Below are 121,896 nucleotides of genomic sequence, written 5' to 3'. Positions count from 1 at the left end.
TACGTCACTGTAGGTAGGTTAGTAATGCGAGAGGAGACTAAAGGGGTGAGGTAAGGAGTAGAAAGATGGATTTGTGTGTCATCAGCATAGAGATGATACTTAAAGCCATGGGAGTTTATCAAGTGACCCAAGGGAGGAGGTGTAGATGGAGAAGAGAAGGGGTCCAAGGACAGAACCTTGAGGGTCCCCTACAGAAAGAGGGAGTGGAGGAGCCAGAGTTATATGTAATGCTGAAGGAGCGCTGCGATAGGTAGGAGGAGAACGAGGAGAGAACAGAGTCTCGGAGGCCAAGAGAGTGGAGTTTTTTTGATGAGGAGGGGATGGTTGCCAGTATCAAAAGATGCAGAGAGGTCAAGTAGTAAGAGTACGGAGTAGTGACCATTGGTTTTAGCCGTTAGTAAATCATTAATGAGTTTTAGTAGGGCAGTTTCAGTGGAGTGTAGTGAGCAAAAACCAGACTGTAAAGGATCAAGAAGGTTGTTGACAGTGAAGTAGGAGCTCAGGCAATTGTAGACTAAGCGTTCTAAGAGTTTAGAGGTAAACGGGAGCAGAGAGATGGGTCTTAGGTTGTTCGGGTTGGTGGGGTCTAATGAGGGCTTTTTAAGTATGGGAGTGATGTGTGCATGCTTTCGAGGGGTGGGGAAGGCACCATTAGAGAGGGAGAGATTGAAGATGTGAGTGAGGGAGGATAGGATAGAACAGGGTGACCGTAGTAGTTGTGAGGGGACAGGATCCAGGGGGCAGGTAGTGAGACAGGCTTCTGAAAAAACCTTAGTGACCTCTTCGGTAGTAGCAAGGTTAAAAGAGGAAAGTGTTGAGGGAGGTTTAGTATAAGGTATGCTAAGTTGGATCGATGTCTGTGCAGTGGAAATGCCCCTACAAATTGCTTCAATCTTGTTTTTTAAATGATCTGCAATCTCGTAAGCAGTGAGTGAGTTACTGGGTAGAGGTGGAGAAAGTAGAGAAGAGACGCCGAGGACTGGATGACAAGCTATTGATGAGAGTGACAAAGTAGACTTTTTTTGGCAGCATGGAGGAAGGAATTGTAGGTTAAGAAAGCAGATTTATATAGGGTGAAAGCTTGCTGAGATTTGGTTTTACGCCACGATCGCTCCAGCGCACGACTATGTCGCTTAAGATTTCTGGTGTCGTCAGTCTGCCACGGTTGTAATGGTTGGGGCCTGATACTTTGTGTAGTTAGAGGAGCACGTGTAGTTAGGGGAGCAAGTGAGTCTAATCTGGATGAAAGTGAACTGTTGTAGACAGAAGTGGTCAGGGCAGGACAGGGGAGAGATTCTGTCAGTTGTAGAGTGGAAAAGAGAAGGCTTAAAGTTGTGAAGGTTTCTGCGGGTAATTGTTTCCTGCTTGGAGTGATAGGTGTTTGAAGACGAGGACACTGTGAAGCTGATGAGATTGTGATCAGAGAGAGGAAAGGGGGTGTTTATGAGGTTATAGGGAGGGCAAAGACTGGAGAAAACAAGGTCTAATGTATTCACATCAGAGTGAGTGGAGGACTGTGTTCATTGTGTTAAGGCAAAAGATGAGGTTAGGTTGAAGAGTTGGGATGTAGCTGGGTTGTTCACATTAATGTGGATGTTAAAATCTCCAAGAATGATAGTGGGTATTTCAGAGGAGAGAAAGTAGGGTAGCCAGGCAGAGAGGTCATCAAGAAAGCACAAAACCAGTCCAGGAGGATGATAGATCACTGCAATCCTCAGAGAAATTGGAGAAAACAGCCGAATGCTGTGAGTCTCGAAAGAAGAGAAGGATAGAGAGGGAGGGTTAGGGAGGACTTGAAAGGTGCTCAGTGGGGATAGAAGCAAACCAACTCCACCACCTTTCTGACCAATGGGTCTGGGTGAGTGGGTCTAGAGAAGGCCTCCATAGGAAAGTGCTGCGGGAGAAGCAGAATCTGATGCTTGAAGCCAGGTTTCTGTAATTGCTAGTAGGTTAAGGGAGCAGGAGGCAAAAAGGTCATGGACAGGGGTGAGCTTATTACAGACAGAGCAGGCATTCCAGAGTGCACATGACAAAAGGAGGGTGGTTTTTAGGAGCACAGGGATAGAGAATAAATTGAGCGGATTGCCGCTATTCCGAGAGGAAGGAGGGTGCCTGGTGTGGGGGTGAGATAGTGGAGGACCAGGGTTTGGGGAGATATCCCCAGAGGTTAGGAGAAGAAGGGTGAGGAAAGTAAGGTGGGAGCAGAATGTATATTAGTGCACATGCCTTACTGTCCTGGACTTGGTGTTAGGGTCAACAGGTGAGTAAAATATCAGCAGGAGGTGATGAGAGCAGTAGTAGGGAGATGGTAACAGTGAGGGTGAGATGTATAAGCTTTGGGGAAGAGCAGAGGGGTAAAAGGAGATTTTGGGAACACAGGATAGTAATATGAAAAGGATGGGTAGAGACAGCATATTAAAAGGTACATGGAGTGGGAATCATACTTGTAGAAGATGTTTCCCAGGGTGTTTTCTTGCAGTTTATCCAGCGTGCAGTAGAGTTCTTTGTTGTATCTTCCTGCTGCTTGAGTTATCCTGCTTTAGTTAAACTGCTGTGTTCACCTGCTGCTTCACACTCCAGCATAAAACACACTGCTGTGTTCACCTGCTGCTTCACACTCCAGCATAAAACACACTGCTGTGTTCACCTGCTGCTTCACACTCCAGCATAAAACACACTGCTGTGTTCACCTGCTGCTTCACACTCCAGCATAAACCACACTCATGCAGAAAACTGCACCCCATCTGACTGTGCCCCCCCATGAGCTGGTCTAAATTTATAGGGAGATGGTCAAATGAGCAACTCCTCTCCACCCCAATTAGGAACTGATAAGGATCACATGAAATGGGGGAAGTGTTGCTCAAAGACAGACCAGCCACACAGACACAGAGAGTGAATCATCTTTTATAACTTTGGCCTGATCACAGAAAGGCAAAAAGGAGGTGAGAATCAATCACCACAAACAGAACAAAAGATATACACTAATTGTTCTGAGTTTTGCAAAAAGTCAAGGTTTGCAAAAATTACAGCTAAAGGTGGAGATGATACAGCAGACGAGACAGCAGCATTTACCTGTGAAAAAGCAGAGATGGTGACATGCTTCTTTTCTGCTGGTCAATTCATGCAGAAGGATCTAAAAGTTTCTCTGGATTCTAACACACCCAAACCTATGCAGTAGCCTCCCTAGCGGTATGATTATGTCAATATTTCTGTGCTCAAAATGGTACATTTTTTTGCAAGGAAATATGTCTTTTTTTATTGTATGCCAGTAATTCTTAGGAATAACTCACTGAAATCTGTCCAAACAAGAGTCTAGTAAACATCCAGGGTATATAAAAATTTGAAACACAAAATCATAAATTATAATTTAATAAATAATCATAAAAAATAATAATATAATAATAAATTTAGTTCAATAATATAATCAAACCAAAAACACTGAAATTTGAAATAGAGCGCCAAGTTCACACATCACTGATCTTAGTCGCAAAATCGTTTTCAGTGTCTGATGACGAATTTCCCCACGAACCATTTTCACTTAATTCTGCAAGTGGTTCTGATTTACTATCACTGTTCTTTAGCTGGTCTAAAACCGCTTTTGACCTAAAGAGACGCTTTTTGGACGCCATGGACATTTCTCAGTTTCCAGGCAGAAAGAACAGTAAAAATGCAGGCAGGGCACAGGACAAAGCACTAGGGACAAAATGTATGTGAAATGGTTTGATACAGTAATGTTTTACTATGTGATTTTAGTGTATTGAGTGAATGTCATTTTTTAAAATTTGGAAATTTCCAGCTGGTTACGTCGCCGTACGTCCCAACGTCGCAGGGAATGGAACCCGGAAGATGGATTCCGGCATCGGCCGGAGGAGATGGCTGGAGACGCTGAAGGGGGGACATCGCGGGAGCGAAGGACAAAGTAAGTGCAGATGGGATTCTGGAGCAACGCTGCAGGGTATTCCCGAGTGTAGCTCAGGGTTACCAATCGTGGTGCAGAAACTTTACCCCGAGCTACACTCGGGAATACCTCCAGGGAGGTTAAAAGATCTATTTCTACGCAGTAGAAGTAAAGAAGACATTCAAAGAACTTATGTCTATACTATGGGGACTTGGATTATGTAGTTAATTATCCTAACAAAGTTGAAGAACCACTGCTGCGACTGGTGTTATAGTGTCTGAATAAATACATGTCATTACCCAGTCTGTCTGCCCATTCATTCATAAAGAAAATAAAGTTAATTCTCTACAATTTAATTTTGTCATGCCACATCACTGAGGGCCTTGAAATTCCTTGCTCTGCTATGATAGACTCTAGGGCCGGGGGAACTTATGGACATAGAATTCGCCCAAAGCAATAATATTCAAATGAGAAATAAACCAGCCCCTATTGATATGGAGACATTATTTCTCCAGGAGTGAGCAAGAATCTGGAGAAGATCAAAGCAGTGTTGGATTGGCCTGCCCCTAGAATTGTGAAGGAAATACAATTTGTTGGATTTTCCAACTTCTACAGAAAATTCATAGGAAACTTTTCTAAGGTGACAGCACCAATTACGCAATTGACAAAGAAAAGTGCTCTTTGTGTGGTATCCTGAGGCACAGAGAGACTGCCTTTGGTAGGGTAAATAATCTTTTCACTCAGCATCAATATTAGTACAGTACATTCTGATCCTGAACTGCTTTTCATTATGGAATTGGATACTTCAGATTCTGCAGTGAGAGCTATACTTTCTCAGCGAATAGGTGAAAAAATGCCTTCTTACACTCATTTCCCTTGTTTAATGTCTTCCATTGAAATAAATTAGGACATTGAGAACAAAGAGTTGGTGGCAATTCAACAAGTCTTTTCTGAATGGAAGCATCTGCTGGATGCAACAACTTGGAATTCATTTGTTATGCTAAGAGATTGTCTTCTGGACAACCACATTGGTCCCTATCCTTTTCTAGGTTCAATTTTATTATTTCATATCGACCTGGGTCAAGGAATATTAAAGGCTAAGTTCACCTTTTTTTTCTAAATTCCAGCTTCCATATGTACAGGGCTTTTTTCCTCAGAGAATAGGTGCAAGAACTCCCTCTGAGTCTTCACCCCCTACCCTCCTCTAAGCCCCGTTTCTTAGTTCCACCCCCTACCCACCTCCCAGTACCGCCCCTTTTGGAGAATTCAGAACCAAGCATCATTTTGTGGTAAATAATTTGTATAGAATTTGTTAACAAGAAATAGAACCCCTGCAGCCAGAAACAATAGACCCCACCCAGCAACAATAGATCCTCCACACACCAATAGACTCCCCCATCAACAATAGGTCCCCACTTCAGCAACAATAGACTCCCACGCCAGCAACAATAGATCCCTACACACAACAATGGACCACCCATAACAAAACTTCACCCCCAGCAACAATAGATCCCCTAGTAGGAACAACAGATCTGCCAGCAGCCAGCAACCTCACCCTCAACAGTAGATCCCTACCAGCAACATAAGACCCCTCAGCCATAATAGATCCCCACCAGCAACAGTAGAACCCCCAGCAACCAGCATCAATAGATCCTCCAGTACACCGCACACCCCTTGCCATTACATGCATGCATGCAGTGCTGGAGGTGCCAGAACTGCGTTCCCCCACGTTCTCGCTAAAAGAAATCCCTGCCAATATACCATTAATGTACTTTTGCTACATGGAGAAGAGCTGTAGTATCGAAACAGAAGGATGTCTTGGAAGTCATGTAAGCTTACCATACACTTTACAATCCGATTGAAAATATCCTTTAGATCTACTATGTAGTGCATGGGCCTGCCTGATTGGATACAGAGCTTTTGGTGACATTGTTAACGGCACCCCAAATACAGAAGCAAATGCACATTTTGTCACGTGAAGAAACAAGCTAAAAATGCAAAGTAAAAAAAGTGCAAACCGCAACATGCCACAATGTTCCATGTGCTACTTTGCCACATGTAGAACAGCCTACTGAAATCAATGGGCTGTACTATGTGCGGTTTAGTAAAAAGGCAACAAAAAAAATGTGCCCCCACTATGCTTAGTGTGCTTGCAGCCTGCAAGTGAAATTGGTGTGTATACACAAGAACAATGAGGCTCTATTCACATCTGAAAATGTGCATTGTGAATTCATTGTCAAGTGCGGATAGCAGGCATGAGTTTGCTCTGCCAAAACACTGAAAAAAAGCACACCATGCTCCGCTCCAAAAAAAATTCTGGAGCTTCTTTGGGGTGTTTGTCACATGTAGGGCAGCCCATTTAGGTAAGTTCCTGCTATGCGGGGATGTGAACAAAGCCTAACAGCTAAAAGTCTCCATCTACCCCCTCCAATGTACTTGAAAAAGCTGGCCATACCTTATGCAATCTGATTGTACAAGCTCTGTACAATTTAATTTAGATTTACCAGAAATATGGAATAGGAGGACACACCTGAACAATCCATTCGATTTGTATCAAATCAGACAAGCTCTTGCACTATATAACTGATGGTGGATCTAAAAGATATTGTACAATCAGATAGTACAGAAAGTGGGTGGAAGGTGGTATAGAGTGGGAGGTGTGGTCCAGAGTGGTGAACACGCCCTATCATGCCCTCTTCTGTGATACAGCAAGAAAGATAGTGATGGGATACGATCTACAGGAAGTGATGGAATCTAAAAAACATTTTTAAACATCCAAATAGACAGATGAAAGTTCAACGCTGCTATAGATGGGGTAAGTGAGAGAAATTCCTACAGGAAACACTTCTATTTATTATGAAAAGTGCAATTCTGTCCGAAAAGATGAACCTAGCCTTTAAGGCGAAAGCCTTATACAGGAAGTTGTCTGGACCTCTCTGAGAAGGCAACTTCGAATGTACAATCCTGCCGAAAAAAAACTTCCTCGGACCAATGACTTCCAAGACAATTTTTGAGTCTCAAAAGGGGTATGAGAATGATCCAATTCTCAATTATTCTCCTAAGGACATTAACCTTGAGTGCAAGAATGGATTTTGGACTCAAGCATATTGTCTCTATGTACCTGAATTGGTCTGGATAGAGTCCCTCAGGTTGGCACATGACTCTAAACTTGCTGGGCATTTTGGTGTTTCTAAAACAGATTAACTTTTATCCCATTGCATTTAGTGGTCTGGTTACAATAAAAATGTCAAGAGCTATGTAACTTTGTGCCTGACCTGTACACACACTAGGATACCCCTTTGGGGTTACTCCAACCACTCCCTGTTCCATCAAGACCATGGGAGACAATTTCTATGGACTTCATGGTCAATCTTCCTCCTTCATAAAATTTGACCTTTACCATCTAGAAAAAATGTTTTGATATATTCAAATCAAACATATCCAATTCTGGTCCAATATATCAGAATTATATTACCGTTCCAGTGACAGAAATCAAATAGTGTACAAGTTGCTACCGCAATGGTATTTGGTAGCTTTCATTTTTTCTTGCATGATACTTAAGTGTCTTAGACCCCATTCACACTTGTGCGACGTATGCAACTTTGGACATCAAACTCTCATGACAAGCCGTACCCAATGTTTTCCAATGATAAACAATTATACATGTGTGACTTAAAGTTGTAGCAATTTCGAAGTAGTTCATGCACTATGGTCTGACTTTCATGCAACTTGCATGAAAGTCATACCTGAATGTTTTATGCACAACAGTGGGTCTGACTTTGCAGAGGGACAAGTTAGATCTAAGTCACACCCATCCAAAGTTCCACTCCAAAGTCACGCAACTTTGGAGTCATACAAGTGTGAATGGACTCTTGGTCTTGGTTAAAAAAAAGTGTGGAATGTGTGGAAGCTCTTTTGAAAAAAAAAGAAAAGCTGACTGTACCAGATCAGAATTCTAATTGTTCATCTATATTTTTTCTGTTGCAAAACAGACCATTGCCAGGTCCTGGAGAAAACCAAACATACCTTTTTAGGAGCTTAAAGCTAACATTCATTTATACATGACCTATGAGAAAATGGCAGCCACTTTGGATGATAGACTAAATTTTATAAAGTATGGAACCCTGGATTACACACTATTTACCTGTAGATTTTGATTGTACTCTCCTTACCATCTAAGCCTTCTCAGCAAGGCCCCTGCAATTGGAAGGCCATGCAGATGAACATTGGTGCTCACTTCCTTTTATTTTCCTATTACTCTCCCTCTGTCCCCTCCAAAAATAATTCCTCTGCCCCCCCCTTCCCTTTTTTCATCTTTCTTTTTACTCTCTGCTCAACTCTCTACTGAACTAAATGTTATGAATCAGTCTAATAGATGGAAGTTCAAGAAATCACACAGCAAGAAAAACTTGCAATTCTAATGCTGTAGTCTGGCTGGGTTCACACTTGTACAGTGCGGTATATCACATGTGATTCGCACAGCAACCACTCCGCATTCATGCGCAAATCACATGCGAATTGTGGGCGGTGCGATTGGAGCCATACATTTTGTATGGCTCCAATCACACCGCATCTGCACCAGAAAGGTGCAGGACCCTTTTTTGTGTCCGCACTAGAAACCCCATGTGAACTAGAATACCCATGCAATCCGATTCTAAACATCGCACCGTGTTTTGCGGACCGATTTTGGGGTGATGTTAACATACACACCCGCAATGGTTTGAATGAACGGGGTGTGATTGTGATGCGGTGCGGAATTCGCACAGAATATGCTGCAAATTCCACACCGCATCAGTGTGAACCCAGGCTGAATGTGAAGGGGTAAATGCATCCTGCTGCTGCTCCTGTTAACTGATCAGGGAAGATCCACCAACTCCAAACGTTATGCAATCAGAAAAACGGTGCAGAGATACATCAGTGAAGAAAACTTTGACAGATAAACAATGTAGCAACTTGCACGTAAAAACAAGTACAGCATCTAGCTGTCGGTGTGATGAGACATTCCACTAGTCCGGCCTGTGGCAGATCACTAGTGAAGCCTGAGCTGACATTAGGACGGCAGGGCGATCTGCACAGCACACAAACTAAGCTAACCCACTTAAGACAGAGACTGACAGTGGAAACACAGGAAGGGCGACAGGCAACATGTGTCTAGGCAGCCCCTTTCTCAAGCCTGAATTTTGCACTTGTACTGTGGTATACAGTAAGGTCCATATATACAGGTGAAACTCGAAAAATTAGAATATGGTGCAAAAGTTAATTTATTTCAGTAATGCAACTTAAAAGGTGAAACTAATTTATGAGGTAGAATCATTACATGCAAAGCAAGATAGTTCAAGCCATGATGTCACAATTGTGATAATTATGGCTTACAGCTCATGAAAACCACAAATCCACAATCTCAGAAAATTAGAATATTGTGAAAAGGTGCAATATTCTAGGCTCAAAGTATCCCACTCTAATCAGTTAATTAAGCCATAATACCTGAAAAGGGTTCCTGAGCCTTTAAATGATATCTCAGTCTGGTTCAGTAGGAATGACAATCATGGGAAAGACTGCTGACCTGACAGTTGTGCAGAAAACCATCATTGACACCCTCCATAAGGAGGGAAAGCCTCAAAAGGTAATTGCAAAAGAACTTGGATGTTCTCAAAGTGCTGTATCAAAGCACATTAATAGAAAGGTTTGTGGAAGGGAAAAGTGTGGAAGAAAAAGGTGCACAAGCAGCAGGGATGACCTCAGCCTGGAGAGGATTGTCAGGAAAAGGCCATTCAAAAGTGTTTGGGATTTTCACAAGGAGTGGACTGAGGCTGGAGTCAGTGCATCAAGAGCCACCACACACAGACGGATCTTGGACATGGGCTTCAAATGTCATATTCCTCTTGTCAAGCCGCTCCTGAACAAACAACGTCAGAAGCGTCTTACCTGGGCTAAAGAAAAACAGACCTGGTGTGTTGCTCAGTGGTCCAAAGTCCTCTTTTCTGATGAGAGCAACTTTTGCATCTCATTTGGAAACCAAGGACCCAGAGTATGGAGGAAGAATGGAGAGGCACACACTGCAAGATGCTTGAAGTCCAGTGTGAAGTTTCCACAGTCTGTGTTGATTTGGGGAGCTATGTCATCTGCTGGTGTTGGTCCACTGTGCTTCATTAAGTCCAGGGTCAACGCAGCCGTCTACCAGGAGATTTTGGAGCACTTCATGCTTCCTTCTGCAGATGAGCTTTATGGGGATGCTGACTTAATTTTCCAGCAGGACTTTGCACCTGCCCACACTGCCAAAAGCACCAAAACCTGGTTCAATGACCATGGGATTACTGTGCTTGATTGGCCAGCAAACTCGCCTAACCTGAACCCCATAGAGAATCTATGGGGCATTGCCAAGAGAAAGATGAGAGACATGAGACAGAACAATGCAGAAGAGCAGAAGGCCGCTATTGAAGCATCCTGGTCTTCCATAACACCTCAGCAGTGCCACAGGCTGATAGCTTCCATGCCACGCCGCATTGAGGCAGTAATTGCTGCAAAAGAGGCCCAAACTAAGTACTGAGTACATATGCATGCTTATACTTTTCAGAGGTCCGATATTGTTCTATTTACAATCCTTGTTTTATTGATTGCATGTAATATTCTAATTTTCTGAGATTGTGGATTTGGGGTTTTCATGAGCTGTAAGCCATAATCATCACAATTATGACAAATCACGGCTTGAACTATCTTGCTTTGCATGTAATGAATCTATCTCATATATTAGTTTCACCTTTTAAGTTGCATTACTGAAATAAATGAACTTTTGCACGATATTCTAATTTTTCGAGTTTCACCTGTATTTGGACACAGCCACAATTTTAGTTTTTTTCAGGTATTTACCAAAACATATCAAGCTATCATTATATAATGGATATGGACTGAAAGTGCACACTCTCAGGTTTAATTTGAGGGTATGTACATCCAAATTGCAGGAAGGGTTTAGGAATTACAGCTCTTAAGAGTAGCCAAGGTATGGAGTTGATTCTACGTGTGGTCCTTGCATTTGGAATCTATTGCTGTGAACCTACATCATGCGTACAAAGGAGCTATCCATGCAATTGAAATAGGCCATTGTAAGGCTTCAAAAATGAAACAATCCATCAGAGAGATAGCACATGAGAGAGATAGCATCAACATTAGGAGTGGTCAAATCAACAGTTTGGTACATTCTGAGGAAAGAAGAATGCACTGGGGAGCTCAGAAACATAAAAAGGCATGTACGTCCATACAGAGGACAACAGTGGTGGATGATAGCAGGATCCTCTTTATGGTAAAGAAAAACCCATTCACAACATCCAGACAAGTGAAGGACACTCTCTAGGAGGTGGGCAGTGGTGTATTTAGGTTTTGTGCTGCCCTAGGCAACACAAAAATTGTCTGCCCCCCACGAACACCTACCAGCACTTCCCCCTCCCATGGAGAGAGCCTGACATTGACCAACACCCCTGTCTCCCACCTGGGAGAGTCTTCCACTATATCCCCCGGTGATAGAGAGAAAGACACTCATCTTCACAGCTCCAGAAATCCCCAGGAACGAGAGTCAGGCTCTGCATACACTTTCAAGCAGCTTGCAGCCTCTCTCGGATCCCACCTGGTTCCCATGGCGCACGTGTCCCTTCTTCTGAGGGGAGATGCTGTCCTCCTGAAAAATGCCGCCCTAGGCAAATGCCTTGTGGTAAATACGCCCCTGGAGGTGGGCATATCATTGTCAAAGTCTACAATCAAGAAAAGACTTCACAAGAGCAAATACAGAGGGTTCACCACAAGGTGCAAACCATTCATAAGCCTGAAGAATAGAAAAGCCAGATTAGACTTTGCCAAAAAACATCTAAAAAAGCCAGACCAGTTCTGGAAAAGCATTCTTTGGACGGATGAAACTAAGATTAATCTGTACCAGAATGACGGGAAGAAAAAAGTGTGGAGAAGGCTTGGAACAGCTCATGATCCAAAGAACACATCATGGTGGAGGTAACGTGGAGGCATGGGCATGCATGGCTTCTAGTGGCACTGTGTCATTGGTGTTTATTGATGATGTGAGAGAAGACAGAAGCAGCCGGATGAATTCTGCAGTGTTTACAGATATACTGTCAGCCCAGATTCAGCCAAACGCAGCAAAGTTGATTGCACAGCGCTTCACAGTACAGATGGACAATGATCCAAAACACACTGCAAAAGCAACATAGGAGCTTTTGGAGGAAAAGAAGTGGAATATTCTGCAATGGCAGAGTCAATAACCTAATCTCAACCCAATGAAGGCAAAACTAAAGGCAGAAAGACCCACAAACAAAAATCAATTGAAGGCAGCTGCAGTTAGAGCCTGGCAAAGCATCAGAAAGGAGGAAACCCAGTCTTTAGTAATGTTCATGGGTTCCAGACTTCAGGCAGTCATTGGCAGTAAAGGATTCAACAAAATATTAAAAATGAACATATTATTCATGATCATATTCATTTGTCCAATTACACTTGAGCCCCTGAAAATGGAGGGACTGTGTATAAAAATGGTTGTAGTTCCTAAAATTTGTACTTGATATTTATGTTCAACTCCTTGAATTAAAACTGCAAGTCTGCACTTCAAATTCATTTGGATTGTTTCCTTTTAATTTATTCTGGTGGCATACAGAGCCAAAAGTATGAAAATTGTGCTGGAGTCCAAATATATATGGACCTAACTGTACATGCCCTAATTCCAGGATAATTAAATGGATGTGGGGCAAAGATTATGTTAATACAACTTATTGGCACTATTAGCATAACAATATATTACAACAAAAAACAGCAGGCTTAGTTTAAAAAAAAAAAAGAAGCCCAATCACAATACAAATCTAAAAACATCTGCCTTTACACGCACGTGAACTTTAATGGCATCCCAGTCTTAGTCTGCAGGGTTCAAAATTGAGTTGGCCCACCCTTTGCAGGTATAACATCTTCAACTCTTCTGGGAAGGCTGTCCACAAGGTTTAGGAGTGTGTCTATGGGAATGTTTCACCACTCTTCCAGAAATGCATTTGTGAGGTCAGGCACTGATGTCGGATGAGAAGGCCTGGCTCACAGTCTCTGCTTCATCACAAAGGTGTTGTCGGGTTGAGGTCAGGACTCTGTGCAGGCCAGTCAAGTTCTTCCACCCCAAACTCGCTCATCCATGTTTTTATGGACCTCATGTTGGAACAGGAAGGGGCCATCCCCAAAGTTGGAAGCATAAAATTGTCCAAAATGTCTTGGTATGCTGATGCCTTAAGAGTTCCCTTCAATGGAACTAAGGGGCCAAGCCCAGCCATGTGCTGACATTTTACGTGGCCTACCACTTCATGGCTGCTTCCAGCTGAGTTGCTGTTGTTCCCAGCTGCTTCCACTTTGTTATAATACCACTAACAGTTGACCATGGAATATTTAGTAGCAAGGAAATTTCATGGATGGACTTATTGCACACGTGGCAACCTATCACGGTACCACGCTTGAATTCACTGAGCTCCTGAGAGCAACCCATTCTTTCACAAATGTTTGTAGAAGCAGTCTGCATGCCTAGGCGCTTGATTTTATACACCTGTGGTTATGGAGGTGATTGGAGCACCTGAATCTAATGATTTGGAGGGGTATCCCAATACTTTTATCAATATAGTGTATATCATAGAATATGAAAAATGAATTAATTAAAAATATAAAATAAAATACAAATTTTAAGAAAATTATTTTAAAAAGAGGTGAATATACCAATCATTAAGAGTGCTAAAAATACTACAGTATATCAGGGTATTTTCAATTTTAACAACTAGGCTGGTAAAGCCAGAGACTGAGGAAGCAGGATGGAACAGAGGGCCCTGAAACAGCATATCTGACCTGTTGGGAAAAGGTCAGGGGTAGTCTGCTAGTAGTCAGAGTATGCCTGTATACCAGGTTCTTCTGGGCCAGTTTGGTGCAATGAGAATCAATGTCTTCTTCACTTGCTAGGTCTTGGTGAGCAATGTATAATTTGGACTGGGGGGAAGAAACAGATTAGCCTGAACTGAGATGAGGGAATTATCAAGGCATCTGATGCCAGCGCTAGAAGGTCCTTGCCACAGAGGTAGTTTGTTGTTGAATCTAGGAGGCCAGGATATCAACACCCAGGGTTCCCCATTTCTGACATACAGCAATACCTCGGTTCACGAACGTAATTCACTCCACAACTCTGGTCGCAAACCAAGGCAATTTTTCCCATAAGATTCAATTTAAGGCAGGTTAATCTGTTCTGACCCCTACGAACGTGGTCGCCAACCAAAACAAATTTTCCCATGACGTTCAATGTAAATAAGGTTAATTCGTTCTGAACTTTTTTTTGTTTTTGAATCACAAAAATATGAAAAAGTACAGTACAAAGAGAGAGAGAACACTAACCTTGCTTGAGACAACTTCTGGCATGGAGGATAGGAAGGTGGGTGGGAGGCGGTCATTGTTCGGAGGGAGAGTCCCCCTTCATGAGGACATTGGGGAGATCTCCTTCAGGGGTTTCCTCTCTGTCTCTTAGCTGCAGGCTCAATTTTGGTGAAAAATCTGTCCAATGTCACTTGTCTTCTCCTGCTCTGCATAACCCTCCGGAAATTGGAGACCACGTTATCATTCATCAGATTCAACACTCTGTTCATTAGTTATGTTGGGGTGGTGCTTCTGGTCACCTTCATTACCACTCTGTATTAACAACATGCTTGCTCTGCACAGTTTTGCACCTTCATTACCACTCTGCACTTTCTTTTCAACATGCATGTTCTGCACATTCTTGTCACCTTCATTACTGCTCCGCACTTTCTTCGTACCACCATGCTTGCTCTGAATTTTCTTTGGAGCCATACTGGATGTCTGGTACAGTATGTGCTAAAAAGCACACAATAAAGCTTTACAGCAAGTGTGCACAGGGATGTACAGTACAGTATTGTACAATATGTGCTAAAAAGCACACCAAAATGCTTCTCAGTACTGTGTCTTCACAGTACACTTTCAGTGCCTATCTGAGACTGCGATCTCGCCTACAAAAAGTCAGGACCAAGGGTCAGAGCAGGGAAGATGGCCGCAGCTCGTGTTCATTAACCGAAGCTGAGTTTGCGAACCGAAGCAAATTTTTGTGAATGTTTGCGAACCTAGTTGTTTGTGAACAGAAGCGTTCATGAACCGAGGTATCACTGTATTAGGTAATACGGTGGAGGACCCATTCCCCTTGATCCAGAAGGTGGCAGCTGAGGTAATTCACTTTCCAGTTGACCAACCCTGGAATATGGACCGCAAAGATTGCTGGCCAGGGATTATCCATGTATGAGATTATCTGGCTTGCTTCCTTCAAGGGGCCATCAGGAATCATACAGCCTTGAAGGAAGCAAGTCAGATAATCTCACAAATGAACTCACTATCCAGCAATCACTGATTTTTAGATGATATTGTTTTACTGCACCCTGATGGGGATCCAGTGTTGCAGAGCCATCCTTTTTGCTCTGAGCTCCAGGATGTTGATGAGGAGCTTGACTTCCACCTGTGACTTTGTTTCCTGGACCATGAGGGACAGGAATATTCTTCCACAGCCTGGAAGAGTGGCATCTGTTATCTCCTTCCAGTAATAATGAACACCTTCCTATTGTTAAGGCTATATATGATATCCACCAAGTTAAGAAATTCCTTGCTCGGCTGGACAGAAAAATGGGTATATCAAAAAGGAAAGAGCATGTTTGTTCCAGGTCAACAAGATGTTGTGTTAGGAGAAGTATCGAATGAAATTGGGATAATGGCAGAGCCTTGAAGGAGACTACCATATGACCTAGAACATTAATGGAGCATCTTATTGCAGGATGTCGCTTTGACCTCAATTCTCAAGCGTGGGTTCAGAGAGAGAGAGATATTTGTAAACTGATTGGGTGCTCTGAGTTTTGAAGAGATAGAGGCTCCTGAGGAGTGGTAGTTTTTGGATTTCCTTCCATGAATGTAGAACCTTCCTAGGCGCCTTTTACATGCAGCTGCAGAAGTCCAGACTTTGAGCTACAAGATTCTGTGCATGGGGATTAGAACCACTCTAGAAAGAAGTGTCATTATTTGTTATCCTGCGGCTTACTACATGCATCGCCCAAGGTGCCTTGGTGAGCACCAATTCAGGATCTAATGCCTGAAGCAACATTACAGGCTATCCCTATGGTGTAAGGTCCAGGAATGATTCCCAAGATTTTACTGAAGTTGCACTGCTTCAACTATGGTAGTAGAAGACAGTAAATTAGCTGACCGAAGGGTTGACTGAAAAACCCAAAGATAAAATAATAAACTAGTAAAGCTAAGCAATTTCTCCGTAGCGGTGAGGAGGTCCATCATCTTAGGACACTAAAATATCAGTGGACTCAGAGTGGGGTAGAATTATTGGGTAGCATTATAGTGGAGGAGCGCAAGAGATGTGTCCTCAAAAGTTTTGTCAGCATCCAACCACTTGAAGGTACAGAACTATAAAAGTCTATGATTACTAAACCTGACCTGTACTGTACAATTAAAATATAGAGATTGCAGTTTTACTGTGAAGTATGTAGGAGAGAAGAACTGATTCTATGTAAATAGAGTGGCATTGGTATACACAGGACTTGTATTTTATAACATATTCTGCAGCTTAATTGAAACTTTTCAAAACTGCTTGTCCTTCTGCTCTTCACAAGGTAAAGCTCTAAATCACCCTATCACACGATTACAACCTTAAAAAGTTTTATGTTCCAATGGAATGTCTCTGATCAGATTAAAGCAGGGTCTCTGAAGAGCAGAGAGCACTAGGTTGAGATCCCAAGGTGGCACAGGTTAAACTAAGAGCAATTACCTATAGAAACATTCTAACAAGAGGTTTCTAAAGGATGGAGGGGGCAGAAACCTGTCCCTTCACTCCTTCCGGCTTATACCTGTTTGGTTGTGTGCGACACATTCAAATTATGTATGCTTTCCCATTTCACATGACTGATAGTGTACCATGACCTGCACACACAAACCTTTTTGTACTTATGCCATTGTGATGGTCTTTGCTTAAGTACTTGTTCTTTTTATTGAATATCTTCAATAATACACACAAATAAAACATTGTTGTACCCCTAGCAGTGTAGTATTATCCTCATCTTTGTGAAACACAATAAAGGGCCTACTTACAGGATAAGGCCATCAATTCATATACTGTACTCTCATCATACAAGAGATGGCAATAAGACAACCTTGTGCCCAAGCTAGAATCTCTAGCTTCATTGAGCTGCAAGATATTGGATTTCTCTTTGATGGCTGGTGTAAGCCACTTCCATGGCGTTGTCTGACTAAATGCTGTTAGACGATGTCAACAAGAGGTCCAGCATTGAAGGGAAATCCAAAATTTCACTGAGCTCCAAAATACTGATCGAGAGAATAGTTTCCTCCAGTGATCAAATACTCTGTACAAGTAGGGTATTCAGAATTCCTCACCATCCCAACAGCATCTATCCAGGCTGGCATGAATAATGAGAACCTTCCAGACCAGTGAGGTTTTTCCAAAACTATCATTGGACTAGTGACCTACCATGCCAGGGCAAACCTACAGTAGTTTTGTAAATCAGGCACATATAATAGTCCAGAGAGCTAGTACAGTGCAAATGTGGAATTGGAGGCATGGACGATTGTCCAGAGTCAGGGAAACCTTGGACAGGGCCATGTCCAGGATCAGGCCCCAAGCAATGAGAATGTTCTAGAACAGATGTATGGAGATTAAAAAGTTTTGTCTGGAAGTCGGTGGTGATCTGGCCCTACGAATCGATCTGGAGATATTGGAGAAGAATAAACATATTAAGCTGTTTATTACATATGCAATGTTTTAGGCTAGGCGTATGATCATTCTACACTAGGAGTCTCCTATGACTTATGACTCCATCTGTGGCCTCATGACAACAAATTTTTTTGGGCAGTTTTTACTCTCATATGTAAGCATGTACAAGGGTAAAATTGAATTAATGGTCTGTTAAGATCTGGTCAGCCTGGATAGATGCTCAAGGACAGGAGTTGTCTGCTGCTCACTGATGACCTTTTGACTTTGCGCACTGCCTGCAATAACCTCCCCCCCCCACCTTTTTTTTTGGATTAATATTTCTGGATCTGGGTTTGCATATTCTTATTTGTGCATACATTCCCTTAGTGTGTACTGGAGCATATTAGGAATTTAATTTTTCTTGTAACGCTAAATACTGCTTTGTGCCATGACAGTTTTGTACTACCTGCTTTGGAACTTGACTTCTGTGACACGAGCTGTACTTAATTTACTGAAAATTTTAATGAACTGTTCACTTTTAAAAGAAATTAAAAAAAATTAGTCATTCCACTAGTAGCTGTAAAAAAAAAAGAACATCCAGGACAACTGTTCTCTCAGGGGTGCTCTTAAGTCTGAATCAAGCCAAGTTCCAGTCTAGCACCTTAATGAAAACCCATGGTGCAGTGGACAGACCACAAACGGTGACAAACTGGTAATGTTGCAAACCAACAAGACACACAAATCAGAATCCCTCATGTCCACAGCTGTTCTGCAAACGGAGGGAACCCATGACTGACCTGGCAGATTTATTGAGGGACTTTTGTACTTGAAGGAAGGTGTTGAGAAACTCCAGATCTAGAACAGGGTGAATACCCCCTTTTCCCTTCGGAAGGGCTAGCAAGTTCAAATAGAAATTTTTTAACTCCTCTTTCGTCAGAACATTGCCAATGACTTCCTGCAAAAGGAGTTGCTCCAGAGCACTACCACAAAGCTGCAGGTACAATGGCAAGTTTGGCAACATGAAGGGGGATGGAGGTCGAGACAAATTCCAGCTTGAAGTCTCTGGACCCAAACATCTGAAACATCGCAGGACCAGTTGGCTGTAAAGGCTAGCAAACATTCCTCTACTTTAATAAATGGGGATATCCCCACACTAGGAGTGCTTTTTCATGGAAGTGGGAATCCAGGCTTTTTATTGGAGGCCTGGGAGAAACAAAAGAAGCTTCTTTGGATCAAACGTGGTTGGTTCTCAAGGGAAGACCTCCCCATTTTACCCAAATATGACTGTTCAGTGAAGCTGTGCTTTAACCACATGCCGTCTCTACCCTATAGCAGATTCATTGCTACAGGGCGGACATTCTGTGTAAAATCACATATATAAACATGATTGCGCACTTCCGCAAATGGGGGGCGCACGCCTTCCGCCGCTTCTGCTGTGATTGGACACAGCAGAAGCCACTCAAAAGGTGCCGGCCAGTGGATGAGCACCAGCACCTGTTGATTGCTGAGGAGACTGAAACTACAGCTCTGCCTATGTAACAAGGCAGAGCTGTGTTATGTCAATCTGCTAGATTTTATTCAGGGAATAAAATTTAGCAGATTGCCTAGTAAAACAGTACATAGTAAAGACATACACTGGCTAGGCACACAGTTAACCCTTTGATTGTCCTAGATGTTTAACCCCATCCCAGCCAGTTTCATTAATACAGTGACAGTGTATATTTTTAGCATTGATCACTATATTAGTGTCACTGGTTCCCACAAAGTGTCAGACTGTCCGCTGCAATATCACAGTCCTGCTATAAGTCACTGATCACCACCATTAGTGTTGTGTGTGTGTGTGACGCTATAACTTTTGCGCAAAGCAATCAATATACTATATATTATTGCGATTTTTTTTTTTTTTTAACCAAAAATATCTATCAGAATACATTTTGGCCTAAATTTATGAAGACTTTTTTTTTTAATTGGATATGTTTTATAGCAGAAAGTAAAAATATTGGGTTTTTTTGTCAGTGTTTTTTCATCTATAGCGCAAAAAAATAAAAAGCAGAAGTGATGAAATACCACTGAACAAAAACTATTTGTGGGAAAAAAAACCCCGACAAATGTCATTTATGTACACTGTTGCATGACCGCGCAATTGTCAGTTAAAGTAACCCAGCACCGTATCACAAAAAATAGCCTGGTCATGGGTGGGTTCAAGTGGTTAAAGGACTCGACACAGTGTGTTACTGTGTACAAAACATGTATGCACTAGTAAGCATGCAATTTGTGTGCTGCAAAAAAAATGCAGCATGTCTACATTTTCCCCAAGGCACACCAATGCAATTCTTTGGTGTGATTTGGGTACAAGAACAGTATATCCTGTGTCCTTGCCTTGATCAGCTCAGGTCAGCACAGCTCACGCTAGGTTTGAACATGCCCTATATGTTTAGGGAACCACTGGCAGACTTGTATGCCATAGGGCCTATGTCGACAGGCTTTTGTTTAAGGCACAACTGCGTTTCTCCTCATACAAGGCAATGTACATTCAAAGGCACCTCAAAGCAGGTTGATGCACCTTCAGTAGTCACCTATGAGTCAGAGTCAAATGTATCCGTCAATGAATTGATGAATGATCTTAGAAGCAACTCAAAGTGATATAAATGCAAACTGCATTTGTTCAAAACTTTGAGGTCAACCTAAGCCTACATTTATGACCAAAAATCTAGTCACAGTAACAATTCAATCTTGAAATGCAAATTTTCTTTGAATAATCTGCAATAAAATATGTGCAAGAACATATTTCATAGCTAGTTGCTTTGGTATCTGATATTTCTTTGGTCTATATTAATGAACAGGAAACACACTGACCATACAGATGACTTGGGGAATAAACGTCTCTCTACATTTTTGTTTATTGAGACAAACTAATTAAAAAAGGCACAAACATGGGGCATATGTTTACATGGACATTATAACAAACATACATTGAAAGTGTAGGAATGTAGCTGCTTTCTGCTAAACAGAAAGTAACTAAGCTTTGTATATACAAAAGATGTACACTTTTATGTTCTACAATATAAAAGATCAGTTATAAAATAATTGTTTACACTGAAGTCTATTTTCTTGTATATATCAAGCCCCTACAACTTGTCTGTTGCTTTCTGCCCAGACACTTCTTATTTGAGAACACTGTCCTAATATGTTAAAGCATTCCATTTTTCTACTGCCATGGCAGAACAGGCCTTTTTGCTCACTTTTTTCCCCCTCAAACATCTTGCAATCCCATTATTTGCTGGCATAATTTAACCAGCAGAGAACAGGCTGAAATGTATAAATACAACTTTTTCTCTGACTCTTAGCAAAAATGTAGTTTTTCCTTTTTTAATATCTCTAAATTCAATGGATGTAAGTCTTAAACACCTTTCTTATAAAAATGTGTTTGCTAGTTATCTACAGCACTTAAAAAGATTTTAACAATTAAAAAAGGTTAATGTAATGGTACTCTAAAATGCAGGAATTTTTTTTAATCTTTTGGTTTTCTAAACATAATTAACATTTCAGCAAAGAAAAAAAAAGAAAAAAAGGTCCAAAATAACTAAAATATCTATGCATGTAGCTGGATGTGGTGTCTAGCGAAGAGTGAGGATTGACCATAAGCAAGTGCTATTGGGGATAGGCCAAAATGGAACTATCCCACTGTCACTTAAAAGAAAAAAAAAAAATATCAAAAACACAGATCTAAATATGAAAATGCTAAAATATTTACACAATTAAAAAAAAAAAAAAAAAAAAAGAAAAGTTCTCTACAAAACACACATTAAGACCCCCCCCCCCCCCAAAAAATTAAGATAAATGCAAACCAAAAAGCAAATCCTGGCTCGCATTGTTGGGCTAACTACTTAGTGGTGTATAAAAAAAAACAAAAAAACCTATTGTATACAATTGAATTAAAAACATAACTGTTTTTCTGCATAATTTTTTTTCAATGCATCTGCAGGTCCAAATTGGGATACTAAGCGCAGTTTCTCTTTGTGCTTCTACATCAAGAAATTTGATAGTATATGTTCTTCTGTGCAAAGCTGTTATTTTGTGCTACAACAGGCTGGCCAAAGTCCATCAATAGTCAAATTTCAATTTCTGAGGGAAAACTTGCAGTAAGACTGCAGCACAGTTGTAGCTTCTTGACAGCAACATCCCTAGCCACCATATTCCACACTATTTTTAAAAATCTTTCCATGCAAACTGGAGGGAAAAAAGTTTCTACTTCATTTAAAAATATTTTTTAAATTTTATTTGGATTTCTGCTGCAACAAATAGCTGCAGTTGCAGTAAGGTCCTGAATCTAAATAATTCTTAGGACAATATCTGCATGGCTGTTAAGTGCATGTTTGCATGAGTTTCTCTCCAGGTAGTCAGATTTCTTCTTTCTGCACAAATACATATTTGGCTCTAGAGGGCATTTTCTACTCTAAAAAGGGCATTCAAACTTTTGTAAAGAATGAAAGGTTGGAATAAGAGCTGCAAACCTAGTACCCAAAGTAAGCACGGTCTTAAAAAACTTCAAGCAACTGCTGCAAGATATGTCCAATATTTCAGAAAGGAGCTTAAAAGCAGATTTCCAGTTCACCTATCCATGCGTTTTAAACCTTTGCTAATGTGCCTGATACTTAGTGTGTGAATTCAAAATTACAAATAATGTTCTGTGCAGGATAGAGTTAGGACTCTTTATTTTTATGATATAGTGCTGGAAAACCATAATCCATCACCATGAAATGCATTCTGCTCATACACTTTTTTCTTAATTATTAAACATTTCATAAACTTGAACAGTCAAGAAGCACAGAGTAGCACCTATACTAGTATCTCAATTATAGTAGTGACAAAAAAATATCCACATTTTTGGCATAAAAATGAAGGAAATCATTGCTAGTGTTATTTAAAACAATAGTTACCTGGGTAAAATACTAAAACAAATTCTTAAAAAATGCTGCCATTAAAACAGTCATCTAGCCTATATTCAGTCTTTTTTTTTTTTTTAAGCTGTATCCTTCTCCTTAGCTGGGTATGGTCCAGTACAATTCTGAAGGCAGAAGAATGGATGAAATTAGTAAAACTCAAGGTTCAAACATCAACAAACACATAGCTGTAAGCTTCTTATAAAATCACGACTGTCAGTTGCTGGTAAACAACTACTGGACAACCCCATAATACTGCTTTAAAAATATATCTATAGGTTTCTTGCTTTCCCTTTACCAAGGTGGTGTGGATGGCAGAGCTTGTGATAAGAACGGCATACTCTCCACTGGTCTCATAGCTATATTTAATGGAGCAGCTAAAGTCATTGGTGTTGGAAGATTCATAGGGCTTGTTATAGTGACCGGATGTGCAATGTTCACTGGAGCAGTGACTGGGGTAGGCAAATTGACCGGAGATGTTAAGGACAAAGGTGAAGTCATAGAAATCGGCGTTGTTATGGTCACTGGATGTCCTAGATTCATAGGAGAAGTGATATTGACAGGGCTGGAGACATTCACTGGACTTCTCATGCTCATGGCTGTTGCCACTGTTACAGGGTTTGTAAGGGTCCCTGACGCTGCTACTGAGGACGTTATATTGAAGGGAGACGTAAGAGTCACCGACGTTTGGGCTGTAGTAGAAGATTGGCACATGTTGCTCGTGTCTAAAAATAAATAAAAAAATAAGTTATTTACCACATAAACATAATTTTCTTTTCATACTACTTTTTTTTTTTTTTTACAGTTGTGTGACTACATTTATTCTATTTTAAATTAAAAAAAAGTCCAGTAAGGGTATTACAAGGTCATGTAAATTCTGCATCAACTGGTATGAAGACATAAAATCACCTATTGAAAAGGTCCTATGATTCTGATCCACAGCACAAAAGAGCGAGTCTGAAGCTGAAATAAGAGGAAAAGTGATATATCAAAGTCCCAACATTAGGTGTATTTTAATAATTGGTAAAAACTAGGAAAAATGTATATACTATCACAACTTACAACCTAAAATAGCCAAGTACAACTCCGACCAATAGCAAATACAGTGTTAAACATGTGTGAGGTGTTTACCTACCAAATATGCAATTCTGTTGTCATTCTTGTGATTGACACACTTTCCATACCACACAGCCAGCCAAATGAAACCCCTTCCTTTGGGTTCAGCTTTGCAGTTTCCAGGGTCACCTCTCCACCTCCAGATTGCTCAACAATATGAAAATCACCATCTGTTTGGTCGAGTGGGCAGAGCTGACCCAGGAAGCTGTAAAGCTGAAACAGTAGTGTGACAGGTGTACGACTCAGGAACTGGCTAATAGAATTACAAATCAGTCAGGTAAAATAGCTGACCTGCACATATATCAGCTGTGTATTTTGCCATTTGCCCAGTGTTTTACCAGCCATTAAATGCTGTAGCAATATATGCACCAGCAAATTCATTTGCTGTAATATGTAGGCATAAACAATATTATAAAAATTGAGATAAACAGGCATTTTCATTTGGGGCCGGTTCACACCATAGAAACGCAGTCTGGATGAGTTTCTGCATGCGCTTTTTTGACACATGCCAGTGCATTTTTCTTTAGGCATTTTTGATGCATTCCAGATGCCCCCCCCCCTTTATTTTGGGGTAATTTGGGTCCAGTGCATTTATGCATCCCAGTTCGGTTTTGATGAGTTTCAGTGCGTTTTTCCACATTTCAGTACAGTTCTGTGCAGGGAAAATACAGCATGTTCTATTTTTTCTGGAACCGGAACACACTTGACATGCAAGCACTGGTGTGAACTACAGTTGCAAGAAAAAGTATGTGAACCCCTTGGGATTACGTGGAGTTTTGCATGAATTGGGCATAAAATGTGCTCTGAACGTCATCTAAGTCACAACAATAGAAGAACACAGTCTGCTGAACATAATACTACACAAACATTAGATGTTGCCATGGTTTAATTGCACATAACATGTAAACATTCACAGTGCAGGGAGGAAAAAGTATGTGAACCTTTGGACTTAATAACTGGTTGACCCTCCTTTGGCAGCAATAACCTCAACCAAACATTTCCTGTAGTTGCAGATCAGACCTGCACAACGATCTGGAGTAATTTTGGACCACTCCTCTTCACAAAACTGTTTCAGTGTAGCAATATTCTTGGGAAGTCTGGTGTGAATCACTCTCTTCAGGTCATGCCACAGCATTTCAATCAGGTTGAGGTCAGGACTCTGACTGGGCCACTCCAGAAGGCGTATTCTGTGCTGTTGCAGCCATTGTTTTGTTGAATTACTTGTATGCTTTGGGTCATTGTCCTGTTGCATCACCCATCCTCTGCGGAGCTTCAGTTGGCAGACAGATGGTCGTACGTTTTCCTGCAAAATGTCTTGATAAACTCTGGAATTCATTTCCCATCAATGACAATAATCCGTCCAGGCCCTGAGGCAGCAAAGCAGCCCCAAACCATGATGCTCCCTCCGCCATGTTTTACAGTGGGGATGAGGTTTTGATGTTGGTGTGCTGTGCCTTTTTTTCTCCACACATAGTGTTGTGTGTTCTTCCCAAACAACTTAATCTTGGTTTCATCTGTCCGCAGTATATTTTGCCAGTAGTGCTGTGGAACATTCAGGTGCTCTTTTGCAAACTTCAAACGTGCTGCAATATTCTTTTTGGACAGCCATGGCTTCCTCCGTGGTGTCCTCCCATGTACTCCATTCTTGTTTAATGTTTTCCTTATTGTAGATGTGTCAACAAAAATGTTAGCAAATGCCAGAGATTTTTGTAGGTCTTTAGCTGACACTCTGGGATTCTTCTTTACCTCATGCAGCATTCTGCGCTGTGCTCTTGCAGTCATTTTTACAGGATGACCACGCCTAGGCAAAGTAGCAACAGTGCTAAACTTTCTCCATTTGTAGACAGTCTGTCTTACCGTGGACACATGAACATCAAGGCTTTTGGAGATACTTTTGTAACCCTTTCAAGCTTCATGCAAGTCAACAATTCTTGATCGTATGTCTTTTGAGAGCTCTTTTCTGCGAGGCATGGTTCACATCAGACAGTGCTTCTTGAAACCAGTAAACTCAAAACAGGTGTGTGTTTTTTAAGGGCAGGACAGCTGTCAGCAACACATCCAATATCATCACACTGATTGGAGTCAAGGTTGGCTCACTCCTGGCTCCAATTAGCTCTGGGAGAAGTCATTAAGCTAGGGCCTCACATACTTTTTCCTCCCTGCACTGTGAATGTTTACATGTTATGTGCAATTAAACCATGGCAACATCTAATGTTTGTGTAGTATTATGTTCAGCAGACTGTGTTCTTCTATTGCTGTGACTTAGATGACGTTCAGAGCACATTTTATGCCCAATTCATGCAAAACTCCACATAATCCCAAGGGGTTCACATACTTTTTCTCGCAACTGTATGCCATTGACCACCATGTAACCTACTTTGTATGTTTTGGATGCAGAAAATAAACCACACTGGACATGTAGTGTGAGCCAACCCCAGAACATACATGTCATACAACTGATTTGAGGCCTCAAGTCTTAGTGTGCTATCAACATGTTCAACTCTACACCAGAGAGCTGCACAACATCACTTTGTCTAAAGAAAGTATTCTATAAAATTGTTTCATGGAGTATATAAAATAATTACATAACTATTTGCACTGCTACAAAGTGGAAAAAAAAAAACTATAGGCTTTGTTATGATGCATTAAAATATAAACTACATGAAAAATTACTGTAGCGTTGTACAGCGTTTATGTTTTGTTGATCCACTTATGCAACTGCAGATCCATCAGAAAGGGTTATTCACAAGATTAGCAATATACAAACTGTAAATTTAAACACCAATTGCAATAAGTTTTGAACCCAGGCAAAATGTCTCACAGCACATATTTCTTCACACTGAGTTTAGTGATGTCTAGCGCATGTATCAAAATGTAAACAGTTACCCACCAATAAATTCTAATAACTGCTCAGCCATATAGCACTATATAACTTCAGAATTATACTGTACAAGAAGGTGAACAGATTTTGAAAATATTTTCAGGAAGGAACAGCAATAGGTTGAGTAAACATCACTTTTGTTTAACCAAATGAGCCCCAGCCAATTCTAACATTCCTCTCCTACATGTAAAAATCTGTAGTTTTTGCTAAAAAAAAAAAAAAACCCTCAAACAAACATACTTTTTTTTTTTTTTTTTAAACAAAGGCTGTAGGGAATAAAATGGTGGGAGTTGAAATTTTTTATGTCACACAGTACCTGTGTAGCGGTAAATAAATTTTAGTGCACACAAACAAAACCCAATTTATATATATATATATATATATATATATATATAAATATATATAATATAGAAGATGTTATGCTAAGTAAACAGATGCCAAATGTCACACTTTAAAAGTGTGCAGGCCTGTGGAACAGTGACCAACTACAGTACATTAAATTATCCACAGGTGTCAGCCTTTATAGGTCACCACTAGGAATGCACAAATCACTTTTATTTTTTTTTTAAATCTGTGAGTACGAGTACCGATACTTTGTGGTGTGCTTTGCGTTAATGGACACAAGTTGCACCGCAAAGAATCGCATGCGATTTGAACAAGAATGTGATTCCTGTCCAAACTGCATTCGGTTTCCCATCTGCTCCTGAGTGAACCCAGGATGGTCATAGTCCGAGTGCACGCAGAAGCGGTGCGGGAAACCTCCCTGCAGGCATCCCATGCTCAGTGTCAGTGATAGAGGAGAAACGGCGGGGATTTGAAATCTCTACTGCTTTCTTTAGTCTCCTTGCAGCAATGACAGTTCGGGCTGAACGACATCTGATTGGTCACCAATCACATGCTAATCTTTGCAGTGCAATTTGTATCCAATTAACGCAAATCACACCGCAAAGTATCAGTTAAGATATCAGGTGTAATTTCACGAGTACTCGTGAAAATACTTGATATCGGCACAGATACCAATATTGGTGCATCCCTAATTACTTTAAATTTACACAGGAGGTCTGGTACTAGAATTATTGCTCTCGCTCTGATGTTCACGGTGACGTGTGTGCATGACTGATGCGTGCATTCGCCTTTGCACGTGAGCACGGGGGGATGGGCACTTTAAAATTTTATACATTACCCTTACATTTTTATCACTTTTATTGCCATTACAAGGGATGGACAGCATCCCTTATGATAGCACAGGCCATGACATGCCCTCTTTATGGAGAGATCTGGGGTCTAAGATATCTCAAATCTCTCCTCTGGCCTCCAAAGCAGTAGATAAAGTGGAGATTGGTTTGATTTTCTGCTACACAAGCTGGCAATGGCTTGTAAACAAAGGAACCGTCCTTTCCGATTTCTGGCATCACACAATGGAAGAATAAGATCCGTTTCTCTCACTGTGTTCGGGGAAGCCTTTTCAGCCAGTGGCATCCTTGGTTGGGCTCCACAATCGCTCGGGAGAGCCCAGTAAAAGTGGCAGGAGGGGGGTAGAACCCTCTTACACCGCCTGCAAAAGTAATCCAGCAGCTTCTTAGCCACTCCTATTACTTGTACAGTGAAGGTAATTGCTGGCAGAAGAAAACAATGTCTCGATCTTTGTTGCAACAATGACCGAGAGATCACATTTCAATATACGTACTGGGACATTACTGGTCGTCAAGTGGTTAAAAGTGAATAGCACATTTAGAAACAAAATTGGATGCAGTTATTGTAAATAAGGATTTGCCTTAAAATCTTAGCGCTCATATAAAAATTATTTGATGAACTGCTTCCAACTCACAGGCAACTTGCCTTCTGAACAAAAGCTGTAACGGAGCATCTGTGTGGTGTAATACTTTTAGGAACCTACAGTCTTTAAAAGCTAAGGAGGAGGCAGATAAAGAACTATGACACAGAGTGAAGTATATGCCACCCAATAATCTTAAATTCAAAACAGAAAAAAAAATAATACATTGTATAGAAAAATTCAAATACCTTCATATTTAATTCTGCAATGAACTGGAGTTTGAAGTTCATGAAGTTGACCTACAATTAAAAATGACCAGTGTTGATTTGTTATATAGCACTACAGATCAGACATTTCAACAATTTCACACCTACCAAAAAGAGGGTGCACAACACAAAACACTTTAAGAGAAGTAAAGCTTGTTTAATACATTTTAAAGAAAAAAAAAATGTTAACCTGTCAACAATGACTCCACTGCCTGTTCCCTGGCCCTCACCCCTTCCCCAAACACTTACCCAAGTTCACTCTCAATCCAGTACTATGCCTGTCTGCAGCATCGCTGCCCTCTTCCTGGTCTCACAGGCTTTACGGAGATTGCTCCCACTGCTGTCAGTCAAATCCAGTGTGAAGGGAGCAGGGAGTGGGGCCAAGCCACAGAGTACACCTATGGACGCACATAGCCCGACTTGGCATCGTGCCCACACTACTGCCCCCATAGCACACAACTTGCTATGGAGGCACGTAGTTGCAGTGTACACTGGTGGAGGCAAATTTTGGGCAGTAAGAATTTCTCTTTTGAACAAGAATAAAATCCTATTTTGTAGCTGGACACAATCAGTTGGACCTTCTTGTTGGGAATGAGGAAGGTCCACGATAAGGGCTTATGACATGGTTCCTTTCCCTTCTTAGCCTTTTGGAGGAAAAGTACTCTTGCTACCCGTACGATCCTGCATTCAAATCTTGTCAAGAAATTTTGGCCCATTCAGTAAGCGCCTGAGACGCCAAGGCCGCGGCCAACGCTGGCCCCAGTGCCAAACCAGCAATAGTAAACAGTGCAGGCGAACGATGTCACCTTACGGTCCACAGGATCCTTAAATGTGGTAGATTCCTCCACCAGTATTCATGGTTATTCTACCAAACGATTGGGGGGGGATCCAGCACAGGAAAAGAGGACCGCTTTTTTTTTTTAGAAGGGCCTCCTCAAAGGGATAACATTGCGAAAAACACCTAGGGACCATGAAAGCACTTTTCGGACATTTCCATCCTTGTAGATAAATTTAGCAAAGTATGCGGGGGTAAGTAAAAACCTAGGCAGAATTAGCCAGTGTATGGTTACCAAAGGGAACAGCCACTTTCCCACTTGATCTACATTTAGTAATGTTTCCAGCACTGGATAAGTGGGCCAGCGACCAGGGCCTATTCTTGCATGGCAATAGCGGACGCATCCTCTTTTCAGAGAATAATAGACATGTGTCTGCCACTCAATGCATGGTGCACATGGATTACAGCGGGGCTGCTACCCATCTAATGGGTGCCCAAAACTGGGGACTGTCAGCTAGGGTAGCACTGTGACACAGACGTCAAGTGCTCGCTCATAGGTACACCTGCAAGACGTTGAACTCTCTGGCTCTCCCAGTATAGGTTGGGGCTTTGCCAGCCAGTCCAGCACATAGCTAAAGATCTGTGTGCGCTCGATAGTCAGACTGGGGTGATTACTAGATTACTGAGCTTTTCACTCAGTCCAGGTGTTGACTGAAGATCTTTGCAGGAAAAAAAAATCCCAAGAAAAGAGAAAAAAGGAAAACAAAGCTATGGACCCATAGGTCCCATCAGGGAACTAGGTCCTTGCTCCTTAAACACTATGCAGAAATACCTGGCTTGCCTATAGCAGAAAGGGAATTTTAAACAGATATCACTGCCTATGGGCAGTTCTGTTTTCTTTTCTGCGTAGTGTCCTACTGCTGTAAGTGGTGCTATAAAACCCTATGGTCAAGAATAGAAGAGCTGTATCCTTTGATGAACATAGGAGAAATCAGGTATACAGTCACCTTAAGTACACGCAGATATCCCTGCACAAATTTTCAGCTCTCTTCCCCTACTACTGGCTTATAAAACCACATTTGATTATATGGTCTTACTATACCATCCTTTAGAATGTTGGATTCATCTGCAGCCAGGTCCATGCAGTGATGTCCTCCTGTCATGCAGTGAAGGGCAGACAGAAGGATGGAGCGAGGAGGACCATGAGTTATCCAATACTAAGCACACTGCTGTGAGTAGACATATTTCATTTACAGGGATAGACTTAGAACTTTGTCCTACAGCATGCCAACTAAGCAGAGTAACTGGACAGATCATTTTTTTGCTCCCAGTTATACACTGATCTACTGTTATTTCCTGGGATTCTTTATCTTTACAGAGAAATTTAAACATATTTATGGGACTCCAAACCCTTCTTCAGACAGACCTTTTATACTTGGATAAAATTATTAAGTACCCCGTTGACATTTTATCGTAATCGGTTTCCTGATTTGGAAAGCCTCTCTTCACTCAGAACAGTAATATTAAAAAATAAATACATAAATAAAATTAAAAAACAATCCTAAATTTAGACACAGTGTTTGAAACCAGGCAGAAGTTGTAACCATTGCCCACTATCCAAAATGTTTTTGGAGCATATACGTTTATGCTTGTGGATGACTCCTGTGTTTCTAAAACTGAGGTTTAACCAGTTGCAGACTTTGGACGTGCTACACATACCCAAACAAATGTCATAATTGTACATAGGGCATGTGTACATGTGAACGTCCAGTCCTTCTGCCCTGCTGCCGGGACTCCCCGTCCCAAAGGTCCTGGCAACTGGAGCTGTATATTAAAAAGAAAAAAAAAAAGGCTGACAATGTTTATCAACGACACTGCTTAGCCACTAATAAAGAAAGATACAAAAATATTTTTAATTTTGCATCTTTCGGTTTATTTATCTACAGATCAAAGGGATGAACTTCGATCTGCAGATGAAGTCAGTTAAAGCAACCTGACAAAAAAAATAAATAAATAAAATATTTGCTTTTTGTTTGTAATTAAATGTTCCTCCTCTGTTTATTTCCCTTATTAACCTTTAGTTTACTCTGATCATCCCTAATTAACTTCATATTCGCCTTCATTCAATTATAATTTTCGGGAATTTTTGTTTGTTTCTATTTAATAATATTTAAACTTTGTTTACTTTGTTCGTTAATATTTTTACACCTTTAACATATGTTTACACTTATCACATTAAAAAAACAAAAAAACAAAAAACACTTTACTTCATTTGTAAGTAACTCTGCAATGCTTTGTACCAGAATCATAATTTTAGTGTAATTTTAAACAGGACAAATACAGAATAAAATGCACACTTTTCATGTGCAGTAACACTTTTTTTTAAATTAACTCTGCTTAAAAAAAAAGTAAAGTGTGTTTTGTTAGGTTTGTCTAAGAATTGCGAAAAAAATATAATTGCTATAAGACAATATTCACGAAAAGAAAGCCTTGTTTGTACATTAAAAAACAATACGTTTTACGTTATTTTATGTAACGACAAAGTTATTACTGAATAAACAGGTCCATATCAGAAATTTAAAAATTGCTCTGGTCCATAAGGGGTGAACAGGTCTGAGAGACAAAGTGGTTAAAGTACTTGTTATTTTTATGTATTCAAGGGAATACCCACAGCTGAATGTTATAGGGTGGAGCAGGCCAACAGTCAAATAGATTTCCTTAGCCCTTTGCTGCTGCCAACCTTCCCATGTTAACATTAGCCCCAATGGTTTCAGCAAAATCCATTAATCTGCTGCAGGTATATGCAATCATTTGGTGGTTTATCCATGATCTTGCATGTCTAGCTGTAAAGCCCAATTGAATTCTGCTGTAAAACTGTGGCAATAGATTTCAGATGCATTAAACTGATGATTAAGCAGCCACAGCCATAGTGCAACAGCATGTCCCACATCAACTGGAAGCAGTCTGACATGCCCTCTGTGAATCAGTCACAGCTCCCCATTCAGCAAAGCTCACACTACTAAATGGAGAGTGCTGTCAGACCAATGCAGAGAGGCCACTGCTTCTACAATCTCCCTCAGGAGCATGACAGCGTGGGATGGGCTATTTCACTGTGGCTGCTTTATCAGCAAGGTTGTGATTACATACTATTTTACAGAAATGTATTCACAGCATTTAGCAGGCAAGTTCAAGCGGGCTTTAATCTTAAATCGCACCTTTGAAATTATAGGCCTAGAAGGAACAGGAACCTAGATGGTGAAGTACACTGCAGACAAGTAGTACATTTTAGGAAAAGGATTATATATGGAAGACAGACACTCTGATGAACACACATTTGTTAACACTATTTTGTAAGGTAAACCAGGAGAAACACTACAAATCTAGGATAACAAGAGCACATCAGAGCCTGGTCATAGAAGCAGTGCTGCTGGAAGCTGTAAACACCATAGGCTGCAGCTCCTATGTAATACTTATGGGGCACAGAAGTACTTTTTTCTATCTAATAATGATGCCTGAAAAGGCTGAATTCACATTTACCACTTTGCAAACCTCATGTCCATTACAATTTTCAATAACCAAGGTAATTTCAAATACTTTTAAGAGGCAATTAATTATTCTAAAGGATTTTTAGGGCTTGTGTTGATAGGCTTTTGTTCATGTCAGATGAGTTTTGCATTCCCAATACAGGCCGATTGAAATGCATAAATGTGCTTGAAGTAGGTCATATGCAGGCCAAAAGGAGGTAAACTTCAAGTTAAATGCTCCCGTCAAGTTCGAAGTAATCTCAGAAGCCTCTCAAACTGATGTCATACCACAAGCCAAAAGCCTGTCAACGCAAGCTCTTAGAAAGACAAATACTAAAAGAAGCAATGATTTTGACAGTGCAGGCCATAAATATACAGAACAATTAAGATAATATAGCAGAATTAAAGATATTTACCTTGAAACTTTTTACCTTGCTTACAGGTATTACAATTAATACTTTGACTTTGGCCATGTGTCTTTAAGTGACTTGTGATGTAGGCTGCACTAAGAAGTTTGCCACATATATTACAAGACACCTTTCCTTCATGGCGCACCATGTGTGTCCGCAGCCTGTCTTTGGTGGCAAAGGCAGCAGTACAGGTCTGAAAGAGAAGAATTTTACAACTTCTATTGACTCAAGTCCTTCCAACAGTTGACAATTTAAAATGTTAACAGCAGCTTCTGGAATTGACCAAGTCCTTGCTAGTTTCTATTGCCATGAATGAATCATTATTGACAAAGCTGCATTCAGTGCATTTCTTCAATGTTTATTTATAGTAATGGACCTGGAATTACAAAAGCTATGTGCCTGCCATCAACAAGCTAACAGCTTGAGGCACCTTTTGTTCATTGTAATATAAAAGATACAGTCTGACACAGAGGCCAATTCAGTTTGAATATGTTCAAACTGCATTCTAAGTAAACCCTTTTCCATAGGTTAGCATATGCAATATTTTAGCAGCAGTCTTTTTTTTTAAAACAGTAGTGAATAGTACTACTAAAATGTTTTTGACAATTTGCTAGAGACTTAAGGCAGGCCATACATGAGTCGAAAAACGAACATAATTTCACGTCCAAAGAACAACTGTGCCCACACCCAGAGACTATTTTTGTGTAGGCATCGAAAATGACCTATGGAACATATTGAAAATTTTTAGCAGATCGAATTTATAATTTGTGGATAGGGTTATTGCTCAAAAAGAAATAAAACAGAAAAATGCACAGGCAAAATTAATGTTCGGTCAGCAAAGTTTTGTCAGATCTTATACTGATGACCATAGTGCATTGTGTGGTTTTCTACTATAGGAAATACATTGCATCTCTTCTGCAGATGAATATATATATATATAAAGTTATCCCGGAAAAGGCCAAAACGATGGTAAATCATATGACAAACAGAAAAAAAAATGTTGATTTTTGCTCAACGAATCATTCATTTTTCTACTCATCTATGACCTGCATTAAAGGATAATTAAACACAAGAACACAAATACTATATATTGCAGCTTACAGTTCTTAGGCTGAATTCACACTTGAGCATTTTGTAGTTTGAAGCTCCAAAAAAGCTCAAACTTAAAAAATCAATTGTTCTCTATGGTGCCTGTTCACACCTGATCACGCAAACAGGCAACCATAGAGAACAATTGAATTTTTTAGTTTGAGCATTTTTGGAGCTTCAAGCTACGAAACACTCAAGTGCGAATGCAGCCTTAGATGTGGAGGCTGCAATGGTCCTCCCCCCAAAGCTAAAAATATTTTCAGAAAATACCTGTTGATCTTGCCATAAATGCTGGGTCCTTGTCACTTCCTGTAAGCTGCACCAAAAGAATATCTTCCTTCCTAGCTATATTTTGTGAACTACCAATTGTCCTGCCCCCAGTGTAACAAAAATGGAGATCGGGACAGGTTTATAGTCCAGGGCTTGACAAATTTGTTTTGAATCCAGGAGCCAATTTCCTTTAGCGTATCTTGAATGGTCAGCGCCCAGGAAAGGCAAGTAATTTGCGCCCCCTTAACCCTAACTTATTTATTGCAGAGCAGCCAGCCAATAACTCGACATTACATCGGGGTTTATAGGCTGCCTAGAATAGACTGCCCTCTCACCAATTTTCACAAACAAATCCCCCCAACTCTTTGCAAATTACACCCACATTACTGTCCTGAGCTCCCAATTACTGACCCCAGTCCCACCATTACTGTCCTGATTTCCACCACTTTCTCGATCCAGCCCACCTATGCCTCCAATCCACACCCTCCACCCCCATCTATGCCTCCAATAACCCCATCTAGCACATCTATGCCTCCAATCCAGCAAATCCCGCTCCCCCAGCACACCTATGCCTCCAATACTCTCCCATCTAGAACACCTATGCCTCCAATACTCCCCCATCTAGCACATCTATGCCTCCAATACCAACCCCCCTCCCCCAATTCGGTGAAATCCTCCGGTGTCTCGCCTGCCTCCTCCTCCCTCACACCACACAAGAAGACATCAACACCACCGTGCCCCGCCTCCTTCAACTCCACCCCTCTCCTACAGCAGCACGCTCTCATCTCTGCTTTGCAACTGCCCCCTGTGTGAGTTTGCAGCAGGAACTGACAAAAGCCCAGGAGCCAGAACACAATTTTTAGTCATGGCGATCTGGTGCCTGGGATTTGCTGAGCCCTGTTGTGTCCCATATCTCATATCTGCAGGGCCTGGGCGAGGGTAACAACCATGCCTCCCTCCACAGATACCATGGAGGAGTGATGTAGCCACCCAGGGATAGGCAATTTGTAATATTGAAAATAAAAGTAAAATAAGCTTTAAAACAATGTAGCCGCTATAAAAAATAAATACATTAATTTGAAAAATTTAGTAAGCTGCAAAATAATACATTTTTGGTTCTGGGCTTAGGTATACTTTAATCATGAAACTTTAGGGCCAGTTCAAACTATAAAAAGGTAGTCCAGATGCGTTTCTGTATGTGCGTTTTCTGGTGCATTCCAGTGTGTTTTTGATTCTTTACAGTTAATTTTTTCCCTCTCTTTCTTCAATTTAAATAGAGACATGTGCATTCCAGTGTGTTTTACCACGTTCCAGTACAGTGCACAGGCAATTGCAGCCTGGTTTACTTTTATTTTCCCTGCAACTGGAACTGCAAGCACTGATGTGAACTATGACATTGACAACCATATAACCTACTTTCTGTGTGTTTTAGATGCAGAAAAAAAAAGCAACTGAAACACATGTAGTGTGAACTGGCCCTGAATGTTACATTATAATGTACCTTTTGCTACAAAAAAATAATTTAACAAAACCACATTGCAATGAATATAGTTTTAGCATAAATTTTACATTTCACTTGTATGTTATCTAAACATGCACTGTAGATGCAAAAACCAATAATACAAGCACAGCTGCTTAATTACCACAGTTGTACAGTAAGTGTTTATGCATGGCCTTACCATTTTTATGACTCCTGTATAAAACTTTCATAACGTCTACTGTAAAGATCGGTATAGCCAAGCTAATCCTTTTTACATAAAAACTTTCTGTACTCACTGTGCGCATTCATCAGCAGATAAGAGTGCAAATAAAATATGCCGATAAATCCAATAAACGCTGAAGTTAACAAAATGTTGTTCTTACTTGGCATTTGAATGGTCGTTCGGTAGAATGCACATGCTTCACATGACAACTTAAATGATCTGGTCTGTCAGGGAAAAAAAATAAGTACACGTGTGAAAAGAAGTTACATCAATAGCAATGAAACAAAATGTGGGTCACACCTTTGTGACCATACCAAGAACATAGAAAAAAAGTTATTCAGGTTACTTGTATGCAGATGTGGTCACACTATATATAGGAGAAGGAAAACCACTGATAAAATGTTTCACTTCAAATAAAGTTGTTCCATTTTTTTAAAAACGGATCTAGTACAAAAATGGGGGGGTTTAGATTCTACATGACACACATTGTTGGGTTTTAGGGCTGCTGCAGTATTATATAGCTGTAGATAGAAAACTGGTAACGCCAATTAACTACTTCCTTCCATTCCTTACTGTTATACATTTTCAGTATACCATAGACTTATAGCTGACAGTAAGGAAAGGGAAGCACACCGGTATCACCGACAGTGTTTTAATGAGGTTTCTATTGCGATGGTTAGAAAATGTTTAAATATCAATTCATTAGAAAATTAACCACTTGACGACCAGCAATATACCGGTATGCGGCTGGATTGGATGTGTGATATCTCAGGTATCAATGCAGCAAAGATAGGGATATCATTTTCTTCTGCCTGAAATTCCCTTAACTGTAAAATGTAATTCTAGCAGCTAAGAAGCCACTGGAGTACATTCCCCACCCCAAACCTGCTGCCTTTACAGGGCTCTCCCAATCCCGAGTAGCCTGGTTAGGATGTAATTGATGGCATCGGCTTCCCTGAACAAAGCGAGGAACTCGTCTCGTTCCTCCCACTGTGTGACATCAAACAAGAATCTACAAGGATCTGGTTCCTCTTCAAGCCATTTGCTGGCCTGTGTAGCAGCATATTAAACTGATCTTGGGTTTATAGGCTGCATTGGAGGTCAGATGAGGGTTCTAGGGTCTCCGATCCCAGATCTCTCCATAAAAAGGACCTGTCATGGCAAACAAGGATCGCATCACAGGTGATGTATAACATCAGAGCGAGAATTCTAGCATCAGGCCTTTTGTGTGTAAATCTAAAGTGGTAACCTGTAATCTGTGTCAGATCTCCTGTTTGACTCTAAACTGGTAACTTGTAAAGGCTTTTAAAGCGTCACCTATGGATAATTTAATGCAACACAGTTTGTCACCATTCCACAGGTTTGCACAATTTTAAAGCGCATCATGTTTTGTATATATTTACTCGGCATAACATCTTTCATATTTTACCAAAAAATTGGGTACTATATTTTGTTTGTTTTCACTAAAATTTATTAACTTAGGGCCTTTGCTTAAAAAAAAATTTGTTTGGGGGATCAATGTAATTCAATGCTGATTTTTTGTAGGCGAGGAATGTCAGAATTAACCAGGGGCTCAAGTGGTAAACCATTAGCCGCCCGGCGAATGGCCGTTCGGCGGCCGGCAAAATCCTTCAGCGTTCCGGGTGGACGCCATATGGCGTCCTCCCGGGCATGCGCAGTTTGTGCGCCTGCAGAGCCGCCCAGTGGCGCGATCTGTCACCGGCCGTGTACCTCGGACATGGCCGATGACAGATCTGAGTCAGATCAGATCTGACCCGTTGCCGGTACCATGTGACCTGCTGTGACCAATGACAGCAGGTCACATGACAGTTGTATACAATGGATGGCTTCATTCATGCCATCCATTGTAAACTAGTGTCTAGCCGTGAATGGTCACAGCGATCACATGCATGTGTCATGTGATTAGCCGTGGCCAAATCACAGCTAAGCACAAAAGAAAAAAAAAAAAAAAAAAAAAAAAACCTTGAATGAATCGATATCATTCAGGTAAATGCTTGCTTATAGCAAAGTAATTCTTTGCTATAAGTAAATTGTGTAAAAAAAAAATACTGATCACTTCCCCATAGTAGTACAATGTTACTATGGTAACATTATACTACTTTGGTCATAGTGAAATATGAAAAATAAAATCTTTAAAAAAAAAATGTAATAAAAAATTAATAAAAAAAAATTATATATAATTTTTTTCATACTGTCACCAGTGTCCCTGATCACTGCCATGCCAGTTATATGATGCCGCTGTACTGCACTGGTGAAAATGTTTTGAATTTTTTCATTTTCCGAAAAAAAATACAACTTCAAAAAACTCGATATGCCTCTTATGAAGTACGTCGGACTGTCTACTTTGCAAAAAGGGGTCATTTGGGGGATATCTGTACTGTTCTGACATTCTTGGACCTCAAGAATTGGCTGTGAGTACTTTGATCAATTGATCAATATTCAGATCTATACCATAGTTTGTGAACTCTATAACTTTCCTACAAACTAAAAAATACATCCTAATTTGGGTTATTTTCACCAAAGACATGTAGCAGAACACATCTTAGCCTAAATTTATGAAGAACAATTATTTATTTGAAAACTTTTATAACAGAAAGAAAAACGTGTTTTTTTTTTTTTTTTAATTTTCGTTCTTTTTTTGTTAATTTAGCAAAAAATAAAAACCCCAGTGGTGATTTAATACCACCAAAAGAAAGCTCTAGTTGTGTGAAGAAAATGATAAAATTTTAGTTTGGGTTTAATGTTGCATGACAGTGCAATTGTCATTCAAAGTGTGAGAGCGCTGAAACCTGAAAAATTGCCTGGACAGGAAGGGGGTAAAAGTGCCCAGTATGGAAATGGTTAAAGTGGAACTTTAGTCAGAAAATTAAGTCTTGCTAGATCACTTCAGGCTGGTCCTTTTTGCAGGTATAGCTATGTAAAACATTAAAAATAAGTGCCCATACTGTTTAAAATCCAGTAATATACTGAATCAACATGCTCTGTACATGCTCAATTGATCTTTATTCCTAGGCATTTTTAGGCACTGTGCCAAATTTGTAGAGGCGGATCTGCTGACAGTCTAAAGATTAAAGTGGAACTAAAGCTATCGATTTAAAAGTTTCAAAAAAGTTACATTCCCAGAACATGCCAGGATTGCCAACTGTCACATGTGCCAAACAGTCAAACCAACAAATGACTGGTGTTATAACGGATTATATGTGAAGCTCCATGGCAGTTGCAGATCAAATAGATGGCAGCTTCCTTAGCTGTAAGGCTCCATGCACACTGGGCGTTTTATTAATGCTGGTAACGCTAGCGGTGTAAAGTCACATTAAAAACATGAGTTTTTCAGCATTTTTGCATTAGCGTTTAGCCGCGTTTTTTTTTGCTAAAAAAACACTGGTTTGCCACGTTTTTCAGCGTAAGCGTTTTTACAGCTAAAAAAACTCTAGAAACCCATTAGCTACGATTAGGCCTAAAAACAAAAAAATATTTTAAATTGGCTATTGTGGTGTTAAGCACACTAAGTGTTAAATACACCACTTTTAAGTGTGTTTGAAGATTTTATTTTTGTTCTGCCTCTAAATGCCTCTCCATGTTAGCCTATGTGTCCCTGTGTTTACAAGCGTTGAGAGGCGAGGGGGGGAAACAAACAAAAAAAAAAACATCATCACTTGCACATCCATGTGAGAAGAGTTTCGGCAGAAAAAAAAAATTGCTGAACATGTGTAAACGAGCCTAAATGCTAGGCAAGTTTAGCACTTGAGCCTTCATTCATTTCAATGACCAGAATAAATAATATTCTGTCCAATGAAATGGATGAACACAAATGCATTTACAAAACACAGCTTTAAGAGCGTTTTTAACATGGCTTTTCTACTGTCAGGAGAAAAGATGTTCAGAGGAACTGGTCCAGTGAGCTTAAGACTTAAAAAAGCAGGTTGCTGCTGCTTCTTGAAGAATTCTTTCCTTCAGTGTCTCCTTCATGGCTGCTGCATCTTGCTCATAGCAGCTATCTAGGTACTGGACTGGGTGCGTTAACAGACCTCATTACTAGTCTGAAGAGTTAAACTGCTAACCCACCCACCTTCTGCCTTCTCATGTACAGTTCTCACACAATGCATTGCATCAATGGAAGGAGTAGTTGAATGCCACATCACCAACGAAGGCAACAGGGAGCTGCTCAAGGACCAAATTCGTTCATTTGAATGGGCTCCCAAAGCACACAAAAAAAGCGGCATTCGCTATTTTTATGTGCCCCACAGCACAACTGTGTTACTATGTGCTGTTGTGTACTGCAACACTGGTGACAACATAACAGAACATGCATTACCACAATGTAACTGTAAATCTGGCCTAAACGGTTTACCAAATTCAAAATTTAGGCACCTATATCAAACTCTGAGATTGGTCTGCAGATACAAGAAAATAGCATGAAGCATTTGCACACAGAATATTATTTTCTTTAGGGTATTGCACTTAACCAAGAAAGCTGCCATCTTAGCCTCAGTTTGATCTGCAGTTCCCATGGTGATCAGTTAGGACACCAGCCATTCAATGGCTTGATAGTTTTGTTAAGTCACCATTCAGAGCATGCCTTGAATGTGCCAGTTTTGTAAAGCCATTAAATCAATGAGTTTAATTTCCTGTCCTGAGAAAATACCATTCATTGCACAAAATATACTTTAACATGAAGGAGTATATATGCAATAGTAAGGCTTTTACATTTATTTGCACCTGGTGATGCAGCTAGTTGTGTTAATAAAAGTGTTATTTTTCAACTTACTTTAGACCAGGGTGGATAAAAATCAATGATTTTTTTTAAAAAAATCTAAAAAAAAAAATCCGATCTTTTTTTATTTAAATCGGATTTTTTTGAATAAAATGCTTTTTGAGGAAAGTATATTACCATCCAAAGGTTATTCCATCATGAAATAAAGATTAGTTTTTTAATTATGTAGAATAAGGCTGTATATGTTTAATTTTTTTGGTAAATAAATTCCATTAATCCATTCACAATGTCATGCTCTTCCAGAGGTTTTTGTAAGATTATTGGGCAGTTTCTCTGCCTACAAGATATTATCACAGATGCTTGGTTTACTTTTGCAGTTCTCAAAACTGAATTTGACTCAGCGGAGATCACATGCCTCTTCTTCACAGCAAAAATGTTATAACATGAACAGAGTTAAGAAAAAGACCTTAATCCTAACTTCTACAAACCTATGAATACAGAATCAACCCCTTCAGTGCTAAGTTTCAAGAAGTTCAGTGAATAGAATGGAAACAATATTTTTCTGATTGTTTGGAGTGGAATAGATCTGCACAAGAAGAAAGTGAAACTAAGTGTGAGGAGGAAGGGGCTGAGAGTCTAAGTTTCTTAAAATATATATATTTTGTTTAGCCAAATTAGTTAACAAACATGGATGTTTGCTTAAGCAAATAAAATATGCTGGAATGTTATTGTTTCAGTTGAATAAATCTATTTAAATTGTTATTAAAGGTAATGATTATTTTTCTCCTTCCTAAGTACAACAGAAAAGTTGTCCAAATATCAATGAATAACCTATTAAACTGGGGATAAAAAAAACTAATATGAAAAGTTATTCTAAAAATCTTCATCTACTTGCATATTAAAGTTATACCAGCAAGAATTAGTCTTTATGTAGAAAACTATGATTTAAGTCAAGCCTTACTGACTAGTGATTTAAACCAGTTTGATTTAAATCAAATCCACCCTGCTTTAGACCAAGCTGTCCAGAAGAGGGCTGAGACAAAACCATTTACCACAGACAGGGGGGGGGGGGGGTTTACAACAGACAGCTTTTATTCCTTTAAGCGGTATTAGCAGATTTAGAAACAATAGACAAGGTAAAGCCAAAAACTCTAGCTAACAGTTTTTAAAGCAGTTACAGCAACAGTTTTGTTCCTTTTTTATAAAGGTTTTTACATAAATAAAAGCTGATCATTGTAAGCATTTGTCAGTGTTAAATGGTTTGTCTCATCCCTCTGAAGCTGCATTTACACCTGAGCGTTGCATTTTGCAAGTGTTTGAGCATTACTCTATAGTGAACAGCATCATTTGTGACATCACTTGTTGCTGTGTGTGGACATAGCCTAAAATAATTGAGTGACAATGCAAGTTTTTGCGTGCACCAGTGCAAATCTATTGGACTCAAAACACCCCAAATCTGACCGAATCAAGCTACAAAACATTTTGACTTGAGGTGTTATGGAGTGGATCTGTGAACAACCACCATAAAGATGAATTGATTTTTCTCTCCCTTGCACTACACAACACTAATGTATGAATGGGGTTTAAGTGCAACAGCTGGAGGATAGAATGTTCTGTTGAAATAGTACAGTCTTTGTGACAGGCTCCCCTGGTGAAAATGAAAGCCAAAAACAAAACTAATGCAGTTAGCACATCAAAGAATGCAATATAATAAATGTTTGCTGTTGGGTTTAATATCACTTTACTGAATTGAGCCCTTGGTTTTCCACCGATTTATGCTGTGTTGTAAATGGACCAACATCACCAGGTAGCTTTCATAGTGTTTTAATTTACCTTAAAGATCCAAGTTTTTTGTACTTCTTGCAGTGTCCCTTTGATTAACCAATTCAATACCGGGCAATTTTACACCTTCCTGCCCAGGCCATTTTTCAGGTTTCAGCGCTCTCACACTTTGAATGACAATTGCGCGGTCATACAACATTGTACCCAAACTAAAATTTTATCATTTTCTTCACACAACTAGAGCTTTCTTTTGGTGGAATTTAATCACCGCTGGGGATTTTATTTTTTGCTAAATTAACAAAAAAAGACCAAAAATTTTGAAAAAAAACACGTTTTTCTTTGTTTCTGTTATAAAAGTTTACAAATAAATAATTGTTCTTCATAAATTTAGGCCGAGATGTATTCTGCTACATGTCTTTGGTGAAAATAACCCAAATTAGGATGTATTTTTTAGTTTGTAGGAAAGTTATAGAGTTCACAAACTATGGTATAGATCTGAATATTGATCAATCCTGAAGTACTGACAGCCAATCTAATTTCTTGAGGTCCAAGAATGTCAGAACAGTACAGATATCCCCAAATGACCCCTCTTTGCAGAGTAGACAGTCCGACGTACTTCATAAGAGGAATGAAAAGTTTCTTGAAGTTGTATTTTTTTTGTCATAATTTTTCGGAAAATGAAAAAATTAAAAAAATTATTTTCACTATTTTTTTTTTTACATACTGTCACCAGTGCAGTACAGCGTCATCATATAACTGGCATGGTGGTGAACAGGGACACTGACTGGTGACAGTATGAAAAAAAATATATATATATACAGTTTTCTTTTTTTCTTTTTAATTTTTTATTACTTTTTTTTATTTTTTTTAAGATTTTACTATGACCAAAGTAGTACAATGTTACCATAGTAACATTGTACTACTTTGGGGAAGTGATCAGTATTTTTTTTTTTTTTTTTTTACACAATTTGCTTATAGCAAAGAATTACTTTGCTATAAGCAAGCATTTACCTGAATGACATCGATTCATTCAGGTTTTTTTTTTTTTTAATTTTTTTGTGTTTAACTGTGATTTGGCCACAGCTAAACACATGACATGTGCATGTGACCTGCTGTGACCATTCACAGCTAGGCACTAGTATACAATGGATGGCATGAATGAAGCCATCCATTGTATACAACTGTCATGTGACCTGCTGTGATTGGTCACAGCAGGTCACATGGTACTGGCAACGGGGGCCGGTACTCAGATCTGTCATCGGCCATGTCCGAGGTACACGGCCGGTGACAGATTGCGCCGCTGCGTGGCTCTGCAACCGCGCATGTGCGGGAGGACGCCAAATGGCGTACACCCTGGAAAGCTACAGCATTTTTGCGGCCGCCAAACGGCTATAGGCCGGGCGGCTAATGGTTAATGATCTATGCTGCTATTCTCAATCAGTTACAATGGACTTGATATCCCATAAATGTGTACATTTTTAATACTTTAGTGTTTATGTAACACTTGCTATTAGTTTTTAAAGTACAATTAAAAATGTGGTATTCTACTAACATGAGCAGTAAATTAAAAAAAAAAAAAAAAAAAATCAGTTCAGTAAAAGCTTGTAAGCTTTTATATATATAATTTGTAATGTAATAAAACATATATTAGCTTGCTGTAAGGGAAGATACAGCAAGACAAACTCACAGTTGCTCTCTAACATTAACAGTTTATTTTACAGTGTAGAAATGCATTAAAACATACAATCAGCTAAATACAAAAATTGGTCACCACGTCTCAGAAGTACATGCTTCTGCATACGTTATGACCATACTAGGAATGCAAATAAATAAATAAGGGGGCACATTATGTCAACAGAGGGCCACATCTACTTAGGTCCAGTAAATAAAATGCTTCTATAAGTAACATTTACTCAACTATGTAGCTCTGGGGTCCTCAAACTTTTTAAACGGGGCCAGTTCACTGTCCCTCAGACCGTTAGAGGGCTGGATTATAGTTTAAAAAAAACAAACAAACTATGGTCATCTCCTGTACTGTGTCCGCATTTGTTCAGAGACTGCGGACATACAATGGCGGCGGGAATACTAGGCTGGCTGCTCTATAAGACGCACAGACATTTCCCCCCCAAGTGTGTCTTATGGAGCGAAATAGTGCCCCATCGTTGGAGTCAGTGGGGGGAGGAATAGTGCCCCATCGTTGGTGTCAGTGGGGGGAGGAATAGTGCCCCATCGTTGGTGTCAGTGGGGGGAGGAATAGTGCCCCATCGTTGGTGTCAGTGGGGGGAGGAATAGTGCCCCATCGTTGGTGTCAGTGGGGGGAGGAATAGTGCCCCATCGTTGGTGTCAGTGGGGGGAGGAATAGTGCCCCATCGTTGGTGTCAGTGACACCAACGATGGGGCACTATTCCTCCCACTGACAGCAATGACACTTAACTAGCCGACCCCTGTTCCAGCACCTACCTGGTTGCAGCAGCACCATCTGTACGGCACACTTACCGGGCGGTCAGCTGTCCTCCTTCCTTCACTTCGGCCTCTCCCTCCCTTGATTTTCGTGGGGCCGCTCGGCTCCGCCTCCTCACCGGTGATTGGCTGCCTGTGTGCCTTTCCTGAGCTACAGTACTGGCGCCCAATCACCGGTGATTAGGCAGAGCCGAGCGGCAGCGCGGACACGAGTGAGGGAGCGGCCGGAGTGAAGGAGCAGCGCATCCTGGACTGAATCGTCGTGGGACTGGGACCGGAGCCAGGTAAAGAGACAGCAGTCCCCTGCCCGCCCCTGTACTTAGTGTCCCCTGCTGGCGGGCCGGATGAATGTGCTCGGCAGGCCGCATGTGGCCCGTGGGCCGTAGTTTGAGGACCCCTGATGTAGCTGCACTATGTAAAGTAGAACTAAGCTCTCTCAAACACTGACAATTTTTAATCCTTATGTTGCTAACCTTAATAGATAGAAAAGGTATATTTTATATTTTTTTAGGTTGCTTCCTGGTTTCTGGCCTATGCCAAAAGTCTGTCATACATCCCAGAATTCTTCATTGCAATTTTTTCCTGCCATCAGGAGGGGATCTCTCAGCTAAGCACACCCTTCTGCCACATGAATCATCTGCCCTTAAAGTGTTACTAAACCCAGGACCCTGCATCCATATCTATATCTGGTCTGCCACAGTACACACAGCATGGAAATGCAATTATTTTGCATTATTTTGCAAATGTCATACTACTACCAGCCGCAACCTGAACCCTGTCCCCCTCCACTCTGCAGCTGATCAACTCCATCACAGCATCCTCCCCGTCTTGCCCCGACCTGGCTATGACTGCCTATAATGCCGCGCTGTCAACAGCCCTTGACTCACTAGCGCATTTAACCACACAAACTGATCATACAACAACAGACTGATCATACCAAAACTCTCAAACGACACAGTCGTGCCCTGGAGTGACTTTGGCGCAAAACCAGATCCCAATAAGCCTTCACCGACTAGAAATCTGCCTTCCACACCTACACCTCCTCCCTCCACGCCGCCAAACAAGCCTACTTCCTGACCCTCATCAAGACCCTCTCCTCCAATCCTCGCCGAATCTTCTCCACCTTTAACTCTCTACTCTCTCCACCCCCACCTCCACCCAGCACCTCACTCACCGCCCTTGAGATTGCCAATCACTTCAAAAACAAGACTGACACAATCCACAGGGACTTCGTCGCTGCTCAAACTCCCTCCAACCCTGTCCACTCTCACATAGCTACCTCCTCATCACCCCTCTCCCACGGCCCCACCACTGCTCTGACCTCCACCTCCACCCCACCCAACATTCCTCACACTGAAGCCCCCTCAACAATCCACACCTTCGACCTTACTACCATCGAGGAGGTCTCCAAGGTCTTCTCTGTTGCCTGCCTCACTACCTGCCCCCTCAACCCTATCCCCTCACAACTCCTATGACCTCCCCCCCACCCCCATCCTACGCTCCCTCACCCACATCTTTAATCTCTCCCGGCACATTCCCCTCCGAAGCATGCACACATCACCCCCATACTTAAAAAGCCCTCCCTGGATCCCAAATGACCCGAACAACCTGAGACCCATCTCCCTGCTCCCATCGACATCCAAACTCCTCGAGCGCTTAGTCTACACTCGCCTAAGCTCTCACCTCAACGACAACAACCTCCTCGATCCCCTGCAGTCCGGCTTCCGTCCCCTCCACTCCACCGAAACTGCCTTACTCAAACTCTCCAACGACCTTCTAACCGCCAAAGCTAATGGCCACTATTCAGTGCTCCTACTCCTCGACCTCTCCGCGGCCTTCGACACAGTCGACCACCCCCTCCTCCTCAAAAAACTGCACTCCCTCGGCCTCCAAGATTCCGCTCTCTCCTGGCTCTCATCCTACCTGTCACAACGCTCTTTCAGCATTACCTATAATACTACCACCTTCCCCTCTCTGTTGGGGTCCCTCAAGGCTCCGTTCTTGGGCCCCTTCTCTTCTCCATCTACACCTCCTCCCTTGGCAAACTCATACACTCTCACGGCGTCAACTACCACCTCTATGCCAACGACACACAAATCTATCTCTCCACCCCTCACCTCACCCCCTCAGTCTCCGCCCGAATCACAAACCTACTGAATGACATATCAGGCTGGATGTCGCTCCACTACCTTAAACTGAACCTCTTCAAAACCGAGCTCCTAGTCTTCCCCCCCAGCCCGCACACCACCCCCCCACTGACTTCTCCATCACGTCCAACAATGCCACTATCAGACCCGCCACGCAGGCCAGAGTACTTGGTGTCATTCTGGACTCCTATCCTTGCAGCCCCAGGTCCAATCATTAACAAACTCATGCAGACTCCACCTCCGCAACATCGCCAAAATCCGCACGTTCCTAACCCCAGAAACCACTAAACAGCTCATCCATTCCCTCATCATATCACGACTCGATTACTGCAACTCCCTGCTCACTGGCCTGCCTCGCCACATGCTATCCCCGCTTCAGTCGATCCTGAATACGGCAGCCAGACTCATTCACCCTACCAACCGCTCCGTTTCCGCTACCCCCCTCTGCCAATCCCTCCACTGGCTTCCGATTGCGCAATGGATCAAATTCAAAATCCTAACACTGACATAAAAAGCTGTCCACCATACTGCCCCAAATTACATCACCAACCTAATATCCAAGTACCACCCAACACGCTCACTCCGCTCCTCACAAGACCTCCTTCTCTCTAGTTCCCTGGTCTCCTCCTCCCATGCCCGCCTCCAGGATTTCTCCAGGGTGTCACCCATCCTCTGGAACTCCCTGCCCCAACCCATCAGACTATCACCTACTCTCCTCTCCTTTAGGTGCACCCTGAAAACCCACCTCTTCAGGGAAGCCTACCCCACCCCCTGCTAATTCGCCGACCTCCTCCACTCTTCCTACCACTCCATCCCCCACAGCTATCTCCTCCTGTACCACTATCCCCTCCCTCCTAGATTGTAAGCTCGAAAGAGCAGGGCCCTCGAACCCCTCGTGTTTTGCATTGTATTGGTACTGTACTGTCGCATGTTCTGTCCCCCTTTGTAATGTACAGTGCTGAGCGAACTGTTGGTGCTTTATAAATACTGTATAATAATAATAATTTTAGTAAATATAAACTGCTAAATACCTTTTCTCATCAGCAGTTAGAGCAGTCTTGTGACTTCTATCATTGTTCAGCCCAGCACTAGCTAAAGCTTGTAAGAGTTTTCTTTCTGCTCTGTGAGGATGGAAATCCTCTGACCTGTGTCTGGACAATGCTGATCACATGCACGCTCCCAAGAAAAAAAAAAAAACACCTCTAGCAATACACACCAGACTGAGCATGTGCATGCCTACAATTCAGTCTGGAGATAAGAGGTGGTCACTTGAAAAAAAAGTGGAGGAACAGAGAAGAAAGGATCAAACAGCTTTTTTACACAATTCACCTACTCTGCTCACGTTTAAGCGATCTCTGAAAACCCCTCTCTTCAAGGAAGCCTATCCTGCCCTCAGCTAATAATGGAATATTCTATTCCCCCTACCAGTCCATCCCCCACAGTTATTACCTTTTGTACCACTAGCCCCTCCCTCTTAGATTGTAAGCTCCAAGGAGCAGGGCCCTCCTAACCCTCTTGTATTGAACTGTATTGATGCTGTACTGTCTCCCATTATATTGTAAAGCGCTGAGCATACTGTTGGCGCTATATAAATCCTGTATAATAATAATACAGAGGATTAACCCCTGAAGTTCCACATTTAATATAACAAGCATGCTTTACTGCATATACAGATGGATTTTACTGTTGTGGGTTTAGTAACACTTTAAGGTAGCATGAATAGAAATGTCACAAGGTGGGTTTATTTTTTACGTTATTTATCATCAAAATAAAGCAGGGTGACATGGATGGATGGGTGAATTTGGTTTGGTTAAAAAAAATTAAAATAGTATTTTCAGTTTGTTGTGCTCAGATACAGTTTAGTTCCACTATAATGAATAGTAATGCTGGCCCTTACAGGGATCAAACTTCAGCCTATTCCTGCTGAATTTGGACAAGAGCTGTGTCTGACCCTAAAGGGCATGTTCAGCTTAAGGGAGAACACCAGGCATATAAGCATTAAACTCCAATGATTCCCCCCCCCCCTTCTTTAAGCTGATACAGAATGTAATGTTTATTTACTAGGGGATGAAGTAACACAGACGACCAAAACTCTGTGGCAGCCAACAGTTTATTCCGGCACTCTCCTTCCTACTCCTATGTAATAATGTTACAATTCAGGACCAGGGGTTTCCAATGCTTCTGCATTGTACCCAATGTCCACAAAAAAAAAAAAAAATTGGGAACAGAAAAAAGCAACAGGGGAGACTGCAGAGCAAGGTAAATATTCCTGTGAATTACATCATTGGCTAGTAAAGTGACTATGTTCTGCATCATTTGGGAAGATGGACATTGATATTTTAGAAGTGCCCAGAGTTTGGGATTACAGCATATTTCGGAGTAAAAAAATTACATACCTTGAAAATCCTTTCCCACAAACACTACATGTATAGGGTTTGGTAATTCCTCCTTCGTGCGATCTTACATGATAGGTCATGCGGTCTTTTCTTTTAAAACGTTGATTGCAGACTGGACATTCAAACGGTTTTTCATCTGAATGGGAAAGCTTGTGCCTATTTAAATGATAAACATCCCTGAAGGCCTTTCCACACATTTCACAGGCATGGTTTTTCTTAACAGGTTTGCTAGGCTTCTTCACTGGCTGAGGAACTGGCATAGTTGGGATGCTAGTGCTTGCACTAGGAATTGTAGATGAAGATGATGTTGTAACAGTGGACAGGATCCCTGCAATTGTTGAAACCAAGGATGTTCTATTATTGTCTCCAGCAATAGTCGATATGAGTGGCACAACCGGCGCAGTTTGTGTTTTCTTTGGCCGTGACACCAACTTAATTCCTGTGTGGCAAGATTCATGGCGCCTCAAATGGTAACTGTCCCTAAATGCTTTGCTGCAATATGTGCACACAAAGGAGGTTTTAGATTTTTCTTTCTTTATTACAATAGGCTCTTTAAGGGGTTCCGGAGGAGGTTGAGGTTTTTGAGTTATAGGTAAAGGTAACATAGGTTTTTGATCAGGAGGCTCAACTGGTGCTCCCAATAACGGCAGCAAGCTGTTTTGAGCAGCCTGTTGTTGGTGATGATGGTGGTGGTGATGGTGGTGGTGTGAAGCTTCGTGAGCCTGGAAAGAAAAATGGATTTAGAAACATTTCTGCAATCTTTTACATTCCACCTACAAGTGCAATATAAGCATACAGATGCACAGACTAGAGAAAATGAGTTAACCACTTGTCCCCCGCCGTATAGTAGATGTACTGATACAGGGCGGCAAGGCTGCACAAAATCACGCATATATACACACGGGATTTGTATCTCCAGGTAGGGCGCTATTGGCAGCTAGGGATGTCAATCACATCGCCAGTCCAGCACTCGGCAATTGCAGTATAAAGCTGACAGGGAAAAGACCTGTGTGTAAACAAACACAGGTCTCTCTCCTGTCAGCATGGACATGCTGTTTTGTATCTCTCTGCACAGCAGAGCAGAGAGATACAAAACAGAATGCCTTCCTAGTAAAAGAGCACACAGCAAAACACAAACAGCACAGTTAACCTTTTGATCACCGAAAAGTTAACCCCTTCCTGCCCCATGTCATTAGTACAGTGTCAGTAATTTTTATTAACACCGATCACTGTATTAGTGTCACTGGGGATGTCAGTTCCCCCCAGTATCAGAATGCCCACCACAGTCCCGCTATAAGTTGCCGATTGCGCCATTACTAGTATATATTTTATATATATAAAAAAAAAATTCCAGTATATATACCGCCAGTTGTAGATGCTATAAAACTTTCACATAAACCAATTAACATGTATTGGAATTATAGCAAAGACATGTAGCAGAATTAAATTTAGGCCTAAATTTATAGAGCAAAAAAAAAAACAAAACTGCATGCAGAGGTGATCAAACACCACCAAAAGAAAGCTATTTGGGGGGGGGGGGGGAAAGAGGACATAAATTTAATTTTTGTATAGCGCTGCATGAGCACACAATTGTTAAAGTTAACAGCGACTTATCGCAAATAAAGTGGCCTGGTCAGGAAGGGGGGCAAATCCTCTGGAGAGCAAGTGGGTAACTCCAATTTGACAACTTACTTTCAGCTGCTCTTGTAGAAGATTTAGAAAAGAAGTCTCACCTAAACTGGAAACCAAAGTCAAGAGTAGGGAAAAAAACAAACAAAACAAAACAAAAAAAACCAAAACAAACTCTGAAATACTCCCCCCCAACAAACCTAAGCATTTAACATACAGTATATGTAAAATACAAATACAGGTCATCATTGCATTTTCTGCAGTTTTGTCGCAATTTCACATACATAGAATATCATGGAAATTCTACTGCAAATTGCAAGAAATCGTTCAAAATCTTCACAAGTAGCAGAAATCACACCCAAAATCGAACACTAATCACGAGATTTTAAATCACATCGGTGTGACCGGTGACTTAGTTGAGGGTCAATTTACCAGAAAATAGGTGGTGTTTCAACAAAGCTGCCATTGCAAATTTAAAAAATATGTAAACCCAACATTTCATATTCCTGATATGTACTTGTATGAAAAAGTGTCCTGTTCTCTTTTATGTGAAATCCTGTCAGTCCCTCTGCCTTCCTATTAAAAACTAACCATTCTAAGAACGAGAGCACAGCATGGTCAATTCTCTAGCTATGCTGGGAACTCAGCCTGCTCTCCTCCAATAGTCAGATCTCTGCTGACACAGCCCCCCCTGCACAGCAATGCACTCAAAAGATCAGTGTAGTGACGTTTCTCCTCCCCAGCTCACATGCAGTGAGAACAGAGGGAATATGAACACATACATATATATATATATATATATATATATATATATATATATATATATATATATATATACAGTCATGGCCGAAATTGTTGGCACCCTTGATATTTCTCCAGGAAATCATGTATTTCTCACGAAACGTATTGCATTAACACATGTTTTGCTATACACATGTTTATTCCCTTTGTGTGTATTGGGACAAAACAAAAAAAGGGAGGAAAGAAAGCAAATTCGACATAATGTCACACAAACCTCCAAAAATGGGCTGGACAAAAGTATTGGCACCCTTTCACAACTGCGGATAAATAAGAATGTTACAAGCATGTGATGCTCCTGTAAACTCACCTGGGGCAAGTAACAGGTGTGGGCAATATAGAAATCACACCTGAAAGCAGATAAAAAGGAGAGACGTTCACTTAACCTTTGCATTGTGTGTCTGTCTGTGCCACACTAAGCATGGACAACAGAAAGAGGAGATGAGAACTGTCTGAGGACCTGAGAACCAAAATTGTGGCAAAATATCAACAATCTCAAGGTTACAAGTCCATCTCCAGAGAACTAGATTTGCCTTTGTCCACAGTGCGCAACATTATCAAGAAGTTTGCAACCCATGGCACTGTAGCTAATCTCCCTGGTCGTGGACGGATGAGGAAAATTGATGAAAGATTGCAACGCAGAATAGTCCGGATGGTGGATAAGCAGCCCCAAACATGTTCCAAAGACATTCAAGCTGTCCTGCAGGCTCAGGGAGCATCAGTGTCAGCGCGAACTATCCGTCGACATTTAAATGAAATGAAACGCTATGGCAGGAGACCCAGGAGGACCCCACTGCTGACACAGAGACATAAAAAAGCAAGACTACAGTTTGCCAAAATGTACTTGAGTAAGCCAAAAGCCTTCTGGGAAAACGTCTTGTGGACAGATGAGACCAAGATAGAGCTTTTCGGTAAAGCACATCATTCTACTGTTTACCGAAAACGGAATGAGGCCTACAAAGAACAAAACACAGTACCTACGGTAAAATATGGTGGAGGTTCAATGATGTTTTGGGGTTGTTTTGCTGCCTCTGGCACTGGGTGCCTTGACTGTGTGCAAGGCATCATGAAATCTGAGGATTACCAAAGGATTTTGGGTCGCACTGTAGGGCCCAGTGTCAGAAAGCTGGGTTTGCGTCCAAGATCCTGGGTCTTCCAGCAGGACAATGACCCCAAACATACGTCAAAAAGCACTCAGAAATGGATGGCAAAGAAGCGCTGGAGAGTTCTGAAGTGGCCAGCAATGAGCCCAGATCTAAATCCCATTGAACACCTGTGGAGAGATCTTAAAATTGCTGTTGGGAAAAGGTGTCCTTCCAATAAGAGAGACCTGGAGCTGTTTGCAAAGGAAGAGTGGTCCAAAATTCCGGGTGAGAGGTGTCAGAAGCTTATTGATGGTTATAGGAAGCGACTGATTTCAGTTATGTTTTCCAAAGGGTGTGCAACCAAATATTAAGTTAAGGGTGCCAATACTTTTGTCCAGCCCATTTTTGGGGTTTTGTGTGACATTATGTCATATTTGCTTTTCTGCCTCTGTTTTATATTTGTTCCAATACATACAAAGGGAATAAACATGTGTATAGCAAAACATGTGTTAATGCAATACCTTTTTTGTGTGAAATACTTGATTTTCAGGAAAAATATCAAGGGTGCCAACAATTTCGGCCATGACTGTATATATATATATATATATATATATATATATATATATATATATATATATATATATATATATATATACATACATACATACATCCATTCAGTCGTATCCAAACCTTGGCGATTGCATGGACCGTCACTCGTGACTTTTTCCATGAATTCTCTTAGCAATTATTGTACAGGGTAGGTTGTCAGGTCTTTCCCCAACTCCTACCATGCAGGAGATCCTGCATGGCCAGGGATGAAACTAGGACAATGTAGAGAGGAGCCAATTAACCTACCAGCATGTCTTTGGAGAGTAGGAGGAAACTGGAGTACCCGCAGGAAACCCACATAAGCACAGGGAGAACATGCAAATTCCATGCAGGAGGCATGGTTGGGAATTGAACCCATGACCCATTTACTGCACGGCAGACATGCTAACCACTAAGCCGGGGGGGGGGGGGGGGGGGGTGTGCGTGCGTACACACGTTTATTTTTTATTATTTTAGCGGCAGTTCTTGGCACTGTCACTGTGAGAATTAAGGTTATATCCCAGGATTGTCAACAGGTTGAGGGGTTCCATAAGGTTTATTTAGTGCAGAGGAAACTGTCTTTTCAGTTTCCTCATTTGTTCGTAAAGTCCATTTTGGAATCTGGAGCCTGGAGATTTCAAAGTGATCTGGGAGGGATGAAATCTCCAATCCTGGGTCCATTTGTTCTTAACCCCCAGCACACTAATTGCACAGATGTGTGCAGGCCTTTTTGTAGAGGCCTAACCATGGTTCTAGGCAGACAGGAGGTCATTCCGCAGGAGTCAGGAGGGCTCCACCTAGGAGAGGTGGGAGCCAGAGCAACGAGGGGCTGTATACCTGAGAGAGCCAGGAGGTTGAATATTTGTTTCATATGTTTTGATGGTGGATACCCCTGCATGGGAAATATATGGTATGGAACTTTCCTTTAAATAAAATTGGGCTAAAAAGCCCTTAAAAGAGAAAAAAAAAAAAAAGCGAGTGTCTTTGTGCTGTAAAAGTTTTACCACTTGATGCTAATTCTCACCGTACTTTCAATCATGCACATACTAGGGCCAATTTAGACAGGAGCCAATTAGGGCTCATGTACACTGCAGCTGATAAACTCATGTTTAGGAACTGTTCAGCGTTTTTTTCAGCAGCCCCTGAACTCACCCTAATGATTTCCTATGTGTCCATGTACACATCTTCGTTTACAGTCATATGCAGTCATTTGAGTTTACAGTTTTTTTGAACACAAAAAACTTGCGTTCAGCAATCGATTTTATCAGCTTTTCAAAAGCAAAACACTTGTAAACGTGGCAAATCGCATTTATAAGCGGTTGAAATTTTTTTTTAACTCTTCCAGTTCCCCATGCTGTCTAAAGCCTTTTTTCATCATGAAGAAAGGTACTCAGATCGTCAAAACGCCGAACACAGGATGTTCCTACCAAGCTTGTCACACATTGTAATGACCAACTCACACCTCAGACCTCTCCCACCCTTGGAAACAAAAGATATGTCAATGACCATTCACACCTCAAAATTGTCATGCAGACACCTTCTCACCTTTGGAAACAAAAGAAATGTTAATGAGCAACTCACACCTAAGCTAATCTCAAACACATCTCTCAACACATACTGCTGTCTCTGCTTCTACTCTCTGTATTTCTCTGAAATAGTTAATAATTTACCACTTTTCAGTGTATTCTGGGCATTTAGAGGTTCTCCTGTGCTTTTCTTTAAAAAACGCTTCTAAACCAAACACGCATAAACGCGTTATGCAAACACGGCTAAACAGACGTTTCTTAACATATGTTTTCCAGCAGTCAGTTTCCATTGTGTAGTGAGAGAAGCGCCTCTAAGTGCAGTATATCTCTTTATTCATGTATACAGGTAGGTATACTCACATAATGAGGTAAGTATTGGCATAAAAACCGTGGTTGGTGTAACCATCAGTAGGTGGGTATCCAAGGTAAAGAGCTGTCATCTGTGTGGGGTATGGAGAAGTCAGCGTGCCGCTGGAGCAGCGTGGTGGCTGGAGGGGAACAGCTGTGAGGCCAGCCGGCGTGCACGTCCTCCCTCAGAGCCGGTGGAACGCACGCTGGAACGCAGCGGCGGCGTGGCTGCGATGACGTCAGATACGCAAGGTGCACTGCAACGCGTTTCGGAGCACGCGCTAGCCGGGAAAGGCGGAAGTGCGCTCCTTTGTCAAGCAGGGGGAGGTGGAGGTGCGAGGATGAATATATACTAATTAACTAATTTGCCATTGTTGTAAGGTGAAGAGGATTGAAGTGGATGGAAAGTCACGGACATTCTGAAATGTCAGAAAGGAAAGAAAATACAAATGTAATAAAAAAAAATGTTAATGTAAAAATGTGGGATATTGGGAAAAAGAGTAAATGAAATAAATGAAAAATAGAATAAACAAAAAAGAAAATAGAAATATGGAAAATTACGATCCAAGAAAAATATGATCCAATAAAAATAAGGATAAAATTAAAAATAAAAAAAATACAATAAAAGAAAGAAAATAAAATAAAAATATAATATAAAATATAAAGATAAAAGTGAAAGTAAGAAATAAAATAAAAATTTGAAATTCAAAATTTTAAATTTGTGTATGAAGTTTAGATCAAGATATTAGAAAGATTATTTAGGTAAGAATAAAATGTAAAAATTAAAATTTGAGTAAAAATGAGATAAGAATATAAAAAATAAATAAAAATTTAAAATATATATTAAAAAAAATAATAAAAATAAATATAAAAATAAAATTATATAATAAAAATGGAGGTACATGGTGAGTGGTATGGGATATGGGGATCACCTTGCAACAATGGAATAACAGTGGTAAACAGATGGTACATTCAGTGGCATGACAGAATGGTTGCAAATGGTGTGATGAGGTTATAGCACATAAAGGGCTTAATAATAGTAGTAATCATAGTATTAATTGGAATAACGAACATAGTGGTAATAATAATAAACATATTGGTAATATAATGATAATAAGACTATGCATAATCCTCCCTTAGGTGTAAGTAAAAAGGGGATTTATGTGGGTAATAAAGTATAGGTATAATAACAAAATTATATAATAAAGATAATTATAGAGAGAGAGAGTTGGAATAGCAGGGGGATGATGCATAGATATAGGAGTAGATAATAAAAGAAAAAATTATTGATAATTGTAAGTGAAGATTAAAATAAAAAAAATATAAAAAATATAAATAAAAATAAGGTGAAAATAAAAATGAATCGGTGAAAAATACAGGAATAAAAATGGTGGTTGAATTTAGACTAGAAAGTTGTGGTGTTTATAATATGGTGTTAATGTCTAATTCCTCATTGAGTCCACCTGGGGACAGTGTGTCTAATATAAATAGACAATAGGTTTCTTGTGAACAAAGTTTATTGAAGCGTTCAGACTCTGACTACCTACAAGTCTGGATTTTAGAATCCTTCCCCAATAATCTTTCAGAGGATTTTTGATGATATTCCAGAACATGGCGGGGAACGCTGTGTTTGTCCTTACCATCTTCTATGAGACGTCTGTGCTTGCCAAATCTGGCGCAGAGGGGTCCGATGGTGCGCCCCACATATAAGAGGCCACAGGGACAGGATAAACAATAAATAACATGGTCGGTGGAGCAATTGTCAAATTCTCTTAGTGTGTAGGTTTTTCCTTTTGAGGTGAAGGTATTTTGGCCACGTTTAACAAATTGACAAGTTTTGCATAGAGATTTATTAAATCTGTACATACCTACAATGGGTACGAGGCTAAGTGTGTTGGATGTGTTGGTAGGTGGGTTGTATTTGCTAGGGGCAAGTCTATTTTTAAGATTGGTGGCTCGGAGGTAAGTGTATTTTGGTTTTGTATCTAAAATGTCTATTAGATGAGGGTCCTGTAGTAGTATCGGCCAATGAAAGTTTTTGTGGAATTTGGTAATAAATCTGACCTGGTTTAAAGGCTCTATACTGTTATTTGTTGGGGATCTGCCCTCTCGGTAGAAGGAGTAGGTGTCATCTACCAACTTGTGTGGGTAACCTTTGTCTTGGAATTTCTTGATTAGAATGTCGCTCTGGAGGTTGTAATCTGAGTCTGTGGTGCAGTTTTGTCTAAGACAGAATTGTCCTTTTGGTATATTCTGGATCCATTTGGGATGGTGACAGCTGTTGAAGTGGAGGTATGAGTTGCCAGATACGGGTTTAAAATGATTCTTTGTGTGTATTTTTAGATTGTCATGATATAATTCAAGATCAAGGAATACTAACGTGTCTTTGTGGTGAGTGGAGGTGAAGGATAGACCAAAGGGATTGGAGTTTCAATGGGTTACAAACTGGTCTGTGTGTTTCATAGGGCCATCCCAAATGACTGTCTATATAGCGGCCATAAAAAATGATGTGTGTGGCAAAGGGGTTGTTGCGCCATATGTATTTGTCCTCCCAGAAGCTCATAATTAGGTTGGCATATGAGGGTGCAAAGTTGGCTCCCATGGCTGTGCCCAGAGTTTGTAGGTAAAAGTCGGGGTTAAATGTGAAATAATTATGTTTGAGGCAAAATGTGGTGGCGTCTATTATAAAAGATGATTGTCTGGGATTGAGTGATGGATCCAAGGATAGATAGTGCTGGATGGCCGTGATGCCTACGTCATGAGGTATCGAGGTGTATAATGAACAGACATCTAATGAGACCCAACAATATTTGGGTTCCCAGGTGTATGCTTTAAGTAATTCTAACAAATGTCCACTATCTTGGATGTATGAATGTTGAGCCTGTGCCAGGGGTTGTAGGAAGTGGTCAATCTATTGGGAAAAACCGTTGGTGATACTCCCTGTGGCCGCTACAATTGGTCTTCCTGGTGGGTTATTTGGGGTTTTGTGCACTTTGGGTAGGAAATAGAAGTACGGGGTGTTGTAGAAGTCCTTGGATAAAAAGTTTCCTGTTTGGTGATGACTCCCTCAAGTAAGGCTGTTTGTTAGTAATAGTGCATCTTGTTTGAATTCAGGTAGCGGGTCTTTGGTTAATTTGAGGTAAGTGGAGGAGTCTGTGGGCTTCACCTATATAAATCAGTAGTATTGAAAAGTACAATGCCACCACCATTGTTGGCCGGTTTGAGAATATTCTTGTTGTTGGACAAGGTAGTAATGGATTCTTTTTCATTTTTTTGTGATTTGAAGAGGAATATTGTTGGCTGGGGTTACATAGTTTAATGAATTCTGAGTAGACCACTCTGTAGAAGCTTTCTAAGTAGGGACCCTTGGAATGTGTGGGATTGAATACTGATTTGGGCCTAAGCATGGTGTGAACAATGGGTGGGGGATTGATAAGTTGTGAAGAAAGTCGAAAGTCCCTTCTTCCAGATCAGGAGTCTAAAGCTTTCGCTTGTGATCGGTTACACACAGCATTACGTCCTAAACCCACTGCAGATAAACCCACTCGCGACAATCATAACGTAGTTCCATTGTCTATCACTTTTATAGGTGACACTCCCTACTCCTGGCGGCTGACTAACTCTATGCTCACCGACCCCGACACAAGTGAGGAAGTAGCTAAGTCAATTCAGGAGTATTTTCAGCTAAAGAACACTTCTGACACTTCCTCGGCCATACTATGGGTGTCGCACAAAGCAGTTCTTCGAGGCTGCCTTATTTTTATGGCAGCCACTAGGAATAGAGCACATTGGCGGCAGATCCAGATGCTTACCAAGGAGCTGGAAATCCATTATAGAACTCATATCGGTAACCCGTCTTTGATGAATAAGCATATGATAGCCCAAAAGCGCCTTGAGCTTAATACCCTGCTGTCCCAGGAAACTGAGAAAGTACTGCATTGGTCTAAGGAGTCCTTATTATTATATAGTAATTCGGGCTCTACGATGTTTGCCCGCAAACTTAATCACTTCGTCCTCCTCGTGTATATAAATTACGTAAAAAAGGTATTTCCTCATTGCCTCAAGAGGTTCTGGATATTTTTAAAGATTTCTATTTCTCCCTATTAGCCTCTCCGCGTACGGCCGCTTCTCCCGTGGCTGAATCCTGGTTTGAGTCTATACCGCTCCCCTCACTCCCCATGTACGCTGGAGTAAGTCCTTAGGGTAATTAATACTTTGAAGCGGTCCACGGCCCCAGGCCCAGATGGGTTCCCAGCTAGCTATTATAAAAACTTTGCCCCTCTTCTAGCTCCGTATTTGGTGGCAATGTTTAATGGGGTTTTGCAGGTGGATAGGTTCTCTGATGAGATGCTCTTAGTTAACATGTCCCTGTTGCCCAAGCCCTTAAAAGATCACTTTTTACCACAAAATTATAGACCTCTCTCTCGGTTATAAATAACGATTTGAAGATTTTTAGTCGCATTTTGGCATAGACTGGCCCCTATAATCTCTTCCTTAGTTTCGTCTGACCAATCCGGGTTGATTCCAAATAGGCTCATTACGGATAATTTGCGACTTACTCTGAATGTCATACAAGATGCTAATTTGCATTCCAAAGAAGTCTTATTACTTATTTTAGACATTAATAAAGCAATTGATAGTGTCCTGTGGCCATTTCGGTTTTTTGCTTTTACAGCGTATGGGATTTCATAATGAGTTTATTTCAGGTGTACAGGCATGATATAACTCTCCTCAAACTAGTATTAAAATGCCTGGTTGCAATTCTGATTTTTTTTTACCCCAGCATAAGGGCACCAGGCAGGGTTACCCGCTTTCGCCCCTACTATTTGCATTGATTTTGGAGCCCCTAGCCATTGCCATAAGGTCACATTGTGATATTTCATGATACCCACTTTCGGTCTCTCAATTCAAATTATGTATGTATGTATGCTAATGAAGTTATGCTCTCTCTCGTTGCCTAATTTATGTTCCCTGTTGAATGATTTTGCATCCATATCAGGTCTGTTAACTTCTCTAAATCAGTAGCTATGCCCATCAATATTGCTCAGTCCTTAGGCGAGTCCCTCCGTGGTACTTTTCCATTTCGTTGGGCCACAGACTGGATTCCATATTTAGGTGTTTATCTTTCACCCAGAGATTCTGGACTGTTTGCGGCCAATTACCCACCATGTGTGCCCAGTCTTCTTCATACCTTGCTCAAAATTTGGCAATAAGTACCCCATTTCGTTTTTGGTTAGTCATGGTGGTGAAAATGAACATCTTACCTAACTCCTATTTTTTTTAGGGCGCTCCCAATATCGGTTTCTAAATCGTTTCTTGATCACTTCCAACGGGTGGTTAATAACTTTATTTGGCAGAATTAACGTCCTCGTTTTACCTCTCTAGTTTTATACAAATCACGACGGGCAGGGGGCCTGGCCTCCCTAATGTTTGGCTCTACTATTTGGTGGTGGTACAACTGAGCCCTGATAGACTGACAAACTTTATCTCTTTTGACCTGTTGCACACCCTCTTTGATGCCCCACTTTGCGAATATTATCATTACCTACAAATACGTAACTCTTTTAGTTCCCATTTTGTCTGACACCACCTTATTTCAGACTTTCACCTTTTCCTGGATGCTTACACCTCCCCCCATATATAGATTGAATGTGAGCTTGACTGTAAAGTCACATTTTCGGATGACGCCTGGGACTCCATGTTGGATAACATACGAAGGGGTTCTAAATCCCTTTTGGTCCGAGGGACGGCCCCTGAGGTTCTTAACCCATTGGTACTATACCCTTCCAGACTACCTGTTATGTTCCCGGGAGTTTTTCACCTCTGTTTTAGGGGTTGCGGCCTTGCTGGAACTCTCATGCACATGTTTTGGCCTGTCCTGGTCTTTCCCTGATATGGTGTAGGATATCGGAGGTTGCCTGCGCTTTGGCTCTCTGGTTGTTCTTTCGCTACAGATTTGTTTATTGGGATTCATCCATTCCGGGGGTCCCTGCCAGTTTGTTGAACCTAGTTCATACCATCTGCATTTCCACTCTATGGGCCATAGCCCTGCCTTGGAAATCACCTGTAGTCCCATTAGCTTCTGTTTTACGGAAAATTTATATGGCCATGCTCATGGAACATATACATTACACTTTATTAGATAGGATTCATTTATTCAACAATAAATGGGATGGTTGGAAGATACATCAATATCTGCAGTTAGATTGAATGTCTACCTAATCCAGATCGGTCTTCGATTTTTGTGAGAAGTGCCGTTAATATACCAGCATTGTTATATACTTAATTCATGTACTTGATTTTTATTTTGTGATTGTCACTGAAAATTACCCGTTTGTACCTTTCTCTTTGTGCTACTTTTTTTGAAGCAGTCTTTGTATTCTGCTTTTTCAATAAAAAAAAAAAAACGTTTGTAAAAAAAAAATGTGTGTGGGGGTTCAAAATAATTTCCAAGAAAAAAAAAATACTGATTTTTTTTTCATGTGAACAAAAAGTGTCAGAAAAGGCTTGGTCTTCAGGTGGTTAGAACAGTGAGTGATGTGTGGCATAAGCTTCTACTGCTGAGCATAAACCCCCCCCCCCCCCCCCCCTCCGAGTTTGAAAAGTAGACACCCCAAACTATTTACTTAGGAGGCATGTTGAGTCAATAGAAGAATTACATTTTTACCACAAGTTTATCAAAAATGATGAAAAAAATTTGATTAACAAAGAAAAAGAAAAAAAGAAAAAGAAAAAAAAAAAGAAGAAAAAAAAAAAAAAAAAGATGATTTATTGCTCACACATGCCATGGGTATATGTAGAATTACTCCCCAAAATACATCCTGCTACTTCTCAAGAGTATGGGGATACCTCATTAAGCTTCCTGACTACCTATCACAGTTTCAGAGGCCCTGAAATGCCAGAATAGTACAAACCCCCCCTTCCCAAATGACCCCTTTTTGGAAAGTAGACACCCCGAGGAATTTAATAAGAGGCATGGTGAATGGGTAGTGAGGAAGTGAAATGAGGAAGTTACGCACCTTCAAGCTTTCAAAGTGGTCATTGGATTTCAGGTTCCTGTATGTGGCTAGGCTCCCAAAAAGTCTCACATGTGGTATCCCCCATACTCAGTAGACGTAGCAGAATGTATTTTGGTGTGTAATTCCATATATACCTATGGCTTGTGTGAGAAATATATCATTTAAGTGACAACTGTGTTAAAAAAAAAATTGTAATTTTACAAAACCTTGTAGGAGGGGAAAAAAAAAAAAAAAAAAATCTTCCATGGACTCAACATGCCTCTCAGCAGATAGCTTCAGGTGTCTACTTTCTGAAAAGGGGAAATTTGGGAGTGTTTGTACTGCCCTGGCATTTTAGCAGAAGAAATGTGATAGACAGAAAGTAAAAGCTCCACTATAAAAATTCCTCTATCTATACCAAAGTTTGTAGATGCTATAACTTTCACACAAACCAAATAGGCAGTTATTGGGATTTTTTTTTTCAGTATTGCATGACTGCGCAATTGGCAGTTAATTTCACAACCGCTCTATAACCAAATGACGGCTACAGCACGGTTGGCTAGTTCTGCGAGGGTGTCATGACATCCTCCCAGAACGCACCCTCCACAGCTGATCACATGATGAGGTTAAAAGGCCAATCACAGTGGCCTTTTACCACATGATCAGCTGTGTCCACTGACACAGCAGATCACCGAGTAAATACTGTTGCCAGTTATCGGCAGCACTTTCCTCACGCTGTCACAGCAGATCAGCAGTGCCACCAGTCAGTGTCCACTCATCAGTGCAGCCTATCAGTGCCCATCATTGCTGCATATCAGTGCCTCCTCATCAATGCCCACCAGTGCCATCTCATCAGTGCCCAGTGCTGCCTATCCGTGCCACCTCATCAGTGCCCATCAGTGCTGCCTATCAGTGCAGCCTCATCGACGCACATCAGTGAAGAAGAAAAATTACCTGTTTGAAAAAAAAGTTTTTCTATTAAAGTTTACACATTTTTTGCTTTGTTTAGTGTGCAAAAAATAAAAACACCCAGTGCCGATTAAATACCACCAAAAGAAAGCTCTATTTGTGTGAAAATAAATTATAAAAATTTCATATTGTTAAAGTGTTGCATGACCGCACAATTGTCAAAGTATGAAAGCACTGAAAGCTGAAAAACTGGCCTGGGCATGAAGGGGGGGTAAAAGTGCCCGGTAGGCAAGTGCGCCATATAACAAAAAATGGTGTGAATTCCAATATCTATATCACCATTTGTAGATGCTATAACTTTCAAATAAACAAATTAATATACACCTGTTGGGATTCTTTTTACCAAAGACATAGCAAAATACATTTTGGCCTAAATTTATGAGAAAATTTGAGTTTATTGGATACATTTTATGACAGAAATGAGAAAATATTGGGGGGGGGGGGGGGGGGGGAGTGTTGAAAATTGTCAATCTTTTTGTTTATAGCGCAAAAAATAAAAAAACCGCACACAGGTGATGAAATACCATGGCAAGAAGCTCTATTTGTGTGAAAAAGGGAGATAAATTTGGTTTGGGTGTAGCATTGCATGACCGCGCAATTACCAGTTGAAAGCGTAGCGCTGAACAAAAAAAAAAAAAAAGGGGGCTGGTCAGGAAGGGAGTTAAATCCTCTGGAGCACAAGCGGTTAAGCTGGGTACACACGGATCAACAGGGATCGGCTGAATTCCAATCTGTGGGTAGCCCTCCCAGATCGACAGTAGCTCATTGTTATGATGTGCTTCTGTCGAACAGTACAGCTTGAAAACCTCTTTCGATCAGCAGTTTGCAGCCAATGGCTGTAGCGCTGGTCAGTATATTCTGACAAAAGGGGAATGTCAGAATACAATAGCACAGTGGGGGGAGATTCCTGTATCCATCTTTCTTTTCCCCTATTAAGTCCACTGGCTGAACACACACACCAAAAATAAATAAATAAATGGAAGCAGTGCACCCAGCTCTAAAGGATTAATTCACCTTCAGGAGCATGTTACACATTACACCCATATTTAGGGTGTAACAAGCTCCAGGTCCCCTTGTGAAAGCAGGCAGAGGATCTTCTCCCTGCACCCGCTGTCAGTCTTCAAAAACATAGCGCCTGTGCACGCCACAACCCTACACACTGTTCAGGCATGACTATTAACTTGAATAGGCCACGTTCAGTGAGTGGTACTGTCCCTGGAACATGATTGGGGATAATTTTTTTTGTACCACAAACCATCGCAGAAATCACCTGTAGTGGAAGGAAAGAGATGCGAGCTTCTATGGGCTGCCTTACCTGGTAGCTTTCATATGGAATTTTGGTACTCAAAGAAATCGGTTTAGAAATTTTAAGACCAGTAATGGGCAATTCCCATCTATTTTGAATTTAAACAGACTGGTTCCATGGTTTCTATAAAACTTTTCTTCTGAAAAGACAGGAACGGACAGAGGAACTGAACACAGCAAGTTGTTCACCTTAATGCAGAGAATGCATTAAAGTGTTGCTAAACCCAAGACCCTGCGGTGACTGGCAGTTGAGAAGGGGGGGGGGGCCCCAACAGTGACTGACAGCGCTCTCTGCCCTCAGCGATGAGTGGTCTTTCACACACCAATGCTGCATCAACCTAGGCAAGTATAATTGGGGGGGGATTAATGAGATCCACACAAGTGATGTGGGTGCAGGGATCTCCCCAATGTACTATTGCATTTCCCCCTGTCGTCAGAATACACAGATCAGAGCTGCAGGCGCTGATAAAATGCTGGTTTTCCAGCAGGACCAGTTTCTGTTGAGCTGACAGGGGTACACATGGACTGAAATTTAGCCACTTCCTGCAGAACCGTGTTGAATCTGAGTTTTCAGTCCATGTATACCCATCATAGGCTTTTAAATCACAAAATCCTACATACAGTTGTGTTCAAAATAATAGCAGTGTGTTGAAAAAAGTGAATAAAGCTCAAAATTCTTCTAATAGCTTTTATTTCCATACACACAAATGCATTGGGAACACTATACATTCTATTCCAAATCAAAACATGAAGAAAAATATCAAATGTGTTGTTCCTCTAAGAAAATTGAAGAAAAGTGAATATTAGACTGTTCAAAAAAAATAGCAGTGTTTGTATTCTTCTTTACAAACTCAAACATTCACTATATAAACTGAAAAATGTTTGAAGATTTTGCTTTCCTTTGAATCACTTAATTAAATTTTTAGTTGTATAAGCACTGTTTCTGAGAACTGCTGTACATCTGTGTTGCATGGAGTCAACCAACTGCTGGCACCTGTGAACAGGTATTCCAGCCCAGGATGATTGGACTACATTCCACAGTTTTTCTCTATTTCTTGGTTTTGCCTCAGAAACTGCATTTTGATGTCACCCCACAAGTTTTCTATTGAATTAAGATCCGGGGATTGGGCTGGCCACTCCATAACATCAATCTTGTTGGTCTGGAACCAAGATGTTGCACGTTTACTGGTGTGTTTGGGGTCGTTGTCTTGTTGGAACACCCATTTCAAGGGCATTTCCTCTTCAGCATAAGGCAGCATGACCTCTTCCAAGTATTCTGATGTATTCAAACTGATCCATGATCCCTGGTATGCGATAAATAGGCCCAACACCGTAGTATGAGAAACATCCCCATATCATGATGCTTGTGCAACCATGCTTCACTGTCTTCACAGTGTACTGTGGCTTGAATTCAGTGTTTGGGGGTTGTCTGACAAACTGTCTCCGGCCACTAGACCCAAAAAGAACAATCTTACTTTCATCAGTCCACAAAATGTTGCGCCATTTCTCTTTAGGCCAGTCAATGTGCTCTTTGGCAAATTGTAACCTCTTCAGCACGTCTTTTTTTTCAACAGTGGGACTTTGCGGGGGCTTCTTGCAGATAGCTTGGCTTCACATAGGCGTCTTCTAATTGTAACAGTACTCACAGGTAACTTTAGACCTTCTTTGATCTTCCTGGAGCTGATTGTTGGCTGAGTCCTTGCCATTTTGGCTATTCTTCTATCCATTCGAATGGTAGTTTTTCGCTTTCTTCCACGTCTTTCAGGTTTTGGTTGCCATTTTAAAGCATTTGCGATCATTTTAGCTGAGCAGCCTATCATTTTCTGCACTTGTTTATATGTTTCCCCTTTCCAATCAACTTTGGAATCAAGGTACGCTGTTCTTCTGAACAATGTCTGGAACGACCCATTTTCCTCAGAATTTCAGAGAGAAATGCACTGTAACCAGCATGTACATTTGCTGCCTTCCTTTCTTAAATAGGGGCAATAATTGCCACCTGTTTTTCAAAGAATGAATGACCTCACTAATAGAACTCCACACTGCTATTGTTTTGAACATGCCCCTTTCAATTAGTGATTCAATTACACAGAATCAGCAGCATGCATGTCATGACTGTTGTCTCTGTTGGATTTCTATTACACTACTACACCTGCTAGTAAATTATTTGCCATGTAGAAATATCCTTTCTACCATAAACAGTGATTGATCAGGTTAGTGATGCCTGACTGCTATTATTTTGAATACAACTGTATATGCACAGAGATAAGAGATTCTTAAAACTTGGCAAATTAAATTCTCAAGAGCATCAGCGCAAAAAAAATAGAGATGCTTGTCAATCACCAGGCGCTGGCGAGTAATCACCGGCTGGGATCAGGTGATTGACAGCTGTGGCCGCAAATGGCGGCACGCACGCTCCTCCCCTACCCAAAAATGCTAAATCACACACACACACACACACACAGTGTTTTGGGCACCCGTGCCACCCTGTAGCAGTACTTCTGCTATAGGGCAGACGGGAAGCAGTTAATAAAATAGCCTTTAGTGTCATTGTATAACGTAACAAAATTTAGATGCTCAAGTGGTTAACAGGCATTTCAGAAGATATAAAGACATAGGTTGACTGTAGTTTAACATTATGTAATGACAGATGGCATGAACATCAAAAGTTACAATCAGGGATACTGTGTTGCAATATTGCAAAAGAGAGAAACAGGCTATGATGAGCAACAAGCTAGAATGGGGAGTAATGGCTTTATATTTACTGTTAATGTTCCAGCCCTCTCTTACTCTGGCCTAAGACGACAGTACGTTTGGAAACCCTGAAACCTTGGGACAACTATCTTTTCAAACTTGGCTCCCAACAGTGGACATTACAGTAACGTTTTACAGTGCATTATGATGCTCATCGGCTCTGGTGCTGCTAGTACAGTGCATGGACTCTTCTCAAAAAGTAAACTTTCCCATCAAATGTATTCATGTTTTCTTTTAATGGTCTGCACTTTAAGAGCTTCTTGACAGCTGTCTCTTCACAAGATTAAAGAATCTTCCTTTAAAGTATATCCAAATCCAAAAATGTAATATAATGAATCTTACCAGTCCTTACAGGTGGTGGCTGCATTAGTTTTCATATTTCAGGTTAACATTTTTAGCAGTTACAGAAAATAGCTTTTGATCTTGCCAGAAATGGCAGCTGAAATGACCGCAAACCAGAATCTTATTGTTCTTTTGTAAGATACCAATCTAACTGATCCACCATGTGATGGAGATGGGGTAGACTTCAATGGTCTGCTTTTGTTCATGTGAGACCAGTGGCTGTCTATTCTATAAACACAAGATAAAAGCATAGCAAAGAAGGGACCAGGATTAGGGGTTTAAATCAGCGCTTGACAAATTTGCTTTGAATCGAAGAACCAGCTAAAAAAAAAAAAGTTAGAAGCCATGGTTTATTGTAATGTAGTAAGGAGTTGTCAGCACCTGGGGCAACTTTTGGGAGACAAGCTGTACACAATGTGATTTACCGGGCAAAAATCATGGCAAAGTCACATCACATCTTAGGCAACATTGAAAATAATGGCACTTTAACCTGCGTTTGCGGTCACATCGATTCTACCACAGATCCCAAAAACCCCTGGTTCACACATATGCGATTTTAGATGCGTTTTCAATCTCACATATTTGCATGACAGGCTAGATATGTGTTCTTACTAAGATGGTTCTGTCAGCACCTGTGGTAGTGAGCTCTAAATCCACAACTTGGGGTTCCCCAGGGCGCGGAGTCTAAGCCCCAGCCTGCTTGTTCACCAGAGCCCCTGATGGTGGAGATGGACTTGCAGCAGGCTGGGACCAGGTCGCGGCCCCCAGGTACACCCAGCTGAGGTAGAAGAGACCGCTAGCAGGAGCAGAGTACGATGGGAGTAGACTCAGGAGATCCAGTAGGCTAGCCGAGATCAGGACAGGCGGAAGACAGGCAATGTCAGGAACGAAGCCAAGGTCGGTACACGGATAGACAATATAGGAGGAATGTCAGGGACAAGCCGGGGTCGGTACACAGATATACTAGAACGGCTACTCAGAGGACCACATGGGAGCTCAGACAACAAACAGTGCTCAGGCAAAGTGAGACAGACTGAGCATGTCTTAAATAGACAGGCCAGCTAGGAGGCGGGCCAGGAAGTGATGAAAGGAAAGCACATAAAACCCAGGGAATAGCAGACGACGCCCATAGGTGAGCACAGAGAAACACACATGTGAAAGAACAGCAAGGAGGTAAGACAAACAAACAAGAGGCTGCAGGCTAACTTGTGACAGGTTCAGACGTGCGATCCACATGCATTGTTTGAGTGCCATTACGAAAAGTGTCCGGTGCATTCCAGACTCGCAAACGATAGAGTAGAGCAGCATGCGGATATAAGTGTTCACATAGGATTGCTATTGACTGGCGTTTTGCATCGAGGTCAATGGGAGACGTTTTCATATTGAAGTCAATGGGCCGCAGTGTGTGAACCCAGGCGCCAGGATGCAATTTCTAGCCACCATGGCGACATACGATTCGTTGAGCCCTGGTTTAGATACACTTTAATACTAAACTTCTGCAACAAGTAATGCAGTGGCAGGAGCAATGGAAAGGTAGGTACGTGTGCATCTCAAAAAATTAGAATATCAAAAAGTTAATTTCAGTAAATCAATTCAAAAAGTTAAACTCATTAAATAGATTCATTGCACACAGTGATATATTTCAACCATTTCTCTCTTTTAATTTTGAGGATTAAGACTTACAGCTAGTGAAAACCCAAAATTCAGAATCTCAAAAAAGATTTTTAATACAGAAATATTGGCTTACTGAAAAGTATGTCTATGTACAGTAAAGTATGCAATCAATACTTGGTCAGAGTTCCTTTTGCATGAATTACTGCATCAATGCGGAGTGGCATGGAGGCGACCAGCCTGTGCCACTGCTGAGGTGTTATAGAAGCCCAGGTTGCTTTGATAGCAGCCTTTAACTCACCTGCATTGTTGGGTCTGGTGTTTCTAATCTTCCTCTTGACAATACCCCACAGATTCTCTATGGGGTTTAGGTCAGGTGAGTTTGCTGGCCAGTAAAGTACAGCGATACCATTATCATTAAACCAGGTATTGGTGCTTTTGGCAGTGTGGGCAGGTGCCAAGTCCTGCTGGAAAATTAAATCAGTATCTCCATAAAGCTGGTCAGCAGAGGGAAGCATGAAGTGCTCTAGAATTTCCTGGTAGAGGGCTGTGCTGACTTTGGACTTGATAAAACACAGTAGCCCAACACCAGCAAATGACATGGCTCACCAAATCATCAATGACTGTGGAAACTTCACACTGGACCTCACGCAACTTGGATTCTGTGATTCTCCACTCTTCCTCCAGAGTCTGGGACCTTGATTTCCAAATGAAAAGCAAAATTTACTTTCATGCAAAAAGAGGCCTTCGGCCCACCGAGAAAAAAACTCGGTCATTTTTCTCCTTAGCCCAGGTAAGACACTTCTGACATTGTCTTTGGCTCAGGAGTTGCTTGACACAAGGAATGCATCTGTGTGGTGGCTCTTGCAGCACTGACATCAGCCATAGTCCACGGATTGTGAATCTTCCCCAAAGTCTTGAAAGGCCTTTGCTTCACAATCATCTGAAGGCTGTGGTTATCCTTATTGCTTGTGCACTTTTTTCTACCACACTTTTTCCTTCCATTCAACTTTCCATTAATATGCTTGGATACGGCACTCTGAACAGCCAGCTTCTTTAGCAATGACCTTTTGTGACTTAGCCTCCTTGTGGAGGCTGTCAATGACTGTCTTCTGGATAACTATCAAGTCAGCAGTCTTCCCCATGATTGTGTAACCTACTAAACCAGACAGAGACCATTTGAAGGTTCAGGAAACCTTTACAGGCGTTTTGAGTTAATTAGCTGATTACAGTGCGACACCATGAGTATACAATATTGAACTGTTTCATAATATTCAACATTTTCTGAAACACTGAATTTTGGGTTTTCACTAACTGTAAACCATAATCATCAAAATTAAAAGAAATAAACACTTGAAAGATATCACTGTGTGTAATCAATCTATATAAGCTTCACCTTTTGAATTGAATTCCTGAAACAAATTAACTTTTTGATGATATTCTAATTTATTGAGATGCACCTGCATATGGTCTCTTAGCACGTGTGTAATTTTAACACAAGCCTAAAGCTGCTATGCAGCTTGCTGTCATAAGCCTGTTTTAACCACTTGAGCTCCTGAGGATTTACCCCCCTTAATGATCAGGCCTTTTTTTGCTGTTTGGTGCTGCACTAATTGAAATGATAATTGCGCGGTCATGCAATGCTGTACCCAAACGAAACTTACGTCCTTTTTTTCACACAAATAGAGCTTTCTTTTGGTGGTATTTGTTCACCTGTGCGCTTTTTATTTTTTGCGCTATAAACAAAAAAACCACCAAAATTTTGAAAAAAAACAATATTTTCTACTTTCAGCTATAAAAAATATATCGTAAACTCAAAGTTAGTCATAAATTTAAGCCAAAATGTATTCTGCTACATGTTTTTGGTAAAAAAAATCCCAATAAGTGTATATTGATTGCTTTGTGTGAAAGTTATAGCGTCTACAAACTATGGTATAGATACTGTAATTTATGCCTTTTTTTGCTATACAGTGCTGCACTAATTCAAATGATAATTGCGCGGTCATGCAATGCTGTACCCAAACGAAATTTACGTCCTTTTTTTCACACAAATAGAGCTTTCTTTAGGTGGTATTTTATCACCTGTGCGCTTTTTATTTTGAAAAAAAAAAACTATATTTTCTACTTTCAGCTGTAAAAAATATATCGTAAACTCAAAGTTAGTCATAAATTTAAGCCAAAATGTATTCTGCTACATGTTTTTGGTAAAAAAAAATCCCGTGCATTAGCGGGCAAACTGGCGCTATATGGGAGTGAAGGGGTTAACTGGGGGGGGGGCGATCAAGGGGCTAAACGGGATTACTGGTGTACTGGCGGGCAATCTGGCGCTATCTGGGAGGGGCGCTAACACTATCGGAAGTCGCCAGCGACACTGATACAGTGATCAGTAAAAATCGGTTCACTGATCAGTGACAGGGCAGGGAAGGGGTTAACTGGGGGGGATTAAGGGGTTAAATGGGATTACTGGTGTACTGACGGGCAAACTGGCGCTATCTGGGAGGGGCGCTAACACTATCGGAAGTCGCCAGCGACACTGATACAGTGATCAGTAAAAATCGATTCACTGATCAGTGACACTGGTGACAGGGCAGTGAAGGGGTTAACGGGGGGCGATCAGGGGGTTAAATGTGACCTAGGTGAGTTCTAACTGTAAATGTGTAGTGTTTTACTCACGTTTACTGTGTCTTCTGTCTGGAACGGAATGTGTCCAGGCAGAGAAGAATGACATCATATCCTGTCCTGTGTAAATGTCAACACAGGACAGGATAGGACAGGGACCGATCTGATTTCAGCCAGACATCACTGGCTGAAATCTAATGATTGATCCCTCCGGGATCGAATGGTGTCACCCGCAGGTCAGCGAGAGCGCACGCACCCCCTGCCGGCGAAAACATCGGGAGCGCGGAACCCGTTTTAAAACGTGGTTTTGCGCCCCATTGCCGCCCTGCACACGTATATATACAGTGGCAGGGCGGCAAGCGGTTAAGGGCTCAAGAACACTATGCTTAAAAAAAAAAAAAAAAAAAAAACACACAGGTGTTTAGTTTTTCTGCCTGCAAACACATCTCTATGTTACCAAAGATCCATTATCTCCTGCGCTCAAGGACTCAGATCAAACAGGCGTTAGTGACAAGCAGCGTGTTGTGCATTCATCCACTGGTGATCAGAGGTTGTGAAGCTCTATCATGAAGCTGGGGAAGCTTAATAAAACTGTAGGGGGAAGATGAAAGAGCGCACAAACCTTGCGCATTACCTAAATAAATGACTAATTTTATTAATAAAGAAATACTCACAAAATGATTGCATAACAGGCATAAGTAACCATAATCCAAACAGGGTTACAGGTAAATCAAAAAGGGGGGGGGGGGGGTGAAGGCTAACGCGTTTCGAAGGATGCTCCCTTCATCAGAGCTGGGTTTGGCAGATAGGAACTTCAGTATGGCAGATTTCCCATGGCAAGGAGATATTCAGCCACTGAGTGTCAGTATTACAGCAGTAATACTGACACTCAGTGGCTGAATATCTCCTTGCCATGGGAAATCTGCCATACTGAAGTTTCTATCTGCCAAACCCAGCTCTGATGAAGAAGGGAGAACCCTTCGAAACGCGTTAGCCTTCATCCCCCCCCCCCCCTTTTTTATTTACCTGTAACCCTGTTTGCATTATGGTTACTTATGCCTGTTATGCAATCATTTCGTGAGTATATTTCCTTATTAATAAAATTAGTCATTTATTGAGGTAATGCGCAAGGTTTGTGCGCTCTGTCTTTCATCTTCCTCTACATCTCTATGTTAACCTATGTGTCCACTCACACATAGGCATTCACAGGCATATTAGAAGAGGCTGGGAGAAAAAAACATCACCTGGATGCTCAGGATAGGAGCGGAATCTGAACCTGCGACCTTTGCTGTGTCTGGCAGTGGCTCATCTTGCTGTGCCACCTGAGATGCTGCATAGCTCCCTGATCTTAGGACAACCATCTCTGGTGAACCTTGAACTCTTTGTTCCTCCCATGAACTTCCTGATTTACGCCACGTCTCTACCCTGCTTGCCAGATTATTGTGCTCTCTCCAGCCAATATCTTGCTCCTTTGCATACCTGCAGCTGTCATCACCACTCGTTATCGACCTTTGCCCTGTTACTTGACTATGCTTCCACTTGATCCCTACCAGCAAACACTTGTTACTGATCTTTGGCTTCTTTACCGACTACACTTCTGCTTGATCCCTACCTTCTACATCTGCTACCAGACAATGCCCTGTTCACCTCCTGGCTGGGCAATCCTGATGACCATGACCTGTTACTAACATGCGGCAAAACCCATCTCCACCATCAGCAGCCCTGGTGGATACCAGTTAGTGCTTAGACTCCACACCCAGGGCGAGCCCTTTTTATCCACCAGTGACCTACTTGTGTACACATCCTGCTGGTCAGTGGGAACAGGTCTACAGCTATAGCTACTGGTCTACAAGCCTGTTCTGGGGGCCTCTTCTATGAACTGGGATCTCTAGTTCTTTCCATCGAATTTCTATTGGATTCAAATCAGGTGATTGGCTGAGCCATTTTTAGCAGCTTTATTTTCTTTGAAAACAATTGAAAGCTTCCTTGGCTTTGTGTTTGGTATCGTCTTGCTGAAATGTACACCCTTGTCTCATCTTCATCATCCTGGTAGATCGCAGCAGATTTTTATCAAGAATGTCTTGGCACATTTTTCCATTCAATCTTCCTTCAATGACATGAAGTCTGCCAGTATCGTATACTGAAAAAACAGCCCCACACCATAATGTTCCCACCTCCAAACTTCACTGTTGGTATGATATTTTTGGCGTGATGCGCCGTGCCATTTGACCTCAAAACATGGTGTGTATTATGGCATCCAAAGAGTCTCTTGGTATCTCTTGATGCCAAGCTAAATACTGGTAGAGCAAGAAAGACTGCAGCCACAACTGCCAGAGGAATTGTTCAGGATACAAAGAAAAACCCACAAGTAGCCTCAGGAGAAATGCAGGCTGCTCTGAAAAAAGATGGTGGTGTTGTTTTAAAAGGAGCACAATATGATGCTACTTGAACAAAGTATGAGGTGCATGGTCAGGTTGCCAGACATTTTTCCTACGCCAATGCCACAAAAAAAAAAAAAAAAAAAAAAGAGCCCGCCGAGGCATGCCAAGGTGTTGTCAGGCACATTGAAACCAGGCTTTTTTTTACTTTGCTTTGTATAAAGAAATCTCTGAATTTCTCACTTTTTAAATAAGGGCTTTAACAGTACTGACTGACATTCCAGGCTTTGGATATCTTTTTATATCTTTTTCCCTCTTTATAAAAGTGCAATTACCTTGTTACACAGGTATTTTGGCAGTTCTTTTGTGATCCCTATGGCTCATTACCTAGCCTGCTCAGTGCATCCATGCGGAAGGCTAAAACTTGCCTATTTATACTCAGACACGAATTGCAATTTAAAAAGCCACAGATGTGGCTAATGAACCTTAAACCACTTTCAGTCTGCCCTATAGCAGAGTTACTGGGTGGACGTTCTGTGCAAAAATCACACATATAAATGTGATTTTGCACTTCCGCCATGTGGGGTGAGCACTGCACCAGAGACACAGCAGAAGTTGATCACCAGGTGCCTGCCAATGGATGAGCGCCAACACCCGTTGATCGCAGAGGAGACTGACAGAACATAGCTCTGCCTATGTAAACAAGGCAGAGCTGTGTTCTGTCAATGGTGATCTGCTAGATTTTCCTTTCTCTGCAAAGCAGGGAATAAAATCTAGCCAATTGCCTATTAAAAACAGCACATAGTAAACAAAAAAACACTTGCTAGGCACCCAGTTAACCCTTTGATCACCCTAGATCTTTAACCCCTTTCCAGTTTCCTTAAATACAGTGATCGTGTATATTTTTAGCACTGATCACTGTATTTGTGTCACTGGTTCCCACAAAGTGTCAGTTCGTGTCAAACTGTCCGCCACAATATCACAGTCCCACTATGAGTCGCTGATCATCGCCAATACTAGTATAAGAAAGAAAAAAAAAACATTTCAGTGTGTATATACTATAGTTTGTAGACGCTATAACGTTTGTGCAAACCAATCAATATATGCTTATTGGGATTTATTTTACCAAAAACATGTAGAATACATTTTGGCCTAAATTTACAAAGAAATATGATTTTTTTAAAAAAAATCTTTTATTGGATATGTTTGACAGTAGAAAGCAAAAAATATTGAGGTGATCAAAAACCACCAAAAGAAAGCTCTATTTGTGGGGAAAAATTAATAGATTAATTTATTACAGCGTTGCATGACCGCGCAATTGTCAGTTAAGATACCGCAGCGCCATGCCGCAAAAAATGGCCTGATCATGGAGCAGGGTAAATCTTCCGTAGGTCAAGTGGTTAATTGCCATATTACCCTGTGTGCCTGCACCAAGGCCAAACATTCTATAGTATATGTACTTGCACAAACGCAGGATCTGGATAGGTTATTCTTGCCTAGTCATTCTAATTAAAATTACAAAGATTTATACATACTTGCTCTGTGCAAGTGGTCCTTTACCTTTTCTTTAGTGGAACATAGACGCAGCTCAGCTTGGCCATGCCACCTGCTCATATGATTTGACCGACAGCAGTAGGAGCCAATGGCTTCTGCTGCTGCCCGAGTTTCTTTTAAAATGAGGAAGTGAAGGGAGAAGACCCGTAGCCAGACTCAGCACTGGATCGCTAAGAGGAGACAGGCAAGTGTTTAGGGGTGGAAAGTTGGTAGAAAAGGTAGCTAAACTCAATCCCCACTGTGACAGTAGACCGAACATTTTCTCCGTGTATGCTGCCACCGTTCAACAAAGACATGGCCGTGTGGGGCTCTGCCCATCCAGTAGCTTCACTCATGCATAGTATTCTGTGAATGGGAAACTAGAACTACTGACAGCCTTTGTGGCTATCGGGTTGTAGTTCTTAAAGGGGAACTACAGAGACAGAGATACACATGTACCGAAAGTAGACCGCTTCCTGATTAATCAGTCCAGTCCAACATGATATATGCCTCCTCATGGTCTTATCTTTTATTTACAGTTTCACTGAGTATTTAAAGTAAAGTGATAGTTGTACTGGTGCTCAGTAAAAAAAAAAAAAAAAAAAAAAAAATTCTTGGCCACAAAAATTATTTTCAGTAGCAACATGAGGTGAAATTGAAGGCTTGGTTAGTCGAATTTTGAAATCAATGGTGGCACCATTGGATTACAAAATGCACGAAAATTCCGATTTTCTAAAGAAAATTAGTTCAGAATTCGACCCATGTATGGCCTGAATTAATCTCCAAAAATAATCTATATACATCCACTGCTTATGAGGTCCTGTGGTCTAATCTTCATGAATCTTCATCTTTTTTCTGCCTCCTTGAAAGATTCTTTGCTTTCTCCTTCACTTCTGTTTGCTTGCAACAAGCAGTGCATATTAGCTGTGGTTGTGTGCACTGCCCTACGCACACTACAAATCCCATAGTCCATTTCAGGAGGCAGGCTATGTTCCTACATACAGAGGGACCATGGAGAATGAAGCCACCATCTAATACAACTCGGATACCATCAACAACAGAAGATAATTTGAGTTCTGGATGCATACTGTGATTAATAATAATAATAATTAAAAAAAAGAGAGCTCATTGTCACTAACCCATTATAAGCCATCACATTTTAAAAAAAAATTGAATTCCTTAAGTTCTTTTTTTGAAGCCTGTAAAGCATTGCACCAGCGATCAGCAGACCACTGGTGCCATGCAGGACTCCAGCAGACTCAGTTTAATCTGCCTGCTCATATCTCCTATAAGCACAATTTTACACTGACAGGAAGAGTGAATGAACTACCACAGCACTCCACAGCGCCGTGGTAGTTGAGAACTACAAGCCCCAAAGGTAAACTTATCATTTAAGAATCAAAGCAGCATTAAACCCAAAATATAGTGCAGCTTACCAATCATTGGATGTGGTGGCTGTATTAGTTTTCTTTTTTAGGCTGATGGTCTGACCAGTAACACATCTTGTATTGAGAGTGCCTACACTCTGTCTGAAAGAGCACAGGGGCACCTTTGACTAGCAACATTGAAAGTCTGGGGGGAGAGAATTAGATGGATTTGTAGATTGAAACACAGTAACAAATTGAAGGCAAACTCCAGCTCACTTTATAATCAGTTACAGCAGTTTGTTTTTGTTTTTTTTATTCAACCCTTGCCCTTAAGATTTACCCCCCCCCCCCCAACAACCAGTCCATTCTTTGCTATTCAGCACTGCACTATTTCAACTGGTAATTGCGAAATCATACAACGCTGTACCGAAACGGCTCACACAAATAGAGCTTTCTTTTGGTGGTATTTGATCACCACTGGGTTTTTTTGCAAAATAAACGAAAAAAGACCGAACATTTTGAACACCCCCCCCCCCAATATTTTCTACTATCGGTTATAAAACAAATATCCAATAAACTCAAAGTTAAATCATATATTTAGGCCAAAATGTATTCTGCTACAGGTCTTTGGTAAAAAAAATAAATAAATAATCCCAATACGTGTATATCAGTTTGTTTGTGTGAAAGTTATAGCGTCTACAAACTATGGTGTATATATATAGGAAATTCGCAGCCTTTACCTTAACTGCCCATTTACATTTCTTGAGGTGCTAAAATGCCAGGGCAGTACAAAAAAACCCAAATTACCTCTTTGGAAAGTAGACACCCCAAGGAATTTGCTGAGAGATGTTTAGTCCATGGAAGATTTCATTTTTTGCCAAAAATTTATGGAAAATGATCTATTTTTTATTTTACACGAAGTTGTCACAAATGATATATTGCTCATGCATGCCACGGCTATATGTGGAATAACACCCCAAAACACATTCTGCGACTTCTCCCCAGTATGGGGATACCACATGTGAAAATCCATTGACCGCTTTCAGGCTTTCAAAGGGCTTATTTCCTCTTGTCGCTTCCTCACTACTCAGTTTCTGAGGCCCTAAATGCCAAAAAAGTACGAGCCCCTCCCATGACCCCTTTTTGGAAAGCAGACAACAATGAATTTTTGCCAGAATTTTTGAAAAAAAAAAAAATACATTTTTGTTTTCTTTCTTGCTGTTCCAAAAACTTGTGGCAACAAATGAGAAAGGGGTCATTTGGGGGTGCTTCTATTATCCAGGGCCAAACATTAGAAGCTTATGCCACACATCACTCACTCTTTAACCACTCAAAAACCAAACCTTTTCTGACACTTTTTGTTTACATAAAAAAACAGGGGCACCCCGAACACTAATTTTTTTTTTAACCACACTCCTGATGATTCAAAACCACCCTTCCTGACCAGGCCATTTTTTGCAATACGGCGCTGAGTTACTTTAACTGGAAATGGCGTGGTCATGCAACACTGTACATAAATGTCATTTTTTTCCTCCAACAAATTTCTTTCAGTGGTATTTGATCACCTCTGCAATTTAATTTTTTTTGCAAAAAAAAAAAAGACCGCCAATTTTGGGGAAAAAAATATTTTTTTTTTTACTTTTTGCTATAAAACGTATCCAATAAAAATGGTTTTAACACCTTCGGCCTATAGCAGATTGACGGCTGGGCAGGACACTCCTCATTGTGACCGGGCGTCACATGACGAGCCACTCACGCGGCCACGCAGCAGCACGACCTGTCACCAGCTGTGTCCACAGGACACAGCCGATGACATCACTACACCGTTACATTGCTAGTGTCATGTGTCAGCAGATCACATGTTAATTGTATACAATGAATGGCTTCCTGTCCTGCCATCCATTGTATAGAATTATGTTGTTAGCTACGACAGGTCAAAGCAGTCACATGATACAGACAGGGCCAATCACAGCCCCATCTGTATCATGCAATGAGCTTTGCCCAATTCACAGCTAATCACAACAAAAGAATGAAAGAATCCGTTTCATTCAGTAACAATGATTGAAAATATCAATTAAATTCAATGGTATTAGCAATCATAATGTGTTAAAGAAAAAAAAATCCTGATCACTTGCCCAGAGTAGTTCAATGCTGCAATGGTAATGTATTTCTTTGGTCACAGAGAAAAAAAAAAGATTTTTTTTTTTTTTACATACTGTGACCAGTCAGTGTCTTTGATCACCACCACACCAGTTATATAATAATGCTGTACTGGACTGGTGACAATATGTATAAAAAAAAATTAATTATTTTTTAATTTCTACATTTTCCAAAAAAATTGTCACAAACAAAAATTACAACCTCCAAAAACCTCACCATGCCTCTTACGAAATAGCTTGAACTGTCCATTTTCCAAGAATGAGTGATTTGGGGGGTATTTGTACTATCCTGGCATTTTCGGCCTCAAGAAATGAGATGGGCCGTCAGTATATCAGCATTGATCAATTGTCATAATTTATATCACACACACACACACCTTGGTTTGTGGACTCTAATTTTCCTACAGACTAAATAATATACACTAATTTGGGGTATTTTCATCAATGAAATGTAGCAGAATATATTGTGACCTAAATTTATGAAGAAACGTTATTAATTTGCAAAATTCTATAACAGAAACAAAGAAAAAAGGATTTTTTTCAAAAGTTGGAGTTTTTTTTGTTTTTTTCAGCAAAAAAAAAAAAACCACGAAAGTGGGGAATAAATATCACCAAAAAGAAAGTTCTATTTGTGTGAAAAAAATGATAAAAATTTCACATGGGTGCAAGGTTGCATGACCGTGCAATTCAAAGTGCGACAGCGCTGAAAATTTGCCTGGGTAGGAAGGGGGGTAAAAGTGCCCAGTTTTGAAGTAGTAAAAAAAAAAAAAAAAAATCAAATTTCTTCAGGTCTCTGCTAGAAAAAAAAAAATCCCAATACGTGTAAATTATTTGATTTACATGAAAGTTATAGCGTCTACAAATAGCAGTGTATATACTGGAATTTTTTCCCATAACTTATTAGATTGGACGTTTTGCTTGCAGGACTAATTAGGACATTTTCTGAAAGCGCACACCAAAGAGGCATCATGCAGGACTAACTGGGCCATTTTCTGAAAGCGCGCCAAAGAGGCATCATGCAGGACTAACTGGGCCATTTTCTGAAAGAGAGAAAAGTCCTGCATGCTACCTCTTCGGTGCGCTTTCAGAAAATGTACCAAAAACGTTCGATCTGATAAAAGTCTGTAAAATGTGGGTAACCCGCATGAAAACCACAGGTACACTGCGCTGTGACCAGACCTCAGTGTGAATGCGCCCTTAGGCCCCTCTCTTGACAACTGTGCGATTCTACGCTGCATGACAAAAGCCTTGCCATCATGTTCTATGTGACCTGTTTCTACCAATGCATTTCCCTTTGGGACCATCTCGGGAAAAACTTTTTGGGTTCCATAGACTTCAATGGGAGCGCATTACAATGCAGACACACCAGTGTGAGAAAAAACCATGTAAGGACTACTATCAGAAGAGCCTCCAGACGGGGAGAGATAAGACAGTAGGAAGTGAGGAGAGCCACAAGCGGCAGCGGCTGAGATTTGTAGAGCACAAAGCGACCCTCCTCATCCCACGCAAGGGCCGCCGGAGCCCGCCATAATCCTTAGCCGGCACAGCGCTGTGTCCTGGGGGGAGGGGCACACTCAGCAATAGAAGAAATCCCAGCTCCTTCCCTGACTATGTATAGCACATACCGCGGCGGGATAAAACACCGACTCACAAGAAGGGAGACTGAGAAAATGGAGCCTATCGGATTACACGTCTGTGGAGGCGGCCGGAGCGGAGTGAGGCTTCCCTAACAAGAAATGGCGCTGAGACACGTCGGAGTCCGGAGTTGGAGCCTTTGTTCTCCTTCGGCGGCGCCCCCTCCCTCTCCTCACGTCCCGTTATACGGCCGCTTCTTCCAGCTGAGGCAGCGTGTGTGAGAGGAACGTGCGGCCGGAGAGTGGTGTGTGAGCGGGGAAGGAGGAGGATGTGGAGGGAGGAGGAGGTGGTGGTGGTGAAGGGGGGGAGATGTTTGCTCCCGGGTGTCCCCGCTTCCCGGGGAGGGGAGAGGAGGGAGGCGGCTGTTCTCCTCCGTAGGAGGGGGGAGGAAGGGGGGGACTCCGGAGCCCTGGCGCTGCAACACCCGAGGACACAGTCACATATTACCGTGATTTTCTCCCTTACCTGGAATAAGAAAGCGGTCCAGTTGGCCTCCATGGCGATCCCGGGGAGGAGGAGGAAGGAGGAGGAGTGCGCCTTCTAGAAGTGAGGAAAAAGAGGGGGGGGGGAGGAAAAAAAAAAACAGCGCAGGATCCTACATGAAACCTACAACAAAGCAGCTGAAAACATGGCAGCGCCGCACTACTTCCGGTAACCTCTGGGAGAGACCATTCGGAAGGAGGAGGGGGATGGGGAGCCAGCTAGTGCGCCCTCGGTCATTGGTAAAGGAGGGGGGAGGCGGGGTGGAAAGCAAGTCTCCTGTTTCTCCCCCGCCTCCGTGTGGCAGACAAGAGAGGCCGCCAATGTGTAAATAAAGCTCCCCAGTGAGAGGTGTGCGTATTGTGCCGAGGCCTGCGGGGCTGCTCGGAGGTCTCAGGAGGAGGAGGATGTGCTAAAATGGCCACTGCGGTTCTGTGTTATGTGAGGTAGCGGAATTACCTCACGCACAGCTGAGGAGGCCTTCTCAGACAAAAGCAGCAGGTCTGGCCCGCCTGTCTTTTCCATTATTATGATGCCATTTTCTGGCCGCCCATTGTCTTAATGGGATCCCCGCCTTCTCCTCCTCCCCGCCATGTCGTGCCCTGCGGGGAGCTTCAGTCACCCGAGCCGGCTGCGGGTTATGTTAATAGGTGGAAGGGAAAGTGAGGAGGGAGGCGAGAAAGAGTTGAATGAATGTAGCAGCGGAAAGAGTCTTGTTTGTGACTAAGAGGAGCTCCTCCTGCGCCTTTCTACAAGTAAACACCTCAGAGTACACTTCTCATGTCATGGGCAGGCTACTACACTCTACATTGCCATGCTTTATTAGGCTCCAGTTATACATTTTATGGGAAGGAATTTGTAATGCTGGATCGGAAGCAGCACAAGCGCTGGACCACAAAAGTCACCTACGAAGGATAAGGGGCTTTGTTTTCAGCCATGTGACTGACATTATCAAGTGTTGTTGTGCTTAACTGAAAATGTCACTTTTTTTTTTAACCACTTTCCCTCTGGAAGATTTACCACCCCCCCCTCCTCCTCCTGACCAGGCCATATATTTCTGTTCAGCACTGCGCTATTTTAACTTGTAATTGCGCAGTCGTGCAATGCTACACCCAAACAAAATGTATGTCCTTTTTTCACAAATAAATCTTTCTTTTGGTGGTATTTGATCACCTCTGCCGTTTTTACTTTATGTACTAAAAACCAGACTGAAATTTAGGCCAAAATGTATTCTGCTACATGTCTTTGGTAAAAAAAAATCCCAATATGTGTATATTATTTGGTTTGTGTGAAAGTTCTAGTGTCTGCAAACTATGGTGTGTGTGTGTGTATATATATATATATATATATAGGAATTTACAGTTCTTACTTTCTGGCGATCACATTTCTTGAAATGCTAAAATACCAGGCTGGGCTGACTTTAAAGCAGGGCAAAACGGGCAGCTGCCCCGGGGCCCGTCAGTTATTGTTGTGGGGGCCAAAGCAGTTGCCATTTCATACTACACTGCCCGGTAATGTCTGAAGTAGGGATGGATGGGGGTAAAATTCTGGCACCTTGCTACAGAGAGCGCATGTTGTGTATCAGCGTGGTCAAGCTGACAAGGTGGAGGACAGCCCAATCTTCTGCTCTGCTTGTTAATATAATCCTGCTCCAGACTACGTCTTGTCCCTTCCTCCTGGTTTGCTGCAGTTCCTACCTTACTAAACAACAAATGCAGCACTAAGGTTCTGTATAATATATGTTGAAAAGTAATGATGAAAATTCCATACATGCGCTGTGGAGCGCTCTGATGTATAAAGGTGCATAAACATCTTAGGAATGACGTTTAAAGAGCAAAAGTGACATACAGAATAAAACACCAAAAAAGCAATCTATAAAAGTCCAGATAAGAAAAATCAAGTAAATTCCGTGACCAGTGATTGTGAATGAGTATATATTGCACTAACCAGATAGTGCAAAATAATGTGCGTTTGAGTAATCAGACCACTCCTGGTCATCTGGAAAGGTGAGGATCAGGGGATCATCTGGCAAACCACCACAAGACAGGTAATCAGCATGTCATCACTCTCCAGGTAACAGCATTACTCACCATCCAGCAGGGGGATCACACTCCAGGTGACAGAGATTTACATCCATCCAGCAGGGGGACCACTTCAAATAGTATGCATGGAGCCCAATGGAATCCACCTTGAAAGGGAGAGCTTGCAATAAACCGAGCCCAAGCAAATAGCTTTGATAGTGTAGTAATTTTATTGTAATAGGTAAATCTACAACTAGAGTAAAATACACACATCTGTACTATACAGTGTCAAAGATGGCAGCTGGCCTCCCATGTGGCCTGTGCGGCGCGTCGTCACCGCCTGGGCTCCTCGACGCATTTCGTACCCGTGCACGTTATCAAAGGGAGTGTGCCTCAGCTGGCCGGTTCTTTAAATAGGGTGCCGTGCTCATGCGCGGTTGAGTATGGTGACACCATCTTGTCCCGCTCACGCATGCGCGATGCCTGCGAGAGCGGCCATTTTCTTGGTTGTTCACAGCGAACTTAGGGACAGGGCGGACATGGATGTTAAGACATCCTGTCTGATTATAATAATCAAAACAGCGGCATTACCGCTAGTTAAACATACATGGGGGATAATAAATAGGTCTAAAAATGTAGTTAATAATCGAGGATAATAGTTCTAAAGCGAAAAAAGGAGATAGCCCCCTCCATTTTGTTGTAGCCAAATAAAAATCAGGTGAGACCATGGTTATAAAACGGCATTATGCTACGTTTGTGTGGAACTACTGGTTCCAGAAATTCCCGTGCCTAAAACCAGATCTTGTGTTGCTGTGAAACCAACTAATGATTAAACAATAATAGTGCATGATATATTATATGATAAACATTGGGGTAATGAACATTAATTAAAATGCATTACCCATAACAATTGAATACAATGGGATATAGATCAAATAAAAATAAAAACACCAACATGTATATTATAAAACAGATGTGAGAGATAATTAAAAAGACATAAAAACTATAAATTATGTAGTATATAACAATTAAGAACAAAATTCAAAAAAATGTTAGAAAATATAAAATCAAAGATAAAACCGAAAAAGAATTTATTATATAAAATACACAATGTATGTAAAATACTAAATGGTAATAAAAACGGTTGTGCATGAAATATGAATTAAATGAAATTAGGATCCTACAAAAAACTCAAATTTGGATAAGAGCCAATAGAATTTAGGATAAGTATACTGGACTGTTAAATACAAGTAATGCTCATATAAAATGTTAAAAATTATTTATAGATAAATAGACACCAAATAATGACCAAACATAATTTCCAAGTACTGGGATAAAATTACCTCAGACATATGAAAAAAATTCCTGTTAAGTAGGAATAAATTAAAATAAAATCTGATGATACAATTAGTCTAGTGATTAAAGAAGTAGGTAACCTTGATAGGAATGACCTCCTCACCCCTAAGATCAACTGTAGGCCAGAGAAATTCTGTCCATTTGTTACAAATTGTAGTATACAGTATAAAGAGGTAGCAAAAATCATTAAAAAAAAAACTGGTCCATTCTAAAAAATGATCCGGTATTAGGAAAAATTATACCGGACAACCATGAAATTACCTATCATAAGGCACCCTCATTGAGACTAACTGTAGCCCCTAATGTAGTGAATCCCCCCAGACCCTTAACCTTTAATTTTAGGCATAAAGGGTTCTTTCCATGTAACAGGAGTATGTTATGTGTATATAATGGAATACATAAGAGACCAGTTAAGACCTTTTGTTCTAACGCTACCCAGAGAACATATGATATACAGTCCATCATCACCTGCAATAGTACACATGTAGTGTACCTTCTGGAATGCTCTTGTGGCAAGCAATATGTTGGTAGGACCACAAGAAGGCTCCGAGATAGACTTCGAGAGCATCTGTACAATATTAAAAAAAGGGTACAAAGAGCATTCCCTTTTCAATGCATTATCAGGAATTCCACAATAGGAATCCCCGATGCCTAAAATTTATTGGCATTGATATTAAAAACCACTGGAGAGGGACGTTCAAGCGAAGATCTGTATCCAAACTAGAAACCAAATGGATTTTTGAGCTATGATCTCTTTTTCCACAAGGCTTAAACGTGGATTTGGATATTAACTGTTTTATTGACACTAGTTAGATCTAATCCAGTTTTATCATGAATTTTAACTGGGTTTTTTTGCATGATTATTATCACTAGACTAGTTGTATCATATGATTTTAATTTATTCCTACTTTTTAACAGGAATTTTTTGCTATGTCTGAGGTAATTTTATCCCAGTGCTTGGAAATCATGTTTGGTGATTATTTGGTGTCTATTTATCTATAAATAATTTTTAACATTTTATATGAGCATTACGTGTATTTAACAGTCCAGTATACTTCTCCTAAATTCTATTGGCTGTTATCCAAATTTGAGTTTTTTGTAGGATCCTAATTTCATTTAATTCATATTTCATGCACAATCGTTTTTATTACCATTTCATATTTTACATACATTGTGTATTTTATATAATACATTCTTTTTCGGTTTTATCTTTTTTATCTTTTTTTTGAACATTTTTTTTGAATTTTGTTCCTAATTGTTATATACTACATAATTTATAGTTTTTATGTCTTTTTAATTATCTCTCACATCTGTTTTATAATATACATGTTGGTGTTTTTATTTTTATTTGATCTATATCCCATTGTATTCAATTGTTATGGGTAATGCATTTTAACTAATGTTCACTACTCCAATGTTTATCATATAATATATCATGCACTATCACATCACTACCTTAAACTCAATATTTCAAAAACTGAGCTTGTAATATTTCCTCCTCCCCGATTCCCCACTCACGACTTTACCATTAAGATCAACAGCACAACCATTGGTCCTTCCCCTCATGCCAGGGTGCTAGGCGTAATCCTAGACCCTGACCTCTCCTTTGGGCCCCACATCCACTCACTGGCTAAATCCTGCCGCCTCAACCTCCGGAACATTTCCAAAATCCGCCCCTTCCTGACCAATGACACCACAAAACAACTTAGCCACGCCTTGGTTATATCCCGCCTCGATTACTGCAACTCCCTCCTCACTGGTCTACCGTTACACAGGCTATCCCCCCTTCAGTCTATTATGAATGCTGCTGCTAGACTCACACCTTACCACCAGATCAGTGTCTGCTGCCCCTCTCTGCCAATCCCTTTACTGGCTTCCAATAACCCAACGTATAGAATTCAAAATACTAACCACCGCCTACAAAGCCATCCACAACACTGCCCCTAGCTACATCACCAACCTCATCCACAGATACCGCCCAAATTGCCCACTCCGCTCCTCCCATGATATTCTCCTCTCTAGCTCCCTCATCACCTCCTCCCACGCTCGCCTCCACGACTTCTCCAGAGCCTCTCCCATCCTCTGGAACTCCCTACCACAGCATGTTTGGTCAGCCCCCACCCTGTCTGCCTTTAGGCGATCTTTGAAAACTCACTTCTTCACTGAAGCCTACCCCACCTCCACCTAAGAACAGTACTTGAATCACCTCAGCCAGATCATCTCCCACAGCTATCACCTTTTGTATCACCTCCCCCTTCCTTTAGATTGTAAGCTCCACGAGCAGGGCCCTCCTATTCCTTCTGTACTGAAATCTATTGTAATATCTCCCTTATATTGTAAAGCGCTGCGCAAACTGTTGGCGCTAAATAAATCCTGTATCCTGAATAATGCACTATTATTGTTTAATCAGTTGGTTTCACAGCCACATAGGAACTGGTTTTAGGCAAAGGAATTTCTGGAACCAGTAGTTCCACGCAAGCGTAGCATAATGCCGTTTTATAACCATGGTCTCACCTGATTTTTATTTGGCTACAACAAAATGGAGGGGGCTATCTCCATTTTTCCTTTTAGAACTATTATCCTCAATTATTAACTACATTTTAATATCTATTTATTATCCCCCATGTATGTTTAACTAGCAGTAACGCCACTGTTTTGATTATTATAATCAGACAGGATGTCTTTACATCCATGTGCGCCCTGTCCCTAAATTTGCTGTGAACTTCCAAGAAAGTGGCCGCTCTCGCATTCATCGCGCATGTGCGAGTGGGCCAAGATGGCGTCACCATACTCAACCGCGCATGCGCGCGGCACCCTATTTGAAGAACCGGCCAGCTGAGGCATGCTCCCTTTGATAACGTGGACGGGCATGAAACGCATTAGGGAGGAGCCCAGTCGGTGGCGTCACACCGCACAGGCCACGTGGGAGGCCGGCGGCCATCTTTGACACTGTATAGTACAGATGTGAGTGTATTTTATTCTAGTTTTGGATTTACCTATTACAATAAAATTACTACACTGTCAAAGCTTTTTGCTTGGGCTCGGTTTATTGCGAGCCCCTCCCTTTCAAGGTGGATTCCATTGTGCTCCATGCATACTATTTGAAGTGGTCCCCCTGCTGAATGGATGTAAATCTGTCACCTGGAGTGTGATCCCCCTACTGAATGGATGAGTGATGACATGCTGATTACCTGTCTTGCAGTGGTTTGCCAGATGATCCCCTGATCCTCACCTTTCCAGATGACCAGGAGTGGTCTGATTACTCAAATGCGCATTATTTTGCACTATCTGGTTAGTGCAATATATACTCATTCACAATCACTGGAGTCGCGGAATTCACTTGATTTTTCATATCTGGACTTTTATAGATTTTTTTTTGGTGTTTTATTCTGTATGTCACTTTTGCACTTTAAGCGTCATTCCTAAGATGTTTATGCACCTTTATACATCAGAGCACTCCACAGCGCATGTACGGAATTTTCATCATTACTTTTCATCATATATTATACAGAACCTTAGCGTTGCATTTGTTGTTTAGTTTTGTACAGAAGGTTCAGAGGTTTTACCTTTTTTGCTAGCTGCTTATAACATTTACTAACTAGCGCTCGTATACCCTTTTATATTCATTGCAGTTCCTACCTTGTCCTGCGATTGGAGAGGGTGGTAGCACTGCTGAAGAACAGAGCTCCAAACGAGAGCTTTTCTAGCCATGTGGAGGTAGGTCTAAAGAGCTTCATGGTATGGGGGGCCAGCAGCAAGGTAAGAACTGTGGATTTGCTGTAACCTCTAGCAACCAATCTGAGCAATATTGATGTACTGTAACCTCTAGCAACCAATCGGTGAACAACAATTATCTGTAATCTCTAGCAACCAATCAGTGAACAATAATGATTTACTGTAATCTCTAGAAACCAAATCAGTTAGTAGTAATGCTGTTCCTTAGTTTACTGACAGCACTTCGTCTCCCCTCTCCCAGCCCTGCAAAATATCTCTGTTCTCATGTGATGCTCTGCAGGGTTGGGAGGAGGGAGAGAAGGGTGATGCTCTGCATGGCTGGCAGGCAGGGCTGGGAGGAGGGAGACAGGTGTGATGCTCTGCAGGGCTGGGAGGAGGGAGACAGGTGGGATGCTCTGCAGGGCTGGGAGGAGGGAGGCAGTGATCAGATGCTTTCACAATTTAAAAATGGCACTGTCAGTCTGAAAGTTGAAGTCAGGCGAAACAAATTATGAAATGCTTGTAGCTTCTGGTCTCTTACACCAGGGGGTCTCCAAACTATGGCCCTCCAGCTGTTGAAGTACTACAAGTCCCATCATGCCTCTGCTTCTGGGAGTCTCTTATGGCTGTCAGAGTCTTGCAAGGCCTCATGGGACTTGCAGTTCCTCAACAACTGGAGGGCCATAGTTTGAAGACCCCTGTCTTAGACCATAGAGAGGATTGGAGCCATTCTGATCTCTAATCAGCTCTATGGTCAGCCAGCGGCACGTCCGGCTGCATTCTCGGATTCCCCTGTGGGACAGAAGAGCCCAAGAAAACTGTGGAATGGGAGGGGGGGGGGAGTCCCTTCCCAATGCTTGTAAAAACGATTCAGCAGCTAATTGGGAGGGGATTGCTTTTACATGAAAGCCAACTGCCAGCTGAAAAAAACGATACCAGGATGATGCCTGTAACTGCAGGAATCTTCCTGGTATGACCACTCAAAGTCCAGCGATATGCCAGTACATTGCTGGTCCATGTTAGAAATATATGAAACAGCAGAGAACACAGGAATATGATTGGTCTGTGAACCAATATGACCGTAATTCATTCTTTTTTGTAATGCCCATGTTGAGGATAAGGCCCAAAAAAGTTTTCAATTCAGAAAGATAGGTTTCCATGTGAATGGTCAGGCAAGAGCTGAATTTGGGTGGGCAGTGATCTATTGTGCATATAAATTGCTTTGGCCCATAATCAAATGGTACAAATCTTCCGTGAAAAACAGTGGAGGGGCTAAACGCTAGGGCTAGCAGTGAACGGGGCTGATCCTGCTAACACTGCATTTTTGAGGACACTATACAAAGCAGGCACTAGTATAGTTCTATTGAATGAATGATCATTCTATTGATTTGTACAAACACTATACTACTAAGGGGGGTGATCAGCAACCTATAACATGAGTGCGATAGTGTGCGGGCAATCTAAAGCTAGCTGAGCCTGGCTGGGAGGGGCACTATCTGACAATGATGCTATCTGATGTCGCTAGTTGCAGGAATACAGTGATCAGTGAAAAATTCTATATACTGACACTGTACTAATGGCACTGGCTAGGTGACTGCTCACTAGGAAGAGAAGCAGAGCTGTTATGAATCAGACTGATTCATAGCAGCCTTTCTAACTTTGTAATCGTGATCGCATAGCGATCACATGATCACCAGGTCCCATTCACTGGGATTTTCATTCCGCTGTGTCCACCAGACACAGCAGTCACGGGTGGGTAGTGCAGCGCCCCTCTGTGTTACGTCGCTTTGCCTGTAGCTGTACATTGCAGGTGGTCGGTCGGGAAGTGGTTAAAGAATTTCCATCACATTGTATTGGTGTGTCTGTAGTGGAGTAAACAAGCGTTGCTGGAAACAGTTTGTAAGCCTGCTTTCACGCCTGAGCAGAGCGTATTTCTAGTGTTTTTTTTTTAGGCTTTGCGCTGCTGATTTTTTGCATGTATAGTGGCTAAATGGTTAGCACTTCCGCCTGGCAGTACTAGGGTCGTTGATTCAAATCCCAACCATGGCACCACCTGCCTGGCATTTGCATGTTCTCCCTGTGTGGGTTTCCTCTGGGTACTCCCGTTTCCTTCCACACTCCAAAGACACGCTGGTAGGTTAATTGGTTCCTGTCTAAATTGACCCTAGTATGAATATGTATGAATGTTAGTTGGGGATCTTAGATTGTACAGAGCGTTGAGAGTTAGGGACTGAGGTGAATGTACAATATAGGATAATGTAGCAGCTGACAAGAGCAGATCTGCCAAAAAAGACGCTATGTAACAAATCCTATGTAAATATTCACGATTATAGTGGATGCAATTATTTTATTGAGATCAATTAGCTCATGAAAAGGTAGACATTGAAATCATGGTGAACACATTGTCAATCATGAAAATAAAATCAGGAAATAAAAACACAAAAACATTCTGCGTTTTCACTTAGCTGCGTCTATGGCAGAAAAGGCCATATTGAATATTGGGCAAAGACTTCTTCTGTATTTGGTATAGGAAGTCTATATGTTGAATCCAGATATATGTATATCTTCAGTATTACGTTTTCTAAATCTTTGTCTTCTATCTTTAAGATATCAAACTTTCAAATGTTCATCAAAATGTGGTGATGAAAAATGAATGATGAAAATCCTGAAGAATATATGATGAATACAAGGATCCTGGAATAAATGTTAGGGCCTATTGTTATCTTGCATCATCAAGCTAAACCCCAAATATAAATGGCATGGCCACTAATGAAAGAGTATGTAATAGTATGCAATATTACCATCTTTGTAATTCATCATCAAATAGATTGGTTAAAACAATTCCGTTGTGTATGGCCAATTCCAATTGGCTGATATTCCTTAAATAGGATACTTTTCAGTGGATAACAATAATAATGACTTAATAAATAAACAGATGTTAATACGTCAAAATTCCATCATTATCATGGGCGGTTCCAAAAGAGGAAATAATTACCCTGATAGAGATCATGTTTGTTTCCACTGGTAAATTATGAACCTATGTGGATCCTGAGTAAAGATGAAAGGTGTATATCCTTCTAGATGCCAAAAAATGTGTATAAACTGTGATAAGTATATCTTAATTGTGCAGTGTTGCACTAGACATGTATGTAAATAGCCTTCTAATGGCTCGAAAAATTCCTCTTCTATGTAAGAGCAAGGCAGTTCCTTTGAAAGGTTCTTAGGACAAATCGTCCTGTTTTCCATATGATAATGCTTATCGCAAGATAAAATAATCAATATTCACCTATAAAAGGCCCAAAAGTTTCTCTATAAATAAGAGTGCTGGAGTTCCTTAATGAGGTTCAGAACATAGAAGTCCCGTGTTACTAAATAGCAAGATATGACTAATCTATATTCAAGGATTACTTGCCACCAGTGGAAGTGGTATTGCGCCACTTAGAATTAAGTGAACTCCCGGGAATCATCCTAAGTACTGGCGGTTTTCCGTCTTGCCTCGTGTTTGTCCAAGATGGAGGCATGTGGCGTGCCTTTTTCCCGTCATGGACATCGCAGCATGGAAGGATGCATAACATGATGATGTCACTACATTGACGCGTGTCATCCGCCAATCATCGTGGACTTCGTCAAAACTGGGAGGGGACAGCTTTTCACATTTCTTTTATAATACAAAATTTGCATACTTTTTCATTTTGTCGCCCTCTTGTGTTGAAATGTCATCACTACATAGATCTTTTTGTCTTTCCTATATAGATATATATATACCTATATAGAATTTCTTGCATGGGCATTATAGCATATAAATTACTCTAATACTAGAGAAAGTTATAAAGTTCTTAATTTAATAGGTTTTAGAATTATCTACGTTATGAAATTTGTTAGTTTTGTGTACATAAGGACAGATCTGACAATGACCACACGGATACATACCTGTAGTTTTACCCATTTTTGTTAACCAGTTTTCTTTCGGAATCTTTTTAAATTCTGATTGTAGCAAAATATGATTCAAATTAGAAGTTTTTTTAGCTACCATTTGTGGTTTATCACCCACTATTTGTGCTATTCCTGGACAAAAATAACAAATTTCATAACGTAGATAATTCTAAAACCTATTAAATTAAGAACTTTATAACTTGCTCTAGTAGTAGAGTAATTTATATGCTATAATGCCCATGCAAGAAATTCTATATAGGAAAGACAAAAAGATCTTTAAAAATACGTATTAATGAACATATATGGGAAATTAAAAATGAATATAGAAATAAAAATGATAAAGAAAGGGAAAATCCTCTAGCTCAACATTTTAAGGAAGTACATCAAGGTAAAACTGATGGCTTAATAGTAAAGGGTATTTTCCTCCTGAATATTTCCTCTAGAAGAGGGGATTTTGATAAAATCCTTTTACAAAAAGAGAAATTTGGGATTTATACGTTGGGGACCTTAATACCACATGGTTTAAATACAGAATTAAATTTGAAAATATTTCTTAAATAAATTCCTGTTTGATTATTTGACTGATTTTGGGGTCATGTTATCGTTTGCAAATAATATAAAACTTTTTGAAAATGAGAACAAGTAAATAATATATGATTCTATTATTGTCATCTGCTGTAAACTAACAGCTAATAATGCTATCTTAATTTTAATTTGATATATAGCCAGTCTTCAAGGATAAATGCCAATCATGTAAGTTTTAGAATTTAATTTAGATTAACAATGTAGTCATGACATTTCAACACAAGAGGGTGACAAAATGAAGAAAGTATGCAAATTTTGCATTATAAAAGTAAAGTGAAAAGCTGTCCCCTCCCAGTTCTGACGAAGTCCGCGATGATTGGCAGACCAAACGCGTCAATGTAGTGACATCATCACGTTCTGCGTCCTTCCATGCTTCGATGTCCATGAGGGGAAAGAGGCACGTCACATGCCTCCATCTTGGACAAACACGAGGCAAGACGGAAAACCGCCAGTACTTAGGATGATTCCCGGGAGTTCACTTAAATTTAAGTGGCGCAATACCACTTCCACTGGTGGCAAGTAATCCTTGAATATAGATTAGTCATATCTTGCTATTTAGTAACACGGGACTTATATGTTCTGAACCTCATTAAGGAACTCCAGCACTCTTATTTATAGAGAAACTTTTGGGCCTTTTATAGGTGAATACTGATTTTTTTTTTTATCTAATGCGATAAGCATTATCATATGGAAAACAGGACGATTTGTCCTAAGAACCTTTCAAAGGAACCGCCTTGCTCTTACATAGAAGGGGAATTTTTGGAGCCTTTAGAAGGCTATTTACATGTCTAGTGCAACATTGCACAATCAAGATATATTTATCACAGTTTAAACAATTATTTGGCATCTAGAAGGATATACACCTTTCATCTTTACTAAGGATCCACATAGATTGCATCCACTATAATAGTGAATATTTACTCCGCATAGGATTCGTTATACACCGTCCTTTTTTGACAGATCTGTTCTTGTCAGCTGCTAACATTATCCTATAAGCTTTTTGGTTTAGAATCCACACCTCAATTATGGTGAGTCGGGGAAATGCTTATTGATGGGTGGATACACCCCTATTCATGGCACTTTTTCTTTTTTGAATGTACAATATACACTGCTCAACAAAATTATAGGAACACTTTTTAATCAGAGTATAGCATCAAGTCAATTAAACTCCTGGGATATTGATCTGGTCAGTTAAGTAGTAGGGGGGGGGGGTGTTAATCAGTTTCAGCTGCTTTGGTGTCAATGAAATTAACAACTGGTACTCTTGAGGGACAACAATGAGATGACCCCGAAAACAGGAAAGGTGTTACAGGTGGCAGCTACTGAAATTTTTTTTCCCTACTCCTCTTTTCTGACTGTTTTTCATTAGTTTTGCATTTGGCTAGGGTCAGTGTCACTACTGGTAGCATGAGGCGATACCTGGACCCTATAGAGGTTGCACAGGCAGTCCAACTCCTCCAAGATGGCACATCAATATGTGCCATTGCCAGAAGGTTTGCTGTGTCTTCCAGCACAGTCTCAAGAGCATGAAGGAGATTCCAGGAGACAGGTAGCATTTACTCTAGGAGAGCTGGGCTTTAACCCATCAGCAGGACCGGTATCTGCTCCTTTGTGCAAGGAAGAACAGGGTGAGCACTGCCAGAGCTCTATAAAACGACCTTTAGCAGGCCACTGGTGTGAATGTCTCTGATCAAACAATCAGAAACAGACTTCATGTGGGTAGCCTGAGGGCCCGATGTCCTCTAGTGGGCCCTGTGCTCACTGCCCGAAACCACAGAGCTCGATTGGCATTTGCCATTGAACACCAGAATTGGCAGATCCGCCACTGGCGCCCTGTGTTTTTCACAAATGAGAGCAGGTTTACCCTGAGCACATGTGACAGATGTGAAAGGGTCTGGTGAAGCCGTGAAGAACATTATGCTGCCTGTAACATCGTTCAGCATGACCGTTTTGCTGGTGTGTCAGTGATGGTAAGGGGAGGCATATCCATGGAGGCAGGTACAGACCTCTACAGGCTGGACAAGGGCACCCTGACTGCCATCAGGTATCGGGATGAAATCCTTGGGCCCATTGTCAGACCCTACGCTGGTGCAGTGGGTCCTGCGTTCCTCCTGGTGCATGACAATGCCCGGCCTCGTGTGGCAAGAGTATGCGGGCTGTCCCTGGAGGACGAAGGAATTGATACCATTGAATGGCCTCCACTCTCGCCTGACCTAAGTCCAATAGAACACCTATGGGATATCATGTTTTGGTCCATCCGACGCTGCCAGGTAGCACCTCAAATTGTCCAGGAGCTCAGTGATGCCCTGGTCCAGATCTGGAAGGAAATACTTCAGGACACCATCCGTCATGTCATTTTGAGTTGCTGAAATGAAATTTCAGCAAAATGGGCTAGACTGCTGCATCATTTTTTCTTTTTGATTTGAATTCAGTCCTCTGTAGGTTGATAATTTTCATTTCCATTACGATGGGTCATCCTTACGTTCCTAACAAAATACCCAGTCCATATCAGTATAGATATCCAGCATGATGTCTTTCCCATTGAGATCTGATGTGTTTTCAAAGTGTTACTTTCATTTTTTTTTTTTTAGTAGTGTATATGTACATATACACATGTAAAGCGCTGCTTAAATTGACGGCGCTATATAAATACCTGTAATAAGTAAAAAAAAAAAAAAAAATATATATATATATATATACACAGTTGTGTTCAAAATAATAGCAGTCAGACATCACTAACCTGATCAATCACTGTTTACGGTAGAAAGGATATTTCTACATGGCAAATAATTTACTAGCAGGTGTAGTAGAGTAACAGAAATCCAACAGACCCAACAGTCATGACATGCATGCTGCTGATTCTGTGTAATTGAATCACTAATTGAAAGGGGCATGTTCAAAATAATAGCAGTGTGGAGTTCTATTAGTGCGGTCATTCATTCTTTGAAAAACAGGTGGCAATTATTGCCCTTATTTAAGGAAGGAAGGCAGCAAATGTTGTACATGCTGGTTACAGTGCATTTCTCTCTGAAATTCTGAGGAAAATGGGTCGTTCCAGACATTGTTCAGAAGAACAGCGTACCTTGATTAAAAAGTTGATTGGAGAAGGGAAAACATATAAAGAAGTGCAGAAAATGATAGGCTGCTCAGCTAAAATGATCGCAAATGATTTAAAATGGCAACCAAAACCTGAAAGACGTGGAAGAAAGCGAAAAACTACCATTCGAATGGATAGAAGAATAGCCAAAATGGCAAGGACTCAGCCAACAATCAGCTCCAGGAAGATCAAAGAAGGTCTAAAGTTACCTGTGAGTGCTGTTACAATTAGAAGACGCCTATGTGAAGCCAAGCTATCTGCAAGAAGCCCCCGCAAAGTCCCACTGTTGAAAAAAAGACATGTGCTGAAGAGGTTACAATTTGCCAAAGAGCACATTGACTGGCCTAAAGAGAAATGGCGCAACATTTTGTGGACTGATGAAAGTAAGATTGTTCTTTTTGGGTCTAGTGGCCGGAGACAGTTTGTCAGACAACCCCCAAACACTGAATTCAAGCCACAGTACACTGTGAAGACAGTGAAGCATGGTTACGCAAGCATCATGATATGGGGATGTTTCTCATACTACGGTGTTGGGCCTATTTATCGCATACCAGGGATCATGGATCAGTTTGAATACATCAGAATACTTGGAAGAGGTCATGCTGCCTTATGCTGAAGAGGAAATGCCCTTGAAATGGGTGTTCCAACAAGACAACGACCCCAAACACACCAGTAAACGTGCAACATCTTGGTTCCAGACCATCAAGATTGACGTTATGGAGTGGCCAGCCCAATCCCCGGATCTTAATCCAATAGAAAACGTGTGCGGTAACATCAAAAATGCAGTTTCTGAGGCATAACCAAGAAATAGAGAAGAACTGTGGAATGTAGTCCAATCATCCTGGGCTGGAATACCTGTTCACAGGTGCCAGAAGTTGGTTGACTCCATGCAACACAGATATACAGCAGTTCTCAGAAACAGTGCTTATACAACTAAATATTCATTAAGTGATTCAAAGGAAAGCAAAATCTTCAAACATTTTTCAGTTTATATAGTGAATGTTGTGACACAATAAGCAGTGATAAACCTTCCATGACTGCCGTGACCGTGGTGTTAAATGATATTAACAGCAACACCGCTTATTAGGTATAGATCATGCGGAGTGGCATGACTTGTGGATATACAGTAAACAGAAAGGTAAAATACGTGACTATTAAAACTGGAAGCGATGAGTATGCTATACACCAATTGAAATATCTTGTGGTAACGAAAACTTATAGGTTATAGTTCATATGGAATGATGTGACTGTGGTGACACAAAGAACAGCTGATAACGTTCGTGACTGCTGTGGCTGGAAGCAATGAGCGTACTATGCACTAACCAGATAGCACAGATAAATGTGCGTTGGAGTAAATAAGACCTACTCCTCGGTACTCTAGGGATGGGAACTCAGCATGCGGATGTGATCATCAGGCGGAGGTACTTCAACAGCTGTCATCTATCCAAAGCAGGTTACCACATCTCAGGTTAGCTGTGTCCAGCAGTACAATTTCCAGCCATCAGGGGGATCATACGAGGCAGATGGGAGCCAGGAAAAAATCCTTCAGAACAGGGACTCTCAGTGCCAGATAAATGAGCCCAGAGAGAAAAGAACTCCAATAGTGTAGTATGTTTAATGATCAAATAGCGGTAACATCAAAGTACAAGTAAACAAAGCCAGCACTTACATCTGAGGTAGTTAGTGGTTAACATTCCATAGGAAAGGGTATCTCCCTAACGCGTTTCGTGTAATAACACATTTTCAAAAAGAAAAGATACCCTTTCCTATGGAATGTTAACCACTAACTACGGGGGATTACATCAAGAGGCGTAAATTGAAGGTTTTGCCATGGCCTTCACAATCTCCTGACCTCAACATAATTGAAAATCTATGGATAGACCTTAAAAGAGCAGTGCGTGACAGACAGCCCAGAAATCTCAAAGAACTGGAAGACTTTTGTAAGGAAGAATGGGCAAAGATACCTCAAACAAGAATTGAAAGACTCTTGGCTGGCTACAAAAAGCGTTTACAAGCTGTGATACTTGCCAAAGGGGGCAGTGCATGCTATAAATTCTGCAGGGTGCCCAAACTTTTGCAGACCCCATTTTTCTGTTTTCTGTTATTTTGAAAGTGTAAATGATGGAAATAAAATCTAACTTTTGTTGACATATTATAAGAATGTCTAATCTGTAATTTGATGCCTTTTGGAGATTTTTCCATCTTTCTTTGGCTTCTTTATGCACATTAATACAAATTTTTAGCTGGGGTGCCCAAACTTTCGATCTCCACTGTACATACATACATATATATATATACATATACACAGTCAGGTCTAGAAATATTGGGACTTTGACACAATTCTAACATTTTTGGCTCTATACACCACCACAATGGATTTGAAATGAAACAAAGAAGATGTGCTTTAACTGCAGACTGTCAGCTTTAATTTGAGGGTATTTACATCCAAATCAGGTGAACGGTGTAGGATTTACAACAGTTTGCATATGTGCCTCCCACTTGTTAAGGGACCAAAAGTAATGGGACGATTGGCTTCTCAGCTGTTCCTTGACCAGGTGTGTGTTATTCCCTAATTATCCCAATTACAATGAGCAGATAAAAGGTCCAGAGTTCATTTCAAGTGTACTATTTGCATTTGGAATCTGTTGCTGTCAACTCTCAAGATGAGATCCAAAGAGCTGTCACTATCAGTGAAGCAAGCCATCATTAGGCTGAAAAAACAAAACAAACCCATCAGAGAGATAGCAAAAACATTAGGCGTGGCCAAAACAACTGTTTGGAACATTCTTAAAAAGAAGGAACGCACCGGTGAGCTCAGCAACACCAAAAAACCTGGAAGACCACGGAAAAAAACTGTGCTGTATGACCGAAGAATTCTTTCCCTGGTGAAGAAAACACCCTTCACAACAGTTGGCCAGATCAAGAACACTCTCCAGGAGGTAGGTGTATGTGTGTCAAACTCAACAATCAAGAGAAGACTTCACCAGAGTGAATACAGAGGGTTCACCACAAGATGTAAACCATTGGTGAGCCTATAAACAGGAAGGCTAGATTAGAGTTTGCCAAAAGACATCTAAAAAAGCCTTCACAGTTCTGGAACAACATCCTATGGACAGATGAGACCAAGATCAACTTGTACCAGAGTGATGGGAAGAGAAGAGTATGGAGAAGGAAAGAAACTGCTCATGATCCTAAGTACAGATGAGCGAATCGAAGTAGGCGAAGTGGAATTCGAGTCGAATATTGGAAAATTTTCGATTCGCGCCGAATCCGAAAAATAGCCTACTTCGGACGCGCGAATCGAAATTTTTCCTAAAATGGCGGCGGACATGTGCGGCGACGGAGCGGGGATGTCTGGGAAGGCGCGCAGACAAGGCGCGCTGACCCATAATGCATTCCTTAATGACATGTGATCGCATTAGCCAATCAGCAGCCAGCCAGCCAGCACTGTGTAATGGTCGAGCTATAAATAGCGGCCATTTTAGAATTCTTCATTTGCCTCCAGTCATTCAAGAGAGGCAGACCGCTCTGTATTAGGGACAGAGTTAGGGCCACAGAAACGTTACTTGGGGACAGAGAAACGTTACTTAGGGACAGAGAAGCATTACTCAGGGACACAGAATTGTTAATGAGGGCCACAGAATCGTTACTTAGGGCCAAAGAAACGCTAGTTAGGGCCACAGAATTGTTACTCAGGGACAGACAGAATTGTTACTGAGTGCCAGAGAATTGTTACTTAGGGCCACAGAAACGTTAGTTAGGGCCACAGAATTGTTACTCAGGGACAGACACAGAATTGTTACTGAGGGCCACAGAACTGTTACTTAGGGCCACAGAAACGTTATTAGGGCCACAGAATTGTTACTCAGGGACAGACAGAATTGTTACTGAGTGCCAGAGAATTGTTACTTAGGGCCACAGAAACGTTAGTTAGGGCCACAGAATTGTTACTCAGGGACAGACACAGAATTGTTACCGAGGGCCACAGAATTGTTACTTAGGGCCACAGAAACGTTACTCAGGGACACAGAATTGTTACTGAGGGCCACAGAACTGTTACTTAGGGCCACAGAAACTTTAGTTAGGGCCACAGAATTGTTACTCGGACAGACACAGAATTGTTACTGAGGGCCACAGAATTGTTACTGAGGGCCACAGAACCGTTACTTAGGGCCACAGAATTGTTACTCAGGGACAGACACAGAATTGTTACTCAGGGACACAGAATTGTTACTGAGGGCCACAGAACCGTTACTTAGGGCCACAGAATTGTTACTCAGGGACAGACACATAATTGTTACTCAGGGACACAGAATTGTTACTGAGGGCCACAGAATTGTTACTCAGGGACACAGAATTGTTACTGAGGGCCACAGAACCGTTACTGAGGGACACAGAATTGTTACTTAGGGCCACAGAAACGTTACTCAGGGACAAAGAATTGTTACTGAGGGCGACAGAACTGTTACTTAGGGCCACAGAAACGTTAGTTAGGGACACAGAATTGTTACTCAGGGACAGACACAGAATTGTTACTGAGGGCCACAGAATTGTTACTTAGGGCCACAGAAACGTTACTCAGGGACACAGAATTGTTACTGAGGGCCACAGAACTGTTACTTAGGGCCACAGAAACGTTAGTTAGGGCCACAGAAACGTTACTCAGGGACACAGAATTGTTACTGAGGGCCACAGAACCGTTACTTAGGGCCACAGAATTGTTACTCAGGGACAGACACAGAATTGTTACTCAGGGACAGAATTGTTACTGAGGGCCACAGAACCGTTACTTAGGGCCACAGAATTGTTACTCAGGGACACAGAATTGTTACTGAGGGCCACAGAACCGTTACTTAGGACCACAGAATTGTTACTCAGGGACAGACACAGAATTGTTACTGAGGGACACAGAATTGTTACTGAGGGACACAGAATTGTTACTGAGGGACACAGAATTGTTACTCAGGGACACAGAATTGTTACTCAGGGACACAGAATTGTTACTGAGGGACACATAATTGTTACTGAGGGACACAGAATTGTTACTCAGGGACAGACACAGAATTGTTACTCAGGGACAGACAGAATTGTTACTGAGGGCCACAGAACCGTTACTTAGGGCCACAGAAACGTTACTCAGGGACAGACACAGAATTGTTACTCAGGGACAGACACAGAATTGTTACTCAGGGACACAGAATTATTACTGAGGGACACAGAATTGTTACTGAGGGACACAGAATTGTTACTCAGGGACACAGAATTGTTACTCAGGGACACAGAATTGTTACTGAGGGACACAGAATTGTTACTCAGGGACACAGAATTGTTACTGAGGGACACAGAATTGTTACTCAGGGACAGACACAGAATTGTTACTCAGGGACAGACAGAATTGTTACTGAGGGCCACAGAAATGTTACTTAGGGCCACAGAAACGTTACTCAGGGACACAGAATTGTTACTCAGGGACAGACACAGAATTGTTACTCAGGGACAGACACAGAATTGTTACTCAGGGACAGACACAGAATTGTTACTGAGGGACACAGAATTGTTACTGAGGGACAAAGAATTGTTACTGAGGGACACAGAATTGTTACTCAGGGACACAGAATTGTTACTGAGGGCCACAGAACCGTTACTTAGGGCCACAGAATTGTTACTCAGGGACAGACACAGAATTGTTACTCAGGGACACAGAATTGTTACTGAGGGCCACAGAACCGTTACTTAGGGCCACAGAAACGTTACTCAGGGACAGACACAGAATTCTTACTCAGGGACAGACACAGAATTGTTACTCAAGGACACAGAATTGTTACTGAGGGACACAGAATTGTTACTGAGGGACAAAGAATTGTTACTGAGGGACACAGAATTGTTACTGAGGGACACAGAATTGTTACTCAGGGACACAGAATTGTTACTGAGGGCCACAGAACCGTTACTTAGGGCCACAGAATTGTTACTCAGGGACAGACACAGAATTGTTACTCAGGGACACAGAATTGTTACTGAGGGCCACAGAACCGTTACTTAGGGCCACAGAAACGTTACTCAGGGACAGACACAGAATTCTTACTCAGGGACAGACACAGAATTGTTACTGAGGGCCACAGAACCGTTACTTAGGGCCACAGAATTGTTACTCAGGGACAGACACAGAATTGTTACTCTGGGACACAGAATTGTTACTGAGGGCCACAGAACCGTTACTTAGGGCCACAGAAACGTTACTCAGGGACACAGAATTGTTACTGAGGGCCACAGAACCGTTACTCAGGGACACAGAATTGTTACTCAGGGACACAGAATCGTTTAATTAAAGAGTATGTCAGACAACATGCAGAGGAGTGGCAGAGGAGGCAATGTTTTAGGAGCGAGCAGACGTGGCAGCAGAGGAAGGGGTCGAGGCAGCACTATTCGCAGCCAGAGGCTAGTGCTCTCGGTGTCATCCAGTACAGTGAGGAAGAGCTAACAGAGGGCGGTCAGGAACGGGGGGAGACATCCGCCTCTTCAGCAGCCAGGCGAAGAAGTAGTGGCGAGGAGAGTGGCTCGGTAGCCGGTGTAGAGACAGGTCTGTCTCCTGACCCACACGCAGCCGAGGGGGCTAGTAGTGAGGCGGAGACCCTAATTGATGATGATGAGGCTGATCGCACTTGGCAGCCTCGTCGTCATCAGGCTATTGCTTCCGCATCATCAGGAGAAGAGGGTGGCAGCTTGGCAGCGAGCAAAACAGTCGGTGGGTTGTCTCCATCGCCACACTCTGCCATGTGCCACTTTCAGGTCTCCTCACACACTGCTGGTGTGTTGAATTTTTTGACATAGGGTGCTGGCAGATTACGGGCCTCCCATAGCTGCTGCCAGGCCCCTAATCTGCCATGGGCCCCTATATACCGCCTCCTCATGCTGCTGCCAAGTCCAGAGTCTCTCATGGGTCCCTGTACGGCCTCCCATTGCTGCTGTCTCCATCGCCACACTCTGCCATGTGCCACTTTCAGGTCTCCTCACACACTGCTGTTGTGTTCAATTTTTTGACATAGGGTGTTGGCAGATTACGGGCCTCCCATAGCTGCTGCCAGGCCCCTAATCTGCCATGGGCCCCTATATACCGCCTCCTCATGCTGCTGCCAGGTCCAGAGTCTGTCATGGGTCCCTGTACGGCCTCCCATTGCTGCTGTCTCCATCGCCACACTCTGCCATGTGCCACTTTCAGGTCTCCTCACACACTGCTGGTGTGTTGAATTTTTTGACATAGGGTGCTGGCAGATTACGGGCCTCCCATAGCTGCTGCCAGGCCCCTAATCTGCCATGGGCCCCTATACCGCCTCCTCATGCTGCTGCCAGGTCCACAGTCTCTCATGCCATGTGCCACTTTCAGGTCTCCTCACACTGCTGGTGTGTTGAATTTTTTGACATAGGGTGCTGGCAGATTACGGGCCTCTCATAGCTGCTGCCAGGCCCCTAATCTGCCATGGGCCCCTATACCGCCTCCTCATGCTGCTGCCAGGTCCAGGCGAACGTAGTCACACAGGGGAGGAACTTCTCAGTGTAATGAACAGAGAAATCGACAGATGGCTGTCTCCGCGCAAACTGAAAATCGGAACCATGTTGACCGACAACGGAAAGAACATGGTGTCTGCTCTGCGTCAAGTAAGGTTGTGCCATGCGCCATGCATGGCTCACGTGTTCAATCTGGTTGTCAAGCGGTTCCTAAAATCCACCATCCCACTGCAAGACATCCTTAAAATGTCACGTAAACTTTGCATGCATTTCAGCCATTCCTACACCGCAAAGCACACCCTCCTTGAGCTGCAGCGGCAGAACGGAATTGCACAGCATCGCCTGATCTGCGACGTTGCAACAAGGTGGAATTCAACCCTACACATGTTAGACCGCCTTTACGAACAGCGAAAGGCCATCACCGATTTCCTGATGTTACAAGCGGATAAAGGTACTCCCCTGTGTAACTTCGATGTCAGCCATTGGCAGCTCATGCGTGACACCTGCCGCTTGCTCAGGCCCTTTGAGGAGGCCACGCTATTCGTGAGTCGGCAGGACTATGGGATGAACGACGTCATTCCTCTGTTGCACGTCCTGGAACAAATGCTGTTAACAATGGCTGGTCAGGGTGCGGTAGACGTGGCGCACAGATCTCAACGCCACATGACCCCTGTGGGGGCAGGACAGGAAGAAGAGGAGGAGGTAGAGGAGGACATTTGTGCTCAGGAATTATTGAGTGAAATGGGTGGTTTTTCCACTCAGCGGACAGGAGTGGAGGAGCAGGAGCATCTGGTAGAGGAGGAGGAGGAGGAGGAGACAGAGGACCCAGACGCACCGTGGCAGTATGCTGTGGAGATGGAGGCAGGGAGTCCCTCGCATTCCTTGGCACAAATGGCCCATAGCATGCTCGGTTGCTTGCGTAGCGACAGCCGAATAATAACCATCAGACAGAGGGATGACTTTTGGCTGTCCACCTTGTTGGACCCTCGCTACCGTTCAAAAATGGTGGCCTTTTTCACACCTGCTGAGAGGGAGGCCAAAATAACGTACTATAAAAACCACCTATGTAGTCAGTTGGTCTCTGCCTTTCTGCGCCAACGTCCATCCTCAGACACTGTGGGCCCTGTGTGCTCGCGTTCCGCTGCCGTGGCAGCAGGGGAGGGGTGGGGTGGTAGGAGCAGTGGCAGCTCCACCAGCAGCGGCTGCCTCAGTCTGCAGTCGATGATGAGTAGCTTTCTTCACCAGCGCAGTGAGGAAACTACTAACCAGCCGCAGCAGCAGCAGCAGCAGCATCAGGTGGACCTGGAGCAGGAGCTCAAACAACAGGCTTGGGCCTACTTGGACAGCACCCTGCCAACCGAGGTAGACAATCCCCTTGACTACTGGGCAACGAAACTTGACCTTTGGCCCCAACTAGCTGAATTTGCCCTTGAAAGGCTGTCATGCCCGGCCAGTAGCGTGGCATCGGAGCGCGTGTTTAGTGCGGCAGGAGGTATTGTAACTCCGTGGAGGACACGACTGTCCACCCAAAGTGTGGAGAGACTCATGTTTGTGAAAATGAATCAGGCGTGGATTAGTCTGGATTTCAAACCACCAGTTCCTGACACAACTGACTAAATCCGCCATGAATCATGCCCCAAACATGTGCCACTTTCAGGTCTCCTCACACTGCTGGTGTGTTGAATTTTTTGACATAGGGTGCTGGCAGATTACGGGCCTCCCATAGCTGCTGCCAGGCCCCTAATCTGCCATGGGCCCCTATACCGCCTCCTCATGCTGCTGCCAAGTCCAGAGTCTGTCATGGGTCCCTGTACGGCCTCTCATTGCTGCTGTCTCCATCGCCACACTCTGCCATGTGCCACTTTCAGGTCTCCTCACACTGCTGGTGTGTTGAATTTTTTGACATAGGGTGCTGGCAGATTACGGGCCTCCCATAGCTGCTGCCAGGCCCCTAATCTGCCATGGGCCCCTATATACCGCCTCCTCATGCTGCTGCCAAGTCCAGAGTCTGTCATGGGTCCCTGTACGGCCTCCCATTGCTGCTGTCTCCATCGCCACACTCTGCTATGTGCCACTTTCAGGTCTCCTCACACTGCTGGTGTGTTTCATTTTTTGACATAGGGTGCTGGCAGATTACGGGCCTCCCATTGCTGCTGCCAGGCCTGTAATCTGTCATGGGCCCCTGTACCGCCTCTTCATGCTGCTGCCAGGTCCAGAGTGTGTCATGGGTCCCTGTACGGCCTCCCATTGCTGCTGCCAGGAGGCAGCAGGGTCGCAGCAGTGTCAGTGGAGGCAAACGGCCACGGAGTAGAGCACCAGCTCCACTGCAGCCTACCACCACGGCCAGTAGTGGTGCCGGTGTGCACGGAGGAAGTAGCAGTCAGCCAGTGAGGAGTAGCGGGGGCAAAGTTTCCTACTCGGCGGTGTGGCAATTTTTCGTCAAGCCGCCCGAGGAAGTAAACGTAGCCGTATGTCGACTATGTGGCCAGAAAGTCAAGCGTGGCCAGGGGGCCCATGTTGGGACTACAGCGTTGCGTCAGCATATGCAGCATCGCCATTCGGTGGCCTGGGAAAACCGTGATAAAGATACGGCGGTTCTGCCTGCCCCAGCCCAGGGTTCCATTTTGTCATAGGGTGCTGGCAGATTACGGGCATCCCATTGCTGCTGCCAGGCCTTAATCTGCCATGGGCCCCTGTACCGCCTCCTCATGCTGCTGCCAGGTCCAGAGTCTGTCATGGGTCCCTGTATGGCCTCCCATTGCTGCTGTCTCCATCGCCACACTCTGCCATGTGCCACTTTCAGGTCTCTTCACACTGCTGGTGTGTTCAATTTTTTGACATAGGGTGCTGGCAGATTATGGGCCTCCCATAGCTGCTGCCAGGCCCCTAATCTGCCATGGGCCCCTATACCGCCTCCTCATGCTGCTGCCAAGTCCAGAGTCTGTCATGGGTCCCTGTACGGCCTCCCATTGCTGCTGTCTCCATCGCCACACTCTGCCATGTGCCACTTTCAGGTCTCCTCACACTGCTGGTGTGTTGAATTTTTTGACATAGGGTGCTGGCAGATTACGGGCCTCCCATAGCTGCTGCCAGGCCCCTAATCTGCCATGGGCCCCTATATACCGCCTCCTCATGCTGCTGCCAGGTCCACAGTCTCTCATGCCATGTGCCACTTTCAGGTCTCCTCACACTGCTGGTGTGTTCAATTTTTTGACATAGGGTGCTGGCAGATTATGGGCCTCCCATAGCTGCTGCCAGGCCCCTAATCTGCCATGGGCCCCTATATACCGCCTCCTCATGCTGCTGCCAAGTCCAGAGTCTGTCATGGGTCCCTGTACGGCCTCCCATTGCTGCTGTCTCCATCGCCACACTCTGCCATGTGCCACTTTCAGGTCTCCTCACACACTGCTGGTGTGTTGAATTTTTTGACATAGGGTGCTGGCAGATTACGGGCCTCCCATAGCTGCTGCCAGGCCCGTAATCTGCCATGGGCCCCTATACCGCCTCCTCATGCTGCTGCCAGGTCCAGAGTCTCTCATGCCATGTGCCACTTTCAGGTCTCCTCACACTGCTGGTGTGTTCAATTTTTTGACATAGGGTGCTGGCAGATTACGGGCCTCCCATAGCTGCTGCCAGGCCCCTAATCTGCCATGGGCCCCTATATACCACCTCCTCATGCTGCTGCCAAGTCCAGAGTCTGTCATGGGTCCCTGTACGGCCTCCCATTGCTGCTGTCTCCATCGCCACACTCTGCCATGTGCCACTTTCAGGTCTCCTCACACACTGCTGGTGTGTTGAATTTTTTGACATAGGGTGCTGGCAGATTACGGGCCTCCCATAGCTGCTGCCAGGCCCCTAATCTGCCATGGGCCCCTATACCGCCTCCTCATGCTGCTGCCAAGTCCAGAGTCTGTCATGGGTCCCTGTACGGCCTCCCATTGCTGCTGTCTCCATCGCCACACTCTGCCATGTGCCACTTTCAGGTCTCCTCACACACTGCTGGTGTGTTCCATTTTTTGTCATAGGGTGCTGACAGATTACGGGCCTCCCATTGCTGCTGCCAGGCCTATAATCTGCCATGGGCCCCCGTACCGCCTGGTCACGCTGCTGCTGGGTCCACAGTGTGACATGGGTCCCTGTACCGCCTCCCATTGCTCCCACTCTGCCATGTGCCACTTTGAGGTCTCCTCACACTCCTGCTGTTTTCCATTTTGTCATAGGTTGCTGGCAGATTACAGGCCTCCCATAGGTGCTGCCAGGCCCCAAATCTGCCATGGGCCCCCGTACCGCCTCGTCACGCTGCTGCTGGGTCCACAGTGTGACATGGGTCCCTGTACCGCATCCCATTGCTCCCACTCTGCCATGTGCCACTTTGAGGTCTCCTCACACTCCTGCTGGTTTCCATTTTGTCATAGGTTGCTGTATGGCCTCCCATTGCTGCTGCCTCCACCGCCACACTGTGGCTCCAAACACTGGTTTTGGCCCCGTGACTGGCCAAATGAGTGAGGTGTGCGGTGATTCTAAGATCGACGGCAATCATCTGCATGTCATACTGACTGACAGTATTATTTCTCTTCCCCAGCAGACTCCAAGGGCATTTAAATTAAAGGTACAGTGTTCTGCACTAATATTAAGTCTCTCTGAAGCCTAGAAACACCCTTTTTTAAGTTAAATTCACAGCGAATATATTCGACTCGAATCGAATATTGTCCACGAATTCGCCGAATCAGTCGAATCGAATTTTTGAATACTTCGCTCATCTCTAATCCTAAGCATACCACCTCATCAGCGAAGCATGGTGGTGGTAGTGTCATGGCGTGGGCATGTATGGCTGCCAATGGAACTGGTTCTCTTGTATTTATTGATGATGTGACTGCTGACAACAGCAGCAGGATGAATTCTGAAGTGTTTTGGGCAATATTATCTGCTCATATTCAGCCAAATGCTTCAGAACTCATTGGACGCCGCTTCACAGTGCAGATGGATAATGACCCAAAGCATACTGCAAAAGCAACCAAAGAGTTTTTTAAGGGAAAGAAGTGGAAAGTTATGCAATGGCCAAGTCAATCACCTGACCTGAATCAGATTGAGCATGCATTTCACTTGCTGAAGACAAAACTGAAGGGAAAATGCCCAAAGAACAAGCAGGAACTGAAGACAGTTGCAGTAGAGGCCTGGCAGAGCATCACCAGGGATGAAACCCAGCGTCTGGTGATGTCTATGCATTCCAGACTTCAGGCTGTAATTGACTGCAAAGGATTTGCAACCAAGTATCAAAGTGAAAGTTTGATTTATGATTATTATTCTGTCCCATTACTCTTGGTCCCTTAACAAGTGGGAGGCACATATGCAAAATGTTAGAATTGTGTCGATGTCCTAATAGTTATGGACCTGATAGATATATATATATAGTTGTTTCCTGGACAAGGCAGTTTTTCAGGTGCAAAACACACACAAATATGTGTGTTGCACGTTTACAGCCACACCAATTGAGGACTATGAGGGCAAAAAACACTTTAATGTGGTAAAAGAAAAAGTAAAATTTATGTTTTTTTGGGCGTAGAGTGTAGAGCGACTGATCATACAAGTGTGAACCAGGATAGTTCAAAAGAATGGGATTCTACGCATTGAGCATGGTTAGGTGTAGGGGAAATAATCTGAGAAACACTCAAGTGTAAATAGGGGCTAAATCTGGTTATATCTCACATCTGACAAAGGTTTCCTGCATGACCCCTGAAATGTTGCACTCTTCCACTGTATTGTGGTCACTTTGAAAAAACCTTTTGGAGATTATTTGAAGATCCATGGTGTGCTGGCAAATATGTACATTAATCTGTGAAGTTTCCAGTCTTTAGCTGGCTGTTGCTGAAGCACCCGCTATTCTTATGCCTACTCCAGGAATGTGTGTAATGGAAAAATTGACAATAATAGGGTTTAAGTGGTTCTAAAGTCCAAACATTTTTTACCTTAATGCATTCCCTGCATTAAGGTAAAAAAAAGTCCCACTGCTTGTTCTGGCCCCCCACCCGTAAACGGTTACCTGTCACTTCTCGCTGATCCAGCACTGTCCCTGCATGCAGCACCACATGCAGCTCTCTCTTCATTGACTCAAAGGAGACACAGACAGCAGCAGAAGCCATAGGCACCAGCAGGAGGACAGTCAAATCCTGTAAGGAGGAAGCAGGGGATGGGTGTTGCTGAGCAAAACCATGTGTGTCTATGGAAGGAAGATTGTGTTTGGCCTCCAAGTCAATTTTATTATTAAATTAACTTAGACTCTTGAACATTTGTTTGGAGCTTTCATTGGATTGTATGTGTATTTCAGAATTCCAGCTGTTGCACATCTTGGACCCCTGGGGGAGCTAGGTGGTGTACATTGGTTTTAAAACAAGAATTTCATTTTTTTTCCCTCTCAAGATGTTCTTTCCCTTAAAACTCTCAATCTCACCTCAACTTTACAAAGATCTGCATCAGACAATCACGGGACACCTGACCCAGTATATTATCATTAGGGTTTCTCCCTAGGAATGGTTCAGAGGTTTCTATTTCAAACTCTTCACAGTTCCTAAAAAGTGAGTAATCCACACTATCTTGGATGTCAAGATTCTCAGCGCCTTTGTGCATTTTCAAAAGGTACTGGATGGAATCTATTTGCTCTATCAACATCTCACTTCACCAGGCTGACTTTCTGGTTTTTATCTACATGAGACTACCAATTTGTAGCTTTACCTTTTGGACTGAGATCAGCACCCAGGTTGTTTAGCAAGGTGCTGGCTCTGTTACTACTTTTCTATGAGTCAGGTGCATTCCACTAATTGGATACCTGGATGACCTCCTGTTAAGAGCTCATTCATTGCAGGAATTCAAAGCCTTGTGAACATTACCCTGGAGCCTCTGGGGGAGTTTGCCTGGTTGCTGATCGTTGGAACGTTCTTCCTGTACAGTCACTTTTCTACAATACACGAGTCTCCTTCTGGACACCATGCAGGTAAGGGTTTTCTTTCTAGAGGAAAAGCTAATGAGATTCACATCTCAATTTCAACAGCCATCACAGATTAATCCTTCAGAGTTGCTTAAGAGCCCCGAACTTTTGAGGCAGTATATGTCTCCCAGTTTCACAGACTGGAATTGCAGAGGTAGTTTTGCCAGTGTAGGAAAAATGTCTGTTAGCCCTAGTTCCCCTTACAGCTGTGTTGGCTCACTTCCCCAACTCTTGTGGTGAGCAAGTTTATTCTCCTTGTGTAAAGAAGACTCATACCAGCAGATGGAAGTGACAAGCACACTCTTGGTGCAAGGAAGCTGTTCTGTACAGAATTCCAGACTTCCAAAGAACGTACTGGGCATTTGACTTCCTCTCCTTAGCTGTACCACAGTTTGACAGGCTAAAACGTGTAGGCTCATTCAGACAATGCCACAGTGCTGTTTTATGTCAATCACCGGGGAGGCACAAAAAGTTTAGCAGTGGACAGAGGTGAAGCACATTTTGCTTTTGGCAGAATGACATATTCTGGCACTATACATCATTTACATGTCAGTTTGGCTAGTTGAAGGCAGACTTTCTCTGTTGCCTGTGCTGAAATCCTGTGAAACGTTTTTTTGATAGTTATTTTGGCAGATCTGTCTGTGGGAGAATGCTAAATGTGGATCTAAAGACATTTTGATTTAGTTGGAAGGTAGACAGGATTGTATCCAGGTCCAGGGATCCAGTGTCAGAGGCGGTGGATGATTTGATAGCTTTGTAGTATTACTTTACTCTGATGTGTTCCCCCACTCAATCCACTCCTAATGCTCCCTTTTGAAAATGGATTATGAGGGTCATCCTTATTGCGCTGGACTGGTCCATGAGAGCTTGTTTTGCAGGCCTAGTTTGCCTACTTGTGGACACCCCATGGCATCTGCCAACATCTGTTGGCTCAAGGTCAAATTTGGCATTCTACTTCTCAATCACTGGTTTTACTGGCTTGGCTGTTAACCCTCTAAATGTGTTATTTCCAAGAAGTCTTCCTCCTGCAAAGCATACCAATATACTTGTAAGGTTTACTTTCAGATGTTTTGAAGATCTTGGGTAGGGTTAAAGTTCAGGTTCATAGTTCACATGTGTTTGCAACAAATCCTTTCACTGTGTTTCATCTTTTTTACATAACAGAAACAATTGAGTACTGTCCGTGATACTTTTTTTATTTGCACTAACATATAATTTTGAGGACAAGCTTTCGGGGAGTGTCCCCTTCTTCAAGGTCCAAGCAGTACTATACAAAACCGAACAAATCTCAGGCTTTGTAAAAAATATTTTAAAACAGTTAGTCAAGAATACTGCTAGTTTCCTGCAAGACACAACTGACTTTCTGAACAAGATCAACAACATACAGTAATTACCATCTAATACACTTCTAGTGACTATGGATGTAGTATCCCTGTATAGTAATATCCCTTACAACGAGGGATTAGCTGCATGTCACAGATCCTTATCCTCACCAAACCACAAATACACTGCTGAGGATGTTACACAGCTCATTGAATTCATACTTACACACAACTACTTTACTTGCAATAAAGACATCTATCTTCAATGTATGGGTACTGCGATGGGAAGTAAAATGGAACCCCAATATGCCAATTTATTTATGGCTGACCTGGAGGAAAAATTCCTGAACAGCATGGAACAAAAACCATACAGATACTATCGCTATATTGATGATATTTTCATCATATGGACAGAAGGTGAAGAAAACCTAAAACAATTTTACTCATTGATCAACACTTTTCATCCATCAATCAAACTGAAAATGGAATACTCAAACACACACGTCAACTTCCTAGACACCACAGTATACATCAGGGGTGATACGCTTCACACCTCAATATACAGGAAACCCACTGACAGATGCAACTACAGTTCTAGCTTCCACCCTCAACACACAAAATGTGCCATCATACACAGTCAGGCCATTAGATACCACCGAATATGTTCTGACCCAAGAGACAGAGATAAACATCTCGGGACACTAGCAGACGCCTTCCATAAGAAAGGTTACAAGGACAAAACTATCAACACCAGCATAAAACACAGCCTTGAGAAGAGAAATTCTACTTCAGTACAAAGAGAAAAAAACAAACAACCGTGTACCTCCAGTAACCACATACAACCCAGCACTAGAAGGGATAAGAAAAATAATCAAAGATTTACAACCCATCATAACAGAGGATGGAACTCTGAAAGAAATATTCCAGCAACCCCCAATACTGGCCTTCAGACAACTCCCCAACCTCAGAAATAAACTAATCAGTAGGAAACTTCCTTCTGATTATGAGGTCACAAATAACGGAAGCAAACCCTGCAATAAAAAACGCTGCAAACTGTGCAACCAAATCACTCCATCAAAAAGTGTCAGACACTCAAAAGGGATCTTCAATATTTCCAGATCATACAGCTGCACCTCTAGTAATGTTGTGTACCTTATCCAGTGCAGAAAATGCAGCAAAGGATCTTATGTTGGTGAAACAGGACAGAAGTTGCAAACAAGGATGAATTTGTACAGACATACCATCAAGGAACATAAAGAAGATGACTTCTGCACACCTGTGGGACACCATTTTGCACAACCAGACCACACAATGGGAGACCTCAATATTTTAGTTCTTAAAGGAAATTTCAAATCCATTCAGGAAAGAAAACGTTTTGAACTAAGAATGATAATTCTATTTGACACAGGAGATAGCGGCCTGAATTTGGACATGGGATTCCTCAATCATTATCCAACAGTTTTATGACTATCAGCTCAAGTTTGACTCCCTCTGTGATGTGAGTATTGTCTTCCATCCCCCCCTTTGCTTTTGCTGTGTCTTATCTCTAGCCTCTTTTTTTTTTTTTTTTTTTCATCTCTTCTAACATTCTGCTTATACTTTGTGAATTGTATAGTACTGCTTGGACCTTGAAGAAGGGGACACTCCCCAAAAGCTTGTCCTCAAAATTATATGTTAGTGCAAATAAAAAAAGTATCACGGACAGTACTCAATTGTTTGTCACAAATGCACTAATACGACTACAATCACCTGAAGCATCTTTTTTACATCTCATTCATGCTGTTCTCCTGCTACAGTAATGGCTGCGCATGTTTTTTCACAGGACTGTTTTCTAATGGTTGATGTATTTTTTCATAAAGCATGTGTTCTGATGATTGATGATGTATTGTATTTTAGATAACACATGTTGACAACAGTGGAATATGTCTATGATGAATGCAGTGCCCCACCCCAGCCTTACTCACCAACTCCTGACAAAGAACTGGCCAATCTCACACCGTGCTGTGAATTATGTAACAATGCCACTCTCAGCTGCACCCTGCAGAAAGATATTTCAGCTCGCAGGACTACAATCTAGGTGCCAGCAGCCTGAGAGTGATTGTCACTGTGTTAAGTTGATTAAGCAATTAACCCTTTAAACCGCCACTTTTTTTTTTTTTGATCAGAAAAAAATGTATTAATGTGCCATTTAGTACAGAGAAATGAAGTGTAAACCCCAAAAATAGTTAACAGTACAACTCATTCAAAAATGTACATATCAGAGTTTTAAAGGGTACACACTTCCCAACAGTAACCAACAACATAAGTGAAAATATATCAAACTATAAAAGGAATATTGTTAATTTTTTTATTATTATTATTCTCCAGACCAGTTATAGCATAAATAAACCTTAGTGACATAGTGATATTGTATGTACAAAAAATATAAGAACAATTAAACAATTCAGAGTAAGCATTAACCACACCAGAACAATCCGATACCCTTACGCAGGCCTTTCAAAAGACATAAGGGCACTCTACAGGAGTAATCAAAGTTGTAGCAATCTGTTGAGAGTAATTTGAGGGGGATCTACTCCTGGAGTATCTAACCAGCATTGCCAAATATCCATACATTTTTGGGGTGCGTGTCTATGATATGTGTTTTTATCCCAAATAAGCATCAGATTAACCTGTTGAATCCATTGTTGGCAAGTTGGCGCCTAAGAAGACAACCGATACCGTGCTTTTTCCTGGCCAAATACAATAGTCTAATGAGGGCCACATACGTTGGAGGAGGATATAGTTCCTTTTCTAAACCATCAAGTAGGCAGGTCAGTGGGTGCAAGTTCAATTGTACTTCGTATGCTTGATTAATGACCTAGAACGCAGGTCCAGTAGCGCACTAATTTAGGGCATTTCCACAGCATATGCAGTAGATTATCAGGGTGGACCTGACACTTACGGCAAACGCCCTATACGCGCGATTAAGTATAAACTAGTGTGATAATTTGTGAGCTGATGATACCGACACCAGAGGTCCAGCTGCAAGTACCTGCTCCCAATGTTCCCCATCAATTGGTCCAATGTCTGCTTCCCATTTCCCACAACCTGGCAAGAGATCAGGTGCTTGTATATAGGCTAGTAGTTGTATAACCGGGAAATATTACCCTTTTTAATCAGTTTCGTGGAAAAGGGAGGTAAAGAATTCAGAGTCAGCAATCCTCCCCTGGATTCGGAGAGTGTGAAGCAGTTGTAAATATTGATAATAGCATTGCCACGGTAAGAGAAACTCTTCCTGTAGTTGAGCAAAAGTTTTTACCTCGGATCCTTCAAACAACTGTGAAAGGTATTTACAGTCAGGTCCAAAAATATTGGGACATCGACACAATTCTAACATTTTTGGCTCTATACACCACCACAATGGATTTGAAATGAAATGAGCAAGATGTGGTTTAACTGCAGAATGTCAGCTTTAATTTGAGGGTATTTACATCCAAATCAGGTGAACGGTATAGGAATTACAACAGTTTGCATATGTGCCTCCCACTTGTTAAGGGACCAAAAGTAATGGGACAGAATAATAATCATAAATCAAACTTTCACTTTTTAATACTTGGTTGCAAATCCTTTGCAGTCAATTACAGCCTGAAGTCTGGAACGTATAGACATCACCAGACGCTGGGTTTCATCCCTGGTGATGCTCTGCCAGGCCTCTACTGCAACTGTCTTCAGTTCCTGCTGTTCTTGGGGCATTTTCCCTTCAGTTTTGTCTTCAGCAAGTGAAATGCATGCTCAATCGGATTCAGGTCAGGTGATTGACTTGGCCATTGCATAACATTCCACTTCTTTCCCTTAAAAAACTCTTTGGTTGCTTTTGCAGTATGCTTTGGGTCATTGTCCATCTGCACTGTGAAGCAGCGTCCAATGAGTTCTGAAGCATTTGGCTGAATATGAGCAGATAATATTGCCCAAAACACTTCAGAATTCATCCTGCTGCTTTTGTCAGCAGTCACATCATCAATAAATACAAGAGAACCAGTTCCATTGGCAGCCATACATGCCCACGCCATGACACTACCACCACCATGCTTCACTGATGAGGTGGTATGCTTAGGATCATGAGCAGTTCCTTTCCTTCTCCATACTCTTCTCTTCCCTTTACTCTGGTACAAGTTGATCTTGGTCTCATCTGTCCATAGGATGTTAATCCAGAACTGTGAAGGCTTTTTTAGATGTCGTTTGGCAAACTCTAATCTGGCCTTCCTGTTTTTGAGGCTCACCAATGGTTTCCATCTTGTGGTGAACCCTCTGTATTCACTCTGGTGAAGTCTTCTCTTGATTGTTGACTTTGACACACATACACCTACCTCCTGGAGAGTGTTCTTGATCTGGCCAGCTGTTGTGAAGGGTGTTTTCTTCACCAGGGAAAGAATTCTTCGGTCATCCACCACAGTTGTCTTCCGGGTCTTTTGGTGTTGCTGAGCTCACCGGTGCGTTCCTTCTTTTTAAGAATGTTCCAAACAGTTGTTTTGGCCACACCTAATGTTTTTGCTATCTCTCTGATGGGTTTGTTTTGTTTTTTCAGCCTAATGATGGCTTGCTTCACTGATAGTGACAGCTCTTTGGATCTCATCTTGAGAGTTGACAGCAACAGATTCCAAATGCAAATAGCACACTTGAAATGAACTCTGGACCTTTTATCTGCTCATTGTAATTGGGATAATGAGGGAATAACACACACCTGGCCATGGACCAGCTGAGAAGCCAATTGTCCCAATACTTTTGGTCCCTTAACAAGTGGGAGGCACATATGCAAACTGTTGTAATTCCTACACCGGTCACCTGATTTGGATGAAAATACCCTCAAATTAAAGCGGACAGTCTGCAGTTAAAGCACATCTTGTTCATTTCATTTCAAATCCATTGTGGTGGTGTATAGAGCCAAAAATGTTAGAATTGTGTCCATGTCCCAATATATATGGACCTGACTGTATTTGACTCCAGCCATAATCCATAGGGAATAGTTAGAGAGTTTCTCAGTCTTACTATAAAATCGGTTGTTTTCAGCAACTGTTAGAGAAACTTGTTGGTACAAAGTTTGAGTCTCAAGCCATACACTTTCAGAGGCAGTAGTAGGGTCTGCTACATACAATTCATCTGCCCTCCTGGCCACATTGAGTATGAAGGTCTCCCATTCTTCAGAGGTAGTTTTTTATAAGGGAAATATGTTTAATAAGGCCCCATAGGTGGGCTTTCAGTGCATCCCATAACACCCCAGGGGCAGCCATTCCCATATTGTATTGGAGGAAGGTGTGAATTGCTTGGGGGATAGGGTTATCAACCGGAAAAAGGGTTAACCTTCCACAGTTTAGAGTGTTGCAGATGCTGTGTGGTGATGACCACCGTAAGGGGTGAGTGATCAGAAATGCTGCGAGATGTGTACTCCATGGCAGTCACCATAGGTAAAGCAGGAGAATTGCACAAGCATAAATCTATGCGAGATAAACCTCTATGTGTGGTCGAGTAACAGGGAATCTGTCCCTCCACACATGACACTGTGACCAGGAGAGAATTTATCCTTGGTGTGGTATAAAAAGTTGTTTAAGTCTCCAAACACCCAGATACGAATTATTAGTAATGATACGGTGCTATAAATTGGGCTAAGGATTTCAGACATTCTGTAGAGAAAGGTGGAGGGACATAGATTTTTGCAATAAATACAGGTAAGTCCAGCTAATTTACATAATAGGAAAATATATCTACCCTGTTCATCTATGTGAGATTGCAGTAGTTGAAAGGATACCACAGTAGAAATCAAAACACTAACCCCTCTGGAATAGGCAGTATGAGTGGAGTGAAACTGCACCTGGAAAAGACAATGTCGGAGAGCTGACAGCGTATGAGATTGCAGATATGGGTTTCTTGTAAACATACCACTGCAGGGTTATATGGTTTCAGTGTAGAAAAAAAGAGCCATAGGTTTCACTCCATCACTCAGACCCCTTACAGTCCATGAGATCAAAGTATAAGTACTAGCCATAGTTGCAACAGCATACTATATCAGACAGTGGGCTAATATAGTTGTTTGGCCTATCCCTGTGAACCACGGACAGATCAAGCAATGAACTAGGTATGCCATTCCCATAAGATTCATAGCAGTGTCCATAGTGTACTGCAGTGTAAGCTGGAACCCAAGTTTCTTGGAAAATTCCATGGCAGCAAGTGGGCAGTAAGAGAAAAAAAAGAACAAGACCAGTGTGGGCAATCATAAGAGCGTGCTGATAAGAGCTCACTCCAGCAAATCAAACATACTCCAGTTCCCCTTGCAACCGAAAGAGGGCAGAATGACTCCGGAAAGAACAAACAGAAACAACCTAACTCTCCATGGAGAGAGATGCTGGATAGGAACAAAATGTCCTTGCAGGACAGATGGGTAGGGGGGCCCCAACGTCAAGGCACCAGCCACAGATCCGAAGAGACTTGCTTAATCTCACTGATGGAATCATGAGACATACACAATAGGGTGCTCCATTAAGTTTCAATCCGCCTTACAGGGGAATATAGTGGGAATGGTCATAAAAGGTAAAAAGCTCACACATCAACGTGCAGAACAAGAACAGATAAAACATGGTGATGGGCAGCTCGGGTTGGTAGTGATCTCTTTAAAAGTGTGTTCCACCCAATCAAGCCAATCGGAGGCATCAGAGGGATTATAAAAGAAGAGAGTGTCATTTTGGGCAGCCACTCGGAGACGTGCTGGGTATAACATAGCATAGATGACTTCAATGTGCCTAAGGCATTTCTTGACCTCCATGAACGTTGCCCTCCGTCACTGCAATTTAGCAGAGAAATCAGGATAAAATTAAATCTGGACATTGTTCACAATCATAGCATCCCCTTCTGTTCTAGGTTTAAACAAGATGGCATCTCGATCTTTAACGTTTAGTTGCTTAACCTCCCTGGCGGTATTCTCAAGTGTAGCTCGGGGTAAAGTTTCAGTACCACAAGCGGTAACCCTGAGCTACACTACCATGTGGAGCTGCTCCGGGATCCCTCGATCACTTACCTTAGTCTGCGTTCCCGTGATGTCCCTCATGCAGTGTCCCTGGCAATGTAATCCAGTGGATGCCGGCATCTGTCATCTGGGTTCCGTCCCCTGCGAGCATCGGGACATACGGGGGACGGAACGGCGGGAAATTTGAAAATGACAAAAAGTGACATTCACTAAAATCACATAGCAAAACATTACTGTATCAAACCATTTCACATACATTTTGTCCCTAGTGCTTTGTCCTGTGCCCTGCCTGCATTTTTACTGTTCTTTCTGCCTGTAAACTGAGAAACGTCCATGGTGTCCAAAAAGTGTCCCTTTAGGTCAAAAGCGGTTTTAGACCAGCTAGAGAACAGCGATAGTAAATCAGAACCACTTGCAGAATTGAGTGATGATTCATGGGAAAATTTATCATCAGACACTGAAAACGATTTTGCGACTTTGCTCAGTGATGTGCGAACTTGGCGCTATATTTAAAATTTCAGTGTTTTTGGTTTGATTATATTATTGATTTAAAATTATTATATTATTTTTTATGATTTATTAAATTAGAATTTATGATTTCGTGTTTCAAGTTTTATCCTACTCGGGATGTTAATAAACTCTTGTTCAGACAGATTTCAGTGAGTTATTCCTAAAAATGACAGGCCTACAATAAAAAAAATACATATTTCCATGCAAAAAAATTTACCGCCTTGAGCACAGAAATATGGACACAATCACACCGCTAGGGAGGTCAAAGAGAAATGGGCCAGAAGCCTTTCCAGGTCTAGGTGGCCTAGCAGGCACCCTGTGAGCTCATTCTACTACAAACATGGGGGAGAAAGAATCTATGCCAAAGGTGTTAATAAGCCAGTCTTCTATAAAGGTGACTGGGTTCTTGCCTTTTGTCTTCTCAGGAATGCCCACTGTTCCTCCTGAGTCTGTTTTCCTCCAAAGGGGTCACATGTTTGGAAGTGATTGCACGTATCGCACATCACGATGCAATGGCACTAGGTTGTCTTCCACTATACTCAGCTGTCCCTACAAGGCTGCCATGCGGTCTCTTAATTTTTGCATGTCTTGTCTAACCAAGGCAATTTCTATTTTAACGCCTTTAGTTTTGGTGGTTAGGGTAGTAAGGGCAGTATTGCAAGAAGTTACCACCATGAGGATTTCCCTGAGGGTGGGTTCAGGTTCAGCGGGATTTCGGTCCTGGGGTTCTGCTTCAGGGGGTAGGAGGGCAGAGTTATGCACTGTGTCCCAGCTGGACGGATCAGCAGGTTCTCCAAGCCAAGCGACTTCAGGCCCTTCAATTGTAGGCTCAGGATCGGTAGACGCAGGAGGTAGGGCAGCCGTTTTGGTAGTAGACTCTTTAGCAGTAGTTTTAACAAAGAGTTTCTGGGCCGCTCTCTAGCCAAGCGTTGCTGGCGGCTGCCATCTTGGTCTGCAGCCACTTGTGCGTCTTTACCCCATCTAGACATGGCTGGGCTCAGAAATGAAGACACCAAGGGAGAGGGTGAACAATGCGGTCTCCAGCGATGGAAGTATCAGTCGGGTTAAGGCACCAAAAGTGGATCAGGATAAATGCACAGAGTTTCAGTGGGAGAGAGCCTTCAAAGCATCCTACTCCATGAGCTGCAATCCATGCCCCTCCCCCACCTTTTTAACGAGAAGGAGGAAAACCCATAATCTTAGCAATAACAATTATGATTTTAGAATAAATGCCTGTAATACGCACTATCACCGCAGACATGTATTTTCAGAGATTTATACTATAGTAGCACTCGTAAGAGACAGGTATTCTTTTAGTTTGCATCAAAAGTCTTAGAGACAATGTCAACGGGTCCTATTGCACAGGTGTTATCCAATTATTCAGAGTGGTTTTGATAAAAATGTGCACTCATCAGATGCACATAATTAAAGCGCAATATGTTGAACAAGAATCTGCAGGAAGCCCCCTTTAAATGGACCAGACAGCATGGAACCAGGATCACTCCTCTGGATATAGGACTCCTCTGCAGCCACGCTTCCACTGGGGTCCTGGGAATCATTAGCTCAAAATAGAGCCAAAAAAGAAGATGCTTATAGTGTAGTAATGTTGCCACTTTATTAGATAAAAAAGTGTGATATAACTCTTCCACGTGGAAATAAAACAAAAATTGCAGCATAAAATCAATGTGGCTAAACAGCCACTCTCTAAAATGGCCGGTGGACCTTCGTGAGGCTCCAGCGATGTGATGTCATGGCGTACGGCTCCTTCTTTTGAGTGTGCATGCGCACGAAACGAATCAAGGAGGTGCCGTACGC

The 121,896-nt window shown here is 42.0% G+C and overlaps 1 protein-coding gene across 3 annotated transcripts; it reads right to left on the bottom strand.

Moving 5' to 3' along the window:
* Window positions 1-20,551: 20,551 nt before the first annotated feature.
* Window positions 20,552-82,683, bottom strand: VEZF1 (vascular endothelial zinc finger 1). 3 transcript variants are annotated; one of them, XM_089659170.1, is made up of 9 exons: window positions 82,047-82,127; window positions 77,857-77,992; window positions 49,941-50,662; window positions 36,581-36,644; window positions 33,365-33,551; window positions 31,144-31,248; window positions 28,632-28,682; window positions 23,522-23,575; window positions 20,552-23,337 (listed from the first exon to the last, which is right to left on the bottom strand). In XM_089659170.1, the coding sequence occupies exons 3-9, from the start codon at window positions 50,543-50,545 to the stop codon at window positions 22,907-22,909; spliced, it is 1,497 nt and encodes a 498-aa protein (XP_089515296.1). In that variant the 5' UTR covers window positions 50,546-50,662; window positions 77,857-77,992; window positions 82,047-82,127; the 3' UTR covers window positions 20,552-22,906. The 3 variants fall into 3 exon arrangements, with proteins under 3 accessions (XP_089515296.1, XP_089515294.1, XP_089515295.1); XM_089659168.1 differs by lacking the exon at window positions 77,857-77,992 and having other exon boundaries at window positions 82,047-82,683; XM_089659169.1 differs by lacking the exons at window positions 31,144-31,248; window positions 77,857-77,992 and having other exon boundaries at window positions 82,047-82,678.
* Window positions 82,684-121,896: the final 39,213 nt, after the last annotated feature.

Source organism: Staurois parvus, unplaced genomic scaffold (assembly GCF_062004578.1).
Source record: "Staurois parvus isolate SC_StPar_1 unplaced genomic scaffold, SC_StPar_1.0 ptg001134l, whole genome shotgun sequence".
Taxonomy (NCBI): Eukaryota; Metazoa; Chordata; class Amphibia; order Anura; family Ranidae; genus Staurois; species Staurois parvus.
The sequence above is the reverse complement of the archived record's forward strand: the minus strand, read 5'-3'. Positions and strand labels throughout refer to the sequence as shown.

Excerpts from the sequence above, each read along its gene's own strand:
- VEZF1 (XM_089659168.1), bottom strand. The coding sequence starts at position 82,079 with ATGGAGGCCAACTGGACCGCTTTCTTATTCCAG. Across the intron at positions 33,552-36,580 it reads AACGACCATTCAAATGCCAA|ACCTGTACTGCTGCCTTTGC; the intron begins GTAAGAACAACA and ends CTTCTCTTTCAG. Across the intron at positions 28,683-31,143 it reads CAATTATGACATTTGTTTGG|GTCAACTTCATGAACTTCAA; the intron begins GTATGTGTAGCA and ends TTTTAATTGTAG.